Source organism: Balaenoptera ricei, chromosome 14 (assembly GCF_028023285.1).
Source record: "Balaenoptera ricei isolate mBalRic1 chromosome 14, mBalRic1.hap2, whole genome shotgun sequence".
Lineage (NCBI taxonomy): Eukaryota > Metazoa > Chordata > Mammalia > Artiodactyla > Balaenopteridae > Balaenoptera > Balaenoptera ricei.
Window position 1 is genome coordinate 35,546,797 of NC_082652.1, and position 144,179 is coordinate 35,690,975.

General features: G+C 40.6%; 4 protein-coding genes, 1 long non-coding RNA gene and 1 other non-coding gene across 7 annotated transcripts in view; 2 read left to right on the forward strand and 4 right to left on the reverse strand.

Annotated features, from left to right (window-relative positions):
- Positions 1–279: 279 nt before the first annotated feature.
- Positions 280–39,690, reverse strand: LOC132347863 (uncharacterized). Its single transcript, XR_009497307.1, has 3 exons — positions 39,548–39,690; positions 1,805–1,870; positions 280–1,465 (listed from the first exon to the last, which is right to left on the reverse strand). It is a non-coding gene; the product is annotated as an uncharacterized LOC132347863 (long non-coding RNA).
- A 24,680-nt stretch (positions 39,691–64,370) lies between these two features.
- LOC132347729 (large ribosomal subunit protein eL31-like) lies at positions 64,371–64,679 on the reverse strand. Its single transcript, XM_059894502.1, has one exon. The coding sequence runs from the start codon at positions 64,677–64,679 to the stop codon at positions 64,371–64,373; it is 309 nt and encodes a 102-aa protein (XP_059750485.1).
- Positions 64,680–73,004: 8,325 nt separating this feature from the next.
- LOC132347832 (myosin regulatory light chain 12B) lies at positions 73,005–87,444 on the reverse strand. Its single transcript, XM_059894708.1, has 4 exons — positions 87,342–87,444; positions 78,036–78,231; positions 74,368–74,529; positions 73,005–73,496 (listed from the first exon to the last, which is right to left on the reverse strand). The coding sequence occupies exons 2-4, from the start codon at positions 78,214–78,216 to the stop codon at positions 73,324–73,326; spliced, it is 516 nt and encodes a 171-aa protein (XP_059750691.1). The 5' UTR covers positions 78,217–78,231; positions 87,342–87,444; the 3' UTR covers positions 73,005–73,323.
- TRNAE-CUC (transfer RNA glutamic acid (anticodon CUC)) lies at positions 79,330–79,402 on the forward strand. The gene has a single exon. It is a non-coding gene; the product is annotated as a tRNA-Glu (tRNA).
- A 5,564-nt stretch (positions 87,445–93,008) lies between the features above and the next one.
- Positions 93,009–102,689, reverse strand: LOC132347831 (myosin regulatory light polypeptide 9). Of its 2 annotated transcripts, none has more exons than XM_059894707.1 (4): positions 102,562–102,689; positions 96,709–96,907; positions 96,057–96,218; positions 93,009–93,513 (listed from the first exon to the last, which is right to left on the reverse strand). In XM_059894707.1, exons 2-4 carry the CDS (start codon positions 96,890–96,892, stop codon positions 93,341–93,343), a joined length of 519 nt encoding a protein of 172 aa, XP_059750690.1. In that variant the 5' UTR covers positions 96,893–96,907; positions 102,562–102,689; the 3' UTR covers positions 93,009–93,340. The 2 variants fall into 2 exon arrangements, with proteins under 2 accessions (XP_059750690.1, XP_059750689.1); XM_059894706.1 differs by lacking the exon at positions 102,562–102,689 and adding an exon at positions 97,916–98,023.
- An 18,588-nt stretch (positions 102,690–121,277) lies between these two features.
- MYOM1 (myomesin 1) overlaps positions 121,278–144,179 on the forward strand; it is a 137,908-nt gene continuing 115,006 nt past the window's right edge. Inside the window, exons 1-2 of the mRNA XM_059895709.1 lie at positions 121,278–121,439; positions 126,724–127,048. Coding sequence (XP_059751692.1) covers positions 126,747–127,048 — 302 coding nt within the window. The 5' untranslated portion in view covers positions 121,278–121,439; positions 126,724–126,746. The remainder of the gene's footprint in view (positions 121,440–126,723; positions 127,049–144,179) is intronic.

Below are 144,179 nucleotides of genomic sequence, written 5' to 3' on the forward strand. Positions count from 1 at the left end.
TTACCATATTGCTTCTGTCTTATGTTTTGGTTTTTTGGCTGCAGGGCATGTGGGATCTTAGTTCCCCGACCAAGGATCAAACCTGCACCCCCTGCATTGGAAGGCGCGGTCTTAACCACTGGACCACCGGGGAAGTTCCTTGGCATCTCGTAAGTAAAATAAAGTTGGGTTTTTTTTCACATTACCCAGGGACTTCTGATTTCCTACTTTGTTATTGGAAAGTAAGCAAAATGACGCTACTCATTTCCTTCTTCAAGGTAGATGAATGTACCTGGTAATTTTTCTTAATGGCAGACATAAATTAGTAGTTTGAGGGGAGATACTGAGCAAATGGTTGGGGGAAAAAGGCTCTGGTGAAAGACCATTCCTTCTTTGCAAGAACAAGCAGCTTGTAAGGGTGTTGATACTGCAGTTCCTTGCAGTACAATCCAGTGTTCTTGTAGGATTCACACCCCTCTAACATTCCAGATGTAGTTTGGGTTCTCTTTCATTTGGGGCATTAGTTGGGTCTGGATACTTTTATCTTTAAACTTTTTTAAAAAAATTAATCTTAAACTCACAAGATGTCACAAAAATAGTGCAGTGAATTCCTGGGTACCCTTCACCCAGCTTCCCCCAGTGGTAACATCTTACATGACCATAGTGTATTATCAAAATCAGACAATTGAAATTCATACAATGTTGTTAACTATACCCCAGACTTGGCCATTTTTGTGTGTTATTTAGGCAAGATGGCCTAGGAGGCACCTCAGGACACATCTGACGGCACACTCTGGGCATGTACCCAGCACACACCATGAAACGCTAGCTTGGCTTCAAACTCCACGAACATTCATAGGAGTAGCTTAGTGCCCTGTGAGAGGAAGCAATGTTTTATTTTCCATAAGGACTAGGTCTGGCATCTCTGCATGGCAGTGATTTTAGGTTCAAGTTTTCTGAGGGGCTGCAAACAAGATCAAAGAGCCAGCTGTTTATTGGTAGCTAGTTTTCTTATGCTGCATTTTGCCTCATGCACTTAATAAATTCCTTACATTTCTATGGTGTTTTAAATTTACAAAACCTTTACACACACCTGGCCATATTTACTCCTTGCAATCAATCCAGGACATTAGGGTCCATAATTTATATTTTATAGGTGAGGAAACTGAGTGCAGAGAGGTTAAAAGACTTGGACTCAGGCCTCTATTCTGGTCACCATCTCAGAATAATAACTCTTATTTTTCAGGATGTGATGCTTCTGTCCCCATGCTCTCCTTTACTTAGACCAGTGCTGCCACTTTCCCAGCTGTCTGGTGCTCTTTCCAGAAAAGCAGGCTTCTTTCTGTGGAGGGCTAAGTCAGTTCACCACTCTGTCTTCTGCTTTCTGCCTTCCAAAATGTTGTTGCTGTCATCTTCGCTCCTGTTCTCTTTGTTCTGCTGGTTCATGGCTTTCGTTTGTCCCTTGGCCATGATTTTGGTGGTGTTTCTGGAAGGAGAAGCAGTGAATGTGTGTGTTCTGTCTTTAAACAGAAATCTCCCCATGTTTTCCTGCCTAACCGGAATATTTTCAAATTAAATTATATAATTTTCTTTCATGTTAATATTTCTAGATTTTTTTTCCTCTTCACTTTATTCTCTCCAAACCATAATCATTTTTGTTTTGTTTTGTTTAGAGCAGAGAAAATAATTTAATTTTGGAAAGGGGAGAAGGAAATGGACAGAAACCCAACTTTAAGTGGTATTTCATTTAATTCCCACAAAAACCCAGCAAGACAGGCACAAGCATCCTATCACGTAGGAGAGGAAGGTCAGAGAGGTTACGTACCTGGCTCAGCAGATCCTGGGGTAACTCTAAGCCCTGACTCTGACTCCCCTTGCTCTTTCTGTCACCCTGTGCCGAGAAAAGATGACAACTATTAGAAGCACAAGGTCTTTGGTATCTTAGACAACATTCTTCTTCAGGCCACTTTTTAGATCCTTCCTTTCATCCACAGCTATGGCAGAACACATTCCCTTCTTCCCTCAACCTGAGGCCACTCCCACCTCAGGTATTTTACCAGCCCTCACCACCCGCCAACCCCTAATACCAACCAGCTGTAGACCAGTCTCGGCCAAGACCATTTATGGTGGAAACCCCTTTCGGTTTTGTTCCCCAACTGAGAAATGCAAGTGTTGATGTGTAGTCATTTCTAGTGATCAATACACGTGAAAGTCTGCCCTGACTGGTCAGCCTACAAGGGAGTCTTTCATTCTGATTATCAACCTCAATGTGAGCTGGGTCAGTGAGTTCTGGAGCTGGGCTGTCCTCACGCGACCGTTGGGCTGGGCCTGAGGGACACAGCCCAACGAACTGAGGTCTGAAGAGGGAAGAATTGCTGCTAAAGGCAAAAGGGCCAATCCCCGCAGAGGGGTCAGTTATACAGTGTGTACACTGTCGGCTCATTGGGAGTAGGCCTGGACCGCCAGATAAACTACAGGGCACAGTTAAATTTGAATTTCAGATAAACAACCAATCATTCTTTAATATGAGTATGTCCCGTACAATATATGGGTCACACTTGTACTAAAAAGGGTTTTTGTTGTGTAAGTATACCCCATGTGATATGTGGGATATACTTATACTAAAGATTTTTTTGTTGTTTGTCTGAAATTCAAATGTAATTGGATATCGTATATTTTTTTTCTCTAAACCTAGGAACCTTTAGGAGGGGCAGATGTGAACAGCCTCCAGAGCTGCCTATTACTACAAACTATCTTGAAGGCCTTCTTGAAACAAAATCTTACGAGGAGGCCAAATATACAAAAAAGCAATGAATCTCCTCAAGTTGAAGCAGGGACAAAAGGGTCTCTCTCCTTTTAGCCTGCTCCGCGTTCCCCCCTTCCTTGCAGTGAGCCCGAGGCGCCACAGCCATATGGGAAAATTTACTGGAGAACATGCACAACTTCTTCCATTTGAGGGGAGAGGCACTTCAGGTAGCAGAGGAGCCCTCAGCGTCAGTGCCAGCTAGCAGGACTCTATCCCCCGAGGAGCTGGGGCTCAGGTGGGCAGTGCAGGTTTTCCGTTGGCTCGGTCCTGGAGGGGGCCAATGTGTATAGTTTTGCAGGCCGCCTCTGATATCTAGGGGATCTGATAGATGAACCATTGGAAGGGGTCTAGGTAAGACCAGCGTGGAAGCATGTTCACTGTGCAAGATGCATGGAGGGAAAGAAGTACATACCTTCCTAAACTGGCATCATTTAATGATGAACAACATGGTATGACCTAGTACATGACATTCATTACTTCGAATACTTACATTTTTAAAAGTTTTGTTTGTAATATATGACAAAGACTCCAGATTAGTTCAAGACTTAAAGGTGTAGGGGAAAGATAGAACTACATTTGAAATTCCTGAGTATATTTATAATAATACAAATTACTGTATCATATCAATGGATCTTATAGTCCACAGGGGAATCATTGCAGCTCTGGATAGTATATCTCGAGTTAAACTGATATCTACTTGATGAGATTTTTGCAGTATAAAGGATATTTGTGACAGTGAATAAAAGTTTGCACTGACAGAACCAGGAAAGACAAAAAAGAAAAATGATCAATGTAAATGAAAAAAACTGCAGTGTGTATGATAAAACAGCACAAGTGATAACGCTTTTGTCTTCTCTCTCAAGCAGAACGATCTTCAAACCAAGACAGATGCAAAGGGAGCATCTAGCTGCTTACAATGAGGGCAGGACTGTTAGTTTAGATAAATGACACCCCAGGGCCCTGAAAGAACTTGCAGATGTGATCACAGGACTATCCGAAAGGGAGGGGTCAGGGGAACGGAGAGACGGCAAAGACTGGAGATGGTCAAATGAGTTCCAGATTTTCCAGCACAACAGGAAAGGTGACTTAGGGGTCCGCACACTGGTTAAGTTTAATGCGGAGCCTCAGCAGAGCCCCAGAATGGATGATGAAAGGGGCTTTGTGTGTGTTTATTGAAGAAAGTGGTGACGGCCAGGCCCTCTCCTGCATTCCCTGAAATCTGAGCTCGCCCTTAACAACCTTGTTTCCATTCTGTAGCACTTGACTAGAGGAATAAGAAGAAATCATAGTCAGAAGTGGTGTTTTAGCAAAACATTTGCCAGAAGTCTCTCATGACATCCTTGTGGACCACAGAGAAATGTGGATTGTGATTCCAGGGTGCTCCAGATTCCAGCATTCATCATATGAAACCTCAGTGAAAGGGCACAAGGGAAGGAAAATGACCATAACAGAAATACATAATGAACCTTTTAAAACTAATGACTTTTTTTTTTTTTTTTTTTTAATTTGTGGCTGTGTTGGGTCTTCGTTTCTGTGCGAGGGCTTTCTCTAGTTGCGGTGAGTGGGGGCCACTCTTCATCGCGGTGCGCGGGCCTCTCACTATCGCGGCCTCTCTTGCTGCGGAGCACAGGCTCCAGACGCGCAGGCTCAGTAGTTGTGGCTCACGGGTCTAGTTGCTCCGCGGCATGTGGGATCTTCCCAGACCAGGGCTCCAACCCGTGTCCCCTGCATTGGCAGGCAGATTCTCAACCACTGTGCCACCAGGGAAGCCCCCACTAATGACTTTTTAAAGTAAGATAGTCGCACTCAGATATTCCTCTCCACTTGTGGAAGTTTGCTAGGCCTCCCATAACAAAACACCACGGACTGGGTGTCTGAACAACAGAAATATATTTTCTCACAGCTCTGGAGGCTGGGAGTACAAGGTCAAGGTGTCAACAGAGTTGGTTTCTTCTGAGGCTCTTTCCTTGCCTGGAGGCTGGCTGTCTTCTCCCCGTGTCTTCACATGATCTTTTCTCCGTGTATCTGTGTCCTAATTTTCTCTTCTTATAAGGACACCAGTCATATTGGATTAGACCCCACCCTAATGACTTCTTTTTAACTTCCCAGAAGGGTCTTTTTAAAACCTCTGTCTCCAGATTGATATATACACACTACTGTATATAAAATAGATAACTAATAATAACCTGCTGTATAGCACAGGGAACTCTGCTCAATACTCTGTAATGGCCTACATGGGAAAAGAATCTTAAAAAAAAAAAAAAGTGGATATATGTATATGTATAACTGATTCACTTTGCTGTACACCTGAAACTAACACAACATTGTAAATCAACTATACGCCAATAAAAATTTTTTTAAAAGCAAGTAAATATTAAAAAAAAAAAAAGCCCCTAGCTCCAAAGATAGTCATAATCTGAGGTACAAGGGTTTAGGACTTCGACATATGAAGTCTGGGGGACACAATTCAGCTCATGAAATCACTTTATACCAGCATCTGTCTCAGCCTAAGGCATCAATTTCTTTGTCTGTTGATGGCTGGCTGATTTTCTTGTACAATATAAGAATAAAAATACGTACTACGGTATTGAATGCTTACTATGTGCCAGACACTGTTTTATGTGCTTTACCTATATGAACTCACTCAATACTCATTAAAACTCTATAAGGCAAATATTATTATGAATCCATTTTACAGATGAGGAAATTGAGGCTCCAGGTCACGTGAGTGAATGAGCAGGATTTCAACCAGGATGAGCTGGATCCAGAATCCATGTTAATAGCTATCTTATTTGCAGGAATTCAAGTCAATTGCAAACTGGAATTATAAATCTTGCAAAGAAGTAGGATTTCACAGAATTGCTTGAATGAAACCCAAAATAAAAAACAATGGAGGATCTGGAAGAGTCAGACTAGTTGAGGAAGAAAAAAACTCATGTAGACATCAAAGGACCACAGAAGTGAATTATTTTAATATAAAAGGGAAAGTAAGGACCTTCGGAAAATTATTAAAGCCTTCTAATATTTTTTCAGAAATAAGTCTTTATGATTGTCATCTGAATGTCAAAAGTAAAACGAAGGCTGTCACATCTTGCTATCATACAGTTTTGTCAGAAAATCCACCCACTCCTAAAAAATAACAGAATTGATCCGTTCTTTTTTTCATTCTCAGAATTGATGCATGATTGCAGTCATAACTGATAATTTGTTAACTCTGAAGTAAAATAAATTCATTTGCAAAATTTTTGGTTTTATTTTTTAAGATCAATTCCAAGAAAACATTATTTTCAAGATTTAATGTTTTTTTTTTTTTTTCTGTTTTAGATGATTTTGCTTTAAGTGGTTGTTTTCAGCATTAATTATGCTCAGCTGATGACCCTCTATACTATTTCAGCTGATTGAACAACAGGACCCAAAGAATATTAATTGATTACATCAACCTGGAAATAGGGAATTTCCTGATGGTCCAGTGGCTAGGACTCTGTTCTACTGCATGGGGCATGGGTTCCACCCCTGGTGGGGGAACTAAGATCCTGCAAGCCGTGCGGCCAAAAAAAAACCAAAAACAACAACAACAACAAAAAAAACAGGAGATAAATTTCTGGTGATGTACCTTGGGGTTATTGTTTTATATTTGAATGTTAAATTTGGTGAAGAGCTATCAGACATGCTTATTTCATAAACTGGTGTCAAAAATCTGGGAGGGATAGCTTATATGATGAATAACAGAGCAAGGTTCACAAAGACTGCAGGGGCTAGAACATGACTTAAAACGATAAGAAGAATTTTAACTAGAAAAATTGCATTTAGGTTAAGAAGTACCTATTTCATGAATACAGGAGTGAAGAGAACTGGCCAGATTGCAGAAGCAAAAGCATGATTTAGATGTTTGATAACATTCCTAGATTAAGCTAAGTAGCCTTAGTCTCTCATGTTCTAGCTAGACTCATCTGGGGTCTATTTAAAAACAAAAAGCTAGTGTAAACTTGATGGTGAACAGGATGTCAAAATATTTAAAAAGCAATGTCTTATAGGAAATGGTAAAGAAACTAAGAATGTTATATCCTTAAGCAATGATACAAAGGGAATATATAGGAGCCATTTTCAGATATTTGGAATGTGAAGGAGGTAGCTTGTTGTGGATTGTTCCCAGGAATCCAAGGGTGAAAGTAGTAATGAGGTTTATTTTGGTTTAACATATTAGAAGAGCCCTATAACAATCAGAGGAGTTCAGTAAGTGCCCAGGAAATAGCGATCTTTTTCTCCCTGGAAGTGTTTATGCAGCTGATTCTAACACTACCTGTCAGACAAGTTCTTGGAGGAGTTTCTGCATTAGACAGGAAACTAGTTTATTCTAATCTAAGAAACTAAAATGAACTTAGCTACTATATTTTTTAAAGTTGTATCCTTTAGAATGTGTTTAGTTGCAAATTAAATACTGAACTATCAACAACTTTAATTAAAGGTATTCAGTTATTCCACATAACATGAACCTGGAAGTAGGAAGTTGCAGGCTTGGTTCAACAACTAAGTGATGCCTTTGAGGACCCAGGCTCTTTCCATGATTCATTCCATCATCCTGTTGGCTTGTCTCCCCAGGTTAGAGAAAACCTCATGGTCTCAAGATGCCTGCTGAAGTGCCAGGTATCATGGCGGTCAAAGGCAGAATGCACAGCAAAGCCCGAGGGGTGAGGGAGTCTTGTTTATGATTCTGTTTTTTTTCACTCCAGAAAAAAATCTTATGAAGAAGAGACTCTACCCCTGGCAGAATTCTTCTCAGATCTCATTGGCCAGAGCTGGATTCCATGGACATTCCAAGCTGCAGTGGAGGCTAGAAAGCTATCTCAGCAGTTTCAGCCTCTCTTGGGAGTCAGGTTTTGTCAGGAAGAAAGAGAAGGAGAGCAATGGCTGTTAGGTGGGCAAGTAGTCACAGTACTCAAGTTCTACTTTCATAGTAGCATCTTGACTTTTTAATTCATACATTTCAGAGGTAAATTTTTCACAGTAAAAAGTGGGAAAACTTTATCTCTAAAATTTGACTCACATTTTATTGTGAAAAATTTCAAAACTAGAGAAAAGGAGAAAGACTTGCACAATGAACACCCATATACCCACGACCTGGAACTCTACTGTTGACATTTTACTGTATTTGCTTTGTCACATATTTATCCATCCATCAGTCCATTTTATGTTTCGACTAATTTCAAAGTAAGTTGCAAGCATCAGTAACTTCATCGCTAAACACTTCAGCATGTATATCATTAAGTAGAGTTCAAAATATTTTTATGGTTTTTTTGTTAAACTCTCAATGAATACCCTCAAATCAGGAACAAGACAAGGATGCTGCCTTTGCCATTTCTACTTAACATAATATTTGAAGTCCTAGACAGAACAATTAGATAAGAAATAGAAATAAAAGTCATTCCAATTGGAAAGGAAGAAGTAAAATTATCTCTGTTCACAGATTATATGACCTTATATGTAGAAATCCCTAAAGAGTCCACAAAAATATTGTTAGAACTAATAAATAAATTCAGTAAAATTGCAGGATATGAAATCAACACACAAAAATCTGTTGCATTTCTATACACTAATAATAGACAAGCTAAAAAAGAAATTAAGGAAACAATTCCATTTATCATAACATCAAAAACAATAAAGTACTCAGGAATAAACTCAACCAAAGAGGCAAAGGACTTATAAAACTAAAAACTACAAATTATTGCTGAAACAAATTCAAGAAAAAAACAGAAAAATGGAAAAACACCTTGTGTTCATGGATTGGAAGATTAATATTGTTAAGACGATAATAGTACCCAAAGCAATTTATAGATTCAATGCCATTCCTTTCAAAATCAGTAATATTTTTTGAAAAAAATAGAAAAGTTCATCCTAAAATTGATATGGAGTTGCAAGGGATCCTGAATAACCAAAACAATCTTGAAAAGAAGATCAAAGTTAGAGGAATCCCACTTTTTGATTTCAAAACTTACTACAAAGCTACAATAATCAGGACAGTGTGGTAATGGCATACAGACCAATGGAATAAAATAGAGAGCCCAGACATAAACCCTCAAATATATGGTCAAATGATTTTCAACAAGGGTGCCAAAACCATTCAGTGAAGAAAGGATAGTTTTTCAACAAATGGTTCTGGGCACACTGATATCCACATGCAAAAGAATGAAGTTGGACCCTTATCCGACACCATATACAAAAACAAAAAGTCAAAATGGATCAAAGATCTAAATTTAAGAGCTAAAAGTATAACACTCTGAGGAAAAATTAGGGATAAATCTTCATGAAACTGGATTTGACAATGATTTCTTGGATATGACACCAAAAGTTCAAGCAACAAAAGAAAAAACATAAATTGGACTTCATCAAAATTAAAAACTCTGTGTATCAAAGGACACCATCAAGAGTAAAAAGGCAACCCATAGAATAAGATAAAATACTTGCAAATCATATTTCTGATAAAAGATTTATATCTAGATTATATACAGGATACCTACAACTCAACAACAACAAAAAACTGAGCGAAGGACATGAAGAGAGCTCCAAAAAAGACATATAAATGGCCAATAAGCACATGAAAAGATGCTCAACACCACTAATCATTAGGGAAATGCAAATAAAAACCATAAGATACTACTTCACACCTATTAGAATGGCTATTATAAAAACAAACAGGGCAAACAGAAAATAACAAGTGTTAGTAATGTGGAGAAATTGGAACCCTTGTGCATTGCTGGTGGGAATGTAAAATGGTAGTTGCTGTAAAAAAAAGGTTCCTCAAAAAATTAAACAGAATTACCGTATGATCCAGTAATTCCACTTCTAGATATATACCCAAAAAGTTGAAAGCAGGAACTTGAACAGCTATTTGTACACCAATGTTCACAGCAGCACTGAATAAATATATATACAAAATGTGGTATTTACATACAATGAAATATTATTCAGCCTTAAAAAGAAATGAATTTCTGACACATGCCACAACATGGATGAACCTTGAAAACATTATGTTATGTGAAATAAGCCATACTCAAAAGGACAAATATCGTATGATTCCTCGTACATGAAGGACATAGAATAGTCAAGTCCATAAAGAATAGTGGCTTAGTGGTTACCAGGGACTAGGGGGAGAGGGTGATGGGGAGTTATTATTAATTGGTATAGAGTTTCAATTTGGAATGATGAAAAAATTCTGGAGATGGGAAGTAGTGCTGGTTGCACAAAAAGATGAATGTACTTAATGCCACTGAACCAGATGCTTAAAAATGATTAAAATAGTAAATTTTATATTATGTGTATTTTACCACAGTTAAAAAATTTCATTGAAGTGAACAAATCTTAAGCGCACCACTGAATGTTTGGCAAATACATAAACCTGAATTACAGAAAACAGATTCAGAATATATGTCATCTCCTGCTCCTTCCCAGTCAGTTCTTGCCTCTAACCACCACAGAAAGCTGTTTCTAATTTTTTTCTACCAAACATTAGTTTTGCCTGTTCTAGAATTTCATATAAAAGTAACCATACAGCATGAACACTTGCGCAAGGCTTCTTTCTCTGTGCATGATTTCTTTGAGTTTCATCCATATTGTATCAGTAATTCATTGCTTTTTACTGCTTAGTAGAAATGCATTGAATGAATATACCAGAGTTTAGCGAGTCCCATCATGATGGACACCGGGCTGTTTCCAGTTTGTGGCTATTATGAATAAAGCTGCTGTAAACATTCTTGTACAAGGTTTTCTGTGGACATATGTTTTCAACTCTTTTGGGCAAATACCTAGGAGTGGACTTGCTGGGTCATAGGGTAGATGTAGGCTGTTTATAAAGAAACTGCCAGACCTTTTCCCAAAAGTGACTGAGGTAAGTGTATTTTTAAAATTTTATCAATGTCTTCTTCAGTTACGTAAGGTGGGGTCTCTTAATGGTCACCACCAGCCAGCCAGCACCTGCTGCAGCCTGGTGAGTTTTAGCTCTTTTGCCAGGGAAAGAAGCCACTGGTCCCATGGAAAGTGAAGCTTGGATGCAGCCCCTCAGAGGAGGGTTTCTGGTCACAAAGGTCATTGTCCAGGTGACTCAGGGGTCCTCCCAGGCTCATTTCACGCACCTCTGCCCCCTGGCCTCATCTTCCTTCTCTTTTGGTCTGAATTGCCTTTAGGGCACTTTCCCATTCAAAGACATGTTCTGAAGGATCAAGGGAACCCTTTTCATTATGAATGAGAGAGCAGATGCAGCTCTGTGCATCATGATGTTTCACGGGATGAAGCAGGAAAAGGACATTTTAATTTTTAACTTCAAATCTTAAAGAAAGTGAAATATAGTCTGAAACTCTAATCTATGTAACTGACATTTTTTCACCGACGGGAGCACAGGGCAGTAAGTAGGTCATTTCAAGGGATGGAGATACAGTGAATCTGTTTCTTTTTCAATGAGGCTGTTAACCAGCTATGAGACCACTCCCTTCTCGAAGTTATTCAGTAAGTCAAAAGGGTCTTTGTGAGTGTAGACCCTTCCAACATCTCTGGAGGAGGGACCACAGTAAGATAAGACCCTGGGGAGGGCATTGCCACAGAGGATTTTCCCAGGCTTCTGCTACTTGCTGCGACTGATTTTGTTGTCGGCTAAAACCACCTTACAGAAGTGCGTCAGTTAAGATTAGGCCCAGAAAGAGCTCAAAATATCAATAGCTGAAATAAGGCAGAAGTTTATTTCTCTCTTACACAGGAGTCCACAGGCCTGCAGCCCAGGGCTATGACAGCTCCATGACAGCATTCCAAGGCTCATAACAACAGACGAAGGAAGGCCAAGAACGCCCTTCTCCCCACCCCAGAGCTCCAGAGGAAACCTGAGCTTACCCTCGCTTTTTAAATTTTTTTTTTTTTAAATCTCAAGCCAGATGTTCAACATGGGTAGAGTTAACAAAGAATACATGCTTTTGCCCCATAAGGAGACGTCTTAGCGGTACTGGATATTGTATCTCATTGGCCTGAACTTGATTACATGGCCATACTGTACTGTAGGGGAGTCTGAGAAATAAAACCCCCAAATTGGCGTTCTATATTAAACTAAAAGGGGAAAGTGAATGTTGGGAGGTAATTATCAATCTCTGCCACAGCAGCACTGGGGCAGACACATTAGCCCCCATGCGTGCACTGTCCAATATGGCAGCCACCAACCACAGAGGGCTTTTGGGCATTGAAAGGTGGCAGGTCCAAATCAGGATACGCTGTAAGTGTGAAATATACACAGGATTTCAAAAACTTCATAAGAAAAAAAGGATGTAAAAGGGAATTCCCTGGTGATCCAGTGGGTTAGACTCTGTGCTTCCACTGCAGAGGGCATGGGTTCAATCCCGGGTGGGGGAACTAAGATCCCGCAAGCCCCTTGCAGCCAAAAAATGACAAATAAAATAAAAGGGTGAACTAAAAAAAAAAAAGAAAAAGAATGTAAAATACCTCTGTTTTTATATTGATTACATATTGAAATGATGCCATTTTGAATATACTGGGTTAAATAAATTATGTTATTAAAATTAATTTCACCTGTTTCGTTTTACTTCTCTTTAAATGCAGCTACTAGAAAATTTTAAATTATACACGTGCCTCACATTATATTTCTATTCCATAGTGCTGCTCTAGAAAATCAGGTAAGGGTCTTCTGACAGGCTCCAGGCTTGGGAAGTGAGATTGACGTGTGAAGTTTAGCCAGGGCAGAAGGAGAGAAAGAGAAACAAAAAGTTCAGAAGGGAAAGCAGGGGAGGAAAGAGCGAGAGAAGGAGGGAGGGAGAGGCAAAGGGGGAAAGGGTTGATTTTCCCCAGGGTGAGCCAAGGAAGAATTTGGAGACACCCCGCGTGATACAGAAGTGTTGAAAAGTGGCTGCATCAAGTGAACCAAAAGGACACCATTTTTCTGATGTTTCTGGCCTGAGAGGCAAAGGGCTGAGCTCTGGGCACTGCACAGAGGAAATCCAGGACCCAAGCTCTGGCACTCGAGGACCTTTTGGAGTGGTCTCAGTAACTCTTGTGTACCCTTTAACCAGAGGCAGTGGCCCTAGGAGACTCGGGCAGCAGGCAGAGCAGGGAACCTCTGCAGTAGCCTGGCCCCTTGTCACAGGCGCCTGAGTGCCTCTGCCGGAAGATGCCGGTGCCCGCACTGGGAGGGCCCCTCAGCACACTGGGTGAGGGCTAGGACTGCCGCAGTGGTCTCGGGACCCGGGGATGGTCAGACAGAAACCTGGCTCCACAGGAAGACCTGGCGACAGATGAAGGAAGGCAAAGAACGCGCTTCTCCGCCCAGAGTGCCTGGGGAAAGAGCTGAGCTTACTCTCTTTAACGATATTTTTATCCCAAGCCAGATGTTAAGCACGGTAGAGTTGGAAAAGAATATAGGAGAGTTGGCAGTTATTTGCTGAATTCAAGCTGGGTAGAGAGCTACCCTAGATCTGCTTTGGGAACTAATTTATCTTGGTTAGTTATCCATATTGATTCATAAGGAAAGTAGAGAAAGAAGTTCTTCCCCGGCGTTTTGAGCCCTGCTATGTAGCTAGAGTGACCCCAAAGTCTCTCTGTTCCTTTATAATAGTTTCCACCATCCATAGGTCTTATTGTCATGAGGACAAGTGGAATACAGCATATCGTTAAGTATGTCAGGTTACTGGAAGAAAGGGATGCTTTAAGACTCAAACTTTTTTATAATACATAATCATCATCATAATATTTTTATTATTATTAATGCCACTGTAATCCAGTTTCTCTAACTTGAAGTCTTTCATTTGCTATTTAGTAACTTTTAAAAGTCCTATTAAGGGAGTTCCCTGGTGGTCTAGTGGTTAGGATTCTGTGTGTTCACCACTGTGGCCCAGGTTCAATCCCTGGTCAGGGAACTGAGCAGGGCACAGCCAAAATAAATAAATAAATAACGTAAAAGTGCTATTAAAAATATAATTTTCAGATGAAAACTCTAGTTGGAAAAGATACATGCACCCCAATGTTCACAGCAGTGCCATTTACAACAGCCAAGACGTGGAAGCAACCTAAGTGTGCAGGGGCAGCGGAATGGATAAAGAAGATGTGTTACATATATACAATGGAATATTATTCATCCATAAAAACGAATGAAATATTGCCATTTGCAGCAACATGGATGGACTTAGAGATTATCATACTAAGTGAAGTAAGTCAGACAGAGAAAGACAAATACCATATGATATCACTTATATGTGGAATCTTAAAAAATGATACAAATGAAATTATTTACAAAACAGAAACAGACTCACAGATGTAGAAAACAAACTTATGGTTACCAAGAGGAAAAGGGGGTGGGAGGGATAAATTAGGAGTTTGGGATTAGCAGATACAAGCTGCTATATATAAAATAGATAAACAACAAGGTCCTACTGTATAGCACAGGGAACTATATTCAACATTTTGTAATAACCTATAATGGAAGAGAATCTGAAAAAGATATATATATCTGAATCACTTTGCTGTATACCTGAAACTAACACAATGTTGTAAACCAACTATACCTCCATAAATATATACTTTTCTAAGATTTGGAATTTTGAAACAAAAGTTTTAAGTTTAGATTCTCTAGAAGTTTGAATACACAACTCAGCTGTATTTGGCTATGCCTGGCCATTTAAAAAAATTAGTTATTTATTTATTTGATTGCACCGGGTCTTAGTTGTGCCACATGGGATCTTCATTACTGTGTACAGGGATCTTAGTTGCGGCATGCGGGATCTAGTTCCCTGATCAGGGATTGAACCCAGGGCCCTCTGCGTTGGGAGCACAGAATCTTAACCACTGGACCACCAGGGAAGTCCCTGCCTGGCCACATTTAAATAGGCATTATGGGGCTTCCCTGGTGGCACAGTGGTTAGGAATCTGCCTGCCAATTCAGGGGACATGGGTTCGAGCCCTGGTCCGGGAAGATCCCACATGCCACAGAGCAACAAAGCCTGTGCGCCACAACTACCGAGCCTGCGCTCTAGAGCCCGCCAGCCACAACTACTGAGCCCACATGCCACAACTACTGAAGCCCATGTGCCTAGAGCCCTGCTCCACAAGAGAAGCTACCGCAATGAGAAGCTCACGCACCACGATGAAGAGTAGCCCCCGTTCGTCCCAACTCGAGAAAGCCTGCGCGCAGCAACGAAGACTCATAGTTCAAAATAAACAGGAGTTACAGGATTTCTACCAATTTCAGCCATCTACTAATGGACCTTCTTGATATTTAGAGTTAAATAATCAAGATATAAAATATAAATATGCGTACGAGAATTACCGCTTGTCCAACGACAGTCATCGGTTGGAGGTCTAAGTACTTTTTCGATGGAAGCTTGGGGCCCACTGTGATTACTGATAGTGATCAAGTAAGCACAGCAATTGTGTGCAAATCTTTTCACACCTGGGAAATGGCCCCCAAAGGAGTAATTTCAGAATCCTCCAAACCTGCTTAGGCAGTTAGGGGTGGAAAGTTTATGATTATCGTTTCTTACTCCTTTCGCACTTAGAATGTGACTGTGCTTATTTGAGGACTCAAAAGGGTTAATTTTCTTTTAAAAGGAGGCTGGTGAGCAAGGATCTGGAGGCGACTGCCTTTTAACAACTGCTCCTCAGGCAAGTTGAGCTAGTGCAGGAGAATGAATGCCACTATTATTTAACATGGATTTTTTTTTTAAAGCCTAAGGTTCAGTCCTTTTCATTTTATATGGTGATTATTCAGTAGTAAAGCTGGAGCTATTCTGTCCCTTAGCTGAAACTAGCTAAGTAGCCATGTTAATTCCCTCTTCTGAGTTACGAAATTCCTGCAGGTAACAAAAGCCCATTGAGGAACTGTCACATCAAAGAGTTCTAGAACAGGAAGCGACCTCGAAGATCTTCATTCCAGCTTTGCTCCAGCTTTGCGTGTCAAACGTGAAGAATCTGACGTTGGGAAAAACACCTGCCGCTGGGAACTAACCAGAGGCAGGGCGAGACTGACTCGCATTTCTCTCAGCTCTCTTCGGTGACAGACGTGTATAATTTTTATTTTTAACAAAAACAGCAGGCACTTATATTATGGATATAATGGCTAAAATATCTGGTTATTTTAATTAAATAAACGTGCACTTTTAAATATTAAGCTATAGTTTGTTGCCGACCTGCAAGTCGCACAAACATGCACAAATCCTCCCATCTCTACTCCTCTTCCTCAAGTCTCCTCCACGAAGTGAGCGCCTGCCACCAAGTGAAAGAAATTCAGCGCTTCCAGGATCTGAGTTTAGAGGGGAAGGACAGAAGCCGTGGGAATCAGGGGAGCTGACTGGAGGGTAGGGCCCCTAGAACCCCGGTTCTCTTCATTCCCAGACCTGCAGTTTTTTGCACAACTTTTGTTTTTTCCCCCCCCTACTGAGAAAGAACACTAACCGTAATAAAGTCCACTCTACGCCCCTTGTATCCTGATTTGATTTCTATCAGATATGTTTAAATTCCCTACACCATTTCAACTACAATTTTCCTCTTTAGTGAAAGAAGTTTAGCTCTGCTGGGGTATACCGAGGCAGGAAGGCTAATGCACCTAGGAGAAATTATACCATGCACGCTTCTTTTAGTGTTGTGAGTAGAGTTACCAGAAAAAATAGAGAACGCCGAGTTAAATGTAAATGGATAAACAACAAGGATGTACTTGTAAAAAAAAAACATTATTCATTGTTTATCCTACATGCAAATGTCCCTGGACGTCCTGTGTTGCTATTGGCTGACCCTCGGCAGCCCCCATTGGGCGGTACCCAGCTGAGCTCCTCTCCCTGGAGCCCGGCTCAGCTTCCGGCAGCAGAGTTATTGCCAGGCTTGCTTTAGGAGTTGGTTTGAAGTTATTTGGATTTGATGACCTTCTCTCTTTTTCCTTTGTGCAGGAATTCACTTACCAAGACAACTAGAGGAAGTGGTAATCAGATACTGCTTTCTAGAAACTGTTTAATAAGCTAAGCAGTGGCAATCTCTTTTTCTCCACCGTCCTTCCGCCTTGGGGATGAGATCATTGGGATAAAGTCATTCTACCTCCTTATTTTAAAATTCTGTTTTCATGCCCTTTAGTGGAATATCATTCTTTAGCGTGGTATTTAGTCAGAAGTCCCATTATTTAGTTATATTAAGCACTTACTTTCTGTTTTCCTTCTGGGACTTGGGAGCAGGAGGTAAAGGGCAGTCTCTCTCTCATGTAGCAGCTGGGATTCGGTGCATTTCTGTAGAGAGAGGTGGGGCCCTTCCAGCTGTCTCCCTGGTATTCCCAGCTGGGCACCCAGTGAGGCTGGGTAGTAACAAGCCGGTGGGTCCAGCATCTAACTGCTCTGCCACCTGCTACTTGTGTGTCCAAATGCAGTGAGTGACTTAACCTCTCCGTAACTCATGTTCACATCTATAAAATGAGGTTGATGTTGTTACTATGAGGATCACACAGTCAATACAGGCCAAGCCCTCAGAACAGCGCTCAGTAAATATCTGTTAAACAAATCAGTAGATCAGCCTTCCATCCTGGGCAGTTTCTTCTTCTCTTGAGAAGCCATCTGTTACGTGGTTGTAATTGTTCCACCTAACCTACAAGATGTCTAAAGGGATGAATTAATAACCCTCAAGGAGTGCAGGTTTTAGAGAAAGTGGTCATTCTGTATGGGAAAATATAAGTTGTTATCATCAGGGAAGAATGCTTTAAAAAATCTGGGAATTTTTCTAAGTCACAAGAAGGATGGAGGGGAGATGGAAGTACCCTTTGCTTTCCTTGGTAACACAGGGAAACAGGCAACTCCAAAGTATGGAGACCCCGAGCTATTCTGGGCGAGTGGTCCAGGGCGGCTACTCCCAGGCAGGAGTATCCTGCTTCTCCTGCAGAGCTGATTACACCTTCCTTTCTTGCCTCCATGATATTATCACTAAATTGGCAAAGAGAGGATTTGACAACAAGTAAATCTGAAAAGGCAACGACCACAGCACTAATATAAAAGACCGGGCGTGTTGTTAAGTGCCAGCAGGTGTGGAGAGATGGGAGCAGCAAGCTTCTCTATCAGGATAAGTGCAATGCAGATAACGGCAAAAAGTAGCAAGAACACAGAAGCACTAAATTAAGAAAGGAGCTTCACACTAATACTTGGTGTGAATGCCTGCTTGGAACAACAGGAGGCATCACTCTCAAGCCCTTAGAAGGGTGGTCGAGTCCGAGCATGAATAGATTTTAAAAGCTCTAGGGGTGGGAGTTCCCTGGTGGCCTAATGGTTATGATTCCAGGCTTTCGTTGCTGTGGACTGGCTTGAATCCCTGGTCGGGGAACTGAGATCCCACAAGCCGCGCAACCAAAAAAAAACTCTAGGGGTTAAGAGTAACTTAGTTGGTATATTCTACATCCCACACTTATTTTACTTAATCCTAGCAAAAACCCTACTGCGTAGTTAGTATCTGTTTCTTAACTATAGGAAACTGAGATCCAAGGACACTGATAGCTGGCTCAAGGTCACAGCCAGCGAGGGTGGGTCCTCTCTGTGAGCCCAGGTCTGTGCGGCTCCAAAGACCAGATTCTTTCTGTTATACTAAGTTGTTTCCATCTCCTAAGGCTTCTAGATGCTCAAAGAGAGTTCGAAGATCTCTGCCCTACCTTGGGGTTCTCCCTTAAAAATTTGTTTTTTAAATTGCATAATATACATATAAAATTTTACCATTTTAACCATTTTTTAGCTATATCTCTCTGCATTATTTTTTTAAATTGAAGTATAGTTGATTTACAATGTTGTGTTAGTTTCAGGTGTATAGCAAAGTGATTCAGTTATACAGATCATTTTAACCACATTTAAGGACACAATTCAGTGGCATTAAGTATTGGGTTGGCCAAGAAGTTCATTCGGGATTTTTCTGTACATGCATACAGAAAAACCCGAACGAACTTTTTGGCCAACCCAATACATTCACAATGCTATGCAACCATCATCATTATTCATTTCAGAATGTTTAAAAATCATCTCAGGGCTTCCCTGGTGGCTGAGAATCTGCCTGCCAATGCAGGGGACACGGGTTCGGGCCCTGGTCTGGGAAGATCCCACATGCCGCGGAGCAACTAGGCCCGTGAGCCACAACTACTGAGCCTGCGCGTCTGGAGCCTGTGCTCCGCAACAAGAGAGGCCGCGATAGTAAGAGGCCCGCGCACCGCGATGAAGAGTGGCCCCCGCTCGCCGCAACTAGAGAAAGCCCTCGCACAGAAACAAAGACCCAACACAGCCATAAATAAATAAATAAATTAATTAATTAAAAAGAATATATGTATATATAAAAGCACCAAATATTAAAAAAAAAAAAAAAAAAATCATCCCAAGCAGAAGAGTCTTCCTCCTTAATAGGAATTTTCTGGCCACCAATAATGAACCATGTGGTCTGGTGAGAGAGTGTTTTTGTTTTACTTTATTTTGTTGTTTTGTTTATAAAAATCCAATGAAGAAACAAAATGAAACAAAAACAAATCACACTTTAGTGATACCTTTAGAATTATAGGGTTACATATAATTTAGAATTATTACTCAATAAAAAAGTGAGATAAATTAGATTTGTGCTTTACACAGTTCTCAAACTAATTTCACCCCAAACCTGGCAGCTATCTGTTGGCATTTCTTCAGGCTGTTTGACCTGAGTGTGGCAGGATGTCTCCTGGGCAGAGCACAGCCTCACGGCCCCTCTCAGTTCCACTCAAAACTCCCCTCCCCTGGGAGTCTCCACTAACCAAGAGAAATGTGAATTATCGCAGGCAACACACACCAAAGGAGTCCTGTCCCAAGAGATTCCTTGTGAGATGGTGACATGAAATTCCTGGGTTTCCCACTCTGTAACCTAGTTTTGGTCCAGACAAGGGCTGAAGGAAGAAGACTGGGGTGCTGTGTACCTGAGGCTCAGGGCCGGAGGGTAAATGGACTCCTCGCTTCACTTTGGCAAAACGGGCCCCAGTCATGGGTACAGAGGAAACGCTAGGCACTCAGGACTGATGGTGGAGAAAGCCATTCACTGCTTGGGCCCCGTCTAGACAATTCTCCCCACATCAAGAAGACTATACAAACGTCCATCCTGTTATACTTCGGGGCAAAGCTCAGAGGTGGCTGAGAGAGACCTCGGAGAGAGGCCAAGAGCTGCAGGGCAGGAAACAGAGAGCCGGTTCCCAGGCAGTAGGAAGGAAGGCAGGCGTCCTACAAAAGCTTCACCAGAGTAGTATATGAACCACTTAAAACCTACACTTTGAGCAGTTGTAAACAGAGATGGACAATTAGGGACATAAGGAAACAATTTTTCAACGGTCGACAGTAGGACATTGTGACATAATAGAAAAAATATATATTGGTCTCTGCCCCCAGTCCCTGGCACAGAGCTCCTAAAACCCTGATAATTTCCTAAATGATAAGAGCACTAGAACATCTTTTGTCCTAATGTTTGGTCTTTGACTGGGTTCCTGACACACAGCTCCTAAATCCCTTGGAATTTCCTGGGTGATAGAAGCATCTTGTGTTCTAATGAGGCAACTCTTTTTTTTTTTAATCACAGTATAGTTGATTTACAATATTGTGCCAACATGGAGGCAACTCTTGACGGGCTCCTGGATACTGTCAAGATGGGGGCTGGTCACCAGAAAGACCAAGTCAAGATTAGAAGCTTGGAACTTTCAGCCCCACCTCCCATCCTCCTGGAAGGGGAAAGGGGCAGGAGATTGAGTTCATGATAGGTCATGCCTATGTGATGAAGCCTCCATAAAAATCCCCAAAGTATGGGGTTGGGAGAGCTTCCAGGTCAGTGAATGCATCTTACATGCCTGGAGGGTGACACACCCCAACTCCAAGGGGATAGAAGCTCTTGGGCTCAGAACCCTTCCAGAGCTCGCCCTGTGTACCTCTCCATCTTGCTGTTCATTTGTATCTTTTGAAATGTCCTTTATCATAAATCAGCAGTAGTAAGTAAACTGTTTTCCTGGGTTCTGTGAGCTACTGTAGCAAGTTATTGAGCCGGAGGAGAGGGTCATGGGAACCTCTGATTTGTAGCCAAGCTGGACAGAAGTTGTGGGGACCTGGAGACCTACTCCTTGCAATTAGCATCTGAGGTGGGGGCAGTCTTGTGGGACTGAGCCCTTAACCTGTGGGACCTGGACTAACTCCACTGAGATTCAGACGTGAAGTGAGGGCTTCCCTGGTGGCACAGTGGTTAAGAATCTGCCTGCCAATTCAGGGGACACGGGTTCGAGCCCTGGTCCAGGAAGATCCCACATGCCGCGGAGCAACTAAGCCCGTGCGCCACAACTACTGAGCCTGCACTCTAGAGCCTGCGAGCCACAACTACTGAGCCCTCGTGCCACAACTACTGAAGCCCAAGCGCCTAGAGCCGGTGCTCCAAAACAAAGAGAAGCCACCGCAATGAGAAGCCCCCGCTCGCCGCAACTAGCGAAAGCCCGCGTGCAGCAACGAAGACCCAATGCAGCCAGAAATAAAATAAATAAATTAAAAAAAAAAAAGAAGTGAAGTGAATGGTAGGATACCCAGCTGGTGCCAAGAAAATCAGTCGGCATGGGAAAAAACCCACGCATCTGGAATCAGATGTATTGTGTGTGAGAGGAGAGGAAAACACAGTGCATTTTTCCTAGACAGACACAAAGAAGTAGCTGAACAGAACCTTGACGACAGAAGAAAAATTAAAAGGACAGAGGATACTTTGTTCTACTTTGTCATATAACAAAGACGACTCTCCTGGATTAACTTTAGTGAACAGAACTTGGAAGTTGGCACGAGAACTCACTCTGGGGAATTCCCTGGCGGTCCAGTGGTTAGGAGTCCGTGCTCTCACTGCCGAGGGCCCGATTTCAATCCCTGGTCGGGGAACTAAGATCCCACAAGCCGTATGGCACGGCCAAAAATGAAACAAAACAAAAAAACAAAAAACAAACTCTGTGTTATTTACGGTGTCTTGCGTGTTTGTATTAACTCTCCGGTAGGCTGTGGGTCATGCTCACTCCTGGTGAACTCCTTCTGTTGCTTTATCAAGTGTTGATTTAAAGTCCGTGCAGATATTCGATCTACGTAACTCTTTGGATCAAATGGCTCCCTCTAACTACAAGAGCCAAGAGAACGGTTTCGAGAGTGGGAGGTGTAAGCAGCTCGGCTTACATTCTGCTGAGTCAGCAGATTTCTTTCTTTCCATGTGGACCATAGGAGATGCGTGGTTGGAAGGATGGGTAGGCTTAGGAGCAGGTCTTCAGCACGTTGGGACAAATTCGATAGCATGCCAGGCATTGTAAAGGTTGGGAACCCTCGAGAAAAAGACCAACACATTCAAGTGTTAATGTGAAACCATACAAAGAGAGCTGAACCCCTGGTAGGAAGGCTGGAACTTAAAGCCTCATTCTTCCATTTACTGAGTAGGGGACCTTGGGTGGAGTAAGCCTTCAGAGCCACGTTGTAATGGCGCCCCTCCTAACTTCCTCAAGAAACAAGTGAGCCTGCACACGTTTGGAACCCGTAAAGCCCTATCGCACTGCCGTGCAGTCTTAAATAAGCACATGTGAAACCATGCAACTCAGACTGGGACTTGAACCCCAGGAGATCACACACCTGGTCTCAGGACTTAATGAAGCTCAGGTTCTTGATGTCTCATTGCAGAAAGAATTCAGTGAGAGACAAAGTGATAGGTAAGAAGTGGATTTATTTAGCGAGAAACACACTCCACAGATGGAGTGTGGGTCATCTCGGAAGGCAAGAGGCCCCAAAATACGGCATGGTTAGTTTTTATGGGCTGGATAATTTCATAGGCTAATGAGTGGGAAGATTATTACAATTATTTTGGGGAAGGGGCAGGGATTTCCAGGAATTGGGCCACTGCCCACTTTTTGACCTTTTATGGTTAGCCTCAGAACTGTCATGGCACTGGTGGGTATGTCATTTAGCTAATGTATTACAGTGAGCGTATAATGAGGCTCAAGGTCTACTGGAAGTCGAATCTTCCGCCATCTTGGACCTAGTTGGTTTTAACCAGTTTTTGTCACGTGCTATGGCTATGCCATTCTTTTTTTTTTTTTTTTAATTTATTTATTTATTTTTGGCTTTGTTGGGTCTTCGTTTCTGTGTGAGGGCTTTCTCTAGTTGTGGCAAGTGGGGGCCACTCTTCATCGCGGTGCGCGGGCCTCTCATTATCGCAGCCTCTCTTGTTGCGGAGCACAGGCTCCAGACGCGCAGGCTCAGTAGTTGTGGCTCACGGGCCCAGTTGCTCCGTGGCATGTGGGATCTTCCCAGACCAGGGCTCGAACCCGTGTCCCCTGCGTTGGCAGGCAGACTCTCAACCACTGCGCCACCAGGGAAGCCTTATGCCATTCTTTTAAAGGTTGTGCCCTGTCCCCTTCCTTCCAATATAGCACACGGGGCTATATTGTTTAGGGCTAGCTTGCCCTGGGGGTTGGATTTATTATAGCCCCCAAGGGCAAGGACTCATGATCCAAGACATGAGACTTATGTGTGTTATGTATTAGTAAGCTGAAAGTGATCCCATAATTGTTCCTCCCACCAAGGACAAGCACTCTGAGTGAATTTTGTAAAACAAACTTTAAGCCTGTCATCTCTATAAAACTCTTATTTGGGTAAACAGAGAGGCTTACAAAGGATTTCACAATAAAGTCAGTGCCAGTATCCAGAAAGATCTTTGTTGTCTATGTAAACTGCTCTGAGTAATAGGCTGCCCTCACAGCATCACAGAACTGGCTGCCCTCTGTCTAGGGTCCTTTCTTTGCAGAATATGACATTGTCAGGGCATCCAGAAGTGAACAGTTTCTGAGCTTCCGACTCACACTAATTGAAGTCACAAGAGAGAGGTGTATATAATAGAATACCAATTAAGATCAAATGATTAATTAAAACAGGATATCAATTAACTGATAGAAATATCAGTGGGGCAGATACTCCTGTCTGCTGATTGGCACATTCATTCCCTGAAGGCAAATCCATGAAGAAACCTCATTAAAATGCTCAGCTTCCCGGCAGAACTCAGGTCAGGATGAAGGAGGGTAGGAAGAGACTTGTGCCATTGAGCTCTGCCAGCCTGGGGCTTCCACCTTCAGCTGGGGGTGACCCCATCACACCTACCACTGGGGGCCCACTCCCTCCCCCCTGCCCTCCCGCCCTCCCTGGGAGGTTGCTAAATGAGTAGAGTAGGTCAGAGCCAGAATGTTTTTCAAAAGGAAACAGAAGATTAAAATACCAGAACACATTTATCTAGCAAGATTTGTTTCATAAAACTTTTGCTTTAGATACTAGCTAGCTAGCTAGCTAGCTGGCTAGATAGTAGATAGAGATAGATAGAATGTGATTATTGGTTCCTATGTGAAAATAATATGTTTCTTGCAGTGATTACTTTCTAAAACAAATGTATAAATGTTGCTTCTGTCATGACCCTGATAACTTTTATTTAATAAACACTGATTGAGTGCTTACTCTGTACCAACAACTCTTCTCGTAGGAATTACAGTGAGAGGGAGGAATCTGGGAGAGATTAACTGCAGGTAATAAGCAAAGAACAATACCCTTTTTCTGGTCCCAGTACATCTGATGACACAGTCACACTTCACACAGATATAGCTTTAGATGGGCTCATCTGGTTCCACTGCCCTGGGATGATGCCAAACCTTGGAGCTGGCCTGTTGCTGACATATGGTCTCTTAGATGTATCCTTTGCCTGGACGCCTGCTTTCAGCCACTGCCTGTCCAGTTTTCCCCTTACTGTCTCTTTCAGCTCCTCATGGTGTATGTTAGCGAAACACATTCTTCAAATAGCCCGAAACACATTCTTCAAATAGCCCTGGGGGATTTTTATTCTCTAGTGAAGTATCTAAAGACAGCTAGGCAAAATATCACATAAGTGTACAGTCCAAGGGCCTGAATGAAGGAGACTACTGAAGATGATAGCTGGAAGGGATCCTGGAAGTTATCTTTTTGAACTCCCTTATTTTTAGGTGAAGAAACTGAGATCCAAGAAAGCTGTGACTTGTTCAAGGTCAAAGTCATTCAGTAACAGATCTGGCACTAAAAATCTGGGTCTTCAGATGCTCTGTCCAGTACTCTGTCCCTCTGCCATGCAGCCTGTCTGTTATGGACAGAATGCTTGTCCCCCTTCTCCACCAAATTCATACTTGGAGGCCCTAACACCTAATGTGATGGTATTTGGAGGTGGGGCCTTTGGGAGATTATTAGAGTTAGATGATGTCATGAAGGTGGGGCCCTCATGATGGGATTAGTGGCCTTATAAGAAGAAAAATTGATCTTTCTTTCTCCATGTGCATGCACTGAAGAAAGGCCATGTGAGGATGCAGCAAGAAGGTGGTTGCCTGCAAGCCTGGAAGAAAGCTCTCACCAGGAACTGAATAAGCCAGCACTTTAACCCTGACTTCCAGCCTCCAAAACTATGAGAAATTAAACTTCTGTTGTTTAAATACACCCATCTATGGTATTTTCTTATGGCAGCCTGAGCAGACTAAGACACTGTCCAAAACAAAATCTGACTGAAGAGAATGCTTCTTTTCTGGTTGTTACGCACCATCATTTTGCTATTACATGGTTCCAGGAGATAACAGACGTGGGGAAATTAATGAAGACATTTTCATGATGAAACACTGAAGGAGTTCTATTATTCGTTTGGAGAACACTTTTTTTTAAAATAAAGTTATTTATTTATTTTTTTATTATTTAATTTTTGGTTGCATTAGGTCTTTGTTGTTGCGTGTGGCTTTCTCTAGTTGCGATGAGCAGAGGCTACTCTTCATTGCGGTGTGCGGGCTTCTCATTGTGGTGTCTTCTCTTGTTGCGGAGCTTGGGCTCTAGGCGTGTGGGCTTCAGTAGCTGTGGCTCATGGGCTCTAGAGCACAGGCTCAGTAGTTGTGGTGCACGGGCTTAGTTGCTCTGCGGCATGTGGGATCTTCCTGGACCAGGGATCAAACCTGTGTCCCCTGCATTGGCAGGCGGATTCTTAACCACTGCGCCACCAGGGAAGCCCCATTTTTTTTTTTTTTAAATGTAGATTTTGTCAGATTCTTCCGGCAGGTCTAACAATTTTTTTTTAAAGACTTTATTTTATTTTTTTTATTAACCCATTAACTTTAATTAATTAATTAATTTATTTATTTTATTTTTGGCTGTGTTGGGTCTTCGTTTTTTCTGTGCGAGGGCTTTCTCTAGTTGTGGCAAGCAGGGGCCACTCTTCATCGCGGTGCGCGGGCCTCTCACTGTCGCGGCCTCTCTTGTTGCGGAGCACAGGCTCCAGACGCGCAGGCTCAGTAATTGTGGCTCACGGGCCCAGTTGCTCCGCGGCATGTGGGATCTTCCCAGACCAGGGCTCAAACCTGTGTCCCCTGCATTAGCAGGCAGATTCTCAACCACTGCGCCACCAGGGAAGCCCGGAAGCCCCATTTTTAAAGCATCATTTCACGTATAGTCTTAATCAAGTCTCCAATCTAATCCGATTTCCTTCTTTCTTTCTTTCCTTATTTCATTCATTCATTCATTCATTCAACCAACAATGAGCCCTATTCTGAACCAGGCAGCATTCAAAGTGCTGGTGATATATCAGTGATTCTTAGAGACTAAGCCCCTGGCCTCATGGAACTTCATTACAACAGGGGTGGGGGGATGGGTGGTAGGCACCAAGATGCCCCCCTCAGATCCCCTACACCCCAAACTCTGTCTCGGGGGTCTGCCTCCAGGAAACCCAACTTGTCACAAGGACTATGTTATATAAGACTGTCAGTGAAGCGTTTTTGAAAACTAAGGTGATGTTTGAGCATTTGAGTAAAGACCTGGAGAATGTCAGGGAGAAAGTCCCAGAGATCTCAGGAAAGTGCATCCAGGGCAGAGGGAATGAAACCGAGCAGGACCCTGCAGTGCCCTCCCAGCTGCAAAGCCCCTCCTTCCACCCTCCCCACCCTGTTTCTTGTTTGTAGGAAAAGGCTTTAGTCTCCTAGGCCTTCCCTGAGTTCCAAAGAGCAGATTCAAGCAGTTACTAATTAAGGAAGTGAGGGAATGCAGAAACAAAGGAAAAGCAGTCAAGAAACAATGGTTCAATGATAAAACAGAGTCCTAGTTCTGCCTCAAGCGATAACTATCTGATACATATCTTTGAGTTGTTCTGCAGGAACTAAGCCCCCACCCATGTAGAGGATGGTGACTACGTGCTGACAACCCAGACTGGTCAGAACCAGAAGGCTGATGGTTGAGATTCCCGCAGCACCACCCTGTTATCTCACTACTAACCAATCAGAAGAAGGTCATGCACCCTGCAGCCCTTATCCCAAATGTTGTCTTTAAAAACTCTTCCCTGAAAACCATCAGGCAGTTTGGGTCTTTTGAGCACAAGCCACCTGTTCTCCTTGCTTGGCCCTGCAATAACCCTTTCTCTGCTCTAAACTCTGCTGTTTAGGTTTGTTTGGCCTCACTGTGGGTCGGGCACATGGACTTGGGTTCAAAAACACGAAGGCAAAGGCCCTGAGGCAGGGGTGTGTCTGGCAGGTTTCAGGAACAGCAAAGGGGCCAAAAGAGTAAATGGAGCAAATGGAAGAGAAGGGAGGCAGGAAATTAGATGCAAAAGGCATGAGGGGTTGGGGGTGGGGGAATGATACTGTCCCATTGTGTAGGCATATTTCACAAACAAGGAGTTGGGTTGATTACTGTGGAGAAAAGACTCTGGTTAGAAGTTGTGAGGTAAGAGATCTACAAAGCGGAAGGACATAGATCAAATGAATAAGAAAAAAACCAAATCTAAACACATTGCCCCACATTTTGTTGAAGGAGTCTCCCAGTCCAGGGCATTTAACAAAGGGTATTTCTATGGAAACAAAAAGAAAAACAAAAGATTAATGGTGGGAGCAGGCTATAATCCCAGTTTTTGAGTCCAAGGTGCAGCCAGTCAAGATTTCTAAACATTGTGAAACCATGTAACTCAGATTGGGACTTGAACCCACGGTCTTTTAACTGAGATCACACCTGGTCTCAGGACTTAATGAAGCTCAGGTTATTGATGTCTCATTGCAGAAAGAATTCAGTGAGAGACAAAGTGACGGTAAGAAGTGGATTTATTTAGAGAGAAACACACTCCACAGACAGAGTGTGGGCCATCTCAGAAGGCAGAAGTGGCCCCAGGGTATGGGGTTGTCAGTTTTTATAGGGGTGGGTAATTTCATAGGTTAATGAGTGGGAGGAATATTCCAGCTGTTTTGGGGAAGGGGTGGGGATTTCCAGGAATTGGGCCACGACCCACTTTTTGACCTTTTATGGTCAGCCTTGGAACTGTCATGGTAACTGTAGATGTGTCATATAGCATGTGCTAATGTATTACAGTGAGCATATAATGAGGCTCAAGGTCTACTGGAAGTCAAATCTTCCGCCATCTTGGACTTAGTTGGTTCTAACCAGTTTATGTCATTCTTTTAAAGGTTGTGCCCTGCCCCTTTCCTCCTGTTTCAATTGGACTCAGAACACCTTTAGATGGTGGGGTCAGGATGGCAGTGACAATCTGGCAGATTTCTTGGTTTGCAGTTTGGATGTTTTTTTGGTGATGGCATGGACATCAGTCATAATCATTTCCCAGAGCAGAAATTGGAAGACACAGCCCAGACTGTTGTGGTGATGATTTCTTGAGGTTTATATCAAGTCATCAAGCTTCAGCATGCAGGGCTTCAGAAAGAGGGCAACTTCAAGGCAACCTAGTGCACCAATAAGGATCTGGGTGGTCGAGTTTTAGTTTCTGGTGACACCAAGTCAGAAGGGTGGGAGAAAACTGGAAATTTAACTTGGTGTGTTGTAGCCTGATATTGAAGGAAACTCAAAGAACTGAGAATTTGGTAAGGAATGATAAAACGTGCACAATGGCAGGATTCAGTTCAGTTCACAGGTAGATAATTAAGCCTCAAAGGCAATGAACAGGACTAGAATCTGATCAGCCACAAGGATGGGTTACAGATTTCCACTGACAAATGAAATTTATCTCTGTAGTCACCCCCCACCCCCTTTTGGTCAAAGATAATCAAAGTAAGATTATTTTTGTTTGCAAAATAAGTCGTCTCATTAAATTTGGTCTTATTATTTACGTAAGTGCAGCAAGAATGGTAATTGACCACATAGACCCGTGAAAGGGAATGCTGCCTGCCATTCCAGTGAACAATGACCGCTGCCCACCATCAAGGCATCAGCCACCACAGCCATCCCTCCCCTGTCCCCCACCATGGTGTGCCCTGAGAGGAATTCAGGATGGAGAAAAACAGGATGCTGGCCCTAGACAGTTAAGATGCATATCAAAGGAATAATTTCAATGAGCCCATACTTTGAATCTTCTCATACATAGAAAAGCACTAAAATCATTAACTTGAGATATCTGTTTTTTGTGATTAGCAGTCATCTTTTGATGTTCGACTACATGGTTTCTTTGTTTTTGCCTCTCAGCAGAAGCTCCTATATATCCTGGCTCCTCCCTCACCTCTTTGGAACAGATCCTTAGAGCTATCTGAGAGGCTGTCTCCCGGGCTATTGTCCTCAGTAAGGTCCCCAAGTAAAACATAACTCACAACTTTTGGGTTGTGTGTTCTTCTTCAGTTGACACGCCTTTTAAAGTTTGCTTTGCTGGAACTTTTCATAAGGAATCTCAGATTGGGCTTTTAAGTGCCTCTCAATGGCAGGAAGCTAAGAACTTGCCACAATACTTCACCTGCAGTACCTATAGATTTGGGTGAATTCTTTTCTTTTCAAGTTTCCCAGAGTATCCTAAGGTTCCTGCACCAGCCAGGAAGTGGCCTTCCTCACTCACCTGTAAGCCTGGGAACTCCATAATCCAGGCTGGTGTTTCCAAGAGAGATTTGTAAGCACTGACTCCATAAACTCATCTTAGTTCCTTAAAAATGTCTTTCATGTCTGATTCTATGTATATCATTCTTAAATATGACATTCCAGTCAAAGCCTTGGCTATATAACTGCTGTTTCCAATTATGTCCTGTTATAGGGAGAAAGATTCTTATTACACTCATGTAAGTAATTATATTTCTATGAAAATAAGAATACTCAAAGACAGTTTCTGAATTCTGGAGGGAATCAGGCAGAGAGAAAGATAAATGTTTCATTTCTGTTTACAAAAGTATAATCTGTTAAATTGTCATGCGCTATAGATAACTTAAGAGAAAAGAGAAAGGAGTTCCTTGAATCCAGGGTACAGAACATTAAACAAACAGCACTGTTACAAACAAAAGCCATGATTCTCCTTCATCAGTTCATTTAGTTCCATGTAATTATTTCTTGTTCTGCTTGATCTTGGTCGGTGGTTTTATGAACTCATCAGCTTCTCCACTACGGTTCTGGCAATCTTTACTCAGTTCCAGGGTATGATCTCAAAGTTATTTAAGCAATGTTATCAGAAGCCTGTACCCCAGAGCATCTTATGTAGTCCTTTCCATAGATCTCCAAGACAGTCCCTGTCGGAGAGCAGAATTTGCCAACCCAAAATATGTCTCTTTGGCCTATTAAGCTGGTTATTTTCTCAGAAACAGCAGATGTGGGGAAAACTCTGAAAACCAAGTAGGAGTTACCCTTTTGCAAGAAACATCGACATTTGTAAGGGAAATCTCCCTTTGTAAGGGTGTCTCCCTCATTGTACCAAGAAGAGGAGGATGACCAAATCTCTAGAAACTTATCAATGGAAAAGGCAAAGACTTAAATCTGCATCACTACCTTACCCTTGTTTACTGTGCTTTTCCTGGTAGCCTCCCATAACTGACTCTCCATCCTCAACATCCTCTTCTGTCTTTAGCTGAGGATGGTATTTAAGGTGAGGGTTTCAGCCATTTTGGTGAGTTACTCAGTTTTTCTGGGTCTCTCCCATGTACAAATGTTATTAAACTTTTGTTTGATTTTCTCCTGTTAATCTATCTCATGTCAATTTAATTCTCTGCCAGCCACAAGAACCTAGAAGCATAGATGAAAATTTCCTCTGTGATACCCCTGTTGTTGAAGAAAAGCGCCTTGGCTGATAGCTAATTGGAAGAGCTTTCAGGAAGCATGAGAGTAAAACAATGATTGTTTGCAAATGACAAAAGACTTAAAATGGCCATGGGTAAAGATCTGATGAGACTTCACTATAAAAATAATGCATTTTCACAAGGAAATTTCGTTGTATTTGTGACATACATCATTTAAAAAAAATAACCGGAATTATGGCTGATAACATTATACTGTGGTTGTTGTCTGCTACCAGTGAAGGCAGTAACAGGACACGTCATGGACACTGACAAATTTCTAGGAATTTCATACAATTCCTGAAATATTTATATTAATAACATTTACCCATACATATATAACCTAGGGAAGGTTAAGCATCTCTCCATATTTGACAAAGCTTTTCATACAATTCAACATATCAAATAAACCTAATTATTTTTAACATTTCTCTTTTTACAGGGTGAAAGAGCAAACCCTTTGGAATTTTCCGGGGGAGCCTCTGGGAAATCTCAAAGTCAGTTTAAGAAAAGATTTCATTTAGGATTTGATTTTTCAAAAGGCAAAAATATCAAAGGTTGTTTGAAATGTCAAAAAGTTTGAACACTTGATTAAATATGTTCAGAGATCACTGTGAAACAATACTTAGTTATGTATTTAACCAAAGTGACAATAAAAAACTTCAAAAGTAAGTGTAGGAGGTAACGTAACTACAAGACAAACAGCTGTTTAGAAAGTGAAAAGACTTTCTTTTCTTAAATAATCAAGGACATGATAAAGACAACAGAGGAAATTATTCTAAGACACAGAATCTTTGCTTCCTAGGCAGATTACTTAAAAGGTTAAAACAAAACAAAAAAGTATTATAATCTCTTATTAAGAGCAGACCAATAGTCCATAAAAACGTGGTCATTTTAACAGAAAGAGAAAATTAAACTCTAGTTTTACATTTAGGTATATTAACACTAAAACTCATTTTTGAAAACCTTGTATGTAAACCCATCCATCCTTAGACAGCTTTGACCATGCAACATAAAATTCCTTTTCCACAAACACTACAACTTTTCATATCTATTCAAGTTTTGCCCTACTCTTTCTCCCTCTGGCACAGCCAGTCATTTTAAGACAAAATCGCTCTCCTTTTTTTTTCTTAACAAAAACACATCCTGTACTACTTGCATACTTTTCATACAAAATTGTTTCCCTTCACTCTTATTATTTCTAGTAGTTTCGTTTACATATATTGATTACAATTAAGTTTTGTCATTAGTAACTTTTACAGAAAACTAAGTAGAAAATTCTGAACTTAATTCAGAAAGCCAACATTCTGTAGCAGAATAGCAAAGTTTAGGAATATACCATCTCACAATTTTCATATGCTTCCTTGTAATACAATTCTTCACTGTGGCAAAAAGAACTTGTTTATTAATAGACCCGAATATCGTTCGTCTCTGTAAAAATAAGAAGCCAAAAGTATATAAACTTTAACTTATGTTTAATAATGAATATTTCAGGAATTTCTTGCATAGAAATGGTCTAGATTTTTAATGACTATCTATTGCTTAACTTAGTCTAACTCTAAGGTTGCAAGTTACCAGAAAGATTTTGGAAATTATTTTAAGGCAGACATATTCCAAAACATAACTATTGCTGAAAAGTCCATTTATAAAACTGTTATCCCAATTATATGCATTTAATATCTGTGTTCTTAACAATCATGCTTGGAGTATTTACAAAAATTTCGTAAGACATTAAACAAAGCCAGCCATCACCTCAAGTTATTTTCCTGTTAACTAATCTTACTACACATGCATGCTAGGCAAGTATCCAGAAGAAAAAGAAAATCACAAAAGCAAAAAACCTAAAAAATTTAAATACGTTTGTTTTTTTCATTTTTATTGCACCTTTACTTGTACTTTATTTATTTATTTTTTTTTTTTGTACTTTATCCTTTAAGTTGAATTTATATTTTTTTATAATTTTCAACATCTAGCAGATATAGTATAAATTCACTTGACAAGAAAACCCAAGTAGAATAAAATAAATGCTTAATGCTGATAACTCAGAAGACATACCTATTTTTATTAAACCAACAATACCAAAACAGTCTTATTTACCAAAGATTCACCCAAATTATTTGAACTTGAAAAACATATGGGTTAGTTCCAACACTTCTAGGACTATTAGGAATATTTTAACTCATATAAGTGCTTATTACCTCTCTACAAGTTAATTAGAATTAAGCTCCTTTTAAGGGATTTTACAAATGAATTTGGCAATACCATCCACAGGTAGGAAAATATCACCTATACATAAATACACACATAAACATACAGGCAAATGCAAATAGAGATCGTATGTCTTTTATTCTAAAATTTTAACCATGAGTCAGGCATAAACACAGTAATACAAAGTTCATTAGTTTTTACATAAAGTTTACATCTTATCTTTGCTTCACTTTATATTTCATCCAAATTGTGTTTCTGGCAAATGGGACAAGTTGAGGTTATCTGTTCAATATGAGGGTTAAAACTTCCCACCAATATTTAAGGGAGAGACTTTTAAGATTTTCTTTTGCCCTGACATATAATCTTATGGAGGCTGTGGACTAAGTTTTATTTTAGGCAAGGGACTAAGGAGCTATCTGGATAAAATCTCCAGTCTGTTTCCAATCAGCCTTTATACCTTCAGGTGGTTCCTTCTGGGGACCCCCGAGTCCCTCAAAAGCCCCTAATGGGGGCAGGGGGCCTAAAGCTCGAGTGACCATAGGGAGATGAGAGGCTGGAGAGGAAGGGAAAGGTCTGGCAGTGATGGGCAGAGGCATGGAGGAGGTAGGAGTCTGAAGGGGGACATAGCAAAGGAGCTTGAAGGGAACCTTGAAAGTGGTAGAAAGATTGAGGAGGAACGGAGATAATACGAAGGGAGAGGTCTTAGAGGAGCCAATTTGGGGAGGTCTAAGTTTCACAAAGGGGCCATCGAAGTTCCAAACTATCCTTTGCAAAATCATACCAATAAGAAGCCAATAAGTTAGGGCCATACTGGTGAAGCATGTGGTCAGCAGAAGGGGTGAGGGTTTCAGTCGACTGAGAAGTGACAGAGACAAGGGTCTCCAAAAAAGTTAGGAAGAACTTCCAGTCCAAGAATTACATTCCAAACAAATAAGCCTGGGAGTCTAACTCAACTTCAAAGAGTATACTTATTCCAATAAGCTCTTTTTAATGGCTTAAATGTGGATGCAAGAGGCACCCCCAAAGAGGGTGCAGAAGATGCAGCCTCCATATCCAAAGATAGCCAAGGAGAAAGAAATCAAAGACCCCCACTGCTTCAGGCAGTAAGAGTGCTATTTAGGTATTCATGTCTCCAATCTCCTATAAAAGGGACACACCTCTGATCACAGACCTACTCATCCATGGTACTGGGCAGGTAATACCGAGACGGGAATCTTAGCACTACACAGGCAATGGGAAAATAGACGACAAGGGTCTTTACAGGCTGAGATCCTTTAGGATTCAGACTCAGACAAACCTCCTGAGAGCAAGCAACAATTGGTAGAAACTGTTGCTTGTGTATCTCAAGTCTCAGCCCCTAAACTGATGACTGGTTGCCTCTAAGGACAAACCCAACAATCTGCACACACACCCTTCCCCCCGGCAGGTAGATGCTCTCTGGATCCAAGCCAGGCTCTCAGGATGTAAAGTTAAGTCAGAAGGAGAACCCCACCCAGTTTCACTGGTGATCCACATCACAGTTTGTCTAAGTGGACACCAGTCTGGTAAAAACCATAAATTCACTTTTCTGTGAGACCAGCTCAAACAACAGGCTTCTAGGACCTATGCTTGTGTTCCACCCACTGATTCTTCTCCTTATGAGAAACAAAAACACAAAAGACAGAAATAGGTGGACAGGACACGATGGCTATTTATAACAAGAGTCATAATGCCCAAAGATCTAGTTCTAATCAAAAAGTTTTCTCCTTTAGAAAACTCTAATTCAAAAAGATACATGCACCCCAATGTTCACAGCAACACTATTTACAATAGCCAAGATATGGAAGCAACCTAAATGCCCATCTACAGATGAATGGATAAAGAAGATGTGGTACACTGGCACAAACACAGAAATATAGATCAATGGAACAGAATAGAAAGCCCAGAGATAAAGCCATGCACATATAGTCACCTTATCTTTGATAAAGGAGGCGAGAATATACAGTGGAGAAAAGACAGCCTCTTCAATAAGTAGTGCTGGGAAAACTGGACAGCTACACATAAAAGAATGAAATTAGAACACTTCCTAACACCACACACAAAAATAAACTCAAAATGGATTAAAGACCTAAATGTAAGGCCAGACACTATAAAACTCTTACAGGAAAACACAGGAAGAACCCTCTTTGACATAAATCACAGCAAGATCCTTTTTGACCCACCTCCTAGAGAAATGGAAATAAAAACAAAAATAAACAAATGGGACCTAATGAAACTTAAAAGCTTTTGCACAGCAAAGGAAACCATAAACAAGACGAAAAGACAACCCTCAGAATGGGAGAAAATATTTGCAAACGAATCGACAGACAAAGGATTAATCTCCAAAATATATAAATAGCTCATGCAGCTCAATATTAAAAAAACAAACAACCCAATCCAAAAATGGGCAGAAGACCTAAATAGACATTTCTCCAAAGAAGACATACAGATGGCCAAGAAGCACATGAAAAGCTGCTCAACATCACTAATTATTAGAGAAATGCAAATCAAAACTACAATGAGGTATCACCTCACACCAGTCAGAATGGCCATCATCAAAAAAATCTACAAACAATAAATGCTGGAGAGGGTTTGGAGAAAAGGGAACCCTCTTGCACTGTTGGTGGGAATGTAAATTGATACAGCCACTATGGAGAACAGTATGGAGGTTCCTTAAAAAACTAAAAAGAGAATTACCATATGATCCAGCAATCCCACTACTGGGCATATACCCAGAGAAAACCACAATTCAAAGAGACACATGCAGGCTTCCCTGGTGGCGCAGTGGTTGAGAATCTGCCTGCCAATGCAGGGGACATGGGTTCAATCCCTGGTCTGGGATGATCTCACGTGCCGCGGAGCAACTAGGCCCGTGAGCCACAACTACTGAGCCTGCGCGTCTGGAGCCTGTGCTCTACAACAAGAGAGGCCGCAATAGTGAGAGGCCCGCGCACCATGATGAAGAGTGGTCCCCGCTCGCCGCAGCTGGAGAAGGCCCTCACACAGAAACGAAGACCCAACACAGCCAAAAATAAAAAATAAAAAATTAATTAAAAAATAAAATAAAAATAAATAAATAAATTAATTAATTAATTAATTTTTTAAAAAAAGACAAATGCACCCCAATGTTCATTGCAGCACTATTTACAATAGCCAGGTCATGGAAGCAACCTAAATGCCCATCGACAGACGAATGGATAAAGAAGATGTGGTACATATATACAATGGAATATTACTGAACCATAAAAAAGAACGAAATTTGGTCATTTGTTGAGACGTGGATGGATCTAGAGACTGTCATACAGAGTGAAGTAAGTCAGAAAGAGAAAAACAAATATCGTATATTAACACATATATGTGGAACCTAGAAAAATGGTACAGATGAACCGGTTTGCAGGGCAGAAATTAAGACACAGATGTAGAGAACAAACGTATGGTGACCAAGGGGGGAAAGCCGTGGGGGGGTGGGGCGGTGGTGGTGGGGGTGGTTGTGTGATGAATTGGGTGATTGGGATTGACATGTATACACTGATGTGTATAAAACTGATGACTAATAAGAACCTGCTGTATAAAAAAATAAATAAAATAAAATTGAAAAAAAAAAAAAAGAATTATATAGTGGGACTTCCCTGATGGCTCAGTGGTTAAGAATCCGCCTGCCAATGCAGGGGACACGGGCTCGATCCCTGGTCCAGGAAGATCCCACATGCTGCTGAGCAACTGAGTCCGTGCGCCACAGCTACTGAGCCTGCGCTCTAGAGCCTGCGAGCCACAACTTTTGAGCTTGAGAGTTGCAACTACTGAAGCCCGCGTGCCAAGAGCCCATGCTCCACAACAAGAGAAGCCACCGCAATGATAAGCTCGCACACCGCGACTAAGAGTAGCCCCCACTTGCTGCAACTAGAGAAAGCCCACACGCAGCAATGAAGACCCAATGCAGCCAAAAATTAAAAAGTAAATAAAATAAATTAATTAATTTAAAAAAAAGAATTATATAGTGTTCAGGAAGGTTTTATTTATTTATTTTATTATTTTTTTTATTATGGAAAATTTCAAACAGACACAAAAGTGGAAGGAGTAGTGTAATAAATCCCCACGAATCCATCATTTAGCTTCAAGAATTATCAACACATGGCCAGTCTCATCTCATCTGTGTCATTCTCTTGTCCCCTCTCCATTTTTTTTTTAAACAGTAGGTCCTTGTTGTTTATTTATTTTAAATATAGCAATGTGTATATGTCAATCCCAAACTTCCTAACTATCCCTCCCCCTGCAGGTAAGGAAGGTTTTATTTATTAAGTCAGACAATTATTTAATGAAATCAGATATATATTAAATTTATAGGTGCAGTATAGAAAGTCCTAAAACATTTGATTATGCTTATAAATAGGACCATTTTAATTAATGATCTCTTTTAAAAAAATTGCCAAATTTGTTAGATTTATAAGAATAGAATGTGTAAGCTAAACTTAAAAGCATAAGGAAACATTAAAGTGTACTTTAAGATACTGAATATTAATATTAAAATTTAACCTTTTCCTGCATAAAAAACTACCCTGAGGACAACCCCAAACTCATATTTCACATAGGTTGTTGTGAAAATCAAAAGCAATAACCACCATGAAAGAATTCTGAAAACTCAAACATGTACTGCAAACAAAAAGAGTGATGGAGACAGCAGTTGGCTCTCCAGCACCCATTCTATTCCTCCATTTGACCATGGCTATGCCACCCCCTTGGAAATGATCAATGAGCAAAAAGCCTGTTGTCGTGTCTGCAAGTGATGCCGGGGATTTCTGTGGCCATCTGGTGAGAGGACCCAACCCCTGGATTAAGCCCACGCAATGTGGAGGGAAGGGCAGAGAAACAGAAGGAAGCAGAAGCACCACCTGCAGATCAGGCCCAGTGCAAACCTATCGCAGATTTCTTTTTATGAAAAATAACACATTTCTTCATTGTTTAAACGGATCTGGATGGTAGTTTTCTATTATTTGCAGCCCAAAGCATCTCATGGACATAAGAGGTTATTAAAATCCGCAGGGCAGTGTTTCCAACATTTCAACAAGTAAGTATCAGAGCTGATTGGATTCCACTTACTAGCCTTGGGACCTTGGGTTGCTTGACCCCTGAGCTTCACTCTTCTACAGGGTTGTTGCAAATAGGAAGTAAAACAGGTTAGATTTTATTGTCGATTTCTTTAACTATAAGATGAGGATATTATTAGTATCTAGCTAATCATCAGGGAAATGCAAATCAGAACCACAGTGCCCTATCACATCACACCTGTTAGAATGGCTATTTGTCAAAAAGAAAAACAACAGATAGTGTTGACGAAACCCTTGCACACAAGTGGTGAGACTACAAAAGAAATTGGAACCCTTGCACACAAGTGGTGAGACTACAAAATGGTCCAATAGCTGTGGAAAACAGTATGAAAGTTCCTCAGAAAAATAAAAACTAGGACTACTATATGATCCAGCAATCCCACTTCCTGGTATATATCCAAAAAAAACCGAAGTCAGAATTAGCATTCCCATGTTCACTGCAGCACTAATCACAATAGCTAAGATGTGGAAAAAACCTAAATGTCCATCAACAGATGAATGGATAAAGAAAATGTGGTTTATATACACAATGGAACGTTATTCAGTCTTAAAAAAAAGAAGAAGAAAAAATCCTGTCATTTGAGACAACATGGATAAACCTGGGGGCTATTATGCTAAGCGAAATAAATCAGACACAGAAAGACAAATACTGCATGATCTCACTCATATGCAGAATCTTAAAAAGTAAAGCTCATAGAAGCAGAGAGTAGAATGGTGGTTGCCAGGGGCTGGGGAGAGGGGGAAATGGGGAGATGTTGGTCAAAGGGTACAAAGTTTCAGTCAAGCAGTATAAATACATTCTGGAGATCTAACGTACAGCATAATGACTACAGTTAATAATACTGTGTTGAATACTTGAAATTTGCTAACAGAATAGATCTCATCACACACACACAAGGTAACTATAGGAGATGATGTATTAGCTGGACTGTAGGAATCATTTCACCATGTATACATATATCAGAGCATCACCTTGTACACTGTAAATATATACAATTTTTATCTGTCAATTATACCTCAGTAAAGCTGGGGAAGAAACAAGATCTTAGAACAGTGGCTGGTACATAGCCATTCTATTACTGTTATTTCCAGAATACCAAAATGGAAAGACCCTAAGACGGTATGTTCCAGCAGTTGGGCCTAAAGGTGCCTTTTTAAAGCCTTGGCCATTCCCTCCCCCACTCCCTCTCACTTATCTCCACGGACAGATCTGCAGTGGGGAATCTGGAGAATATATGGGTCTTTGGAATACCAGTAACCTTGGAACTATTCCCCCAGGGGATTCTGCAGGTTTAAACGAGAGAAGATGGAGTTCTCTAAGTAGTTTGTATTTGTCCTTCATTACTCCTGGCAACGCTTATTGACTGAACCCTACATTCACAAACTCACCGTCCAGCGGAAGCAGAGACGCGTCCAGGGAGAAGTTCGTTAACTCCAGGTGCATTGATGGAATTCGGCTGAGTGCATAACGGGGCACCGAGGAGAGAGGGTTTTCTTCCTGGGGAAGTCCGGAAGTGACTCAGAGGTGAGGTGATGCCTGGAACCGCTGTGGAATGTGGAGCAGGAGCTTGAGAGGTGGATGCGAAGTCGGGGAGGGGCAGCGGACGGGTTCGGGCAGAGGAGGCGGGATTGAAGGCTTTCAACGCTGGCTGCACATGAGAGCCACCTGGGGAAGTTCTAACACAAGCCCGTGCTTGGGGTTAAATTGACTCCAGGAGGGTGGGCCCAGTCATTATGTTTACTTTTTTTTTTCACGTGATTCTCACTTGTAGCCAGGCTTAAGAAACAACCATCTAAGCCAGGATTTTAAATAGGAGTGGGCATGATGTGAGGCTGGAGAGCATTTAAGGAGAGACAGGTTTGGGGTGGTAAGACTGGCAGAAGTCCCATCACGGACAATGGTAAAGCATGTGCAGGGAGCTTTCTTCCTGATTTAAAAAAAAGAAACACCACTGGTCAAGAGGGAGCTGCTTTCCTGGAGATGGGAGGGTCAGCAACTCCAGGAGACACTTCATTTATTGAAGGAGTAAATAATCCAGAAGCCGAGTCTTTATAAATTGGATGATTTTTAGGGCTCTCTTTAGAATCTTTAGCAGTTTCTCCATTCTTCCAAATTCCCAATCAAAAGTCTGGCCAGCTTTTCTATGATAGTGATCACTGAACAGTATACAGAATTTTGTTTATTCTACTTTCTCAACAACCCCTAACCCTGCATGAGGCTCTAGCTACTCCTGATTTCAGCAGATTTCAAAGGTCTCTGAGTAAGTAATATTCTCCTTTTGTTAACATTCCCCAAATCTTCCTCAGGAGAAATCAGCGCTTCTGGCACCTTGATTTTGGACTTCCAGCTTCCAGACTTGTGAGAAAATAAGTTCGTGTCGTTTAAGCTGAGGCAGGAGATAGACGGGCCCCAAGCTGAGCAGATATGAGTTTGTCCCCTGTGGACAGAAACTCCATAATAGCAGGATAATTGAGGAGGCCGGGCCCTGCCCAGATAAAAGATAAGACACCACATATTTCTCATTCTCGAAGTCAAGGAGACCTTCCCGACTATAAAGCTCCTTGGAGGCCAAAAGCAGAGTGATGTCAATCTACCCATAGGCCTCTTTGCTGGAATCCATCTTGGCTAAGAGATGCACGTGCACACATGGGAGGTTCTTGAAATCTACCAAATACGGACTCAGAACCAAGCAAATCAGAACGATTGGCCAAAGGAAACCCGGAAGAAATGCCCCATACAAGTAATTTAAACTACCATGGGGGCGCAACTCTCTCTCTGAGTCCGCCCATGTGTCTACCCAGACGTACTCTTCTTCCTCCTAATAAACACTTTACTTGTTTCATGACTTTCTGTCTTTGTGGGAATTCTTTTTTCTGCAAAGCCGTAGGGCCAGGACCTTGCCACTGACCACTGGTGTAGTGGCTAGGATTCAGCGCTCTCACCGCCGCAACCCGACCTCAATCACTGGCCGGGAACCAAAACCCTGCTTCAAGCGCTGCAGGCCGAGGCCACCCGAGATCAAAGCCACAGAAAAACAAAAAAACAAAAAAATTCCCCAAATCTCCTAGGTCTAGTGTGTAATGTGTGAAAGGAGTTGGGCTTTCCAAGTGCTTGGCAGACCTCCTGTCTAATTAATATTTTAGTACTTTCAGTAGCCCTTCAAAATTGGCAGTTCTCTCTCTAAAGATTCATTCAAGTACATGTGATAATTCGAAATTAAAATGCTGCCAGACTTTGCGTTTGCGTTTGTAAATTTGATAGTACAATACCAACAAATGGATTTTGTCAGCCACGAATGGATAAACACAGCTGTTTTCTTTGCTCATGAGAAGGATAGGAAACAAAAATTATAGGGTAGCCTATGGGCATATGATTTGAATTATTATACAGACTCTACTTAAAATCTAAATAAATCAATTACACTTTATTGAGTTAAATAAAATACATTACACTCTGTGGTATAAAGATCAAAGGTTTTAAAGTAAGTGGTCCTAATAACTTCCTGGAATAGTCAATATTGTTTGATAAAAGAAGTGCCCAAAGCTATTTATTTTATTTATTTTATTTTGTTTATTTATTTTTGGCTGCGTTGGGTCTTCGTTGCTGTGTGTGGGCTTTCTCTAGTTGCGGCAAGCGGGGGCTACTCTTCATTGTGGTGCGCAGGCTTCTCATTGTGGTGGCTTCTCTTGTTGCGGAGCATGGGCTCTAGGGTGGATGGGCTTCAGTGATTGTGGCTCACGGGCTTAGTTGCTCCACGGCATGTGGGATCTTCCCAGACCAGGGCTCGAACCCGTGTCTCCTGCATTGGCAGGTGGATTCTTAACCACTGTGTCACCAGGGAAGCCCAAGCTATTTATTTTAAGTCTTTTATTGAGTAAAGAGAAAAACCCACAGAGCTCTGTAATTCACAAAATCTTAAGGCATTCTCTATTTTGTTTTGTATTTACTACTACTCAATTCATACAAAAAGGAGAGTATCTTCAAAATTTAATCTGTAAACCTAGTGGGAAAATCTCTCCTGATTAAGTAGCAGATAGATAAATTTGCGTACAGTAATTAGAAATAGTCCCTGGAAGCAGTAAGTCCAAAAGAGGAGTGAAACGTATACTAAACACACATTCTTTTCAGTTCTGTCTTCATATACTGCACTATTTTCTAATTTCAGCTTAGTAGGAAATCAGCTTATTCAGTAAGATATTAGCAACTCATACCTATTCATTTTTTTTAACATCTTTATTGGAGTATAATTGCTTTACAATGGTGTGTTAGTTTCTGCTGTATAACAAAGTGAGTCAGCTATACGTATACATATATCCCCATATCCCCTCCCTCTGCGTCTCCCTCCCACCCTCCCTATCCCACCCCTCTAGGTGGTCACAAAGCACGGAGCTGATCTCCCTGTGCTATGCGGCTGCTTCCCACTAGCTATCTATTTTACATTTGATTGCCTATTCATTTTTACATTTATGTTTCCTAATTTTTTTGTTTTGTTTTGTTTTGTTTTTTTGGCCACACTGCGTGGCATGCAGGATCTTAGTTCCCTAACCAGGGATTGAACCTGTGTCCCCTGCAGTTGAAGTGCAGAGTCTTAACCACTGGACCACCAGGGAAGTCCCTTTAATGTGTTTATTTGACTTTTATCTGTATAAGATGAGGGTGGTCTTTCATTTATTCATTTGTTCATTTATTTATTCTTCCATTTATCCATTGAAGGTTTTCTTGCTTTCCAGGACTATGAGACACATGATCAAGTTAAAGTCCTGTCTTGGATCACATCACAATTTATCAGGGAAGACAGACATGTAAATAAATAATGATAGGGAAGTATGGTAAGGACTATAGAAAAGATATGTTCAAAGAACTACTAAATTACTGGGAAAGAGTTGGCATTTAAAAACCAGTGTCTCTGGGTTCTTCTAGAGGAGATGATGTTAGGACTAGTCTTTGAAGGAGTAGGTCCTACTTCTTAGGCAGGTCCTATACTCTTACAGAGATATGCTGAAATGTCTTCCAAATCTCTATCCTCAGACCGGATCTCTTCCCTGGGCTTCAGGCTTGTCACTATATATAAATGCCTACTGGATGCCTACATCTAGATGTTCCACAGGCATCTCAAAGTCCAGAACTAGACTTATTTCTCTGACACAAACCTACTTTTCCTCCACACTGTCTGTCTCAGTCAGGGTATCATTATTCATCCAGTCCCCCAAGCTCCAAACTGTTGGGTTATCTTTGTGTTCTGGTTATCTATTGCTGTGTAACAAACCTCCGCAAAACTTAGTGGCATAACAATTTATTACTATCTTCCGCAGTTCTGTGGGTTAACTGGGCTCAGGCGGGTACTACTTGTGGGTTCTCTTAGGTGAAGTCAGATATTGACTGAGACTGCAGTCATCTGGTGGCTCTATTGGACTAGACACCCAAGATACCTCCCGCGTGTGGCTGCAGGTGGTGTGGCTATTAGTCGTGAGCTCAGCTGGGTGGCTTGGACTTCTCCAGTATGAGAGCTGGGTTCTCATTCCAAGAGACCCAGGCAAACCTTCCTCTGATCTAGCCTTGGAAATCAGGTAGTGTCATTTCTACCTCATTCCATCAGTTTTAATGGACCATCCCAGAATCCATGTGGGACTACACTACTGGGGGTGTGATTCATTAGGCGCCATCTTTAGAGACTGGTTACCACATCTTGACTTTTCCTCTGCCTCCATTTACTTTCAGTCTTCTCTAATTGCTGTTCTCCATCCCAATTATTAATTTCCTAGTCCTGCTTCTTGTCATCTCCTACTTAGAGTATTGCAGTAGCAACCTTCCCTCCCCCACCTCAACTCCTCTCCCTAATTTCTATCTTGGCTCCTCTTCTATTCATACAAGTTATCCTTCCCAAAGAAGACGAGCAATCTTTTTTAAAAAGAAAACTTTACATTGGACTTCCCTGGTGGTGCAGTGGTTAAGAATCCATCTACCAATGCAGGAGATAAAGGTTTGATCCCTGGTCCAGGAAGATCCCACGTGCAGTGGAGCAACTAAGCCTGTGCGCCACAACTACTGAGCCTGCGCTCTAGAGTCCGTGAGCCACAACTACTGAGCCCACGTGCCACAACTGCTGAAGCCTGTGCACCTAGAGCCTGTGCTCCGCAACAAAGAGAAGCCACCTCAATGAGAAGGCCGTGCACCGCAACAAAGAGTAGCCCCCGCGCACCGCAACTAGAGAAAGCCCGCACGTAGCAGCAAAGATCTAACGCAGCCAAAAATAAATAAATAAATAAATAAACAACTTTACATTGAAAAAGTGCAATATGTATATAGAAAAGTGCATAAAATATAAATGTACAGCTTAAGACATTAGTATAAAGCACACTTTCTATAATTACAAGAAATAAAATACATAAAATACTGCAAACACCCCCAGAAACCCCCTCATATCTCTTGTCCTCCCGCCAGAAGTAACTGCTTTCTTGACTTTTATGGAAACCATTTCCTTGCTTTGTTTTATACTTTATTATACATTATTATACTATATTATTTAGGGATAAATACCATCTAAGTATTTATCCCTAAATAATATAGTTTACATTTGCCTGCTTTAAAATTATATATATATGGAATCACACCATGTATAGTCTTTTGTGTCTGGCTTGTTCACCCTAAAGTAGATAATTCTAATAGATTCATTCACCTCATGCCTGTATCTGTAGTTTATTCATTCATTGATGTATAGTATTCCATGGTATGAATATGCCACATTTTATTTCTTTAACAATTCAACTGTTAATAGAAATTGGGTAACCTGAGTCCCTCTGCTTTATTCTTATTTTTCAAAATCGTTTCAGCAATTCTAGCTCCTTTGCCTTTCCATATAAATTTTAGACTGATCTTGTCTATATGTACAAAAATCATACTGAGATTTTGATAAGAATTGTGTTACATCTGTGTATCAATTCGAGAAGAACTAAGGCTTGTACTATGGTGAGTGTTCCAATCCATGAACACAGTATGTGTTCTAGAGTGTTTGACTGAACCAGAGTGGTTGTTTTCTAAAAGTGTTCTGTCTTCTGAGGCGACTCCTTACCTGATCCTTTGACTGGAAAGAACAGGCTTTTGTTGCTGTTGCTGTTTTTGTCTGTGTCTGTTGGTACTTCTGCCTTGGTAGCTTCTTCAGCTCCAAGTCTTGGCTATGTGAGGGAAAAAGCAAACCAGGGAACTCACCACCTGTTGTTCCTTGTGTCTCGAGGTCCCTAAGTGGTCCACCTTCTCCTCTCCACTTCTGAGTTTTCTTGTATGTTTTATATATAATGTCCAGGGTTTTGGATTCTACTTAATGAGAGAATAGGTAAAAGTACCTCTGCTCCATATTCCCCAAAGTGATTATTTCTCTCCCATATGTTAGCATGTATTCCAAGTGTTCTCTAAATATATTGGTAGTAATATGAATTCCATTTTACAGATCTAATAATACTGGTAGGTATCTGTTGATGCAAATAATCAGTAAACAATAGGAATAGAAAAGAGCTTTATTCGAGCCAAACTGAGGACTACAGTGTGGGAAACAGATTAAGAAGCACTTGAATCATGTTCCTCCAGACCACAAAATGAGAGAGGATATGTAGGTAAAACACACAAAGTTACATAAGCTGTTTGTCAAGAATTAGGATTGGAGCTGGCAAGAAGTTAAGGGCACTCGTTAAGCAAGGATTAGTTGGGATCCAGTTGCATAGTTACAAGGGGAGACCTTGAGACCATAAGTTTGCAGCTGGCAGCTGCTAGCAGATATTGTTTTGAAAACGGCTGGTGGTGTCCTTGAATTTGATACAGTTCAGAAAATTCAAGTTCCCAGTGATGCAGGAATGTGTCTGAAACTACACCCACAATGGCTACTTAGCTCCATTTTGGATGCCTGAACCATAGTTACTCCATTTTGATTTTTAAAACATTCTTTTCTTTAATGGTTAAAGCAGATGTACAATGTGTGCTTGACAGGCCATAACACAGGCTGTTCTAGTGAACAGAAAGTTTAAGCCAAGTCTGGGATAAGCCAGAATGACTTCCCCATACCTCAATATGTGAAAATTTCTTCCATCATGTCCTAAGAGAACCTTCTAAATCGACACTCGTGACCTTGTATAACTGGAGAAAAAAGTTAGGCTGGACCAACACAAATTTGAACATAATTCTACCCTCTCACCCTTGACCCCTGGCTGACCTTGCACTCTTCAGTTGCACCGTCACCATTTCCCTTTCCTTCCTTCCTTCTCTGTCTCTTCTCTTTTCCTTTATCTCTTCTTTCCCAGGTTTCACTGTGGTTGTTTTAAAAACCATGCCTGTGGCAGATATACTCTCAGATACTTTTTAGAGGGCTTAAACGACACACAGCATTTATCAGTGAACTCTGGAGATTTGTTCATGCATGGCAGATAGATGCTTATTTTTGTAGCTCAAAGGAAAGTTGTAAAAACTTCTAGAGATTATTAGAATTTTCTTATGGGAGTAGTGCAAGTTAGTTGTGTGTGATAACTTTCAAAGCACTGAAGGTTGTCAAGTCTGAAACTGTATTTCAGTTGTATCCCAATGTAATGCCTTTGAATTCATCACTGATTGTTGCTAAGTGTCATTTTTCCTTTCTGTAAACAGACATATTCCTACCAACTGTGTTCACGGAAGTCTGGGAAGCTAAATGCAAAATAACATGGGTGATAATCAACACATATTTTTGCCTGAAGCAATATCAAGATAAAGTATGGTACTCTGCCCTTTTTGAAGGAGTAGCAAGTAGCTGTTAGGATGAACTCTACTAGATCAGAGAGAAAATCTACAATGAGATTTTAACCTGAGAAATCTGTTAAACAGATCAGTGCATGATCTGTTTTTCCTTTTAACCTGGGTTTTCTGGGAGCTGCCCTATCATTCACTGTTCAAGTCTCAGGACACAATGTAGTGAGTGAAGTATCCATTGTGTCTTCAACTATATCAGTTAAATCACAGAAGATGGCCACATTAGGGCAAATTTTCTGAAATTAAATGAGGGCCTGAAACCCAATGCAAATGGAAGGTGGGTCTTGATGGTCCTTAGCAGCATAAGTAAATCTGGTTAATTGTTAAACTTCCAAAGTTATCATAGAATTAAATCAACAGGCTGATAAATGCAAAACATCAAACACTTAAAGATGAAAGGAACCTCTCTGTTGAGCTAAATACAAGGAAATACATAAAGATTGATAATCTTACATCATTTAATTCTGACCTTCAAATCTACCCCTCACCATATTTTTATGTACAACTGACAAAAAATGTAAAAGATTGGTAATGCCTAGTGTTGGTAAGGGTAGGAAGAAATAGGCACTTGAACACAGCCTTGGTTGAAAGATAAATTGGTAAACCTTTAGGAAGAGTAATTTCAGAGTCTACCAAAATTTAAAATGCACTTATCATTTGATCTGGTAATTCTACTACTGGAAATTTACCTATGGGATATATTATATTTGCAAAAGTCTGCTTCTTTATATGCATAGAGAGATGTTCATTACAGCATGAATTGCAATGACATATTCTGGCAATAACCCAGAAACCTATTAGTAGGAGACTGATTAAATAAATTATGATGAACAATGAAATAACGTGCAGCTGTTAAAAAGAATGAGGTAAGTTTGTATGTTTCATGTGAAAGATCTCCAAGATATGTTATTAAGCAGAAAAAAAGGGCAAAATATAAGCAGTAGTCAGTATGCCATTTGTGTAAACATTTTAAAGTCTATATACATATACATTGATACTTGCATAAAAATTTCTTGGAGGACAGGTAATTATACTAAGGATATTTGCTCAGTATAGGCTAGGGGCCTAGAAGTTGGTGGAGAGGGAGATTTCATTTTATATCTTTCTGTGCTATTTGAAGTTTTTTTTTTTATCATGTACATCTTTATTTTTTTTTTAATCACCTTTCCCTTAGTTAACTGTCCAATACAGCCAATCAGAGTGTTTATAAAATTCAAAATTGTAAAGTCTCATAATTTTAGAGTTGTGACCCCTTTTCATAAATAAGAAAATTGAGGGCCAGAAATCGAGAGTCCAGGTGACTTAGGCAAAGTGACTGAGCAAGCTGGTGACAGGGCCAGGAGAAGTCTAGTTCCCTGGCCCCTGGTCAAGTGACTGACCATTGCACTTTGCTACTTTGATGTTGTCTCTGGGGAATTGCTCCAAAAGCACCTGAAAATTCAATCAATTTAGGTCTCTGTTAAATAACCACTTCCTGAAAAACATCATACTTCACATATGTTGAATAATGGCCTCATAGCTATTAAAAGTTTTTTACTTAATAATTTGGAAGTGGCCTAAATGCATTGAAACAAACAATCCCCAGCAAACTGAGGTCACTGCTGGTAGCCAGACAGCCACCTGATTCCCTGGCCTCTAGATATTCCCGCAACGTAAAATGTAGGGTGTGGGTCCCTGTTGTACCCACCGAACACACCATGTGAATCGTCAGGCAGCATGATGCATTACATGAGGGAGACTAGAAACGGTCTTTGGACCTATTAATAAGCTAGGTTAGGGCAAATCTTCACTGATTTTAAAATTATTTTTTACGGAGGTGTAACTTACATTTAGTAATGGGCTCAAGTCATAAATGCTCGGCTTGATGAATTCTCACACACACACACAAACCCTGTAGCCACCACCCAGCTCAAGCACCCATCAGGCTCCCCTGTGCTAACTCCATCAATAGTCCACAGAGGTAACTACTGGCCTCTAACACCGAAGATTAGTTTTCAAGTCTTCATTATTAAAAAAAGAAAAAAAAAAGAAAAGCAGCTGATGATATGGGGGGTGGGCTGGATAAGAAAGAGGGATCAAGAGTGTTCTAATCTATTCCATTTTTTTTAAATCCTCTTATTATCTTCCTCCTTCACTGTGTTTTCTTAAAAATTATTGTGTGAAAGAGCTTTCACTTAATACCTCTCTTCTAAAAGGAGAATTTTTCTCAGCTTCTCTTTTTATAGTTTATTTGTGCTTGAACGTTTGGCATGCCCTAGAGATCAGAGAAAACTACACGGAAGGAGGAAAAGCATTACAGAGGGCCATTGTTTTTTTTTTTTTTAAGTCTTAAGGTCTATGTTCCCTACCTGCTGTATTTCTCACTGCTTTTACTTGGAATCAATGCCTACCTTTGCGTAGTCACCAAAATTGGTGTATAGCATATATCATCTAAGAATACACATATTGAAACATTATTTTTCTTATTTAACACTAAAGAATAAATGCAGTAAGATTGCAGAGTTGAGTATAAAGACTTTAGGGAGAAAAGCAGACCTTGAAATGGATTTTTGTTTAAAGTTTGGGGGCAATTACAGTGGGGTCCCAAAGCACCAACTTAAAGGATGCTGAAAATGAACCATCTTCCAAAGGGAGTGCCTCGTATGGGATGCCAGTGGATTAGGGGTAGGGGAGTTCCCAATCGGGTACAGCCCGGCCCAGAGTTCTGATGTTGTTTCCAGCCGGCCATCGGCTGACCTCGTGTGATTCCACCTACCTAGAGCAGATGTCTTCTCGGGGTGTGGGGATGTGGGCATGGAGAAAATTCCAACTTGCTGAAGGAAGCTAAGGGGGCTGGAGGTGGCAGTGGAGACAGCTGTGCCTCTTGCAGACAGTGACCCTATCCCCAGGCTCTTAGGGTCAGAGAGCTGGGACTTGAATAAAAAAGCTTAAGAAGCACTTGGTTACAAACTTCCTGCAGTGTTGTAGTGAATGATGAAGATCAAATTCACCATTGATCTGGTGTAAACCTATAACATCAAAAGCCCAAAAGGTTGAAGCAAAAATGACAATTGATATTTATTTAAAATCTATAATTTCCCCACTGCACTACACCCTTTAAACTACTCTTTACAAATATTTTTTGACACTGCTTAACAACAAATACAAACATTCCAGGAGTGGTCAAAGAAAATCAGAATGCTCACGATTAGAGATGAAACCTCAGGTTGACACAAAATGATGTTTTGCTCTAGAAATGAGAATTAGGAGTGATAGGCAAATGCTAAAAAGCCACGTCTTATCTTTTTCTTTTTTTTAAGATTTTTTTATACAGCAGGTTCTTATTAGTTATCCATTTTATACATATTAGTGTATATATGTCAATCCCAAAGGCCACGTCTTTTCATAGTGAGCCCGCAAGGTGCAGGAGCTGGCTTGCAGCAGGGAGCAGAGTTGCCCTCCTGCTTCTGCTGTCACAGAGGTACGAAGTCTCCCCAGATCAAGGCTGACCATTGCAAGGCTCGAACTAATCACAGCTCTTCTTGCTATTCAATTTCCTGTAAATTGGGATTTCTGAGTTTGAGACAAAACAAAGACTTCAACTCATCTCTCATGACCGGGGTGGGCATTCAGATGAAAACCAGAATCACCAATACATTCCCTGAGAATTTACATTTTCTGGATAAAGGGTGAAAAAAGAAAAGAAAAAGCTCTGCCTACCTCTACACATCCAAAAGATGGATATAAAGTGACAGCCCTACCCAACCACCCAAAAAAAAGCAAAGCTACTGAACAATGTTAGTGAAAAATCAAATTGCTGTGGTCACCAACCACATTTTGGTACATCTGAGTGACCAACCCAAAGCGTAGTAGAGGTAAGAGAAGCAGAGAGACACCACAGGAAGGTACAATTTTGTGCATCTCCTCAGGATTGTGGGCAAGAAAGTGAGTAAGCAATATTTGACCGCTGTTTGGACGCTGAGGCAAGTATTATAATTTGGGGGGCGGAATGTGTGTCCCATTAAAAAGAGGAGGGCAGGACTTCCCTGGCAGTCCAGTGGTTAAGACCCCGTGCTTCCAGTGCACGAGGCGCAGGTTCGATCCCTAGTCAGGGAACTAAGATCCCACATTCAGCCAGGCACGGCCAAAAAAAAAAAAAAAAAAAAAAAGCAGGGACAGGCGGGGGAGCAAAGGAAGGAAATTTTCATGCTAAAGTGGAGTCTAATTTTGAAATAAATATCTCTACTTGTATGTAGTGTTTACCTGTGTTTAAGCAAGGGTTATTATTAGTTAGGGCTCAATAAACGTTTGTTATAATTATTATATTTACTAGTATTAGTACTCTAATCCAGCCTTTGAAATGAGCCAGATTATCATTACAGGCCAGTCTGATTTTTTTTGGGAGATGGCTGTCTAAGGAGGAAAATACGAAAGATGAGTATCATGCAATAAAATCCATCGGAAAAATAGTTTTTGAAGCGTCCCTGAAGGTCTATTTTAAAGTGTCATAAATGTCTTTATTTATTGAGTAAAAATACTTATGGATCACCATAACTGACAGAGTTAGGAGCTGAAAAACAGCCGACAGCACAAGAGAAGAGGATGTTATTACATTTGGTAAAATTTTAACTTTATAAATGATCCAGTAATTAGTTTCCTAAGAAAAATTTAATTGTGTATCTTCGGACACGTAAGAGTCATGAGATGTCAGCCTGGATGACCAGAGCTTCCAGGAGGGGGACGTGGGGGCCATAAAGAGATGGGTTTTTCTTATTCTGATAAATTTATCCAAACAATTTGCAATGACATATTTTGTCTCTATCTAGGGTTATTTGAAGGAGACTTTAGAATAAGATGAAAAACTTGTGAAGATAGGTCCCAGAATCTCCCCGCAAATTAAATGAAGTAAACAAAGAGAAGAAAGACACAGAAAGCTGTATTTGAAGCCCCTCCTTCCCTACTGCAGGTTTTCCCAACCCACGTGTCTCACTTATCTTTTTGTTCCTCCATCGGTAGGGGTGAGGCCTGGGTGCCAGGGAGAGGTGATCAGCCGACGGAGCAGAGATGAAGAGGGGGAAATAAATGTCTACATTTTTCCTGGGTCAGAAGCAAAAGCTTCATGGATCTACTCTGAACTGGAGAGCATCTAGAATCCAAGAGTAAATATACTCTGCCAGTAAAGTGTAATGAATTTTGGTGCAGGAGTTTTAACCCAAGGACAGCAAAAAAAGCCACCACCAGCGCCACCAGCATGAGAGCCTGAGGCCCCAGGTGAAGCTCCTCTGCTTCTCCCACCACTGCCCCCCCTCCAAATATTAAGTATTTCGAGGTGATAAAAATCTCAAGAGTGGGACAAGAGTGATTACTCAATAAATGATGTTAATTCAACCAGCTAAGTAATTAGGGGAAAAAAATAAGTTTCAATTTCTGTCTTATTCCAAACTAAATTCAAGACAGAATTTTATGTAGAATATAAAGCAATAAAAATGCTAGAATAAAACATGTGTGAAAATTGTAAATATATAATTTTGAAGTAGGGATTCTTTCTGAGCAGAGCACAGCAGCACAAGCCAAAAACATAGAAGACAGGCATTTAATTTGATAAAAATGTAAGGTTTCTATTTGGCTAAAAATCACATACAGTTTTTTTTAAAAAAGGAACAAAATTAAGGAAATATTTGCCACACACGTTACTGAAAATGGCTAATATCATCAACAGATATAAAAATTATTACTTTTTAAAAGCTTGACAAATGTGGGTTTGTGGGACGTGTGAGTAACCACACTACCAACTCCTAAAAACGTTTTTTGTTTTGTTTTGTTTTTTAACAGCTTTATGGATATATAGTTGACATATAATAAACTGCATATATTTAAACAATTTGATCAGTTTTAAAAAAATTTTTTATTGGGGTGTAATTTACAATGTTGTATTAGTTTCAGGTGTACAGCAAAGTGAATCAGTTATACATATACATATATCCACTCTTTTTTAGATTCTTTTCCCATATAGGCCATTACAGAGTATTGAATAGAGTTCCCTGTGCTGCACAGTAGGTCCGTATTAGTTATCTATTTTATATATAGTACTGTGTATGTGTTAATCCCAATCTTCCAATTTATCCCTCCCCCGCTTACTCCCCAGTAACCATGAATTTATTTTTTACATCTGTAACTCCATTTCTGTTTTGTAGATAAGTTCATTTGTAGCCTGATCAGTTTTGACACAGTCTAAACTCATGAAACCGTGACCACATGAAAATAGTGAAGATACCTGTCACCTCCAAAGTTTCTTGCGTCTCTGTAACTTCTCCCTCCCTTATTCTTCCTCCCCGTTCCCAGTCCCCAGGCAACCAGCGGTTTGTTTTTTCTTCCTATAGATTAGTTTGCATTTTTATAATTTTATATAAATTGAATTAAACAATAGATACACTTTGTTGTCTGGCTTCTTGAACTCTGCATAAATATTTTGAGATTCATCTATGTTGTTATTTGTATCAATAGTTCATTCTTTTTTTTATTGTTGATTTGTGTTCCATTGCACAAATGCTATACACATTGTTTAGCCATTCACCTGTTGCTAGTCACCGGGTGGTGTTTCCAGTTTGGAGCTATTACAAATGGTGCTGTGAATGTCGGTTTACAAGTCTGGTGTGGACACAGGATTTATTTCTCTTGGATAAATACCTCTGGGTGGTATATCCTGATATGGAAGGATATCCAAGGTATATGACTCATTAAAAAATAAATATAGCATGAATACTTTGGTCTCATTCATGTACATTTAAAAAATACACATGATTTTATGTATGTTTCAACACCAACTTCATAGTTTGGCTGAATTCCAAAAGGAGGGCTGTTAAAAATTAGTATTCAGTTAAAACTAAGACTGGAACAGATTATACCATCATAGAATGAACTTCATTCCAGACTTATTTTTATAACTTCAAATATTGTTAAAACTGTACTAGTCACATCTTTAAAGATTGCCATCGTGGTACATGAACAGTGGTTCCACAGCACGGTCAGCTGGTGAGCAGCTCCTGTGGTCATTGTATTGCACATTTCCAACAGGTAAATAGCTCTTTCAACCAGCATCTTTAATGACGTCTTTCCTTCCCTCCTCTCCTTCCTTCCTCCCTCCCTCCCTCCCTTCCTTCCTTTTTTCATCACAGTAGAATACAATTCAGGAAGTCATTTTTCAGTAACATGTTTTCTAGAAGGAACTTTGTGCCTAAGATTTATAGATTGGTCAACTTTCCAGAATCTTTCTACTTCAGTTATTGAAAATGGTTGGCAATGAATAGGAGTTATTTCAACAAGCTTCTGTTTAAGTTTTTGAGTTCGATAGACTCAAAGCTGTAAAGGATTGTCTTCTTAAAGTAGTCTCATAGAATCTTTTTAAAATGGTGGTAAAACACACATAACATAAAGTTTACTAGCTTAGCCATTTGTGTAAGGATACAGTTCAGTGGCCTTAAGTACATTCACATTGTTGTGCAACCATCACCACTATCCATCTCCAGAATTTTATCATCTTGTAAAACTGAAACTCTGTAACTGATTAAACAATAACATCCCAATCCTCTTTCCTCACAGCCCCTGGCAACCAGGCTTCTACTTCCCATCTCTGTGAATATCTCTACTCTAGGGACTTCATCATATAAATGAAATAATACAGTATTTGTCTTTTTGTGGCTGGCTTATTTCACTGAGCGTAATGGTCTCAGGGTTCATCCATGGAGTCTGCCCTGTTGAATTAGAAGAGTGAGAACAAAATTTGGGGTCCCTCCTTTTCCTTATACTTGTGTACACTCTTTCTTATGTCTAAATATATACTTCTATACACTCTTTCTTATGTCTAAATATATATGGCTATTGTTACATGTGATTTTGGAGTTTTTCTTCTTTGGAAAGTCTGAACTGATAACAAAGCTAACATTCTGCATTTGATTCATTTTTAGAAGATGTGAGGAATTCCCAAATGAATCTTTTTTTTCTTGAAATGATCATGGCCCAATTGGAATTAAATAACAAATAATTAAAATTCTTAAGGGATATTTTGTTCATTCACTTCAAACAAGTCTACAGATAGTAGAATTTTGATATTCTAATCTCCATTGCTGTCCTTGTATTGATACTTAATTTTTAAATAAACATTTGTGAACTCAAAAGGGACTTTTTAATCTTTCCTAAAGTTATTGAACTCTGTCTTCGTATTTGCACTGATGATCTATTGTCTCATTTACTTAAATATTTGAAAATTCTAAATGATGGCTTTTGTTCACAAACTTAACAGCTTTTACATTAGTTATTTCAACATTTTTCTTTTGCAATGGTAAATTCAAACTTATACTTTAAGTGAAAGAATTTCAACATAAAACACTTGGGGTGACAGTTCTCTCTAAATTACATCTAGAATGCCTCCTATGTTTAAAAGTGATTGTTCAGATGAAAACAATCAATGACTTGCCTTGTGTGGATGGATGGTCTTATGCTGATTAGTTAGCTATGATGATAGCCTAATCACAGATGGACAAAATTTTCCATAAAAGGCCAGACAGGGAGTATTTTAGGCTTTGCAGGCCAGTTTCTATTGCAACTACTCAACTCTGCCACCTAGTTTAAAAGCAGCTATCGACAATTACCTAAACAAATGGGTGTGATAGGTTGCAATAAAACTTTATTTACAAAAACAGAAAAGAAGCCAGACTTGGCTTGAAGGTGGTAAATTGCAGACCCCCTGATGTAGATGATAATTGATCACGCACAAGACTAAGCATGCCAGGACTGACAGTAAGTTGGCATTTGACTGTTCAGTCTTCCACAGGCCAAAGATGAAGCCAAATAGCAGAATTTGTCAGAACACTGAGGCCAAACTGAACTACAGAGCTTCCAGAATATAAACCAGAATGTGCATTACAAAGCATTTGGGAAGATAAACAAATAATTGTCAGTCTTAATTCCCTCTGGGAGTGGAAAGGAGGCAGGGGTAGGGAAACTTTTCCTTCTGCTTTTACATCCTTATTTACTCTGAATCTTTTATCACGTGCATTTTATTACTTTAAATTTAAGACATTTTCCTCACTCAATGATTTGGGATACATAGAATCAGAGTTTGATACTTTGAATCAAACAAATACTTGCTGTTGTGACACTTTCTTTTTAAGTAGAAGATTAAAATTAGCAGACTTTCTGAAATTCTCCTGTGATGATCGTAGGTGGCAACTCATATCAGGATAATATGACTTAGTCTTTTTTCTGGCACACGGCGGTCATTGCAAGATCAACCTACGATGCCAGTCTATGTGCTCAAAAGGCTAGAAGATGTATAAGCGAGGAACATATTGGACTAAATAATATCAAACGTCATGAAATGTTTAATTTGATTCATTGATTCTGTTTTTAGTCTTCTCTTACCACAGTGATCACATTCTTGGCAACAGATTTTTTCCAAAAATGATATTATAATTCATGATAATATTGTGCTATGAGGCAGAATATTTATCAACAAACCTTGGAGAAATATTAGTGACTGAAGTGTCTTGAGTACTTATAAATGATGCTATGCTAAGTGCTTACCATGGATTATAATAATCAATGCTCACTACGTCCTTACAGAGTGGGTGCTAATATTATCCCCATTTTACAGATGATAAAAATGAGGCTTAAAGAGGTTTACAATTTTGTGGAAAATGGCACAGTAGTGATTTCTGAGATTCGAACCTAAGGAGTCTGATTTGAGTCCTTCCTCTTACTCTTGATATTTGACCCAACGGGAGAGGATAGAGTGAATCATTCAGAAAACATTTCAACTTGGCCGTGGAATGTACTCTATGACTTCCCAGTGGGTAGGGAGGTGGGAAGATGACACCAGAGTCACCTCCCTACATGTTATCGCCTTAGAATATTGACAAAAGTTGGCATTCCATTTCTGCCCAAATGTCATCTGGGCTCAAGGGGAAAACAGTTAGCACTTTTCAGAGCATCTGTAAAACTTGTTCAGGCTTTAAAATTCACTGGTGTTACTGGACCCGCTAACTGAAGAGTAATTGTATTGAAAAAAATCAACATCCTCAATTCAATTCCTCCTGTAACCTCAATGTTCTAATGCAGCAGAAACACTACACGTTTTCTGAAAATGCTTGGGAATGCCAATAAACACATGATTAGAAGCAGGCTGAACTGGTGTGAGGGCCAGATGTGACAAAGGAAAAGAAACAGGCAAGATAAGAAGGAAGTGACGAGTGGCCAGGCCAAGGAAAGAGGAACAGGAATCTTATTGGCAGAGGATGAAGCAGCATGTGTGGTTGGCATGTGTAGCTGAAAGAGGAACTAATGTGAACATTCTAACAAGGAGGGTCCCTCAAATCCTTGAAAGTCCATGTTTGCCCTCTGGATGACTCAGCCCATATAAGGATAATATTCACAACCAAGCCAAGTTGCTGCTAACTAGAGCTGTGTGAGACAGCCAAGCCAATGAGACAGGAAGATCAAGCCCATGATGGCCCAGCAAACTCTCGCCGTTGTGCTCGAAGGTTCCTCTGTCTTTACTTTTGTCTCTTTTTGGTGAGGTCTGGCTGAAAACAGAGTAGTGAAACTTGTAAATAATTTACAAAATTTATTTCCATTTTTCTTGTCTGAAGTCCAATTCCTTCAGAGCCTGGCAACTCTATGGTCATCTAATTAATCTGAAAATCCAGCATAATTGATACGTGAATGGTGCCATGTATAGGAGTGTAAACACCACATTTTTCAGAGTTTAAATTCATCGGAGTTCTTAACAACTGGGCTTTAACGTCTCAGCCATTAAATGAAACATCATGTAATCAGACGACCATGTGCCCACCGAGAATGAAAGCACTAGGTGATATTTTATCCTAGGGCTACCTAGCATTTGGTCAATGAGTACTTCAGAGCATTCACTGGCAAGAAAGATGGCAAAATATATATATATATATATATATATATGTGTGTGTATATATATATATATATATATATATATATATATATATACACACACACACACACACACACATACAGCAATGTGTGGCATCCGATATAGTTCAGTGGTTTCTAGATCCACTCTACATCAGAGTCTCCAGAGGGTGCCTGCCAAGCATATTCCAAGGCTCTTTCTCCAGTGATTGTGATTTGATGTGTCGGAACAGGGAACTATTTTTAGCAAGCCCCCATGTGCTTCTGGGATTTTGGACTGGCTTTTGAGAATGGCTGTGTGCAACGGATCTTCACAATCTCTGCCCCACTCTTATCACCCAGCCTCACCCAGCCTCATTCCCTTATCCAAGGGCCCTTACTTCTACCCAAGTCAGTCTTGCAGCTGCTTCTCTTCTTGTCTTCTGCCTAATCTAGGCTGTCTTCCATGTCATGTTGGTGTGCCCTCCAACTTTACAACCACTGGATATATTCCCTCCTTTCCCTAAAAAGTATTTTTACTGAGTGCCATTGGAATACATTGGGCATAAACTTTAAATGGGAGAGAACATAGAAAAGGGTTGGGAGGGTGAGAAAAATACTACTGGAAAACTTTCAGATTGCTTAAATATACATTTTTGAAGGAGCATTAAAAGTTACACAAGAGGTTGCTTCACACACAACGGGCTTCCCCTTAATCCAGATGGTCTGACCACCAGTTGAGAGGGGACAGAGAAACATGGTTATGACATCATGGGGATGCAATCATCAAAATCCAGACTGTAGAGAGCTCCAGAGTTTGCTAGTCTGAGTGTGGTTCACAGACCAGCAGCATCCACTTCACCTGGGGGCTTGCTGGAAATGCAGAATCTTGGGACCCACACCAAATTTTCTTTTTTTAAAAATAAATTTATTTATTTATTTGTTTGTTTTTATTTTTGGCTGCTTTGGGTCGTCGTTGCTGTGCGGGCTTTCTCTAGTTGTGGTGAGCGGGGGCTACTCTTCGTTGCGTTGCACAGGCTTCTCATTGCGGTGGCTTCTCTCGTTGCGGAGCACGGGCTCTAGGTGCGCAGGCTTCAGTAGTTGTGGCACGCTGGCTCAGCAGTTGTGGCTCGTGGGCTCTAGAGCACAGGCTCAGTAGTTGTGGCACACGTTGCTCTGCGGCATGTGGGATCTTCCTGGGCCAGTGCTCGAACCTGTGTCCCTTGCATTGGCAGGCGGATTCTTAACCACTGAACCACCAGGGAAGCCCCCACATTTTCTTTCTAAAGCAGAATCTACTTTTAAAATAAGATGCCCTAGGTGGAGGGTGGGATGAATTGGGAGATTGGGATTGACATATATACACTATTGATACTATGTATAAAATAGATAACAAATGAGAACCTACTGTATAGCACAGGGAACTCTACTCAGTGCTCTGTGGTGACCTAAATGGGAAGGAAATCCAAAAAAGAGGGGATATATGTATATGTATAACTGATTCACTTTGCTGTACAGCAGAAACTAACACAATATTGTAAAGCAACTATAGTCCAATAAAAATTAATTTAAGAATTTTAAAAATTAAAAAATTTAAAATGCATTTATATAAGCAAAAAAAATATCCCCTAGTGATTTGTGTATACTTTAAAGTGTGAGAATACAACTCTACTGGAAAAGACACTCAGTATCTTTTATAAATAAATTGCAAGAAAAGAGAGAGAGAGAGAAGGAGACATACAGATGAAAAGAGATTAAGAGGTCTGTTGACAAGATGCAATGTGGGGACTTGTTTGGATTTGAACAAACCAGATATAAAAATTTTTTTTGAGATGGTAGGGGAAATTTGAACACTGACTATTAGTATGCAATAATATTAGGGAATCACTGTCAATTTTTAAAAATAAATGAATGGTATTGTAGTTATTAGCAAGAAAGAAGAGGCTTATCTTTTAGAGATATCTACTTTAATATTTATGGATGAAATCATATCACAACAGGGTTTTGCTTCAAAGTAATCCCACAGTGGAGGTTATGGATGAAACAAGATTGGCCATGAGTTGATTACTGTTGTACCTAGGTGATGCCCACATGGGAGGTTACTATATTATTTTCTCTTTGCAGTGCAATCCTAACACTGAGTACCTGAATTTAGGTTAAATTTCACAGTGTAAGGGCACAGTCCTTCACAAGACACCCCCTCACTTCAGACACCAGCCATAAGGTCCAGGGTCCCCAGGTCACGCATGCTCCTGAACACTGGCTACAAATTCAGGGGTTTCCACTACCCCCTCAGATTCAATAATTTGCTAGAATGACTCAGAGCTCAGGAAAGCACTATAATTATGATTACAGTTTTATGATAAAAGATACAACTCAAGACCAGCCAAATGAGGAGACACACAGGGCAATGTCGGGAGGGCCTTGAATGCAAAGCTTCCATGTCCTTAGGAAGCAACACCCTCCTGGCTCATTGATACAGAATTACCAACCAGGAAAGTCACCAGAGCTTCCATGTGCAAAGCTTTTATTGGGGTTTCATTTTGTAGGCATGATTGATTGAATCACTGGCCATGTGGTTGAACTCGGTCTTCAGCCTTCCTCACCCTCCTGGGAGGTCAAATGTTGGGTTGATATCATGTGGCTCAAAGCCCTAACCCTCTAATCATAAGGCTGATCTTTCTGGCATGGACAGTCCCTGTCCTGAGTCATGTCATTAGCATAAACTCAAGCATGGTCTCCGGAGATTATATTATAGGAGTTTGGCCTTACACATTTGTTGGGACTGGTTAAAGAATCTCTGTAAGTCTTCTCACCTGATACTGGAGCCTGGAGTCTAGATGGTGGGGAGTTATGAAGAGAAAATGGATGTAAATTGAGGAAGATGAAGAACATGCTGGAACCCAGGACAGACTGAAACCCATGATGATTGACATTGCCCTTCCTCATGGAACTGAACATAGGCACCTGGTCCAGGGGTCAGAGAAGGTGAGGGAGGATCCAGGGGAAGTAGAGCTGGTGCCTCTGCTGCTTCATGCTGATGAGGTGAGTTAGCACATTGGCAGCAACGTGTGTGAGCTACGGAACGGCTGCCCTTTCCCGTCTGCCTTCCAAATCTCACAAGAATCTCCCTTGGGATCCACCATAACCCAAAATATACATGAAATGAAATTCTGGGGAAAGTAGTTCAGCATAGCCAAATTGATACATTACAAAGCCACCACACCTAAAAAAAAAAGTAAATATTTGTAAATCAACCAGTGCCTGGATATAATTGTTTAATGGCCAAGCTACTTCACAAAGAAAACTAGACATACATGGTAAACCCAGTCCGTCACTGGAAACACACTTGTCTTGTCCACTATTATTCCTTCTCCCCTCTAGTCTAAGAGGATGAGATCTCCCACCAATGCTCCACCTGATCTGGATTCCATCCTTTTATACTCTCCCAAGGATCATGCTCTGTCAATTAACTTCTCATGTCTCTGGTTGAAACACCTTATGTTCTGACTTGGTGACTTCAGTTTATTAAAAAATTTTTTTCTCATGATTCTCTAAATCCCTCTAGTAAATACTCTTTCTTTCTTTTTTCACAACAGCCAAGTTTCGAGAAGGAAAAGTCTACTGGTGCTATTGTCACTTCTATAATATGATTTTACCACATTATTTGAGAATATTCAATTGTGCTGTAAATAACAAGGGAAACAAACAAGTAGAATAACAGATGAAACTCATAAAACATGTTGAGGAATGATAGCAAATGTGCTAAGTTAGAAATCTGTTAAATTAAATATAAATATAAACAGAGCATATGTTTGATAAACATAGACGAAAAGGATGGAACAAACCAGAATGCTACTTGTAGATAGGAAGGGATAGAAGGACCACTTAAACCTAAAACATTAATAAAGCACAGATCATGTATCATCCTTATGCCACATGTAACCTCTGCCCAAGATACACAGATAAATCCATAGCTCTTCAGCAACTTATTGGTGAGTTTCAGTTGCGTCCAAGCTATTTGTCCCTCCATCTCTTGGAAAGAGTAAGCATGTGTTGGCTCCAGATACTTTCAGTCTTCTGAGTCCCCTCGCTCACCCTCAACTCTGGACCTTGTGACCATACTGGCAGCAGGGAATGAAGACGAGAGACAGACAGACAGGGACAGACAGAGAGAGAGCTGTGGCTCATACACCCAACTTGCACCCTATTCTCATGGTGATAGCATCCTTCATCTCTTTCCCTTTGTTTCTTGCTGTGTGTTTTAAATTTATTCAGTAAACCTTGTGATTCAAGCATCTTAATTTTTTTTTTTTGGCCACGCCACACGGCTTGTGGGATCTTAGTTCCCCAGCCAGGGATTGAACCCAGGCCCAAAGCAGTGAAAGTGCCGAGTCTTAACCACTGGACCACCAGGGAATTCCCTCAAGCATCTTAATTTTTTTGTTTTTAATAAATTTATTTATTTATTTTTGGCTGCATTGGGTCTTCATTGCTGCACGCGGGCTTTCTCTGGTTGCGGCAAGAGGGAGCTACTCTTCATTGCGGTGCACGGGCTTCTTATTAAGGTGGCTTCTCTTTGTTGCAGAGCACGGGCTGTAGGTGCGGGGGCTTCAGTAGTTGTGGTGCATGGGCTTAGTTGCTCCGCGGCATGTGGGATCTTCCCGGACCAGGGCTTGAACCCGTGTCCCCTGCATTGGCAGGCCGATTCTTAACCACTGCGCCACCAGGGAAGTCCCAAGCATCTTAATTTTATCTCAGCCTATTTCATGAACTCTCGGACAGCCTTTCTGGTAGTGGCATTGAAGGCAGGGTGACCAATCTGTTCTGCTTGCCCAAGGACTTTCTCAGTCTTAGCACTAAAAGTCCAGCATCCTGGGAATCCACTCAGTCCTGGGCAAACAGGGACGGTTGGTCACCTGATTGGAGGTAAGCATTGCATCAAATTGACTTCCCACTGCAACAACCTTCTCTCCTCTCCCTTAGGTCCTCAGCGGAGGTGATCTGGTAATCTACTTTCTAACACCACGCTACCAAAAACGTTCTCACTAAGATCACTGGTTACTTTCCTTTTGTCAAATCAGATGGACGCCTATTTTATTTCATTGAAGCAATGGACATTTTCATTGTTTTTTCTTTCTTGAGACTCTTTTCTCTTAGCTTCCGTCACATCTCTTGCATTACCTAGATGCTTTCCAGAGTGAATGTGGCTCAGATGGACATCAAGCACCTAAAATCCAAAAAGCTCAAAACTGAACTCTTTATCTTCTTCCCAAAAGTCTTTCTTCCCGAACTTTCTACCTTTCACTGCTGTATCTCCACCCACCCAGCTACTCAAGCCAGGAAGTAAGTGACCCTAGACCCCTCCCCACCCCCATACATGTGTTCCGTATTGGTTCCTTTACAGCTTCTGGAACACTCACCAGCAGCTGCAAGGGTCCCACTAAATCAGGTTCCTATGGTATCTATCTGCTTGCACTTTCTCCCTACACTCTCCATCCCAGCTGGCCTTATCCCTTACCTGCCTCCTCTTGGTTAACTTTGAGCTACTTACTTACCTAGACATTGGTCTGACACGTGCTTGGATACTGTCTGGTCATTTCTCCTAAGCTCCTTTCAGGTAGACCTGCAATGACATCCTAATCCCGTTGTGTCAGGGGAGGAAGGTCACAGAGTTGCCCCGTTGTGTCAGGGGAGGAAGGTCACAGAGTTGCCCCTGCTGTTGGTTTCACCTTTGTTCTTCTCTTTTCCTGTAACTGCTACTCCTCTTCACCACCTCATCCCTCCTTGGCTGAAATGCTGCAGAAGCCACTTAACTGGTCTCCCGCCTCTAACATTCCCCACCCCCAATACATTCCCTCTACCGGCCTTCAATTATCTTTGAAAACGCATATCTTGTTAAATCTTGTCATTCTCCCACTTTGATCCTTTCAAAAATGCCTTAGCCGGACATGTAAAGCCCTTTCTCTTCCCTTTATACTCCCTATCCTGTCTCAGACTTTATGCTTCTGCCATGCTGGCAATTTGCAGTACCTGATGAGCTGTGGTCATTTCTCATTTTATGTTATTATCTCATCGTGAAATGCCCTACACCCCTCACAGCTGCCACTCTCTTGTCACCAACCAGCAATAACACACTCAGTCCCCATCTCCCATGTGGCCCACGGGCAGTCTCCTGCATGCCCTTACAGTCCCAACTTGGTCACCTGTGCGATCAGCACCACCCCTAGTCTGGTTTGGATGCCCTGGTAGATGCTCCTATGTTACCTTGGCCTTAGGTTACATTAACACTCATCAGACTATCACAGTTATATATTAAAAAAAAATAATACTCTATCTTTCCCACTAGATTGTGAACTTCTTGAGGTCTTGCATCTCCAGAGCAAGTTTTCGGCCTATGGTAGGTTTTCCATACATTTTTGTTTGTTTGTTTGTTTTTGTTTTTGGCCATTCTATAACTTTATTGGACAATCAGCAGTTAGTTCTCACCTACATCAACTAGATGTAGATTTTTGAAAAGTGGTGAGGTACACAGGCAACCAACGTTCAGAGCTTGTTTGGTGAATCTTCATCGTCATCATACTTTCTGGACAACCGCACATGGATACGGTATGGAACATTCCTTATTCCTTTGGCCCAGATGGCTTTGTTGAGCCTGGCGTCAATGCGTACATCTGGAGTTCCCGTCTCCTTCATTGCAAATTTCCGGATTTCTCTGAGTGCCCGAGAGGCACGTTCCTTGAAACCCATTCCGTGGAAGCACCTGTGAATGTTGATGGTGTATTCTCTGGTCACCACCTCGTTGATGGTGAAGCGGCCCTTCTTCTTCTCACCACCCTTCTTTGCGGGAGCCATCCTGCCGGGCCCAGGTTGGAAAGGAATCCATACATGTTTATTAAATGAATAAGTAAGTAAGCAACCTGATTAGATAAATTATATGAGAGATATGCCATCTGCATTCTGTCCTCTCACTGGTCTATTTGTTCTGCGCCGGGTGCAAAGAGAGAGAAGGAATCATGCTGGAGACCCTGGGAGGAATTGGAGAGAGCCCTAGATCCGTGTCCCAGGAAACAGATGAGTGCCCATCTAGTGGTGGCAGCAAGGAGTGAACCAAGATGGCACAACCAAAGGGTCCTGTGCATCTGGATGTTTCACCTGCCCTGGATGCCTGAGCAGGGGACAGAAAGAGGGTCTCCACAAACTGCTGCTGCAGTATCTTCTTCCAAGTCATTCATTTTCTCAATCCCCACTATTCCAGCCTTAGTTCAGTTACTTCCAAGAACATGGGCCTCCCAGCAACAGGGGAAGGAACGTGTAATCCAAGCCCAAATGACACAAACACCAAAATCCCCACCGTCTTTTCCATAGCACGGTTATCCGGATTCAAGAGCCATTTGCCTATGTGGTAACTCATTGTTGGCACTTAAACATCTCTGCAGTAAAACCATAGTAAATATTCAAGCCACATTAATCTCCCTTCAAACTGAGGTGACAGGTAGGACTTTATTCCTCATGCAAAGGGAGAAATTGCTTTAGGAAACTACTGTTAGGTGTGCCCAGTCTCGTGGAATATATTCTTTTGTTATGATGATTATCCAATGTTTTCATTTTTAATGGGAAATACAAGCACAAGTTCCAAATTTTAAGAAGGAAGTGTTTACAGCAAAATTAGGTCTCCCTCTCACCCCTGGCCCATGGCTACCAAATTCCCACCTCGACAGCAACCAACTTCCTGTATGTCTTGCCAGAGACGTTTACTGCATTTATGTTGGCATGAATACACCTGTGCACGTGTAGAACACACACATGTACATGAATTGATTTCTCAATAGGGTATGGACTCTATCTGGACTCTGCTTTAAACTGAGGCCACAGATTTCCTTATCCTCTTGTCATTCCTGTCCTCTGTGACATAATGAAGCACAAAGGTTGGGGACATGCACTTGGCCTCACCTGCACCATCCCGGCTGCCACTTCTCCGCAGTCAGCAGACGGCTGTGGTGAGTATCTCTTCCACTAGTCAGGAGGTAACCCATTTTGCTGCCTACTTCCAATTTAACCCCAATGCAAAGAAAGTAGGGCAATGTCTTTGTATTTTCTAAATCAAACACATCTTTTCAAATAAAAGAGAAATATGCCACAGAAGAGTTTCAAAATTGAGGTCTGTTTTGAAATCTTCAAGCAAAGCAGCAAAATGATGAAGTTGACAAGACATCTGGAACACAGGTGGTAAAAACGAAGAAAATCACAACAAAAACCATATGCATCAAAAGATGGATCTACACCAAAGAGAAAAGATGAGCAAGAATACTAACATTTTCAATCCCTATGATTGTGGAGGGCGTAGAAATGCTTATTTTTCGTCTCTTTAAAGCAAACTTGCCTGTTCCCTCTTTGTAATAATTTGATTGCATCTATTTACCTTCCATTTCACTTTATTCACTCAGTTCTCAGCCAGCCCCATCAGCTTGAAGGGCCAGCCTGGATTTGCACATCTTTCCATCATGACCATTGTGGGCTGGCAATGGGTTTGCCTTCCTCCCTTCCCTGAGGAGTACATGAGGAATTTGCTTTGGATCAGCCCATCAACTGCTGTTCACGGATTGCTGGCTCTGCATGGCCAGACTTTTAGATAAAGGCAGGTTCCTGCTCTAGTTGGGTTGACATTATATAAAGAGCTCTGGGCTGTAGATTCTTTAACAGGGAAAGAAATGGCCAGACTCACATGCAAGGTAGGGGAAAAAAAGTTGCACGAATGTGATATAGTTCAGGAAGGAGATTGCTGCAAACACTTAGAGCTGGAACTAAGACCTGAAATGAGGGGGACCTCTTTGGTGGTCCAGTGGTTAAGACTACACTCTTCCACTGCAGTGGGGCATGGGTTGGATCCCTGGTCAGGGAACTAAGATCCTGCATGCCTCTCGGGGCGGCCAAATAAATAAATAAATAAATAAAAATGAAAATGTAACATTAAAAAAAAAAAAGACATGAAATGAGGGTAGAGCAAGACTGGGACACAAATCTTTCTTGCTTGGGAAGTTTCTGAGTCACTGATTAAAATTTGCCATCATGATTGTTGTTTTTTTTAAAAATTTATTTTATTTATTTATTTTTGGCTGCACTGGGTGTTCATTGCTGCACGCGTGCTGTCTCTAGTTGCGTCGAGCAGGGGCTACTCTTCGTTGGGGTGTGCGGGCTTCTCATTGCGGTGGCTTCTCTTGTTGTGGAGCACGGGCTCTAGGCACGCGGGCTTCGGTAGTTGTGGCTCGCGGGCTCTAGAGCGCAGGCTCAGTAGTTGTGGCGCACGGGCTTAGTTGCTCCGCGGCATGTGGGATCTTCCCGGACCAGGGCTTGAACCTGTGTCCCTCCCATTGGTGGGCGGATTCTTAACCACTGCGCCACCAGGGAAGCCCCATGACTGTTTTTTGAGATTGCTGTTACTCCCATGAATGTGGGCATCGTTCTGTGTTTATAGATGCCTGTCTTTGTGTTTACCTTCAAGGTTTGGGCACCAAAGGTGTAAAAACACTGTGTGGGGAAAAGGGAGTGGAAGGGAGCTGAATTCAAGGGCAATTTTAAAACAAAGGGAAAAGCTCTGGAATTGGGCAGAGCAGCCAATCCTGCTGCCTGATGACCTGGGTGAGGAGGAGGCTGTGGAGGCTAGAAGGAGGCCAGAGTGGGAGGCTATGATGCCCCCCCCCCGGCTGTGACACCTTAAGGGAGACTTGAGAGATGAGGGGCCTTCCTCTTCGAATCCGAGAAGCGGGAGTTTCTCTCTCAAGGCACCTTTCAGCAAGTGGACCCTCCTCTCAACTGTTTATAATCTGGTAGGGACCTGACGTGGATAAAACACTGGATTTCTTTCACTGTCCCTAAAATAAGCAGGAAATCTTGAATATTTTCAATAAAACTTTTAAAATCGAGGCTTTTCTTTTTCATGTGTTTGCTTGAGTTCTGAGCTATGTGAGTGGTTGACAGAAAGGCAAACAATGGTAGCTCTGAGATGCGAGCGCCATTGTCAGAGCAGGCATTTTTTTTAGGAAACCATCTTTGACCTCCTCAGTGAGCTGTTAGGACATCAGCTGCAGTGGCTCCAGCATAGATAGCACAGTTGTGTTGGGATTCTGGCCAAAGGAGAAACCTAACTTTTATTACTCGCATCCAATGGGCTGGGCAGTATAACACTTATACGGCGAGTAATAGAATCAGAATCTCTGTATCACCCGTAACACTCGGACATAATATCCACTTCCATAAACAAGAACTGAATAAACAGATCACACGTAAAAAGGGAACTTGAGTAAAGTACAGTGAGCACAACCTCCTAAATGAGCCATTGTCAATTTACACCCTGATTATTACAAAATGTGAATAAAGTCTTCAGGTTTATTTTTGCTGGGCTGCTTAGCAACGTCCGGGAGTAAATATGCATCGTCATCATGTTCATTCAGAATGAGCGTCTGAAAGGAAGTACTGTGCACTGGGAGCAAAACCAACTGCAGGGGAAGTGAGGCTGGTAAGAGATGAGGTTGGCTTCCTGCAAGGTGTGTTGAAACAATTTTTTATATATAAACACACCTATTTGCTCACACCCCAAACACACTTCTAGTATCCTTCTGCCAAATCTTCGGATCTATCTGCTTCGTTTTGATTCTGATGGTATTTCCAAGACATATGTTGAGGCAGGGAAGAGCTGCACTGAGAAACTGTCTCATGGTCACTTGTGTTGAGGCTGATCTTCTTTTTTAAAATAATGTTTTCTCTTTTTTTTAGCATATATATATTTTTTTAAATTAATTAATTTTATTTTTGGCCGCGTTGGGTCCTTGTTGCTGCGCGCGGGCTTTCTCTAGTTGTAGCGAGCCGGGGCTGCTCTTTGTTGCCGGGCACAGGCCTCTCATTGCGGTGGCTTCTCTTGTTGCAGAGCACGGGTTCTAGGAGCGCAGGTTTCAGTAGTTGTGGCACGGGGCTCAGTAGTTGTGGCTCGTGGGCTCTAGAGCGCAGGCTCAGTAGTTGTGGTGCACGGGCTTAGTTGCTCCGCAGCATGTGGGATCTTCCTGGACCAGGGCTCAAACCTGTGTCCCCTGCATTGGCAGGCGGATTCTTAACCACTGTGCCACCACGGAAGTCCCGAGGCTGATCTTAATAAGCTTAGATTGTGTGATTTAATAGTCTATTATGTAAATAGAACTACTACTAGAAATAGTCCTCAACATTCTTGAGGTAGTAATAGTATTCACATAGAAAGCATGATTTTACAAAGTATTTCCATCCACAGCCACTGGCTCTGTGCCTTACTCTTCTCATCTCAAAAATAGAAGTTATAATAATAATAAGGGCTTACGTAAGATGACCCAGTAAGTAGAGGATTCAGGTCTTACTAGTGCAAAGTCTGCGCTCTTACTTGAAAAAAAAAGTCATTACTTCAGTGTGAAAATACCCAGGGCTTCACTGAGATCCTGGCACTTTCAAAACACTCAATAAATATTTGTAAGTGAACGAATGACTGAATGAATAACAAATGAATGCTGCATTGTAAAAAGGAGTCCTAGAAATCGCTCCCTGCATTTTGGAGTTCACAAAATAGTATGAATTTCATTGTAACAGACTTTATCATCAATTCTTTCCTTTTAAGAAACAATTTTGACAAAGTTACAGCATTATTGGACTAATGCTCTCTGCATATTCATGTTTTGTCACTCTCAAGTTCACTAAGGAATAGGTTACTACAGTACTAAGAATAATAGTGCCATCTAGTGACCCTTCTACTTATTGTCTCTAAAAGTGCGTATGACAACATCGCTTGCTCTAAAAACGATTGACCCGAGATTAAGTAGAGTGATGTATGCAATTTGTAATCTTTGCCATTTTTCTGTCCAAGAAAACTTTTCCCAAAATTTCAGTATGTGATAAACTTTCTCATCCTCGTTCATATTTCCCAGATGACAGAGCCTATTCACACCAGATTTTTCAGTAGTTTATATATGTATATTCCAAAGAATGTTTTTTATCTTTTAAGACCCTTCATTTTTTTTTTTAGACCTTTCAATTTTGAGATGCAACACTGATGCAATTATTTTTAAGGATAAACAATATTAAATATATACATTGATTGTAAGACATTTTGTTTTCAAAAACACTAAAATGTTAAAAAAAATTACAATCAAGAAAATTCTTATTCAAGTATTTATTCATATATATGCTGAATTTAAAACTTCATTTTTATGCAATTATTTTATCAGGAGAGATAATTGATTAAATGTATAACTAAACATAATTTCAATTTTATAAATATTAATGGCTTTCATATATATGATATATAGTATATACACATTTATAAATGAGAAAAAGATGTTGATCAGGCTACAAGTATTAATTATCTAATTAGGAAATTATAGGTTTAATGAGAAGCACCCTCACTCAAAAAGCTTAAAAGCTAGTCATGGCTCAGACACTGTCTACTTTATATATAAAGTTGAGCAAGTGAGGTAACGTCTATAACTCAGTATTCTCACCTGTAAAATGGGATAATAATGCCTACCTTATCCACCTCCTAGAGTTTTGAGGATCAAGTGCAATAATGAATGCTTTTAAAATTCCTGTACAATGGTAAGAAACTAGTGGTGTTACTTTCAATAATTATTTTCCTGAGAGGGCAGGTTCGGGAGCTCGACTGACTGGACTCAAATTACGGTCCCATTGGTTCCTACCTGTGTAACCTTGGGAAGTTACTTCTCTGCGCCTCAGTGCTTTATCTGTAGAACAAGGATAATTAAAACAAAACAAAAACCTACCTCAAAGGCCAGTAGTGTACATGCTTAGTACAGAGCAACCATTCAGCATAGTTTTAACTACCTGAGTACAAACACACACACATTCCAATTGTGATGGCCAAGGCATCAATTGTCAATTTTAGAGATCATTACTAAGTTGTTCTCAAAAAAGGAAAGATACTAAAATAGAGTTTTCATCATCATCAGTAATATTTATTGAACCAGAGAGGAACAAGGTCTTAGCTGAGGTGCCTTATAGTGTGTGCTGGATTCCACTACTCTCTTTATAGATACTAGGGATGAAACAGAATGGGTTATGTCAGGTCAAAATAAGGCATTCAAGAGACAGTTTTTCTTGCTTTTAATCTTGAAAACTTTTTCAACCTCCCAATCTTCTCAAATCTGCCTTTAAGCAGAGCAAAAGAATAAATGCAGTTAAAATGATGCCAGAGAGCTGGTGACAAGAAAAGGCTGGAGCAGAGTAAATAGGTCAGGCAGGAGAGCCACCTCCGCAACCATCTAGAGAGACCAAGCCACCCTCTTGACTTGCCTGGACCATAGTGACAGCCTCCTAACTGGAAGTCTTCTTGCTGCTACTCTTGCCCTCCATTCTATACTCAGCAGCAAGGTTGAGTTTTTAAAACATAATTCACATTTCTTCCCTGCCCAAAGCCCTATGATTCTGCACTTAGACCACGCAGCAAACACCATCCTTATGTCCTTCCCTTGAGCTCTCCCAGTGCTCCCGCCAGCACCTGCCTTGGAAGGACCGTCCCGTGAGTGGAACATCCTTCCTGATCTCCACACGGGGACCCTCTTCTCGTGATTCAGATTTCAGCTTAAACGTGCCACCTCAGAGGCCCTCTCTGCACTTGCTCAGTTCTGCGTCCCACGATACTTAGAGCTGCCTTTCTGATCTCCTACTAAGGAACTGAGCCCCAGGAGGGTTGCGTCCTTGTTTGTCCTGCCCCCACCCCCAGTTATCCCCAACAGAGAACAGTGCCTAGCACATAACAAGTGACTGATAAGTATTTGTTAATGACAGTCAAGATGATCCCAGTACGCTTCCCCTTCTCCTTCTACACAGGGTGATTCTGGTTTTGACACTGCATATGACTTTACGCTTGGAAGTAGAAAAGGGAGCCAGATGTGGATTCTTATTCTTGTGGGACCTCGGACAGGTGCTTTGGCTGTTCTAAACTTCAGCTCTCATATAAAAAGCAGGGATATTACTTGCCCTACTTACCCTCATGGGCAGTGAGGATTAGGTCATAAGTGCGAAAGCTCTTATGAACTGCAAAGCACTTCTCGTGTACTAGACCACGAGAGTGGAACTGCTCTTTGTAAAGATGATGAAAAACCTAGAAAAATTAATTGATAGCAAGGATTTGCCTACCACAGCAAGCTCGGAAGCACAAATGTTAAACAACGTGTAAATGCATTGATTTTAAGGAGATAAAATATCAATACAACACATTTAAGAGGGAATAGGTGTTGAACAACGTTGGGAAACTTTTTTTTTAAATGGATTTTTTCTTTCTTTTTTTAGGTTTTTCTCTCCTACTTCTCATATTGCTTGGCCTCGAGGATGTTAAGCGAGCTCATAGCAGTCTTGTCTGTATGGTTTTCAGACCTTCCATCCAGTCTACACTCTACACTATGTGAACCGCCTTCAAACTGAAAGCGGTTGGAAGATTATATTGCTTATAATCTTTGGTCCTCTATTTTTCACCTGGATAGAATTTTCTGAAATTCTGTTCCAACAATCAATGTCCCCAAGTTATTTTAAATTTCAATAATGACTACAAAACTATGTTAGAATGTAATGGAAATATCTTGACCTTTTATGAATTTGGGGCTTTTCAGAGACAGCACAGTGGTCCCAGAATCCACACTCTGGAGTGGGGTGCCCTGGCCTGGAGTCCCAGCTCTGACAGAGACTCAGATCAATCACTCAACTCCCCGGTGCTCAGTTCTTCCCCTAGAAATACAGGGCTAATAAAATTCTATCCCACAAGGGTGCTGGGAAGAGTCAATGAAAATCGTCTACATGCAATGCTCTACACACCGTAAATGTTCAATAATAACTATTCTTTTCTTCAGAATTTTGCCTCATGTTCCTAGACTCAAATCAGTAAAACATTCAGTGTTTTCTCAGATACATTCTATATTTATCATTCAATAATTTAAACATCTGACTTACCAGAAGCATGAAAGAAACTAAGGTATAACTAGTTTTTACTGTATAATGATGTTAACTTATAGTGAAGAACACTGTCCCATACATGTGAACAATCAGTTTTACTATGGAATCTGAATTATACGAACTTGAAAATCTAAAAGAAGGACTGCCCCCAACTACCAGTTATTTAACTTTCCATTATATTACATTTGAGTCAGCATAATCTTTATTTCAAAATAGCATTTTTATTATATAAAAATGTAAAAATCCAGCAAAACCAGAAATACCGGATATATTTTCCTGGGCTTTCACATTTGTTGATTTTTATTCGCAATCCCTTTTCTCAATACAATTTACAACCTCATTCCCATTTGCAGTCTGATTATACAAGTGCTAAGTGGCAGAAAGGTCTAGAATAAATACACCGAAAAAGAGGCAAAGCTGTGAAACTAAGTTGCATGCAACAGATCTATGAGGGGGGAAGTGACTGGGAAATAAAACAGAGTAAGACAAAGTAATTGGAAAGTTTTAGCTCAAGTTCTTTTCAATCATCTTTGTCTTTCGCTCCATGTTTAAGGATGCGCGTGAACTCAATGTAATTGAAATTCCCCTTTTTGTCAATAGGTGCCTCTCTGTACAGCTCATCCACTTCCTCATCCGTAAACCGATCTCCCATCGTGGTCAGCAGCTCTCGCAGGTAATCCTCCTGAATGGTGCCTGGAAGGCAGCGGAAAAAGGGGAGGTGTGAACACCTCCCAGCACTTTAATGATTTGGTTCTCAACTAGGTCAATCTTACAAGGTATTTCAGAACATACATATTTACCTGAACAAAATAAAGCAATATATAACCATATCATTATCTTTTCCTATTATTTTTAGAGTTCTTTATTAATATTCGATTAAATCATTTAAAAAGTCAGTTAGTAGATCATACGCTTACAAAATTAATTTGAAGTATTTTCCAGAGGAGAAAAAAATACCTTGTATTTCAGAGATATTTAAAAAAAAAAAAAAAGGCAGATACCCAGAATAAAAGGGCAGCATTACCAACACCAAACGTGCACGAAGGACGGTGCAGTTTTAATAGGTAGCAAGGGGGAAGCAGGAAGGAGGATGCGAGATGTATGTGAGGAGGCGGTGCGGGTGGCTGAGCAGAGGGTTAACGCAGAAGCAAAGGGGAAAACGAGTGAAGTCAGAAAACGGACCAGCCGGGCTTTCTTCACACATTTTTAAATAATAAGGGAAAAAAACGAAGATTTTAATTGTTCAAGTTAGTTAACTATACTTTCTGGTGAAACTTAAATTCTCTTGAAGCAGTACATTGTCTAAGAAACACTATTTAAAAGACAATTCTCCCTTTGGCTTTCAGGAAGCTCAGAACCAGATTCAAAGATTAACACCACAAACCGTGTAGCTTTATGACCTACATACCTGTGTTCTAGCCATTCTTGGTTGACTATCCTATCGTAAATGATAGTTTCCCTCTACTCATTTTCAAAAATTTATATTTTTACTAATCTTTCTCATTCCCTAAAAAGTGTTTCACATAGTCTGGAATGAGGCTGGGCATAAACAAAGAGTGCTCACCAGTTGCTTCTTCATCAAAGCAAGCAAAAGCATTTCTGATGACATCTTCTGGGTCTGTGCCATTCAGCTTCTCCCCAAACATGGTGAGGAACATGGTGAAGTTTATGGGCCCTGGAGCCTCATTCATCATGGCTTCAAGGTATGCATCAGTTGGATTCTTCCCTAGAAAATTGCACATTTTAACATTTAAGGACAAAGAACTCATTTCAATAAATAATTATTCTGTTATTGTTATGTTCCCCAACATATTTTTAAAAGTTACATCATCATCACACGAAACTAATTTTTCTATTAACTTACATTAAGAACATTTAAAAAAGACAATTTTTAACAACATAAAAAAATCTTTGCTACATCATAAATAAAATGCATTCTGGGCTTAGGTTGAATACTGTCCATTCACTGATACTTTCTACAACTTTTCCTGCACTATTTTTCATTAAAAATAAAATAAACACATGAAACTATGAACCAGGTAATGCCACATTATTACATCTTGAATGCTGATAACATTAAAGACCCATCAGGGCATTTCAATACTGGTTATTTTAAAAATCTAAATATTCATATTTCTAACTGTGGTACAGTTGCCTATAATTGGTATGCTTCAAAAAATTTATTTATAAGTTGGTCATTTAAGCTGAAACTATTAGGTTGGTTTAAAACTGGGAGCTCATTTTATTTATTTACTATTTAAAATTAATTAATTAATTAATTGATCTATTTATTATTTATTTATGGCTGCATTGGGTCTTCGTTGCTGCACGCGGGCTTTCTCTAGTTGCAGCGAGCGGGGGGTACTCTTCGTTGCGGTGTGCTGGCTTCTCACTGCAGTGGCTTCTCTTGTTGCGGAGCACAGGCTCTAGGCACGCGGGCTTCAGTAGTTGTGGCACGCGGGCTCTAGAGCGCAGGCTCAGTAGTTGTGGTGCATGGGCTTAGTTGCTCCACGGCATGTGGGATCTTCCCAGACCAGGGCTCGAACCCGTGTCCCCTGCACTGGCAGGAGGATTCTTAACCACTGCACTGCCAGGGAAGCCCCTGGGAGCTCATTTTAAACAATGTTATGTTCTATTTGGTTGTCAGACATATCCCCAGATGTTGTTTACTTGTGTTGCTGAAATATAGTCTTGTTTAGTATTGTTCATGATGGGAAATCTTAATCTCAGTTCCAACCAAGGACACTTGTCCCTCTTCTGGTACGGTGGTGAGGGAACTCCCCTGACCCTCCCCTCGAAGTTCCTCTGGAATGGCCACATATGGTGGGAGTAACAAAGGCTTCTCTTTGTCCTGGCATTTGTGAGGTCCACATGGTGCAGAAAAGCAGCACTGAACGAAGGGTCTGGAATAGTGGGTTTGAATCCCAGTTCCACCACTGACTGTGTGCCCTGGGACAAGGTGGAAACTGTCTAGGGCTTACTTTTTATCTATAAAATGGACTAGTTAAACTTGGTATCTGGAAGGTCCCTTCCAACATTAAGTTTGTATGATTCTCCATGAAAAGAGCATCTATGTCAGCATCTCACTATTATACCCAACTAAGTGCTAATGACAGTCAAATCTAGAATTATGGTTCATATGTAAGTTTTACTCCCAGGAATTTGGGTGAAATTTAAGTGCCAAGTTGGCATCTGTCTTACTGCATTACAACCTTCACTCATTATACCTATTCAACGTATCGATACAAAATGAGCCCAAAATTAATTTCAAGATTCTTCGAGTAAGTGAAAGTAGCTAAAAAGGAACTACTTTTCTACCTCCAGATTTAACCCGACTCTCTTGCAGCAATTTTTGGGGGTAAAAAGTGTAACCCAAAGGTGTCAAGAGAACATGGGTATGAAAAAGACACAGGGATTTAAAATGAATTGGCTTAGGCTAAGCACCTATGGACCCATTCAAGGCATCTAATATAATTTGTTGATTTAAAAGGTAAATATGTATCTCTAAAGGCATGGCATTCCCCAAAATGGAAGTCCCCAAAGTCAGTCTCTTACTCTACCATCACTCATTCATCCAACAAAAATTAACTGAGCATCTACTAGGACCAGGGGACAGGCTTTAGTGTTCGATCTTTGTAATACAACTCAGGCCCTCAATTCTCCTTGGCGGCCTTCTTCAGTAGTGACCTGCTCCCCAAAGGACACTTAGTACTTAGCTATTCAGAGTGTGGAAAACACTGGGATCCACCCCACCTGCAAGTCAACAAGTCAGATCAGTATCTTGACTCAACTCTCACTCTGAATAAAGGCAATGTTGCAAAATGTTAACAGCTCGTGAATCTCGGTAAAGGATGGATGCGTGTTCATTATACCGTTCTTTCAACTTTTTATAGGCTTAAAAAATTTCAAAATAACATGCTAGGAGAAAAAAATAAAAATAAAGGAGAGGAACAAAATCATGTGGTTACTAAAAAGAAAAAAGTAACAACTTCTCTCTCTTTGTCGTCTGGCCCTTGAACTGCCCTTTCTGGCCCATCGTCAGACACAGAAATGTTCGAGTGCAGAACCTAACTGTGGGCCATCCTTGACCTGTGCCCCTTCCCTACCCGTCATTCTGGCTTATCAAGAACCCGCTGAGTTGATACTCCTTTCTTCCAACTGTAAAATCACTGCCAACTCAGGCAGGACGTGGAGGACTTTGTCCTCCTTCCTTAAGATCAAAACAACAAAATCATATAAGGAATAGTAAATTAACACCGACATAGCCAGAATGACAAAGGGCAGTTTATGTTTGCTTTAAATCTTGTTATCTTTAAATGAAATATTGCCATTTGCAGCAACATGGATGGGCCTAGAGATTATCATACTAAGTGAAGTAAGTCAGGCAGGCAAAGACAAATGTTATATGATTATCACTTGTATGTGGAATCTAAAAAAAAATTACAAATCAACTTATTTACAAAACAGAAACAGACTCACAGACATAGAAAACAAACTTATGGTTACCAAAGGGGAAAGGTGTGGGGGGAGGGATAAATTAGGGGTCTGGGATTAATAGATACATACCACTATACAAAAAATAGATAAACAACAGGATTTACTGTATAGCACAAGGAACTATACTCAGTAGCTTGTAATAATCTACAGTGGAAAATAATCTGAATCTGTACACCTGAAACTAACACAATATTGTAAATCAACTATAGCTAAATAATGTGTAAAAATAAATCGATAAATCTTCTATCTTTACATTTTCTTTTCTTTAATTATAAAAAAAATATATAAATTGTGGAAGCCCCCTTCCCTGTGTTCCCTTTTTTTAGGAGCACTGCCCTTCCTCCCTGAGATGGTCGTTATCACTTATGACTGTCACCTCTGTCATATAACCTGTCCTCAACATTTATTACTTAGTACATTATATTATCGTCCACACTTCTTGTTCAAGATTCTGGCATCTTGCCGCCTAGTCATGCCCTGGCTTTTCACCTTGTAGACCTATCATATTTAGCGAACAGGAACGGAAGCCTGCCTAGCCACAGTGGCAGCCAGGCCCCTACCCCTGAAGGCGTATCCTCTTGAGACGGGCCAAGCCTCAGTGTGGTGCCTCCCACCCAACATCTCTCAAGAGGCCTTTGAGACCAGGAGATTAATATCTGTACATCACACAAAAAATAATTCATAAAACGCTAATTATTTTGGGGAAGCAGGAATATTAAGAACGTAAAAGTCTACCTAGAGAAGCAAGCATATCATGCAAGTCCTCCTTGTCGATGAAACCATCTCTATTCTGATCGATCATGTTGAAGGCCTCCTTAAACTCCTGAATCTGTGACTGGTCAAACATGGCGAACACGTTGGAGGTTGCGCGCTGGGGGCGCTTCTTGGTCTTGGTCTTTGCCTTTTTGCTAGACATGGTGGCGGTTTAATCCTAGAGTTAAAAAGAAAAGAACATAAAGCAAAACACAATGCATAAAATCATAAAGCAAAAAAAAAAGAACTCACAACACCTAAAATTAGTGAGTAAAAATATTTCAATGTATTGTAGAATTATTACTTTATTTGGGTGGGAATATACATATAAACTTTATTTCCAATGTCACAATTAAACAGCTAGGACAAAAGCAGTTTTGAAGAAACAGAATAGAAATTACTGATGTGGGGCTTCCTTGGTGACGCAGTGGTTGGGAATCCGCCTGCCAATGCAGGGGACACGGGTTCAAACCCTGGTCTGGGAAGATCCCACATGCCTCGGAGCAACTAAGCCCGTGCGCCACAACTACTGAGCCTGCGCTGTAGAGCCCGTGAGCCACAACTACTGAGCCCGTGAGCCACAACTACTGAGCCCACGAGCCACAACTACTGAAGCCCGCGCGCCTAGAGTCTGTGCTCTGCAACAAGAGAAGCCACTGCAGTGAGAAGCCCGTGCACCGCAACCAAGAGTAGCCCCCGCTCGCCACAACTAGAGAAAGCCTGCGCACAGCAACAAAGACACAATGCAGCCAAAAATAAAAATAAATAAAATAAATAAATTTATAAAAAAAAAAAAAAAGAAAAAAAAAAAGAAATTACTGATGTGGTTTCACCCCAAATTTCATGAACCTCATTTTTACAAAATGTGAATGAGTTTTAAAGCACGTAGCAATAGATCGCATTTACCAAGTGCTACTACGTGCCAAGCACTGTTATGAGGGCAGGGGGCTCCTCTAAAGAGAAAGGCTCCAAAGCGGACATCTTACTTTCACAAGGATTGTCCCATTTAACCCTCACAACAATCCTATGCAGTAGGTACACTTTTTAACTTCATTTTACTACCAATATTGCATAACCTCTCTGAGCTTTGGTTTTTTCCAAAAAATGGTCTGAAAACCAGGGAACCTCACTCGACCCTCAGTTTTACAGCAAAACACAATACCTACTCTAATGCAAGTGAGAATTAAATGAGATAACATATGCAAAGAGACTAGTATAGTTACTATAAGGTACATGCTCAAAAGGCTCTCATTTAAAAAAAAACATCAATGGAACTTCCCTGGTGGTCCAGTGGATAAGACTCTGCACTCTCAATGCAGAGGGCCCAGGTTCCATCCCTGGTCAGGGAACTAGATCCCACATGCATGCCGCAACTAAGAAATCCGTATGCTGCAACTAAAGATCCCACGTGCCACAACTAAATATCCCACATGCCACAACTAAGACCCAGTGCAGCCAAAATAAATAAATATTTTTTTAAAAAAACCATCAAAATGTATCTTTAGTCTTGTATCCCTTCTAGCTACATCCTCATTTCCCCTTTCCCTTGACAAAACTTTTAGAATAGTATTCTACTACTCAACTCTCTCCATTTTCTCATCTTCCCAATCACTCCTCAATTCTCTGTAATACACCTTTAGTGGTAGCCCCTGATACTCTACTGAAAGCCACCAATGTTTTGAATGTCAAATAGAATGGACACTTCTCATTCCATTTTTTTTGGCCCATCACGTGGCTTGCAGGATCTTAGTTTCCCAACCAGGGACTGAACCCGGGCCCTGGCTGTGAAAGCTCTGAGTCCTAACCACTGGACCGCCAGGGAATTCCCTTCTCATTCCATTTTTATTTGCAGTTTTAAATGATGTAAATAAATACAACACAAAAATACTCCTGGCTTTGGAATCGGAAAAATCTTGAGTCTGAATCTCAGCTTCACCATTTCTTGAAAACCCATGGACACCATTATAATTTTTTGCTCCATTGTCTTATTCAATGTTCACAACTGCCCTATGAGGTAGGTACTACCTAGGTTTAAAAAAAAAAAAAATCAATGGCCCTTGTGTAGTAAAGAATTTAATTTTGCCCAAAGAGAGGTCTGGCCTCTGTCCTCAGCTCCTGGGAGGTAATCTCTAAGCCCTTAGAATGTTCTGCCTGGTATATCTAGGGTCTTGGGTCACACCAGATAGTCTAACAATGTGATTTATCATGGGAGCTCTGGGTCAGGTGTTAATCAGCTTGGCCTCTAAAGGAACTGGAGACTGAAGTCAGCCTAGGAGTGGGGACAGTATCTAGGGGACAGAGCTGCAGTAAAAACTATGGCTATGAAGGGTCAAGCGAGCTCTCTGGCAGGCCATAGTCCATGCTCACCGTCACGCCTTGCTGCCAGGAGAGGTCAACACTGCCCATGGAAAGGACCACTGGAAGCTAAGCATTTGGAATTCTCCTGGACTCTATACCACGAGTCTCTTCCCTTGGTTGACTTTAATCTGAATCCTTTTACTGTAGTAAACCATAACCATAGGTGTAACAGCTTTCAGTGAGTTCTGTAAGTCCTAGCGAATTACTGAACCTGAGGGTCGTCTTGGGGAACGAAACTTGGAATTGGTGTCAGAAATGAGGGTGGCCTTGGGGACTGTTCTCTAACTCTGCAGCCTCGCAGTGTGAAAGCAGATGACTGGTGAGGGCAGCGGCTGGGCAAGGGAATTCTGGACCTGGGTCTCTGGGACTTCCGGTCTTGGACTTTTAACCTACATTGTTTTAGTTTGTTTGCAGTTTTGAAGCACATCAGCCTTAGAGTCCTTACTTTAACATTTCAACTCCTTCCCCTCCCAGCACACATGGCCTGAGTAGATGTTAATTTCTTCTCCTTCCTGTAACTAGCTAGTCATGTGACCTTAGTTATATTGAAGGTTAAATCGGAGACAGAATGTGGTCCACTAGCAAGGCACTTGACTCTGCTTTAATTCTTCCTCACATTCCAAAACTGTTGGATTAAAATTCTTTCTCATGCTAAAAATTCTATGATTCTATTTCTTCAAGATTCAAAAGATATAAAAGACAGTAGATCTGAAGCCAAGAATTAGTTCTCTCCCTCAGTATCAGCAAACTATGTTTGCAATAGAGTCATTTAGAAAAACCTCCCAAAGAGAAAATCTTTATTTTTAAAAAATAATCAATTGTTTCATGCTAACGCTACAGCTAACCCAAAAGTACATTATATTTAAACATTTTTGAAGCTTAGTTGGAGTTCTCCAAGAAGCTGATGCCAAGAAGGGATTGCACACGCAAGGATCTTTATTACGGAAAATGCCTGTGAGAGAGAATGAGGAGGTAACCCAATAAGGCTAGAAAAGCCATTATACTGTGAGCAAGTTTGAGCCCCCATTCAAAACCTGTTACAGAGCAGGTATGGCTCAATGAAATGACACCATGATCTCTTTAAAAAGAAAAAAAGTTTATGTTTCCTGTGTACTTCATTTAAAACCAGTGCACATTTATATTTGTTTATAAATATACAAAGTACACACATAAAATATCAACTGATAATAAAACCTCAGCTGAAAAGTGAGGCAAGGTTGTAGCAAAACAGTCAACCTAAAGAGAACTCTGGCCCCCAAAGAAACCACCACCCTCTCTGTCCTTACCTTCTGAGATAAATATCTTGGCTTTCTCCACTTTCTCACTTCCCACTCATCACAATCTGGCTTTCTCTTCTCTATTTGCAAGTGCTTTCCAATTGCCAAATCTGGTCTAAGTCTCCTTGGACCATTCTGCTATATTTGACACCATTTTATCCCTCTTCTCTTCGGGCCTCAACAACTCTTGGCCTTGATGAACTGTAACAGTAGAAATGAACTGTCCCAAATGGAACGAGAGCCCAAGGTTCCCAGCCTTTAAGCCTTTACACTCTAACAAGGGAGACTCCTGAAGATCACATTTAGCTTCAGTGAAATGCTATATTTGACTTGGTGGCACCAACCTCCTCTCAGTTCTGTTTCTATGCCTGATCCGCCTCCATTTTCTTGTTAGGCTCTTATCTTCTCCACTCACTTAAATATTCACGTTTCCGAGTATTCTCACAGTCCATGGCTTATTAAATTCTTTTCACTCTGTGTTCCTTGGATGATCTAATCGGCTCTCACTGTTCTGACAACACCTATGACTCCCACGTCTGTATCCTCAGGGCTGACCCTTCCCTTGAGCTGTGCAATCAAACAGCCAATTGTGCTTGTGAAAGGCACCCATTTTGATATCCCAGACATTCAGAATCAACGTGTTAGAAACAGAATTCATTATCTTCCCCTCCTAAACTTGCTCAACTTTCTGTTTCCTGTAAGTTAATGGCACCATCGTTTACGCCCTCACCAAGCCAGAAATGTGCAAGTCATCCCCGACTCATCCCTCTCACTGATGAACCAAGCCTGCCTCTTAAATATTCATCAGATTTGCTCATCTTCCTCATTCTTCTGCCACCACCCTATGCTGGGCCCTCATCACCTCTTTGTGTAGAATATTTCGTTGGCCAACTAACCAACCTCCTTGCTTTTTCGTCCCCTCTAGACTATCCTTTATCTTCCAGCCAGAGGTGTGTAAAACATGAATATGACCATATCATTCCCTTTTGAGAAATCGTCGGCTCTCCACTGCCTATAGGCCAAAGTACAAGTTCTTGAGCATGGCACACCTTTCCCTGCCTAGAATGACCTTTCAGCCTCATCTCTAGCCATTCTCTGCTTTGTACTTTTCCTTCAGCAACACCAAACTATTGGTACTAGTATATGCCCAAGGCACCATGCAGTTTAACTCATGTATTTGTTCTCGCTATTTTTCTAGCACCCAAGTGCTTAGGACCAGAGAGAATTAAAAGTCTACTCAACTTATGGTTACTACCATTTGCTGAGTGACTCCTATGCTAGGTACTCGGGTGCACTAAATTCAACACACCTGCTTTACACATGGATGAACTGAATATCAAAATATGTTAAACAACTTGCCCAAGGTCACCTGGTGGCAGAGCTAGAATTCAACCCCATTTGTTAAAGGTGATTTTACCTATATATTTTTTACCTCATACAATTCTGCTAGTTATTTTTTTTACCACAAAAAATTTCTTAAACTTTCAGTACTTACCAATATAGTCCAACGCTGATTTCTGAGCAGCTACTTTCCTCTACATTTAATTCCTAGTGAAACTGAGTTTTCAAATAAATTCAAACTATGCTGGGGAAACCAATGTATAGACTAGAAGTGCACAGTGGAATGGGAAGAGAATAAGATATGAATGGCCCTCCCTGCAACCGTGCAATGTTGCAGCCCTGGTTTTGCGTTTATCAAATGGCAGTACTTCCTATCAGTCATGGTTTTGGTTTGACATGGTAGGTAAAGGCTTGAAATCTTTACCTATGACTGTGAAATTACTACTTGACCTATAAATATTAAAGGAAAAAAACCCACCAAACCCCATCCTTAGTTACAAAAAATATCCATTTAGAACATAGCATATAAGGCAATGAATAAGCCTTAATGGGAATAAACAAAAGTCTGACTTCCTCTTCAAAATTTTTATTTCATTATTTTTGTAAATTTCTGATACAGAGTGAACTATAGGTTATATGTAGTATTTTTAGAGGTTAAAGAAGGGCAGGGATATAGGAATACTGGTATTATAGGTGGTTGTGGCGTCAACATATTTAGGTCATAATCTAAATTTCTGCAAAATCACCTGCTATACTGATGTGCAAATCAAAACATGGGCACTATAATCATTAATAAGCAGAAACTGCTTGTGAACTTCATCCAGCCTATATGGCTTTATTGGAAGCCTGGAAAAGATGCTCATGGAGCATATTCTATTAGCTACCTATGAAGCATCTAAGTCAGCTAGGTGCCGCTACCACGTGGCGGGTAAATATGGCTCTCACAAGAAGTTAACCTCTGGTTTCAATCTTGGCTGCACATTAGAATCATCTTGGAAGTTTTTTTATTTTTTTAAGTCTTTGTTACAATATTGCTTCTGTTTTTTATGTTTTTTGGACAGGAGGCATGTGGGATCTTAGCTACCTGACGAGGGATTGAACCCACACCCCTTGCATTGGAAGGCGAAGTCTTAACCACTGGACTACCAGGGAAAGTCCCATCTTGGAAGTTTTTAAAAAGTGATGTCCAGGTCCTGGTCTAGTACACCTGAAACTGAATGTCTACAGGTGAAGTCTATGAATCTGTATTTTTAAAATGCAGCAGGTGATTCCAATATACAGTGACAGTTGAGAACCACTGAGTTAAACACTTAGAAGGCACTGACCGTGGTTCTGAGTTCTTGGCTGATGCCTTGTAATAACAGATTAATAACAGAAAAACAAACACACGTTTATTAACATGTATACCTCATGTATACATGGGGAGATACCCAGGGAAAATCCAACTCTCAGAGGTGGCTTAGAACTCTGGCTTAAATATCATCTTCAGCTGAAGCCAAAAGAAGAAAGGCATGTGTGCAGGGGAGAGGCTAGGTATAGAAGGTTAAAAGCACAGTATAAACAAGGGTAAGGCTTCTCTTGTAGATTTAAGTCACGGCCTTCTCTATTAAGAGTCTAAAGTTGTCTCCAGAGAGTAACCTTTGTCCTGCCTGGTAGAGAGGGAAAGAAGAACACCTTTGTAAATTTGTGTCCTGCTTTTAGGCACATTGGTGGAGGGCAAAGAGGCTTTCTTGTGTCTGCTTCTTCTCAATTGCCTTCAGCTCAAAATAATCTTCATGCCAAAGTGGCATATCTTGGGGTGGCATATTCTGCCACTCTTCATAACTAATAGGATATTGTGAAAATGATGGAGTGCGACTTTGTCATAATATTGTAGATGTTGCAGGTTCTACCATGCTCTCTCTCAGATCACTCAATCTGGGGAAAGCCGGCACCAGGTCTACAGGGTACTACACAACCCCACGGAGAGGTCCATGTGGCAGGGAACTGAGGCCTCCTGCCAACAGCCAGCACCAACTTGCCAGCCAGGTGAGTCAGCCATCTTGGAGGTTGATCCTCCTTCAAATGACTGCAAACCCAGCTGACATCCGGATTGCAACTCCAGGAGATCCTGAGCCAGAACCAGAGCTGCCCAGCCAAGCTGCCCTGGAATTCCTGACCCTCAGAAGCTCTTTATTGTTTTCTTAAGGTGCTAAGTTTGGGGATAATTTGTTATATAGCTATAGAAAACTAATAAAGCCGTTGTGTTTCCTTGGCGTCTTTAATATTTAATAGGGCAATGCCTTTATTTCAGAACTATAGCCAAAGAATTTTTAAAACCTCAAAAGGGGCCACAGCCAAGTTTGCACTGGGTAGGGAAATTTTCTGTTCCTGGTTAGCAAATTTTAATTCCTTCTATTCGATTTCTCTCCAAGTTCTGTGAGTTCCTCTTTTAAGTGCAACAGAGTCACCCCTTCTTCAACATTCCCATCACCCCCTGGAGATGACTCCCCAAAATATGGCTTTTCTCTATGGTCTACCCATGGTTCAGCATAAACTCCACTGGACTCTCCGCAAGAAATCCATAACAAAAAGTACCTGGAACAAAGAGTACTAATAAGAGTGTTAAATATGTGCTAGGCACTGGTCTAAGCATTTCATATGTATTAACATATGTAATTCTCACAACAACTTATTACATAGGCACTGTTATTATCCCCATTTCTCAGATGAAAAATTAGGGCAAAGAGAATAAATAATCTGTCTGCAGCCACAGCTAGAAAAAGGTAGAGCTTAGATGCAGGATCATACTCAGGAAGTCTAGCCCAGAGCTTGCACCACTAGCTCCTAACATCCTGCATGTAGGCGGGCGGCAGAATTTCTCCACCATGAAAATGAGGAGAGCTGGTTGGGGGTGAGAAGCAAACCCACCACATCTAAAGTGCGGAACGAGGAAGGAAGACCCCAAAGCTGCCGGCAATGAAAATCATCCCTAGATATATGCTGTCTTCGAATCTTGGGAGAGGGACAACCGGCTCCATTTAGGGGATCCCAGTCCTTTTATCTTTCCTAAGCCCAGCAACCCTCACCTGGGACCTGTCCTTCGGAAGTTGCAGTTCCTCTTGTCCACACTGAGTCTCATTAAAGCATAAACGAGTATCGAGTAGGTCATCACAGAAGCTGTTTTATTCAACAGAGCCAGAACAAACAAGAAGCCGTGCACTTAACCATGAGGAACGTCCATCTAACGCTCAGAGAAAATGGGTGGCAGCAGGTGAACGCCTCAAGTGACCTTGGGCAAATTATCTCACCTCGCTGGGTTTCAATTATAAAACGAAAGATAACCTATAAGTTTCTTTTGAATTCTAAAATGCCACAATTCTTTTCTTACCAAAGGACCATTGCAAATCCGTCCGAAACCAAGGCTGCCAAACTAATCCTCTAAACACCCTTTTCTTCATCTCACTCCCTTAGTGAAGAATCCAAAATGACTCCCGAATGCCTCTTACATAATCTTTCATTTCTCATCAAGTTTGCACGACAGCCGTGAAAAAGCCCCACTGATCTATTTCCAACTATTATTCATTACAGTTCTGTTCCGTTCGGGCTGGTCTCCCCATCGTCTCCTTTTCACACGACACAATTCACACCTTTTGAGCTTTTGGTCTTGTTACCTCCTACCACAGATACAGCCAGAAATACTAAGTTCTCCCCACCAGGGCTAAGTCCAAGGCCTTCAATGAGGTCACGATTCTCTTTTTCAGAAACCTTTCCTGATTTTTGGTATTTGTCCTCTTCTTCAGTCAGCACGAATGAAGTAAATCTTTACAAGATGCAAGGTGCTGCGAAGAGTCACAACTCCTACGGAAATCGTTACATTTAGCCGGTACCAACTCGGCGCTCCGGGCAAGAACCACGCACCAGCGGACCCCTGTGCCCCGAAAGCATCCAGTCCTGTGGGCGAAGGAGACACCCAAACCCACCGACCGGGCCGGCGGGGAGCGGGGCTGCGGCCGCCGAGGCGCCAGGTGTGTGAAGCCGTCGGGTGACGCAGCGCAGGGGACAGGCCGACTCGGCCAGCAGGGCGGTTCCCCAGCCCGGTTCCATCCGCCCCAGCCTCCCGTACCCTCGACGTCCAGGCCCGGGCTGGCCGCGGCCGGACCTCCTCGCCGACCCTCCCTGCCCCACCGACAGGTCCCGCAGCCCCCGCCCGCCCGCCCGCCGGCCGGCCGGCCGGCACAGTAGCCGGGGTCTGGCGGCAGCGAGCGGTCGGAGGGGCGGAGCACCGGGGCGGCCCCAGGCGTGTCGCGCGCGGGGGGCGAACGCCACTCACCGCTGCCGGACACCAGCACCAGAAGCCGGACTGCCTGCTCGAGACGAACGAGGCGAAGAACCCGGGGCTGCGGCTAGGGTGCAGCGCTAGAGCGGCGGCACCCGCACTTCCTGCCTCGGGAGGCGGACCGGAAGTTGCACCGGAAGTCGCGGCGGGATCCAACTCCGGGCGGGGGGATGCGCCGCGGTTCTCGCTCCGCTGGAGGCCGAGTCCACCTTGTCCACCCCGGCGCGGGGCTGGGGCCGACGACCACGGCCTGGGTTTTCGTGGTGTTTCTCGGGCCGTGCGGTCTGAGGCAAGCGCAGCGCGGCCGGGGCGCCGCAGCCCGCTCTCCTCCCCTGCCGCTCGCGGCGTGTCCCGCAGCCCTTCCGCATTCCCGGGCCGGCTCGGGGCCGGCCTGGAATTTGACCCGGCTGGGCGGGCGCGAGCCCTCTAGGCTTGGGGGTCTCCGGGCGCCGCCCACCCAGGGCTGCCCGAGTTAGCAGATGAAAGTAGACCTCGCCTGGTTACACTTGAACTTCAGATAAAACGAGCAATTTTTTAGGTTCCGTCCCGCGCCACACTGGGGAAGGTAAGAGGGCTGCGGCCGGGCCGTCTCCGCCTGCTTTACAGACTGCACGCCCAGACCGAGTTCTATCATTTACCCCTGCCCCTCCTGTTTTACCCCTCAGATTATCAGGTTTACGCCCTTACCAGGCCACGGCTGGTGACGGTTTCCCCTTTCAACCACAGGAAAGCTTTATTCAAGTTATTTGCTTTCCTTTGGTTCGTTAAAGACAACGCAGATTTACACACACACAAACGCGCACACATTATATAATGCTCTTGGTCAAAACAAAAGAAACCACGAAGCTACATAATTCAGTTTTTGTTCTAGATATTGTTTGTGCCTATAACCTTCAAGTTCCCTCACCTTGGAATATTACAGATAGATACTACTATTTCCGGATGATGGAAGATAGTCAACTTAGTAGCAAACCTTCGTTGAGCACTTGTGATTGCCTGAACGTGTGCGGGATGCAGGGAGATGAACGAATAATCCAGTCTTTTATATTCTAGAAAAGTTTGATGAGAAATCTAGATATCTTTGATCAGGAATTCCTAGATGGTAGGAACCATGTGTTCAACACTCTATAGCAGTAGTTCTTAAACAGTGGCACCAATAAGAAAAACCTGGGGGCTTCGTAAAAGATTCTGGAGCCCAGCCCCAGGTATTCAGATTCAGTAGGTCGAGGGTGGGGCAAGAATCTGCATTCCTAATAAGCCCCAGGTGATGCTGATACCATGGTCCTCCTCGGAGTTAGCACTGCCCCAAGGTCCTTAACTGAATGCATTTTCTCAAGAGTTTGAAACCAATTGCTGAGAAGTCATATCTGGTTCTAAAATATTTACTCTTTTCCTTAGCTGCAGTGTGCCCTTTGGTCCAATAATTTAAGTAAGTATTTTTCTACTCCTGAGAACATTTTGGCTTCTGAGGTCTTTGTCAGAGAGCTCTTCCAAGTATGGTCTATTACTATACCATAAGCCCTCACCCTGGCCACCTTAATTAAGATCATAGCTGAGACACTCTGTACTTTGATCTCCATATTTGTTTCTAGAACTGCTTTTCAACACAATGGTCACTAACCACACGTGACTATTTAAATGTAAATTAAAAACTGTTACATTAGACACAAGTGCTAGGAAGAGATAGAGCCTAGATCACATGTCGTAAGATTAAGTGCTCAATAGTCACATGTGACCTAGTGTCCTTACTGGACAGCACAGAGAGCATTTCCATCATCACAGAAAATTCTACTGGATAGCACTGTTATAGAAAAATAATCCTAGGGTATAATGTTCTCTCTAGATTCAAAAGAAAAACTTACTAATATTTATTAATGAAAAGCTGAATATCTAAATACCAGATAATTGTTTATTGTGGTCATTAAAAAGAATGGTTTAAAAAAAGGTAATATACTTAAAACTCAAAACAAAAATGGTGGGTATGCCAAAACATGACAATTTAAGATACATTAAACTAAAAAACAAGTTGTATATTCACTACCACTACAAGATGTATGTAGATAAATGTGGAAGAGAAGTTATGATGCCTATTATTTGAGCAGGCACATATAAACCTAGGATAAAAAGATACAGGGACTTGGGAAAACTGGCTGTTTCTTCAATATGGGATTAGCTTCAGCAATGCCTTTCAGGCCAGCAAAGATAACCAGAGTTGCAGGGCAATCAAGAAATTGTACACTTAAGGACCTAGAAAGACACAAACTATTCTGGCATATTGGACCTACTCAGGAAATCTAAAATAAACTATTTGAGGATCTACTTGGTACCACACATTTTTATGTATATTCTAATTAAATGCTCATAACAACCCTTTAATTAAATTCTAGTTTGAGACAATTTACTATCAAACCACTATGGGCCTTTCTCCTAACCTGAGCTTTTAATCTCCAACTACGATTAAACTCCTATCACCTACCCTTTCCCGTTTTCAGAGGGAGCAGTATCCATTTTTGTTTTTCTAAGAATAATCTTACAACATGTGATCTAGGCTCTATCTCTTCCTAGCTCCTGCACATCATTCCTTTGGTTTCACTCATTTGCTTACACTCCTTTGGTTTTACTCATTTGCCTTCTTCCTCTGTCTACAGACAGGCTTGAAATCTCTAAAGAAATGCTCTTTGGTCCTGCCTTCCCTTCAAGCCTCTCCTCGCTGCCCAACAGCCCCTGCTGGTAAACAGAATAACCACTATTTGAATACCTACTGTGTGCCAGACCCATTTAGCTTTAGTGTTTCTATTTTCACAACAAACATGGAGGGCATTGTCCCTGTTAAACAGGTGAGGAAACTGACACTTAGGGCTGGGCGACCTGCCCAAGGACACAAAGCTCATCAAATAACAGGCATTATTCACTCAACCACTTCTGGCTCTAAAACCCATACTGCTCCTAATCACAAAAATGCTGCTTTATATATTAATAGATTATGTTCCTATTATGAACCAGAGCATTACTTCAATTTTACAAATGAATAGAGGTCGAGCGAGGTTAAATAACTTTCTTAAGGTTATAAAGCCATGATGTAGCACGAATGAGATTAAAATGCAGCTGGCCTGACCCCCAAACCCAGGCATTGTCCCTGTCTCCTGCTACACTGTGGATTCTGCACTCAAGACTCTACCTTAACAGCTCCGGCAGAAGTGACCGACTTGCCAAATCCAGTGGCCTCATTTAAACTTTCCTGTGTCCCATTTTTCTGTGGTTTAACACTACTGACTAACTTCCTCACTCTTGAAATTATTCACTTGGTTTCCATAACACTGTTGTGGTTCTATCTACTAAGCTCTTTTACCATCTTCTATCTGATCCTTCTTACAACTTGCCTGCACTTCTCAAAGTCTAGTACATCTCTTGCTGTCCTTTCCCCCTCATACTTTGTAAAAAAAAAAAAAAATAGTTGCCTTTCCTTTCCAGAATTTGCTTTTACTTGTCTCATATAGTCTGGCCTGCTCCCTTTTTCCCAGTAGCACTCAAAGTCCCGTTCTCATGCAGTCATAGAGGCTCCTTGATCAAATAAAATTTGGGCCCTGGAGTCCAAATGACAATGTAATCATAAGCAGGTGGGTAAGGAGGCTGCCCCCATTAGGCTGGTTTCATCACAACTTTTGAAATGGTTTATTTCAAGTCTGGCTTTCATCATGGAGACCAGTTTTTCTATCAAATGCACTGTTGGAGTAGATGCTTTAGCTTTTTACTGTCAATCATCTTTACTTAAGCAAAGCCTACTTACTACATATAGAATGCTATTACTAAATGAGGAGACATTTCATTCAGGGGAGACGATCCACTGTTTCTAATCGCGGCTGGTTCTTTGAGCAGTTATCTGAAATGGAAGTGGAGATACTGCAAGAGATAATTTTAGTAGATGAGGCTACCTTTTTTTCAGTATGGAAACAATGTTATTTGTTCTTGACTGGAAATTTGTTAACAAAGCAGAAGTTTTTTTTTCAGTTGAAATGTAAATTTAGTTCAACAATTTCAGCATCATGGCTATACCCTGGAAAAAGTACTTTGCTTAAACCACTGAAGGAAATTCAGGAACACATTAAAGGCAGAGTTAAGGCAGGTGCTAAGATTCTAATCTTGAAAGGGCCAAGAGCAGTCTTGTTATTAGTCCTTCTACTCCTATTTTAAGCTGGTCTCCTGAGGTTAAAGAATCTAGCTCACCTATCCTGTTGAGTGTAAAGGTCTGCTGCTCTGAAGGCATTCAGTAATTGCATATTCAATGAGGTAATAGTTTTGTCCAAGGACAGTCTTGTTAATAGTAGTATAAAACATAAAGTTATAGTAATTATCAATTATTCATCTTCACAGGTTAATTGTCAACCCTCTTCACCCAACTATTCCCCCCAGTGTTTCAAGATCTTTCTTAAACTTATGAATCCTTGAAAGTCAGATTTTTGAAGCCCAAAGTGAATGAAACTGTCTACCATTTCCTGATTAACTCTGAAAACAGTCCTGCATTCCTGCAAATAGCATAAGTTATTTTTAGGATTGAAATAATGACCTCACTTTCCCAGGCATGTAGCTTCAGCTGTTCTGACCATGGGCAGGTCAGGAATGTCAAAGATTCACAAATGAACTCATGTGAATCTCTGCATAAACACGGTACTTCAATGAGGACTGTGTGATAAAAAGAAACTATACAAAAAAACCCAAAACAAACCAACAACCATACTGTGTTTCCAACACTTTGAAATACAATACAAAAAATCCGCCTTTTTGGTAGAAGCATTCCATAGAACCTTTGGGGCTAAAATAGTTTTAAAAATTAGGACAAATTAAAATTACACTCAGTGGCCTGGTCTAATTTTAAATGACATGAAGTTATGTACAAAAGATTAGAACAGACGTGGGGTGATGTTGGCAGGTATGTTATACTTTAGGATTTAAAGCTACCAAAGCTATCATATACATGTAAATTTTACAGGAAATTATTTTTAAAATTGGAAGGCAAAGTGCAGGAAACTCAATAAAGGCAGTTAAAATTGGATTTCTTTAAAAAGGGGGAAGAATGAATAGTAGAGGAGTAGGATTGTTAGGAAAACTGGCAGGAGTAAAGGGGAGGTCTAACAACCGTATTATTTTCTAGGATTTGCCTCACTACCATTCTTTCTTTATTTTTGGCCGCACCGCGCATCTTGTGGGATCTTAGTTCCCTCACCAGGGATTGAACCCGGGCCCTTGGCAATGAAAGTGCAGGTGGAGTCCTAACTACTGGACCGCCAGGGAATTCCCACTACCTTTCTTTAGAAGTTGCAACCAAGGGCTTCCTTGGTGACACAGTGGTTAAGAATCCGCCTGCCAATGCAGGAGACACGGGTTCAAGCCCTGGTCGGGGAAGATCCCACATGCTGCGGGGCAACTAAGCCCGTGCGCCACAACTACTGAGCCTGTGCTCTAGAGCCTTTGAGCCACAGCTACTGAAGCCCACATGCCTAGAGCCCATGCTCTGCAACAAGAGAAGCCACTTCAATGAGAAGCCCGCGCACAGCAACGAAGACCCAACGCAGCCAAAAATAAATTAATTAATTAATTAAAAAAAAAATTTGCAACCAAGACCAACAAAAGCCAATTTTGGTAAATAAAGAAGTTTTAAACAAGTAAGTTTCTATCATAAAGTTTAATTATGGTTCAGAAAAAATTGAGTGAATAACTTTCTCTGAAAAAATATATCGACTCTTTGTAGACTGCAGTTATTGGGGGAGGGGAAGGTAGGGGTAAGTTAAACTACCCTATTTTCTATTCTGAAAATGACAAAAAGTCCCATTTCCAGTCTGAATTATAGAGATGCATGTGCCCCAAATGGTTGAGAATAAATACAACAAGAAAGGCAAAAGCTGTAAAGCTAAGGGCATGCAATAGGCTCTAAGAGAAAGTCTCAGAAATACCCAAAGTAGCAACAAGGAAAGTTTGGCTGGAATTTGAAGTTCTTTTCAGTCATCTTTGTCTTTCGCTCCATGTTTAAGGATGCGCGTGAACTCAATGTAATTGAAATTCCCCTTTTTGTCAATAGGTGCTTCTCTGTACAGCTCGTCCACTTCCTCATCTGTAAACCGATCTCCCATTGTGGTCAGCAGCTCTCTCAGGTAATCCTCCTGAATGGTGCCTAAAGACAAAAGAAGCAGGGATCAGAAGACACACTACTTTGAGGAGTAACTGCAAGGGGCACCTACGCTTGACTAAGCATGGGCTGTATGTTAAGAACTAGAAGCATACAAATGTATGAAGTATGAGGTCTTGACGTGCTAAAGCCAGCCTCAGCAGACAGCTGCCTAGAAAATGCCCTGTTGCTTAGTGACATTAACCTGCTCTGCTCTGACCTCACCTGACATCCATCTCCTGATCTCTTGATAACAGTGGCTAAGCCTATGCCTAACCACAAGCCATAAAGTATGATTAAGGAATCTAAGCCTCATGGTTCCTTAGAATAGCATGGTCACACTTATTCTACAAGTAAATACACTAAAATCATCATAAACATCGATAAAGTGCTTCAGTGGAAAGAATACTGAAGTCTTGAGGTCCAGTTTTAACAAGCTATGTTACTTCAGGCATTTCACTTTACCTCCTTCTTTTTCTTCATATGTAAAATGAGATTAAAAAAAATTTTTTTTAAACAAATCCAATTTTAGATTCAGTAACAAATATGTTCAGGCCCAGGATGTGCAAAAACACTGAGTAGATATTTGAGCATTAACTATGTTGCGGACACTGGGATAGGCATTGGGGGTATAGTGGTGAGCTGAGAGGAATGCTTTCTACTCTGGACTCGTGAAAGCAGGGTTCTCATAAAGCCTGACTGCACATAAGAATCATCCAGGCAGCTCAAAACAAAACAACCCCAGAGGCCACCCTTGACTTATTATCTGTTACTGATATTTTTAAAAGGCTCCCCAGTAAATCCCATGAGCAATCATGATTGAGACCCACTAATGCAGTAATCCAAAGGTAATAAATGACCATTCAAGCACAGAAATTCTGAAATTCATAAAGTAAAAAAAGAAAAATCTGACAACTTCCTTGTATGTGAAATTAAGCTAAAACATTGATAATATATTTCCTATGAGTTTAAAGTGTAAGGTCAGTTCACAAAAGAAACTCTAGATTTATGGATTGTTTTTGCTAATTCAATCCTAGATTAAAAAAAAAAAGTTCTCCAAATCTTAGCCTTTTAGCTTGTAGAAATAAATCCTCATCTCCAGCCAAGTCGTTCAACTATCATGTAAAATCATCACTGACTATGTGCAAGGGACTGTGGTAGGAGCTGGGAGGGGTTACGAAGATGGGAATGTAACGCTGGTGAAGACACAGCCATTATCCTGGGAGCAGGGAGAGACTGATTAGAAATAAGCACACAACTAAAGTAGAAGCTCAGGTAGAGTACGTGCCAGTAGAGACATACATAAAATACTTTGGAGAGGGAAAGGGAGAGCTTTTAAGTTTTCCCAGAGGTCAGGACAAAATAGTATGAAAACACAGGTAAGGCTCTATAAAGAATGTGACCATTGAGATGACTTTGAAGAATAAATAAGACACTTTACTCTTTTATGGTTTTATTCCCTTCCACTAAAAAAGTAATACCCATTGACTGTAAAAAATTCAATCAATACACAAATGTTTTTAGCAGGAAAAAAGTCTCTTCTGCCTGCCCCTTCCCTACGCCTTCCAGAAATAACTGTTCAGAGTCTTGATTTCAAGGGGAAGGAGGAAGGAGGTGGTATAAGGAGGAAAGGCAGAGGCAGAAATGGTGGAGGTAAGTCAGGGCAACAACGCATGGAGGAGTCTGGAAGGAGGTTAGGAAGAGTTGAGGGTGGTCTACTTGAACAGGCCAAATGAGGTTCTATCGTGTGGAGTCTTGAAAGCCAGAGTGGGGAGACTATGCTTCCATGCCCAAACTACGCTTGGACTGTTTAGTCCAAGTAATGTGTAACCAGAGGGTGTACCTTCCTTCTTAAAAACTTGCCATGAGTTACCCCCTTATCAGGCATGTATTTAGTTAACCTTTTGGGTGTCTTTGAGAGTTCACTCCATGCAGGCAGTAAGCTACTATCTCATTTCCTCATTTAATCCTCACAACAACCCTATGAGGTAGGTAATATTACTGTCCATCTTACACATAAGAAAACAGAGGCTTAGAGAAGTTAAGTAACTCGCCTGAAATCACACAGCTATTATGCAGAATAGGATTATGAAACCGGGGCACCTGATTCCAGAGGGAAAGGTTAGATACCAGATCTAAACACTCTCAGAGCTGAGAGGTGCCTGATAAACAAACATAGGATTGTACTGGTATCACCGCCTACAGCAATTTAAACTTTTTCCAAGATTGCTCCAGTAAAAGATATTCGTTTGACACACATTTACTGAGTGCCTGACCCTTGTGGAATTATTCTAGTAAAGGAGTAACGTAAGTTTCCTAAAGAAGTTTCAAACATACCTATTAAATTGTAAATTAAATATTTACGGGCAGAGGCAGTGAAGTGAGTGACTAACAAGGCATAAGCAAAACCTGTCCCCCAAAATCCCCCAAAACAGGTATGGTATAAACCTGAGGGTATTATATGTCATCATATTTCAAGTTATTATATATTTTAGTTGCCATAACCAAAAATTAAATCACTTGGTAATTAAAGGTTACCTCAGACTTACCAGTTGCTTCTTCATCAAAGCAAGCAAAAGCGTTTCTGATGACATCTTCTGGATCGGTGCCATTTAACTTTTCACCAAACATCGTGAGAAACATGGTAAAATTTATGGGACCTGGAGCCTCATTCATCATGGCGTCCAGATACTCATCAGTTGGATTTTTCCCTAAACAAGAAAGAGGGTCATATTTTAAGAGGGTGATAATTACACCACAAAACGCATCAACAATTCATCATGGTAAACATTTTGACAAGAAAGATGATCATTTAAACAGTTTGCTATTTGCATTCAAGATAGCAAAACTATTTGGAAAAAAGTCTTCTCGATGAATAGGATTCGTTTTAAGAGTCTGGAGACTGTGTGCTGTTCCACTGGGATGTCAGGAGGAATAACACTGCTCTCATAATCAAGATCAGTGTTTGCAGTGCATGCACGTACACGGCTGGCCCCCAGCCTAACCCGGAGACTGGGCCAGAAATCTGCAGGTTGTCCGGGGACCACGCTTTGGGAAACAATGCTCCAGACTTTGAATCTTAGTGAACTGTAACATCATTAGATTGGCTTCACAAAGCATCATTAGATTGGCTTAAGAAATAAATATAAAAGGTGTTATAGAAATTCTATTTGATTTATTAATGTTAAAACTGATCATTACCCAGGGAGGCAAGCATATCATGCAAGTCTTCCTTGTCGATGAAACCATCTCTGTTCTGATCGATCATGTTGAAGGCCTCCTTGAACTCCTGAATCTGTGACTGGTCAAACATGGCAAACACATTGGAGGTTGCGCGTTGGGGGCGCTTCTTGGTGGTCTTGGTCTTTGCTCTTTTGCTCGACATGGTGGCAGTTAAATCCTAACAAAGAAGGGAAATACAAGAAATAACAAAAAGTAAACTGAACCAACCTTCCTGATATGTTTGAGCCACTTAGAGATATGTCTAAAGACTATTCCACAGGATAGTATCACTTGGCAAAAATCTCTCTCAACTAATCGATACCATTATGCAGAGAATCAATCTACAAAGAGAAAAACCAGACTCATGCTTTGAGTTCACTCATCCTTAGCAGTTGTGACGAAACTACGACCAACATTAATTCAAAGCTCAGAGAATTATCAACAAGATTTCCTGTCCCCAGTACTACTGGATAGCTGATTAAGGACCAATAACCCAATCTACTAGCTTAATAACAATACAGAAAACAAGAAACAAAAAACGTTGGGTTCTGTACATCAGTGCTATGGAGTACTGAGGGACACTAACTCATCTTCAACAGGTCTATCCTTCTGCAGCCCTAGCTGAAACCAGCCTCCCATTCTAACGTGGACAGAAAGAAGGAAGGAGGATTAACTGATGCGACAGGTCTTCATCTCCTAATCTTACTGCCAAATACCATTCTTCCACTCGCAACTAACATTTCTTATCGCACCCTCACTCCTGGAATCAAAGTACTTCAGGAAAGATACCTGTTAAAAGGCTAACTGAAAAAGTATAGAAAACTCCAAAGGTAATTCATCAATAATTAAGTTTTGTAAGTATTTCCACTCTATCCTAACCAATTTGTTGCACAGAGCTAAGCTAAATCACTTGAGGTGACTAAGTCCTCTAAACAAAAATCAGAGCACAATAAAAATTTTTAAAGCAATTTAGTTTTTAAAAAGTTTTAGAAAGCATTTAAAGAGGTATGGAAACTACCTTTGCTCTCTAATCTAAATTTATCCCTATAAAATTTAAGTTAAAAATAACGTTCAATAATACGTAAGATGAAGAGGTAATTTTCCTTTCAACACAATCTTTAATACTATAAAAATTTGTTTGAAGTTAAAAATCCCAGAGTCATCAGATAATAAAATTTTACCATACCATCTTTCAGAGCTGAGGTGGCAATGGCAGTCTGCAAGACCTCTAACCCACAAGACTAAGACACTGTATTCAGTTATATTCTTTGAAGCAGGTCTAAAATAGGCACTACTGATTTCACTCTCTGACCAGGACAACAATTTTAAAGCTTACGTTCTGAAAACAACATTTAACTATGATGTAGCAAAACACTATGCCCTTACTCTAAAAATAAGTCTGTGGATTGCAAAGAATGAAGTACTACCTAGATGTCAGTACTGCAAAGTGGCTTTAGAACACAACGCTCCACATGAGTTTCAAAACTTCTTACATTCTTTCCTTGATTACACCACATCAGCCAGGCTAAATTCAATTATGGAAATAATTAGAAAAGCTCTGACTCTGCCTCAGATTTTTTTTTTTTTAAGCTGAATTTTAGAAGGAAAGCTCAGATTTTAGAAGGAAATTCCACAAAGGAGAGTCACAAATTCCAGTCCATTAAATATAGCACTCCTAGGATACACTGGAATGTGTTGCTGGTAAGATATACCCTACGTGACATAGCAGTTATGATATATACTCTTCCCTAGTTTCCAAGTTTCCTTTAATTACCCTTTCATGAATGCATATTTTCACTCTGTAACACCTCTGGACACAGTAAATCCCACTATTATCTAAACTACATGGAACTGTAATGTCCCCCTCTATTCTAAATGTAGTTTTAAAAACTACAAGGAGTTATAGCATATATGTATTATTCTTCCATCTCTTAAATGGACTCCAGGACTTGGGTTAGCGGTTGAGACCCAATGAGTGGCATATATTTACCAGTCCACATCTCTTTAATATTTTAGGTATGCCATGTCTTTGCAAAACAAAGCACATCTTTAAAAACAGTCTATTTTGTTTGACTACATTATATTCCCCTAATGATGCACAAATGCCAGTTATTTTAAGAACAAAGAAACTGATGAAAATTATAGGTCAAATGGTTGATACAACTGATTTTTTTAATCTACGACACCTCATAGGGCTTCCCTGGTGGCGCAGTGGTTAAGAATCCGCCTGCCAATGCAGGGGACATGGGTTTGAGCCCTGGTCTGGGAAGATCCCACATGCCATGGAGCAACTAAGCCTGTGCGCCACAACTACTGATCCTGCACTCTAGAGCCCATGAGCCACAACTACTGAAGCCCGCGCACCTAGAGCCTGTGCTCCGCAATAAGAAGCCACCACAATGAGAAGCCCGCGCACCACAACGAAGAGTAGCCCCCGCTCGCCACAACTAGAGAAAGCCCGTGCACAGCAACGAAGACCTAACACTACCAAACATAAATAAATAAATTTATAAAAAACAAAACAAAAAAACTCATAATACTCAATTTGGTGCGGGTCCTCTATACACCTTTTTAAAACTTAGTTTGGATTATAAAGTAACACACACCCACTCTCATTCTTGAATTTTGATGTATTTCCTATTTAGCCTTTTTACAGCTGCTTTTTTTTTTTTTAATAAATAAATATATTTATTATTTTTGCCTGTGTTGGGTCTTTGTTGCCGCGTGCGGGCTTTCTCTAGTTGCGGCGAGTGGGGGCTACTCTTCATTGGGTTGGGCGGCTTCTCATCGCGGTGGCTTCTCTTTGTTGCGAAGCACAGGCTCTAGGTGCGTGGGCTTCAGTAGTTGTGGCACGAGGGCTCAGTAGTTGTGGCCCGCGGGCTCTAGAGTGCAGGCTCAGTAGTTCTGGTGCACGGGCTTAGCTGCTCCACGGCCATGTGGGATCTTCCCGGACCAGGGCTCGAACCCGTGTCTCCTGCACTGGCAGGCGGATTCTTAACCACTGTGCCACCAGGGAAGTCCCCTATTTAGCCTTTTTAAAATCATGCATTCTTTAAATTTGTAAATGCATTCTAACATAGTTTTTAAACATTATAAAGGTATTTTTGGGGTCAGCACTGACAGTGGTCTCACAGAATTTTTCTTTAGCCCATTCGATACTTAACCACCGACCTTTAATATGATCAGTAGAATTACATTCATGTGCATTAAATGTCATGAGCGCTGATTATTATTTAAGAATTAAGAAATGTAAGGTAGGTGTGCTATCTTCAAGGAGCTTAAAATATAGTTGAGGAGGCAACTTTAAAAGAAATGAGATGATTGGTTCAACTTATGAAATGAGTCACACAGTTTTCATTCCAGGAGTATGGCTCTCAAGTTAAAACAATACGTAACAAAAATGAAAAATAACTCAAAGGTGGTACATGATTATCAAACATTGAGTTCAGAAAATATCTTTGTTTCTAAAAGATTTCGGCGGGGGGAGAAGACTGAAAAATCCTAAAAGCTACAAGACGTCCTTAGAATTAAGAGACTTAAATGTTAGTCTTACTTCTAACAAATTAGGGTAGCTAATTCTACCAAAAACTGGTAGTATACCGTTGGGCAAGTTACTACATGGGCCTTTACTTTTTCAAGGAGGTTGGATTCTGATCTGTTTCCCACCAGAAACCCAGATCCTTTTAGTGATAGGGAGTTCAGCTTTGCAGTCAGTTATTTCAAAATAAGCAAAAGGTGTTTTTTATTTTCCCCTACCAAACTGAAAGTATGGGTGGAATAAACACTGGCGGAGAAGGAGCCAAATGAGGAACAGTGCTATGATCCGAAGAAGATCACTGATGATAGATACTGTCATTGGCCTCCTAGCTACGATTCTAGTATGCTGTCCACTTTTACTCTCCCCAAACGAGTCAACCTGTAACCCTCTTCATGTAACAAGCCTTCAGCAAACACACAACTCTCATAAGCTAGGGCAAAATAAAATTGAAAATATTTTATTCATCAATGTAACTATTCTTTATTTAGGGTGGGAAGATTGCCATGAAGGCACCTGAGATTTCCGAGTTATGTCCTCACTCATCCTAAGTTATAGTCTAGAGTGTATTTTTGAAGCATTTAATTAAAGATCTTTGGCATGAAGGGCTGTGTTGTATGGAACTTGAAAACCCACAGACTTGCAGAGCCAGCTTCTATTAAATATATAGAAGAGATTCAGTCAAGGAGATTCAGTTTACAGATCTGAAGGAGTATAATCTTGTCTTAATCAGGGAAGGGGAGTGTTGGTGGTAATGAATTTCTAGATTTATCCTTTTAGCTTGATCAAATAGGAAGAGAATCATTCAGTGTTATGACAAAAGGAGGGATACAAACTATGTAAGGAAGATGTTATTAAGTGATGGGGGAAATGGAAAATAAAGATCCTCAAAGAGGCTTTCCTCACACATCAAGGGCAACCAGAAGATTTTTCAGAATTTCTAGATACTTTGGTTTCATTTATAAAATGGGATTAATCCATACCAATATTACATTAGGTTACCCTAGTTAGAATCCTAGAGTCCAGCGTTTGTAGTGGTAATAAATGTAAACTAATCCGAAGACTTTTTCTACAGAACTAACACTCAAATTGATACTATTCTGGAAATATGATTATATTCTTTAAGGAAGAACTCCCATTTTAGAAAACACTTCCTAATGTGAGAGCACGTAGTATCTGCTTTCCAAATCCAGACCAAATCTACCGTCTCATTTAATCAATGCACTTCTTTTTTTAAAGCTAAGTATATGTAATTTTTTGGTGCTAACCACGGCTTTTTAAAAGTACATTTTCAGGCTGGTGCTTCCGTTCCAACTAAAACAAGTTTTCAATTCCTACGCAAACTTCCGGTAGAAGGTAGGATTAGTTCCCTCAGACTGCCACACCCAAAAAGTTCTCAGCACTTGACAAAGGCAATTCTTTGTCGTGGTTCACTTGCCAGTAAAGCCTCACTTTTTTAAATAAAAAGCTTTTTCTGGTTAAGTCTTATCAAAAGCCTTCCAGAACATGAAACAAATCGTAGTAATTTTAGGAAACATTCACTTTCTTCACCTTTAGATATAAAACTTTTTGCACTTAGGTTAAAATCTCAACCTAACGCTTATTTCTGTTCCAAAGTTCTGTAAAGAACTGATACACTCTTTGATAAACCAATTCAACTACTTTAAAAGGAAACACTTTGGGAAATTGACTTAACCCCGAGTCTCCACCCAAGAGTAACACGGTATTGTATTTTGGAGTTTTTCTGGAGCCGCAAACTAAACCCCGAACTCCTCTTTGTCCAAATATCACTTAAAAATAAAACGCTAATTACAAAAGTGGACACTGAGCTGAGGAAGTTGCTAATTTGAGGTGGTTATTCCCACTAAACGTAGCCACACAGCTGCAACAACAGCTGCAGCGAGGGGGAGGGGGGCGCACTGGGCTACAGTTTTTACGCAAACTCTCTTGAATCGGGCAAGTTTACGTTATAAACTAAACTTAGTCCCAGAGTCAGCTCCGCGGGGCTCGGGTTTCGCAGGCCTGCTGCCGCCCAAGCTCGCGGCTCCAGCAGACTAAGCCACACTTCCCGAGCTCCTAGTTTGGGCAAAGGAACGAAGTCGGCGTCTGAGCCGCTTCCGGCCGCGGCCTTCGATGCTGGAGCTGGCACTGGGGCTCGAAACCCAGGGACCGGCTGGCACACCTGCCCAGGTGCGCTCCCGGCGCCCGGGGAGCGCCACTGCCCCCCCACCCCAAGCCGTCCCGAGGGGATGCGCCCCGGCATGGGCCTCACGCGCCCGACCGCGAGCACCACTCACCCTGCTCAGCCGCGAGAACCCGAGCGCTTCAGGGAACCCCTCACTGCCCTGACTGCCGCTACCGACTCCTTTCCACTCCCAGAGACGCTGCAAACAACACTTCCGGCCTCCGCTTAGCGGACCGGAAGGAAGCGAGTCACCATTCTCTGCTAACAGTGTGAGCCTGGCTTAATGGAAGGGTGACGGGGCGGGGGAGTTGCCAGTGTGCTCAAAGGGCGCAGTTTTGACCAAGTGCACGGGAAGGACGTGTCAAGCGGGCAACTTAGAACGCAGAAGAAGGTGTAATGGTTCTCCCGGTCTGATGACTGAGTTTTCCTTTTTTTTAATACCTCTTCTTACAATGTAAGCTTTTCTTTCCCCCTTTCCTCTTGGCAAATGGTTGGCTCTGTCCTGTGGGTTTGCCCCTCCGCACATTCCAGGGCCAGGCCAGGGGCGGGGCCCGACAGCCCAAGTCCTTGTAGGGAAATCGCGGAGAGGGCTTCGTGGCCCACGTGAGTGGCCTTCGCCCCGCCCCAGAGCGCCCCGCCCTTGCCGCGGAGTAGTCGTGGGCCTGCGCGTGTGGCTCACCTCAGGGTGACTCACGAGGTTCGGAGGTCGGCCCGCCTATCCCGAGAGGAGGCCTTTGGGCAAAAGATTTGCTGTGTACCGTGTTATTTTATGAAGAGTCCCGCCCCTCCCCACAGGAGCATTTAGTCCGGAGGGCCCTCAGACAAGAGGCCACTATTTATTCGGCCCAGAAGGATTTCCTCAGGCCCCGGGCGGCCGAAGACCTCTTCCCTGTTCAAAAACTTTCGCAGTTATGTTTCCCACCAGAGCCCCTCAGACCCCGTGAACAAGATAGCCTGACTGCGTCCGGCTCGAAAGGAAGACGCGCGACCAGCAGCGAGAGCTTCCTAACTTCGCCCCCGCCTCTGACTGTGGTGCGGGCGTGCGCCTGGTGGAAAGGGGGCCAGAAAGTGGGGCCTATTGTGCTCCGCTCTCCTTGCCCCGGGCTGGTTCAGCCAGTGCGTCTCGTTAAAGGAAAGCCCTCCCCAATTGTCTTCCTGCGTCCAGACTCCGGCGAGAGAGCCTGTGCTGCAGGTCCCCTCGGAGGAAGGGGTGGGCTGGGGCCGATGCCACTCCAGGGTCATCTTGGCTCCGGGGTCACGTGCCTGGTCTGGCTCACGTGGCCGGAACAGTTCTGAGGTTTGGGGTCGCCCTCGAAAGCCGCCCTCTCTCCAGTCACCCTGCTGCTGACAAGGAAGGTAAAAGGTGCAGGATAATATACTCGAAATACGAATAAGCTACACCTTCAAGGACCTCAGGAGCGTTTCGTCTCTTAACCAATAATATATTCCCAAGTTCACTTAGAGGTAAAGTCACTGAAAAATAAACAACTGCCCTAATTCTACAGCGTGAGTGAAACGAAGATGATTAGTTTACCAAACAGCCTTGGTAGTGAGAATCACTTGGGGTACTAGTTAAAAATACACAATCTTGGGGGCCTCATCTCCAACCCGCTGAATCAGAATCTTGCAGGGCGGGTCCTGGGAAGCCATCAGTTTAACAGGGATCCTAAGTGAGTCTTATCACCGAAGGTGGGGACACAGAGCGAGGACAGTTTAGGGTCTAAGACTAGGCAGTGAGGGCACAAACTCCAGATGGCTGAGTCGGGGTGGGGGGGAATGCAGATGGTTCTTGGAGACTGGCTTGGGCAGCAGGGCGAGCCGCCTGCAGTGCTCACACCCCCACCTGCCACCAGGGGGCGCTAGAGCTCCCACTGCTGTCCTCGGGGAAGAAAACTCATCCCATAGGGTGAAATGGACGGTATAGTTGTCCCCTCAGGGCGGCAGGGAGCAGCAACAGTCTTTTGCTTCCATAGTATGAGATAATTGCTTTGTCTGTCTGCTTTCCTTCCATTCAGGCAAGAGGTATTAAACAGCAACTGCATTGCCAAGCACTGTGGTGAGTGCTGTGGTTTATTTGGTTTTTGAAATAGAGCATAGTTTCTACCTCTGGGATGACAGGGGAGGGAGTAAAGGCACAGGGAGTTATCAGGGAACAAACGTGGAACAGAAAATTACAGCATAATTTGGTAAGGTTTATGGAAGGAGCACAGAGGAGGAAATCAGCCTGTGTGGGGACTTGTGGACAGTGTCCCTCGGAGGACTACTGAAGAGCTGATTCTAGAAGTCAGTGGGGAAAGAGAGGAGAGGGAGATTCCAGGCAAAGGGAGCAGCCTGCCTGATTGTCTGGAGGTGATCAGAGGGCCTGGCTGACTGACCACTGGGATTTGTGTGGTCCATGTTCATTCATTAATTTATTCATTCCCCAATTAACTGTGGGTATACAAAGGTTAGCGGTGTGGAAAAATAATATCTTGATAAAATGTTACTCAAATTTCCATCTAACGTTTTGATATTAAATTTTAATGATTGGACCCACCACCAAAGACCTCTCACTCTAATATCTCTTCCCTTGTGGACCCTTCGGGAGATCTTTGCCCTCAGGTGACAATCCCCTTTACACCTTGTCATTAAAAGTTGAGAGACCTGGGTTGGGTTTCACATCTTTCCTTTAGCCTACTGAGTAACCCTGAGGGCAAGTCATTCAACTGATCTGACAGTCAATTTTCTGATTTGTGAGACAGGATAACATCTGTCCTGCTTATTTTGTAGAGTTTTCTGATTAAATGAGTTTATATGAAAGTTTTCATTGAGTACAGTGGCTTTCAAATTTTTGACCACTCACAGTAAGAAATTTATATCACTAAGCAATACTTGACTGCCTGTAATACTTTCTAAGATTTCTATTCTTGTCAACTTTATGCCATTTAACTTTTTAAAATGCTCAAGACCCACTACATGTGAATTTATGATCCACTAATGTGGAGGTTCACAACCAGGGGTGACTTTCCCGCAAGGGAACACTTGGCAATGTCTGGAGACAGTTTTGATTTTCATAACCAGGGAGCTGCTACTGGCATCTAGTGGGTAGAGGCCGGGGATGCTGCTAAACGCCCCACAATGCACAGGACAGCCCCCTACAACAGAGCATTATTCTGCCAAAAATGTCAGTAGTGCCAGGGCTGGGAAAAACCACGCACTGATGTTTCAGGAACTCAGACTATATAGTATGCAATTATTTGGGGGTGCTGTAATTACACTGAAAGGGCACTATTGCTCCTGCCTCAAGGTGAGGCTCCTTTTTCCCCCCACCCCCCCGCCCTGAGATCAGATCTAAAGAAAGAAAAAAACACAGAAAGAAAAGGAACACACAGTTACTATATACCTGTTATGTACTAGGTATTCTACATAAGCATTTTTATCATTTAATTCTTACAACTACCCTGTGAGGTAAGTATTATCACCTCTGTTTCACAGATTAGGAAACCGAGGCTTAAATACTTTAGTGACTTGCACATGCACCAAAAGACAATAAAAGAACCAGGGTTATAACTCATGTCTCTGCTTGTCCAGGGGTAAGATAGAAGGACAGGGGCCAGTATTTCTTGTTCACGAATCCCTAACTCCTAATAAAGTGCCTAATTATCCATGGGTGCCAATAAATATTCAGTAACTGGTTACTTGTTCAAGGGCACATAACTAGTAAGTGTCCTGACCCAAAGCCCACATTTAATTTTACTATGCTGCGCTCTCTTCTTTGGTCCAAGGAGGGGAAATCCATATCCAAACAACAAAGAAGCATAGCTGAATTGACCCTTGGTGTTTACTACCTAAGTCAATAATTTCGTAATGATCACTTGCAATTTTTATTGCATGTAAGAAACTTTTGAATGTTAAGAGACATGGCTTACGTTCTGGTTTTACCTACATAAGTGGAATTCTAATTCTCTGTACATGAAATAGAATGTAACAATTAGCATTAATTCAGTAAAACAGTAGGAGGAGCTTCTTTCTTTTAAATGAAGTAAAGGTGTTTGAGTTAATCTGTATTAACTTTAAAGTTAATAGCTTAAAAGCGCCAAAACTACAAGTAGTATATTAAAAGGGTATAGAAAATTCTACATAAATAAAGAATTGCTTTTTTAAAAAAAAAAAAAAATCACAATTATTTCTAAATTCAGGAATGATATTAAAAAAATAATGTGAAGTTGAATTAAGAATTTTTGAGGAAAGTTATTACTTCCATACTAGTAAATCTGAAAAAATAAGATAGATAAATGCTTAGGAAAATTAAAATACTAAACAAGATGCAAGAAGAGAGAATATGAATAAACCAAACCAAAATAAGAAATAAGAATTACCTAGAAAATAAGTTACTGGGCTCTGGTAATTAATTGAAGAAATGCTGCTCCAACTACTAAAAGACAAAGATTCCTAATATCATAATATTATGGTTCATAATTTGAAATACATAGCCTAACATAGTTGATTCTAATAATAGTTTGTTAATGAATGAGTATAGTGACCAAATGACATTTTCTGAATTAATCTTATGAGGCAAAAAATTTTTTAAAAATACCCCCAAATAAAACTAATACCTAAACCAAAAATTATGGTTTAGGCTTGCTTCAATTAATTCTTTAGTTTCTTCATCTGGAAAAGAGTATAATAATGGTATTCATTTTATTCAACCATTGTATGGATTAGGTGAGATAGTCCATGTTAATTTCTTAGTGAGAAATCGACTTTGGTTGGATAAGGCACTGAGATTTGGAATTTGTCGAGCAGTTAACCTAACCTGGCTAATTAATGTACCCATGTTTTGTCTACCTGGCTGGAGGAAACAAGCTGAATGGGCACACTTTAAATAATGACAACAGACATCAAGTGGGCCCTTGATGCTACCTAGGTACTCGTGACATTTCTCTATTTCTTTCATGCTCCTAATCTCTTCGATGTCAGTTTTATAACTTCTGTCTTCTCACACCTTCAACACCTTCCCCCCATCCTTGCTGTCAGTCCATGACCTTGCTTCTGAGTCACTGAGAAAGAAATGACTCCCACGAGCTCCCACACCACCCACATTTACCCACCAGCCAGCATCTGTCCCCATTTGTTGTCTTCTCCTCTTCTGTTAAATTGAGAGGAACCCTCCTTGCTCCTATGGAAAACCAGTTCCTCCATTTGCTCACTCATGTCACTCCAACAATTCTGCCCTCCCCAGCGTCATCAGGTTCTCTCTCTCTTTGTTGGGTTATTCCCATCAACAAGTATGCTGTAATGTATCCCATGTATGGCAGGCTCCCCAAAGATGTCCACATCCTAATTCCAGAACCTGTGACTATGTTAGGTTACATAACAGAGGAATTAAGAATGAAATTAAGGTTGCTAATGAGCTGACCTTAAAATAGGGAGTTTATGCTGTGTTATCACAATGGGCACAGTGTAATCACAAGCGTCTTAAAAGTAGAAGAAGGAGGCAGAATATGACAATCAGAGGGAGATGTGACCATGGAAGAATGTTCAGAGTGATGTAACATTGCTGGCTTTAAAGATGGAGAAAGGGGGCCATGAGCCAAGGAATGTGGATGAACTCCAGAAGCTAGAAAAGACAAGAAAACAGATTCTCCCCTAGAGTCTTTAGAAAGGAACATAGTCTTGCTGGCACCCTGATTTTAGCCTAGTGAGACCCAAGTTGGACTTCTAATCTACACAACTGTAAGATAATTAAGTTGTGTTGTTTTAAACCACTAGGTTTGTGGTAATTTGTTATAGCAGCAATAGAAAACTGCTATAGTATAAACAAACACCAAAAAACCCCTCTTCCTGATGCACTTTCCTCCTCCAGCTATTGTCCTATTTCTTTGTTCCCCTTTATAAAAGTCCTCAGAAGAGTCACCTATACTCACTGGCTCTAGTTCTCTGTTAAACTCATTATAATAAGGCTTTTTTTTCCCAGCCACTCCACCAACAAGTGCTTATCAAGGTCACCAAAGACCTCCATGTCATCATGGCCAATTGCCAGAGTGATCACTCCCTCACCTTTGAAATACTTTCTTCTTTGCTTCCAGGATGCCTCACTCTCCTGGTTTTCCTCCTTCCTTATGGCTACTCTTCAATCTCTTTTGCCAATACCTCCTAATTTCCCTAATCCCTCAGTGTAGCCCAGAACTCAGTGCTTGGCTTTCTTTTCTTTTCTGTCGCCACTCCTTCCCTAGCTGATCTTATCTACTTTCATGGCTTTAAATACTACTTAGACATTGATCACTCCCAAGTGTGTATCTCTGGCCAAAACCTCTGCCCAGCACTCCAGACTCATGTATCTAAATATTGACTTGACATTTCCAAGAGGAGGTCTACCAGGCATCTAAACCTTCAGACTCCAAAACCTGCTCTTACTGTTGTCTTCTCCAGCTTGGTTAATGGCATTTCAATCCTTTAAGTTGCTCAGGTCAAAAACCTTTGACTCATCTATGCCACCTCTTTTTCTTTCATGACCTTCATCCAATCTTTCAGTCAAAGTATCTCCAGGGTCTAGAGCAGTTATTAGCATATACCTATTGGTTAAGCCCTTCAAAATATGTTGGAATATGACTTAGTCTCACCAACTTTACTACCATTTTAGTGCAAGGTAACCTCTCTCAAGCCTGGATTTTTGCAATAGTCTTCTAACTGGTCTCCTTACTTCCACACCGCCAAAGAGTAATCCTTTAAAATGTAAACCAGAACATATTCCCTATTAAGTTCCATGAAGGCAGGGTTTTTAGGTTTCTTTGTTTACTGAAGAATCCCCAAGGCCTGGAACAGTGATTATTATTAGCACATTACAGGCACTCAGTAAGTAAAAATACATATTGACTGAATGAAGAGCTGGAAAGTAGAATATAAGGGAAAAATGGTAGAAATGTGAGGCTAAAGGAGTAAGCAGAGACTGTATCCCAAATGGCCTCTAAGTCATTTTCTAAAGGTCAATAAGATACCACTGATCTGTCTTAAGTATGGGGTTAATATGAGCAGAATTGTGTTATTTTAAAATTGCTCTGATAGTTCAGAGGAGTAGCAGAGGGTGAGCCTGGGAGAAGGAAGAATCGGGATTTCTGACAGATGACACTGCTAATCACTGGAGTGAGGAATATGGGGGAGAAGTAGTTTGGAGTGTGGGGTATGGTGACGGTAGGAAATGACAGACAGTTTTGGACGTTTTGAGGTAGTGGATTAGAAGACAGTACAGAGGCATTCACTAAAACAGCACAAAGAGACAAGAAGATAAAAGTATAAAAGAGCTGTCAAGAGTCAGGGAGGATATATTTTGATAATCCATTGTATATTTAATAGGAAATCCAGAACAAGATAAAAATGGGAATGATGGGAAACAGTATTAAAAGAGACAATGACTAAAGAGTTTCCCAGAATTGAAAGAGAGTCAAAAAATCTTTATTCGGGTTGAAAGTGCACTGAATATGAAGCAGGAAAAATAGAAATAAATCTATGCCAAGTCACATCACAGTGAAACTTCAGAACATCAAGGGTAAAGGAAAATAGTAAAAACTTCCAGAGAGAAAAGACAAATGGCCTACAATGGAACAATAATTAGACCGGCAGTATGCTTTCCTGCAGCAACATTACCTGCTGAAGGTGTATTCAAAGTGCTGTGAGAAGAACCACTCACTCCCTACACAATGTGTGTGGAATTGATGCGCAAAATCCTGACACCTCTCTCCAAAGATTTCTGGATGCTGGTCTCTCTAGAAACTCTCAGGTCTAGAGACTGATCTTGCCTCTTATAATTCCTGAGGAGGAACATTAACTAAGAGTCACAAAATTGATTTCACAGTCTTGTAAAATGTCCTAAATAGATATTCTGACAACTAATATTCTCAGCCTCTGGGATGTCTGCCAAAATTCTGAGAGATCATGAACCTCACGTTTAACGTCCTATTGCACTCAAAAATATTAGATCATTTTTGATTGTTCTCTGCTTTTTCATGTCTGTTTGACTTGCTTTCCAACTCACTTGTAAACATATCCTATATTAGTTTTACACTAGCTAAGTAGAAGTTTTTCAGTGTATACTTTTAACAAACTAATGAATTGTTATTGTTATTATATTTACAGAGCTAGGCACTCTGCTACGTGTTTTATTAACTCTCAGTCATTGCCCTGCAGGGTGGTTACCGTCATTTCCATTTTACAGATGAAGAACTTGAAGCTTAGAGAGGTTAATAACTTGCCCAAGGTCATATTCTGGGGAATAGAAAAGGCAGGAGTATTTATTGTTGACACATGCTAATCATTGATAAGAATGACTCTGTTAATAATTTGGAGTGGGAATATTTACCCCAAATGTTGACTTATTTTTTTTGTTCTTCCCAGGAAAAGACTCTAAGGTCTTGTGCAGACTTTTCTGTAAGACCTAATTCCACTGAAGTTAGTGCCTTGGGAAAATAACTGATTTGCCAGCCATCTGTAAGTGTATTGTAACTTTTGATTCTGAGTTCTTCTTTCTCCTGGAGAAATAATGGTAAATGAAAGTAATTTCTATGGGCAGATTCCATTTCATATAACGTGTCAACATTTAACACAGAGCACCTCCTTTTGCGTTGTCCCTCAAGTGCTGATTCAGTAAAGCATTAAAGCACTGGTCTGGCAGCACTACCCAGGAATCCCTGACAGGTCCACGAGCCAGAGGTCAAGTTTGAAGGGGCTTTCCCAAAGTCAGTATTCTTCGGTGTCTTACTGTGTGCTACACAACTCATTATTTACTGCTGGACAAAGAAAGAACTATGACAAGAAGGTAGACATACTTCCCAAGAGCGCCTTCTTCTGTTTGTATTCCCAGTACCTTGCACAGTGCCAGACATGTCGTGTGTGTACAGTAAACCTACGTTAAAACTGTAAACCTTATTTAAGAACTCTGGGGCATGGGGCTTCCCTGGTGGTGCAGTGGTTGAGAGTCTGCCTGCCAATGCAGGAGACACGGGTTCAAGCCCTGGTCTGGGAGGATCCCACATGCCGCGGAGCGGCTGGGCCCGTGAGCCACAACTGCTGAGCCTGCGCGTCTGGAGCCTGTGCTCCGCAACAAGAAAGGCCGCGATAGTGAGAGGCCCACGCGCCGCGATGAAGAGTGGCCCCCACTTGCCACAACTAGAGAGAGCCCTCGCACAGAAACGAAGATCCAAACACAGTAGCCATAAATTAATTAATTAATTAAAAAAAAAAAAAAAAGAACTCTGGGGCAAAGGTATAGAAAAAAATAAGGGAAATTTAGGAAGTGGTTAAATGATGAAAGTAGTCCTGTGTTGAAACTCAACCAGATGAATGTTATCAAACTTCTGTATGGCCTGCTAGGTCCAGAATGAAAAATCTCCTGGGACATAGGTAGTTGAGGTGACCAGATTAGCCACAGACAGGTTAGCTTTTGTTTGGATATATAAACCAATAAAACTTATTGTCCAAGGCAGGGGATAACAATGAATAAAGTCTTTTATGTTACTATATTAATTCTTATAGTAATTCTCTCTATTTAGATGCTTTTTTTTTTAACATCTTTATTGGAGTATAATTGCTTTACAATGGTGTGTTAGTTTCTGCTGTATTACAAAGTGAATCAGCTATACATAAACATATATCCCCATATCTCCTCCCTCTTGCGTCTCCCTCCCACCCTCCCTATTCCACCCCTCTAGGTGGACACAAAGCTGATCTCCCTGTGATATGCAGCTGCTTCCCACTAGCTATCTATTTTACATTTGGTAGTGTATATATGTTCATGCCATTCTCTCACTTTGTCCCAGCTTACCCTTCCCCTTCCCTGTGTCCTCAAGTCCACTCTCTACATCTGTGTCTTTATTCCTGTCCTGCCCCTAGGTTCTTCAGAACCATTTTTTTTAGATTCAGTAACTTGAGGGATTGACTCTTGTTTTTCTCTCATGGGCCGAATGATTGTTCTCTGAGTGACCTGCTGCTTCTTTAAGAGCATCTACTGTGTTTTCTCTCTACCAACTGCCTTTCTCTGCTAATTTTAGTTTCTGGTCCCTCATAATTTCAGCTTGCCATGGCTTCTCTGACTCCAGATATACCCCTGGCATCTTTTGGTTCAGGCTTTTTTGACTTTTGGTCCTTCTAGTAAGTGTATTGACACTCAGTATTTCCAAAATCAAATTTGTAAGCTAGGAATGTGACTGGCTTGACTCACCTTTTTGGCCCAGGCCATATATCATAGGTTGCTGCCAGGATATACATCAGTAACCTTTGGGTTTGAAATGACCCATCACCTGTGGTCATAGAGTAGGAATCACATGGTGCAAAATATCAGCAGATGCTGTGAGCAGAGCAGGCATTAAGTGCTTTCCTGTCCAGGAAAGAGAATGGAGCATTGAAGCCAGATGGAACTGGGTTCAAATCCCAGCTCTACTATTTGCTAGCTATGTGACCTTGGGTAACTTGTCTAATGTTACTCTCTGAAACTTAGTTTTCTCATTTATAACTTGGGGATGATAACTGCTTTGTAGGGTTTTTGTAAGAAATAAATAAAATACTATGTGTAAAGCATGATATAGTATCTAGTACACAGGAGGTTTAATGGTAGCTATTTTATCTTATTTAAAATTTTTATTTACTCTATTATTATATTAACAGATTAATAATGATCTCAAAAAAAATAATCAATCTCCATGTCAAAGGTCAAAAGAAGCTCATACAAGAGGAAAACCAATAGTTAGCTTATGTTGAAGGAAATGTCTGGCCTCACCATGAATTTTAAAAATGCATTTAAAAATAGCTATGAGATATATTTCACATCTGTTAAACTTGCTGAAATAAAATTGTACGTTCCAATGTTGATGGAGCAATGAAGAAAGAGTGCATTCATATTTGGTAGGTGGCATTATAGATTAGCCTAATATTCCAAATAGCACTCTCACAAAACATTTCCTTCAATTTGTAGTTCCTTTCTGGGGAAATACTTCCCAAGGAGATAATTGAAAGGAAAACTTTATTTGTACAAAATATTTATAGCTCTCTTTTTAATTCAGAGTATTTCATCATTTTAGAACCGAAAGAGACCTAGGAGATTATTTTTCCTCTAGGGCTGCATATTAGAATCATTTAGGAGCTTTTAGAAACACTCATTCTCCCATGCCCAGAGATTCAGAGTTAATTGTCCTGGAATATGGCCTGAGCCTGAGGATGGTTTAAAAACTCCTCAGGTGATTCTGATGTGTGGCCAGGATGGAGAACCACTCTTCCAATCCCACTCCATTAGGAGAACTATGACAGAACAGAACCAGAGGGGTTAAAAGGCTGCTTCCGAAGGGAACACACACATAGATGTGGTAAAAGAGCTGAGGTGAAAATGAAGATGCTCCTAATTCTTGGTTCTAACTTCTAGTCTTAGTGAATAACTGGAAATATCCATGTGGCCAACACCTAGAGACTAGGTAACAAATTATGGTGAAATAGTACAATGCATTCATTAATTGTTATTGAAAGGTATCTGTAGACAAAGTAGAACGTAGTGTGTACTCACTGATGAGAACCAAGTGTGATAACGTTGTGTCCATTGCTGCCCTCATTGAGAGAGTCCCAACTGGGACTGTTGAGTTCCCCCTTGGGAGGGGCACAGGTCTCCCTTCATGCTCTTCTCCCCCCACCAGGTGGCCAAGTATCGCATCTCTCTTGAGGGGAATGGGGTTATCAGTGTCCAGGACTGCTGAATGGTGGACTGTCCATGCTGAACAGTGACGAATCAGAAGAATCCATTTTTTTAAATTATGGTGAAATATACCTAGCATAAAATTTATCACCTTAACCATTTTCAAGTGCACAGTTCAGTGGCATTAAGTACATTCACATTGTTGTGCAGCCATCACCACCATCCATCTCCAGAGCTTTTTCATCATGCTCAACTGAAACTTTCTAGTCATTAAACAATAACTCCCCATTTCCTCCACTCCACCATCCAAGTCTCTGGCAACTACTGTTCTACCTTGAATTTGACCCCAGTACCTTATGTAGGTGGAATCATACAACAGCATTTGTCCATTGTGACTGGCTTCCTTCACTTAGTGTCTCCAAAGTTGAGTTCATTTTTGAAGAAAATTATTCCCTGTCTTTCTCTCTGCTCCCTTGCTCTTTCCATCAAAGGTCCATTTCCTTCCAGGTTGAGGATCACCCCAGCCCTTCTTTTGGTCTTTGCTTTCCTGTTCTAGTAACTACCCTGCCTTTTCCCTCTCCTTTTTTCTAGGCTGTCTTATCTAGTGAGCAGGATAGGAAAGCTAGCTCTGTAAGCTTGTATCTGAAACTAGTAGTCTGAAACTTTGTTTTATTGTGTTTTTGCATCTTTGTTTCTGCTCCAGTGTAGACTAGGGGAGGAAAGGGGACTCTTATGGTATGAAAGAGAGAATAAGGGAACACAGAACATAATTAATTAATACTTGGAGACGTGTGCCTGCATCAAATATAAAAATGGTATCTGCAATATTAAAAGAATTGAGGAAGCTATAGAATTTTTTCAGAATTGGTTTGTTTTAATTATAAGGGAATATTGTGTACTGGTTAACATATGAACTCTGGATCTGGGTTATCTGAATTTGAATCCTTGCTTTAACACATTTTAGTTGTTTGTCCTGGAACAAGTTACTGAACTTCTCTGTACTCAGTTTTTCTCATTAATGAAAAAGGTATTATAATAATAGTATCTACTTTATAAATTGTTGTCAGGAATAAAGAAGTTAATACATATAAAGCATTTTTAATACCACCTGGCAAATAGTAAGTACTATATAAGTGTTAGATAGCAATACTTTTTGGTCAGTGTTTTGATACTTCTGTTATCTATCACACCAACTTTGGTTAACCATATAAGGAAAAATAGATTTAAAAATTCAAGGTGACATTATTCATACTAGCCCCAAACTGGACACAATGCAAAGTTGATTCGTTGATGAACAGATAAGCAAAACATGGTGTGTCTTTTAATGAAGTACTTCTCAGCAGTAAAAAGAAGCAATCTGCTGAATCATGCAACAACATGGATGAATCTCAAAAACATCTTGCTAGGTTAAAAAAAAACAGACACAAAAGTCTACATATTATATGATTCCATTTGTATGAAATTTCTAGAAAAGGCTAAACTGTAGGGACAAATCAGGTCAGTGGTTGCCCCTCACAGCCTGTAGGTCCTGATGCAAGACGTTGACTGCATTGGCTTAATTTGGCCATTGCCCGGATACAGGCAAAATTAGAACTAGATCTAATTTTAGATCTAGATCTAGTTCATCTAGTTTAGATCGAGCTCATTTAATAACTAGATGAGATTTGGCTTCTGATAAGAGTCCTAGTCCCGGGCTTCCCTGGTGGCACAGTGGATAAGAATCTGCCTGCCATTGTAGGAGACACAGGTTCGATCCCTGGTCTGGGAAGATCCCACATGCCGCGGAGCAACTAAGCCCGTGTGCCACAACTACTGAGCCTGTGCTCTAGAGCCCGTGAGCCACAACTACTGAGCCTGCGTGCCACAACTACTGAAGCCCACGTGCCTAGAGCCTGTGCTCCACAACAAGAGAAGCCACCACAATGAGAAGCCCCCGCGCACTGCAACGAAGAGTAGCCCCCGCTCTCCGCAACTAGAGAAAGCCCGCGCGCAGCAATGAAGACCCAACGCAACCAAAAATAAATTAAAGAAAAAAAAAGAGTCCTAGTCCCCTCCTCTAGCCCTTTTCAACCATCACCTCTCCCCTCTGCCTCCTTTCCCACCACTCTACTCATAATAAATCTGAGACTCTGGCCTGTCACGCAAAGACTTAACTGATTACATGCTGAAACATCTTTCTGGATAATTTCTAGTATAATAGGGATTTACATTCATAAAATGACACTCTCAGGAGAGAGCATTTCAGACATGAGCTAGCAGGTAGAAGCAGAACTCTTGGAATAAGGAGGATTTACTTTATTCCCCTCAAAATTGCTCCACATAGGATGTTGCTAATCAGCTTACACACCAGGCAAGAAAAAACAGCTGCTTTTTGGATTGATAGCACAGTTATTCAGGCTAGAAAACACCTTAAAGATTATCTGGTTGAACCCTTTATTTTATAGATGAGAAAATGGAGCTTCAGAGAGGGGAAATGATTTTTCAAAGTCACTCAGTGAACAACAGGACTAGATGCCAAACGCCAATATATATATATACATATATATTTTTTAATTAGGCAACTCTGAGATAGGAAGGATACAATTAATTTACAACTTAAAAGAGCTCACCAAATAATCTGGCTGAGCTTTGCCTTCTGTTGAAAGCATTTGTATTGGAGAAATTTCTTAGAATTTAGAAATTCTTGACCACAGGGCCCGTGTCAGTCATTTTGCTTCCCTGTACCTAGCACGTGCTTTGCGTAATAGGTGAGCAATGAGTGATATATTAGATTTGCTCCTTTAATTCCTATCTTTTAAAGGAGAAGGATTCTTTTGGTTTTGCTTTGTACATATAAAACAACCAGTCACATTCTTTCTTATGTGCTGTGTTCATCATTTCACCTATCACATTGTACCACAGTTATTCTTTTTTTTTAAATTAATTTATTTGTTTGTCTGTTTTTACTTTTGGCTGTGTTGGGTCTTCATTGTCATGGCTTCTCTTGTTGCAGAGCACGGGCTCTAGGTGCACGGGCTTCAGTAGTTCTGGCACACGGGCTCAATAGCTGTGGCTTGCGGGCTTAGTTGCTCTGCGGCATGTGGGATCGTCCCAGACCAGGGCTTGAACCCGTGTCGCCTGCATTGGCAGGCGGATTCTTAAACACTGTGCCACCAGGGAAGCCCTGTACCACAGTTATTCTTAAGTAATCTTTGTCTACCCAACTACACAGTGGCTACTTTGAGGACGTGAGTGAGTCACCACTTGACCCTAGGGCGTAACACAGGGCCTGACACATTAGTCGGTTTTCAATAAATGCTTTATGAATTAAACTGACTAAATACAGGTCTTTCTTTTTCTGTATTATTGATACATGGGTTTTATTTGTTAACTAAACCCCCCAGAAACTTAAACTTTCTTGATTTCAGTTGGAATTTAGTTTTTGTTTGCTTTTGTTTACCTTATTTCTAAAGAATATATCTTTGTTTATTCCCTCATGTATAGAAAAATGATTTGCTACTGTTTCCACTTCTACTGTAAAACAAAAATTGTTAGGTGGCTAAATATAATTTATACATTTATTTTGGCTTTTAGGATACACTACAGTTAGTTAAGCTCATCATTTCACACTTATAAAAATATTAATACCCTTACAGTTAGTTTGAAGAGAAGATGTATCTACTTTAAAATTGCTTTATTGGGCTTCCCTGGTGGCGCAGTGGTTGAGAATCTGCCTGCCAATGCAGGGGACGCAGGTTCGAGCCCTGGTCTGGGAAGATCCCACATGCCGCGGAGCAACTCGGCCCGTGAGCCACAATTACTGAGCCTGCGTGTCTGGAGCCTGTGCTCCGCAACAAGAGAGGCCGCGATAGTGAGAGGCCCGCGCACCGCGATGAAGAGTGGCCCCCACTTGCCGCAACTAGAGAAAGCCCTCGCACAGAAACGAAGACCCAACACAGCCATACATACATACATACATACATACATACATAAAAAGAATGTAAGCAGACAAGAATAGCATTAAAAAAATAAAAAATAAAAAATAGATTTTTTAAAAATTGCTTTCTTAAAAAACTAATTGTAATTCTGGAAGCAAATATTTTTGAAATTTCCAGACTTATATAGTTATACACTTTTTAAAAAGTATTTTGCATTAGATGGTTTTCTGGGAAATTTGAAATTAACAGTAGATTAGCATTTCATTAAGTTTTCAGAAAACTGACACATGTGTAAGGGCATCATGATTAAGTCAGATTAATTGATTATACATCTATAAGGCAATTTGATTAAATCACGATTATTGATTTGTCAAAGCCCAACTAAATTTTTCATCTTTAGTTTTATTATGCAGTACAACACAGTAGGTAGTTTATTATCTGAATATTTATATTTTGGATAAATATGTTGTTAGAAAAGGCTGAATCCATATGATGCAACAGCAGAAAGATCACTTAGGAGACTTGGTTGCGTCTAGCTTATACTTCTTTTGCCAAATCTTATTGTACACTTGTTTGAAATGGACTATTTGGCTTTCACTGGGATCCTGAGCATCAATGAATAAATGATATTTTAGCTTTTCCACAAATGTGTGTGGACTTCTCTCATTTTGCATTCTTTTTTTTTTTTTTAAAGTTTTGTTTTTAAAGGAACTCCTTTATTTATTTATTTATTTATTCATTTTTGGCTGTGTTGGGTCTTCGTTTCTGTGCGAGGGCTTTCTCTAGTTGCGGCAAGTGGGGGCCACTCTTCATCGCGGTGCGCGGGCCTCTCACTATCGCGGCCTTTCTTGTTGCGGAGCACAGGCTCCAGACGCGCAGGCTCAGTAATTGTGGCTCACGGGCCTAGTTGCTCCGCGGCATGTGGGATCTTCCCAGACCAGGGCTCGAACCCGCGTCCCCTGCATTGGCAGGCAGACTCTCAACCACTGCGCCACCAGGGAAGCCCTCATTTTGCATTCTTAACAGGGATCAAAGTTCAGTAAATATTTTAATGTGTTGATATTTGTAGCCAGTAAATCTTGACCTAATAGTTGTCTGTTACATGGGAAATATAACTAAGACTCTTCTTTGGTAAGAGTTCTTACTTCTAGTGGACATTATTGGCATATGGCACACTCTATCTATCTGACTATCTATGTATGTATGTATCTATCTGCACACACACACGCATACACACACACAGAGTTAAATGGTTATAAGGCAGTACAGGATGATATATAGGAGGCTGGGCTCTGTGTAGAACAGACCTAGGTTTGAATTTTCTGTCACATTCTAGTTGCGTGACTTTAAGAATATTAATCTCTCTAAATCTTAATTTCATAATCCATGAAATGTTTTTATGTGTGTATCATGGTCAAATAAAATACTGTAAAGTAGTTAGCATTATTAATACTTGGCATATAGCAAATGCTTATTAAATATTAGCTTGTATTATGATGATTTATATCTCTTATTTTTGCTTATTTTTCCTCTTTCTGTTTCAAGGAGATTTGAAGCAACTTACCATGCTCTCTAGAGAAATGACTCACTGGGAACTATTCCAATGGCTGGTGGATAAAACTTGGAAGAACCACTGCCATTCTGTATTGGATGTTCAGAGAACAAATGGATACTTGGGAACGTAAAGCTTGGAAAATCCTTCTATGGTTTCCTGACAGCGAAAATGTACGTATGCACACTGACTAGAGGTGCATTTAGATAAACAAATGCTGGGTTGAATTTGGTCAGTACTAAGTGGAATACATTCTTTTACATACATTGATTGGGTAGCTCAAAAGCTGACCCTAAGTTATGAGTGGGGACCTATATCGCACTCGAAAGACCATTTGAAAATATCTAGTTTCTTATAGACAAAGTATCATTGGATGGAGGATAAGGCAATCCGTGACAAAAAGTGCATGGGCTTTGGAATCCAAATATCTCTGAATGAATTACATTTATGTCATTTCCTAGCTGTGTGCTCTTTGGTAAATGACTTCACCTCTCGAAGCCTCAGTTTCCTCATCTATAGAAGGTAATGATACCTACCTTATAGGGCAATATGAGAATTAAATGAGATAATGTATATAAAGTGCCTATCAGAGTATCTGGCACTTGATAGGTTCTCAACAGTCTTAACTGGAGTTATCATCAAGGAAGGAATTATAAAGTAGGCTACGATATTGGGTCTGTTCAATATTTTGGTAGATACAAGTGGATCTGTATTTAGTTGATGTAATATCACATCAGGACATAACCTTCTCCGTACATATAATCTGAACAATGAGCTTTTCAATTATTACTTTCGGTAACAATAGTTGACATTTACTGAGTCTTCATTTGTGGCAATCACTAGGTTAAGTGCTTTCTCTGCATTATCACATTGATCTCCATAGCAGTCCCCTAATTTGGATGTTGTTATCCCCATTTTATAGAGAAAGGAAATGAAACTTAAGGAGAAATACACTGCTTAGAGTTACCTGGCTATTAAATGCCATCGGTGGCCTAGAATCAAGGTCTGATCTGAGTCCAAAGTGCAGGCTCTTGCCACCAGGTTATTCCACCTCTGAATTTGTGACATATTCTAAAAACAAAGAAAGAGAATCTCTTGTTAGATAGACTGACCCTACTCTGACTTTAGGAAAGATAAAACTTGTTGCTTCTTAAAGGCTTTAGTTAATGAATAGGGAATCAAAGATTCAAACTTGAAGCTATAACCTACTTTGTAAATTTTCCTGAAATGAGAGAAACGGTGATCGTCAAGCCAAAATTTCCACCACATGTGACCCATTTCTTACTTGCTTGTCTCTAATTAGCCTCGTGTTCTTTTTTTCACCTTGTGTCTTTTAAATGTATTGTACATGGGTTATGAACAGCACATACAGAACCGTATCTTGGCATTAAAATTCCATGAAGTCCATTTTGGGAATCAGATTACTGCACCTATTTTTAGCTCTCAACACAAACCACTCTTTCCATTATGCTTTTAAATATCCTGTGATAAAATTATATTGAAAATAGCTCTTATAGCCAAATTAAAATCCTACATTTGGTTTAATCAGGCCAGAGCCATTGACTGGCATTAATGTAATTAATTACTGAGGCAGCTATCTGCCAGGGCCTCCTTCTTCCTCTCGGTTTAGGACTACCCTCCCCATTTGGTGCTATATTTATCTGCCCTCTTGGCCATAAAAGGCTGGCTGTGTGGCTCTGACATTCTACTGCCTGACCACATGCATTATTTTTGAACTGGCCCCAGGGTCCTGTCTTTAGCCCTGCCTCTTAACTTTTTCTTGGATTCAACCTACGTGGGTTTTTCATTCTCTCATCCAGCTCCACAGTCACGTCGGAACATTTCCACCACCATCACTCCTTTGGAAACTGGTAAGTGTGACCTTGAGGCAGAAGAATGCACTTGATATTTTATGTGCTCAACAGCACTGCAGTGTGTGTGGTTTCTTTCTATCTTCTGAGCTCAGCAGTTTTCTCAAAGAGATGTAAGAATAGCAGAGAAATAGGAAAGTGGCGCTCCGGGGAAGGAAAACAAGCGGCAGGGTGCCAGTTTGTGCTGGCACAGCTCTTCTCTCAGATCAGTGGATTCTTTTAAAATTAAGCTACTGTTCCTGGAACTATAAAAAGATAATAGCTGTCTCAGATAGAACTGTAAGCGTGAGTCAAGTACTCTTTCCAAGTTACAGTTCAGTGGTTTGGTTGAAACCTGGAATGGGTAAGGTAACAAGAAATCATGTGTTTTCTCTCTTCCATACGCCTACAATACTCCCTGATTACATATTAGATCAAAAGGAGTAAACTAGCTCTGAAGTCACTAGTTTCTAATTCAGTGATTTTGCTCTGACAGTGCCATGTGGATGAATGTAAGGGTACATTGGGTATTTCTAATCGGAAAACGGTTAAGCAATATTTCAGAGGCAACAAAGAGCACCACATCATGATCCTAAAGTTAGTATTTTCTGTAAAGAATTTTTATCAGCTTTCAGCCTCTAATGCCTGTACAAAAGTATCATGTCACAGTTACAACTATGCAGTTACTGTCTCTTCCTAAATTCCCAAATTATTTTCAGGAAAAAACACAGGTCTTAAAGGAATGGAAGACAACCAAACCATCTTTCCTCCCAATACACTCTGTCATGTGTTGGGGATAATCCTCACTTACTTGATGAAGAGAAGGTAGTTGTACCTTTGTTCCAGAGGTCAGAGCTATGACAACCAGCTGAGTTGACATAAGGCCAAAGCCCGTTTACTTGTAATATATTATCTCTGTGCTTGGACTATTAAGTATTATTAAAAATAAATATATTTGGGGAAAATAGAAATAAAGAGAATGGAAAATAGAATTGAGGCAAGACATTTAAAGATTTTATTTTGTGAAAATAACAACATTTCAAGTTATTTGGGTTCTGAATTTAGCTTATAATACACAGGAAGGTCATTCATTATTATTTGGACATCATTCAAATAACATTTGCTGTGTTGCAGTGTAGTATGTATCATTACAGAAACTTACCAAACATCTTTATAAATGCCTGATCATATACTTCTATATTTATATATTCAACCCTTTTGTTTTATAAAAATGTATCTAATAATTATTCATTACACCTGATCATCATTCTATGTATTTTAGAACAGAAAATAGCAATCTATTTAAGGGTTGAAGCAAAGTTGCTTGCTAGTAGCTATTTTTTTCCTCTTGGGAAATGCCATGTAGACTGATATCTTCCATGAGCCCTAACATAAATATTTCTGGAATGAAGTTTACTGGATTTTCTTCTCTAGGGAATACATGCTGTTTAGTTTAAATAAAAAGATTTTTAAAATATGGTTCTGAAGAACCTAGGGGCAGGACAGGAATAAAGACGCAGACGTAGAGAATGGACTTGAGGACATGGGGAGGGCGAAGGGTAAGCTGGGACGAAGTGAGAGAGTGGCATGGTTATATATATATACTACCAAATGTAAAATAGATAGCTAGTGGGAAGCAGCCGCATAGCACAGGGAGATCAGCTCGGTGCTTTGTGACCACCTAGAGGGGTGGGATAAGGAGGGTAGGAGGGAGACACAGGAGGGAGGAGATATGGGGATATATGTATATGTATAGCTGATTCACTTTGTTATAAAGCAGAAACTAACACACCATTGTAAAGCAATTATACTCCAATAAAGATGTTAAAAAAAGTAGATTTAAAAAAAAATTTTTTTTAAGAGGTGAAAATTTTTATAAGGTGTTGAAATAAAAACACAAGAAATTGAAAACTTCTCCACACTAGTCATTTAAAATCCATTGAAATATTATTCTCTACCTGTCCTTAAAATCACTCCTATCTTCTAAGCCAAGCATTTCTCAAACTTCAGTGTACATTGGAAACACTTTGAGAAATTGTGTAGAATTCAGTCTCCTGCTCCCCCTCTCACCAAAGATCCTCATTTGTTAAGTCTGAGGTTTGGCCTGGAAATCTGCAGGACTAATGACAAGAAAACATAAAGTAATAATAAAAGGGAAACAGCTTTTCAGCTCATCGTAGAAACTTTTTATATTTATCTCATTGTTTTTAATGGAACTGAATTGAAGAGCAAGCTTGTCTTGTACTTTAAAAGGCTTTCTAAAAAGTAGATTTATTTTTTTAATTATTTATTTATTTATTTATTTATTTATTTATTTATTTATGGCTGCATTGGGTCTTCGTTGCTGCACGCGAGCTTTCTCTAGTTGCGTCGAGCAGAGGCTACTCTTTGTTGTGGTGCACGGACTTCTCATTGCTGCGGCTTCTCTTGCTTCAGAGCACTGACTCTAGGCGCACAGACTTCAGTAGTTGTGGCACATGGGCTCAGTAGTTGCATCTCACGGGCTCTAGAGCACAGGCTCAGTAGTTGTGGCTCATGGGCTTAGTTGCTGTGCGGCATGTGGGATCTTCCTGGACCAAGGATCGACCCCATGTTCCCTGCGTTGGCAGGCGGATTCTTAACCACTGCGCCACCAGGGAAGTCCTAAAATGTAGATTTAGACTTGACAGAAAGTGTGGCAAGTTTAGAAGGATTCAGTCCTCATTTAGAATTTTTTTAAAAGATTTGAAAAATTTATTACAACTAATTTCACTTGTAAAAAATTTGACATGCACAAAAGCATTAAAAATGGAAGAGGGGGGCTTCCCTGGTGGTACAGTGGTTAAGAATCCACCTGCCAATGCAGGGGACACAGGTTTGAGCCCTGGTCCAGGAAGATCCCACATGCCGCACAGCAACTAAGCCTGTGTGCCACAACTACTGAGCCTGCGCTCTAGAGCCCGTGAGACGCAACTACTGAGCCCACGTGCCACAACTACTGAAGCCTGCACGCCTAGAGCCAGTGCTCTGCAGCAAGAGAAGCCACCTCAATGAGAAGCCCGCTCACCGCACCAAAGACCCAATGCAGCCAAAAATAAACAAATAAATAAATAAATTTTTTTAAAATGGAAGAGGGGACTTCCATAAAACCACTACTTCATCCAGGGTTGTCAATATGGCTGATATGCTTCTGTCAGTGGACAGATTATTCAAGAAAGATAATACAGTCTGAAGTCTCCCCTCTCTATGCTAAGCAAACCTATTTTTGACTTTCAGTAGGACTGTTAGGTCACGTTCACAATGCAAACTGCTACACTGATGACTGACTTTCTTGCTTCTTTATGTGGGAAGACTAGAAGCCTTCATGTTCTTAATGGAATTTTTCTGCCTTGACATTATACCTTTTTGAAGTATTTGTGAAATTCAAGAGAGATTGTTATATGACAATATAAGCATCCTCCAGGGTTCAGTCCTAGGACTTTCATTCTCATCTATTTTTTTTAGCATTAAATAGCATCTAAATGCTGGTGAGTCCCAAATGTAAGTCTCCATCCTGAACCTTTACCCTGTGTTCCAGAGTCACATATCCAACTTAATCTCTTAATTAAGTCTAAGATTAATCACTTAATCTCTCCACTAGGGTGTCTAGCAGGTATCTCAAATGTAGAATGTCTCAAACCAGTCTCCTGTTCTTCCATTCTGAACTGCTGTTTTGTTACACTCCTGGCTCATCTCAGTTAATAGCAGTTTTAGTCTTCCAATTACTCAGGCAAAATCCTTGGAGCCATCTCTCATTCCTCTCTTTCACACCCTAATCCAGAACCTTCAGCAAATGCTATTGGTTCTACCTGCAAAACATGCAGGGTCTGATCACTTCTCACACTTCCACTGCTACCACTATAATCTCTAGCCTGGACTATTGCAGTGGCCTTTATATTAATTTGCTAGGGCTGCCATAACGAAGTACCATAGACTGGGTGGCTTAAACAACAGAAATTTATCTTCTCATGATTCTGGAGATTAGAAATCTGAGATCAAGGTGTCAGCTTGGCTGGTTTTTCTGAGGCCTCTCTCCTGGCTTGTAGATGGTCATCGTCTTGTGTCTTCACACAGTGTTCCCTCTGTATATGTACATATCTGTGTCCTAATTTCCTCTCCTTATAGGGATGCCAATCATGTTGTATTGGATTAGAACCTATCCTAATGACCTCAGTTTAACCTCACTTCTTCTGTAAAGATCTTATCTCCAAATACAGTCACATTCTGAAGTACTGAAGGTTAGGATGTCTATATATGAATTTTGGGGGGGATACAACTCAGCCCATAACAGCCTTCTAATTGGTCTCCTGGCTTTCACTCTTGTCTCTCAACAGTCTATTCTCAGACTCAGCAAGAGTGATTCTCAGCTCAGAACCTTCCAATGACTCCTTAGCCCTTTCAGAATAGAATTCAAAGTCCTTACAGTCACCTATAGGACACTACACTATCTGCCCTCCCCACCCTCCACCTCTCTGACATCATCTTCTATACCTCTCCCTGCACCTCCCTCACTCCACGCAGCCTCACTGGCCTATTTGCCATGCCTGGAGTACAACAGGCAGGCTCACACCCCAGTGCCTTTGCAATGGTCTTCTAACCAGAACACTTCCCCCCAGATATTCTCATGCTCAGATGTCACTTTCATGCTCAGTCATCATCATCATCCCTGATGATGCTGTTTAAATTGCATCCCATCCCACCTTCTTGTTTTATTTTTCTCTATAGCATTTAGCAGGTTCTAATATACTTTACACTTTATTTTCTCTATTTGTCTATCTCTTGCAATAGATTATAAGGTTGTATATAGGGTTATCAGAGCAGGGATTTTGTTTGTTTTGTTCATCTCTGTATTTCCTGTGCTGGAATAGTACCAGGCTCAAAATAGGTTCTCAGTAATTATTTGTTGAATGAAAACCACATTGGCTGGACGCAGACTCTTCATCATTACATATTCTCTCAGATGAAGCCCCTGTCAGAATGAAATGCCAAAAAATTAGAAATATATGCTATGAAAGGTCTAAGGAAAAAGCACAATAGGGAAACTTTGTAAAGATCTTGTAAATATTTAAAAAAAGAAGGAGAAGACAGCACAATGATAGGAGGGGGTACATCTGGGCTATGAAGCAAGGAGTTTATTGAGTAACCAGCTAAACTAACCTTCACATCAGTTTCCACTTACTCTTTGGAACAGATAAAAGAGTATTAATTTTTACATGTTGGTTTAGATGAATTGTTCTGTTGGGTTTGTTCCTTAATAGTTCACCCCCAAACTGTTGTTTTCTTGTAGATTGCCTGGTTCCCTGGGGGCACATGATGTCTCTGCCTTTTTATCAGAAACTTCACCAGCACTATGATCGCAGCTACCGCAACAAAGACCTTCACACCACCATGAGCCAGTACCAGCAGGAGAAGAAAAGGTCGGCCATCTACACCCATGGCTCCACTGCCTACAGCAGCCGCTCCTCCGCTGCCCACCGCCAGAAGTCTGAGGCCTTCAGCCAGGTGTCCGCCGCGTCCTACCAGCAGCAGGCTTCCCAGGCCTCCGAGTCTGCCCTCTCATCTGCAGTCAGTCGGAAGACTGCATCAGCCTACGACTATGGCTACTCCCACGGGTATGTCCAAAGCAGCCTTACAAATTTAGGGCAAAGCCACATTCTCTGAATAACTCCCCCATGTCACATTTTCTTATCTTCTTACTGGCAGCCCTACCTTTAAACCAGGTATGGAGCAAGGCCATGTTTTGGGGGGCCTGGGACTTATGTCTACGATTTCCCTTTACCTTCCTTCTCTGAGTTTCACAAAAAGCTTCACAGCCACCCTGGGGTGTCTTGCTTGAATTGCCAACTGCGATATTGCTAGAAGCAGAGAAGTTTTGCCACAAGTCATGTTCAATATTCAGCAGCAGCAGAGCTGGGAAACCTCATTTCAATACTCACAGCAGGTTTCCTGGTCCTGAGAACATTTCAACTTAGACGAGAATAGAATTTTTTTTTTTAAAGAAATGCTCATGCAGAGTCTTAACTTCCTATTTTATTTATTTATTTTTAATTTATTTTATTTATTTATTTTTGGCTGTGTTGGGTCTTTGTTGCTGCGCACAGGCTTTCTCTAGCTGCAGCGAGCAGGGGCTACTCTTCGTTGTGGTGCACAGGCTTCTCATTGTGGTGGCTTCTCTTGTTGCAGAGCACGGGCTCTAGGTGCGCAGGCTTCAGTAGCTGTGGCTCACGGGCTTAGTTGCTCCGTGGCATGTGGGATCCTCCCTGACCAGGGATCAAACCCGTGTCCCCTGCATTGGCAAGCGGATTCTTAACCACTGCGACACCAGGGAAGTCGTAGATGAGAATAGAATTTGAAATTCACAGACCACAGGATCCCAAACTACAGCAGAGATGGGTTCTATTCTTTCAATATATGAAAGCCAAGGTTAAAATTCCGAGCTATTATTCAAGCAGCAAATATTTTCTTTAGCCAGGGCATTTTATAAAAACATGGCCCTATCTCAGTCAGCCTAAGAATACCAGGAGCAAACTGGTACTCTGACAAAATTAGATTTAACCCATTGCAATGAGGGAGACCACACACCAGAGGAAAAGAGAGTTTCAGTAGGATTCTAGGAAGAGTGGAGTTAAGATGCAGGTCTGGTCTGAAAAATGAATCCAGTGTCCTGCTGCTTTGGAAACAAGTCAAGTTGAGATAAATGAGGACTGTTGTATCTAGAAACCCCTTATGTGGAGCTCAGCACCTGGGCTGGGAACTGAGGCTGCTTCTCTGTGTCAACAGCAACTCCTCCACGCAAGAAAGCAATATCTCATTCTTCCTGATAAAATTTCAAACAGCAAGCCTACTGATAATGTTTGATATTAGAGAAGAAAGTTTCTCGGTGAGCCTGTAGTCACCCAAAGGAGGAGGTTATCACAACACTCTACTGCAGCAGTGTCCCCGGGAGACACATTTCCTGTGAACCTTGAGCTTGGTTTCTCTGTGTTTGTTGTTGCAGCCTGATAAATGCTGGGCAGATAATTTCTCAGTCCAAGCCAATTTTTATTTTCTCCATATCCAGAGCAAAATGTGTCATGGGGATTAAAACACACTTGCAAGATTCATGTGATTTTATTAAACATCTGTCTATAGTCCACAGAAAGAATTGCTGAACTTCAAAACATAAAAATTCCTGGGCTATGTGATCAGTAATCACCTGCTGCCTCAAATCTCCTCCATCTGGCATAGGTTGCATTATTTGTTATAAACAGATATAATTTTGTCTTACAAAATTTAAGTCCACAAAATATCTGTTAGGGCAACTGGAGAAGGTGTTTATTTCTGGGAATTAAAAAAGTTACTGAGGAAATAATATGGTGGCTTGTATGTAAAGACAGTTTCTGAAGGCAGAAACGCCTGAATCCCTGTGGGTTTAAGCAGTACCTGATCCACGGCTGTGATTCCTGGGCACTGACATCGACCTCCTGGGAGCTTCTGCATGTTCAGTACCAGAGTCTCTGGAGTTTACCTGGAATGTGTGATGGCAACATTCTGAAATTCCATTTAAAATGGAACAGGATCGTTTTACAATCTCACTTTCATGGGTCATGTGTGCCAGGGGATATTCATAAGGACCTCAAATTAGCTGCAAATATGGAAATATTGTCAGTGAGGAGGTGAATTCATTTCTTTTAGCTCTTGTTTCAAATACCTGCCTTCCAAAGGAAATAGGAATGAGCACCATGCTATGTGACAGTATCACTGTGTTCTCCTGAAGAATGTCCCATACATATGTTTAAGAACCTCATTTAGGAAAGCAGCTGTCCTGTGATAGAGAAGATTATGTTTTAAATATCCATTTTCCTGGTCTGTCTGTGCCAAGTCTATAGAAAATGTAGAAAATGGGTATTTTTATTACCATACAGTTGTTAAGGTAACTCCTTGTGTACTTATTTCATTCCCTCAATGCTGTAGAGGCTACAGAGTTTTATGAATCTGTAATTCAAAGAGTTTTACTTCTTAAACTCTATTGCTAAATTTTGTTAAAATTATTTTAATTTTATACAAATTCTTTTTTTAACCACAGATGCGATATTCATATTTATTTACAATCTGATAAATTATATCTAATATTAGTAATTGAAATTTTGAGCATCTTTATATTTTATCCAGAAAACATTTGCTCTATATTATCTTTGGAAGACTTAGCCATTTTAACTATAAAGAGCCTCAGATAATAAACTTTGTGTAGGAAGTAGAACTGTAATTATTTTTCTATACTCGACCTCACATCTTCCTTCTTGCTCTATAAGTATTTATGTAGGTAAGTAGGTATTTATTAATGGCTTGCTATGTTTGAGCAACTCCACTTAGTAGAAATGTAGACCTAGAAACAAGAAAGGGAAGAAGATGTCAATATTTTTTCCTTTGTGTAATGCAATATAAAAGAAAAGAAAGCTAACCTAATCCCAGGGGTATTTTAGTTTTTCTTTTTTTAGACCTAGAGCTAACAGGAGCAGATAATATTCTGTGAACATTTCAAAATCTTCATAATTCCTTCAGGTTGTATTTCAGCTTTTTCAAAGTGGATCAACTTTTCCCTGCTAAATGAAGTCTCTCTCTTTGGTTGCAAAGAGTGTTGTTAATTAAAACTCGTGTGGGGTTGGAAATGCAATTCTGTGGAGTGTATATGAACACTAGGCTTGATCTATTTTTAGCCTCTGCTTTGTAGTTAGATGTCCAGTAGTAAAGTGGAAACTATGGAGATTTATATGTGCTCAGGGCTTGGCTGACCTCAGTTAAGACTTAAGAACAATGGCTTGTTCAGAGTCAGTGTGGTTTTAGCTCAGATTGGTTTACCAATTGCATTCTTAGCCAAGGGTTATAAAATAAATGCTGGAAGGCTTATTCTAAATGCTTTTGTTCTTAGTCACAGTGAGAAAAAAAAAAACTAAATTAAAGAAAGTAATTCAGGAAAACAAAATGATACAAGACTATTGTTTTATGTTAGTAATTCACAAATACTATTAGAGATTAAAGGAGAAATGGTACTCATGACCACTTTGCAACCATTAGGCAACGGTTTTTAGCCTCTGTCCATGAATAGGTTTCAACAGAGTTTTGGATGATCTCAAATTATATGCAAAATTAGGCACAGATGAAATTTTTTTTTTTTGCTGAGAAGGGCCCTAGCTTTTATCAGATTCTCAGAGAACTCTGTGGTTCAACAAAAGTCACAACCACTGCACTAAAAAGTCTACATATAAATGTCAGACAGCCCAGTGTGTGACCTGAAGATCCCTTTCTAAGGAATTAGGATGAAATAAGGAAGATGTTTACAGGGAATGTGGTATATGGAAATCAGGGTGCCATCCTTTCTTTTGAGTAAGATGGAAGTAAAAAAGAAATATTTTGTTATGCTTGATAAGTAGAAATGAATAACTTCCAGAAACCAGAGAACAACACAGCACAGTTCTTGGGTGATGGGCCCCTCAACCCTCTGTGGTAATGGTAGGCATCAGATTGTCTGATTCTAAACAGATTAAAATCCAGCTCATATGATGCCGTTCAGCATAGCATTCTCTATACCACTTTACAGTAACTCTGAGAAGTAGAAATTATTATCCTCATTTTTAAAATGAGAAAATTGGAGGGACTTCCCTGGTGCTGCAGTGGTTAAGAATCTCTGCCTGCCAATGCAGGGGACACGGGTTCGAGCCCTGGTCTGGGAAGATCCCACATGCTGCGGAACAAGTAAGTCCGTGTGCCACAACTACTGAGCCTGTGCTCTAGAGCTCATGAGCCACAACCACTCAGCCCATGAGCCACAACTACTGAAGCCCACGCGCCTAGAGCCCGTGCTCCTCAACAAGAGAAGCCACCACAATGACAAGCCCGTGTACCTCAACGAAGAGTAGCCCCTGCTCGCCGCAACTAGAGAAAGCCCATGCGCAGCAACAAAGACCCAACGCAGCCAAATAAATAAATAAACAAATTTTTAAAATAGCACAAAAAAATGTACAAAGAATAAGAAAATATTTTTTTTAAATGAGAGAATTGGAGACCAAAGAGATTAAATGACTTTTCTTCCTTACACTAACAAATAGTGGAATAGTGACTTGAGCACCCCAACCTACCCCAAGTCCCCCACCCTTTCTACAAGTTCCCAGTAACTCCCCTTGACTACATGGCTACCATATTTTTCTTGAAGCATCAATGTGTAGTTTTGCATTATGCTTCCTTTTCTTTCCCCTGCTTCTCCTGGAGAAACCAAGATTTAGAGCAGGGAACAATAGGTAGAAACAATAGCTAGAAAATCCCAGGGGCATTGTGAACGCCAAACCTGGAACCTTACACACTCTTTAACTGTCACTTAGAATCAGACCTGGAGACTCACAAGGGCTCTGGAAGACACCAGTTTGGGAATAAGAAAACTGAAACATGAGTGACTTGCCCTGGGCACTGTGCATAACCTTAAATTGTGCCCCTCACCTACACTCATGTCACATTGTCACATTGATTGACCCTTGGTTGTTACCCAGATCATAACCTCTTTTGAAACTTCTAGACTTTGCAGAGAACTAATGTGCTAATGTTCAAACCAGTTGTAATTCTCACAGAAGATACCAATGCTAAAAACAGAGACCACAAAACACAAACCCCTGTCTTTTATTGATGGATCTGATTACAGCAGGGACTGAGGGGGACCTGAAGACTTTCTCCCTTTCCCAACCCAGTGTGGTTTCAAACGATGCTACCAAAGAAGTCTGCTGCCTTGTGGACATTTGTGTGTCTTGACCTCAGCTATGGGTATCGGATTAGTGTCCATTTTCTACATCTCCATTTCTAGATGTTCTAACGTAATGGCAAGTGGATAGTCTTTGGGGTCAAACAAGCCTGTACTTACATGCAATTACACTTGCGACTTTGGATATGCCTGTAAACTCTCAGTTTCTTCATCTGTAAAATGAGGAAAATGATTGTTCTTCATGTTGGCAGCCCTAAAAGAGATAATCATGTAAGGTGTGTAGTATAATAGCGGGCACCCAGGGACCATTTAGTGAGGTTTAGGTATTGTTCATTCATTCAGTAAATATTTACTGAGTGCCTCCTGTGTGCTAAGCACTGCTCTAGGTACTTGGGATAAATTACTGAATAAATCTGACAAAGATTCCTGCCCTCTTGGAGCATATATTTTAGCATGGAGAGATAGGTCATAAACAATAAATATAATAAAAAGGACACTGAATTTAAATCATGCTAAAAGGTAATAAATGTTATGGAAGCAATAAAAAATAGAATAGGGTAAGAAGGATTAAGATATAGCCTCTTCTCTAAAGAAAGATTTAACTATTATATATAAAGAAAAGGCACCATAAGTTTCTGGGTAGCAAATACAGCATTCTGGGATTTGTCTTCCAGAATTTAAGTACTAAGAAAATGATGAGTCATATTACTTCCTATATGACAGGAGAAGATCAGGGGAAACATCTAATGAAAGCAGAAAGCCAGTTATTCTTTTTTATTCCGCCCAGAAATGGACAGGTTTATTGCCAGTTCCTTCTTTAAAAGGCAATTGAGTTGTGTTCTGAATCCCCAAAATAAACCCTGCGTCCAAAGAGAGTAGCCTTCACCACGCATCAATCTCCGACTCTCATTGCTGTAAACCTGCAACTTGTTTGCGGAGAGAGAACTAGGAGTATCATTCCTGGTAATACCAGTTTCATACAATTGGCAGTTTGTAGATCCATAGAATTGTGGAATGGCAGGAAGAGACCACAAGCTCATCTAATTCAAGCCCCTCCTTCCACAGATAACATACCCTGAGGCCCAGAAAGACGTGATTCATTCTCTGCTTCATTTGCTTTGTTTCTACATTGAAAATACTATTCATCATGCTCTTTTGCAGGTTAAATTCAAGTTTAGATGCTACAAGATACCCCCAGAATAGCATTAATCTTCCATAGGCAGGTGAATCAGGCTGTGAGAAGGAAGACATGTCCCCTCATAGAGTGGGAATTGAATGAGTAGCCAAAGGTGGAGGAAGGGCCATGCAGTTACCTCCCATCGCTCAGAGGTAACATGTTAACTCTGTCCACTGCTGGCCGAGCAGTGAGTGTAACTTAGCTTCCCCACAGAGCTCTCTGAGCTGTGGGAGCCCAAGGAGCCCTTGCTGCAGGCTTGACCTTTTCCACAGCAGCCTTTCTAGTTGAAACAGGAGATAGCAGGAGCACCTCAAATGAGGAAGGTAACCTTCATGCAAAGTCTAGTCAACCCTAGCAACCATCCTCAGAGTGGGGTGGAATGTGGGTTTCTGGGCTGCCTTGTAAATAAGTTAATAAGGCTAACTTTTACCAACCCTGGACAATTTTCAGTCCACAGACCTAGACTCTATAAGGCATCTCCTGATATTACGGTCAAGTGTCCTGCATAATATATCTAGGAAATATGGAGTGGACTCTTTCACTTCTGCTTAAAAATAGGCCTACTCACTCAGTTGGGTTAAATTAATTTCTAAAATAGCCAGGAATGGATAGAAACTGAAGGGTGTATGTGATAACCATAAAGATTTGTCTCTCAGTGTTCTACCCACTAGCCTTTGCTAGAGCATGACTGTTCTAACATTCATGTTGAGAAGTGGTTCAGACCCCCCCTGGTATTTGTTTTTAGACATGTCTACCTATACATTAGCTGTGGCAAATTACTAAACGGGAGAGTAAAATGTTACTTGTCAGCGGAAATTTAAATAATGGAAACAATAAGGCAATAAATAGAAGAAAAAATTGTGGTTATATTACTATTTAAGTAACTAAAATTTTTTAAAAACTAAAACTGAGATATTTTGGCTTCCCTGGTGGCACAGTGGTTAAGAATCCTCCTGCCAATGCAGGGGACACAGGTTCAAGCCCTGGTCTAGGAAGATCCCACATGCCACAGAGCAACTAAGCCCGTGTGCCACAACTCCTGAGCCTGCGCTCTAGAGCCCACAAGCCACAACTACTGAAGCCCGCGTGCCTAGAGTCCGTGCTCTGCGACAAGAGAAGCCACCACAGTGAGAAGCCTGCACGCTGTAATGAAGAGAAACCCCCGCTCTCCGTAACTAGAGAAAGCCCGAGCGCAGCAACGAAGACCCCAAAAAGCCAAAAATAAATAAATAAAATAAATAAATTAAAAATAAATAAATGGGCTTCCCTGGTGGCGCAGTGGTTGAGAATCTGCCTGCCAATGCAGGGGACACGGGTTCAAGCCCTGGTCTGGGAAGATCCCACATGCCGCGGAGCAACTAGGCCCGTGAGCCGCAATTACTGAGCCTGGGCGACTGGAGCCTGTGCTCCGCAACAAGAGAGGCCGCGATAATGAGAGACCTGCGCACCGTGATGAAGAGTGGCCCCCACTTGCCGCAACTAGAGAAAGCCCTCGCACAGAAACGAAGACCCAACACAGCCATAAATAAATAAATTAAATAAACCCAAAGTTTAAAAAAAAAATAAGCTGAAATATTTAAAAATAAATAAATAAATAAATAAAAATAAAAGTAAAAATGAGATATTTTTATGCTGAGAGACTGAAATAGAGAGGAAAACAGGATAACTATAAGGTAAATAATGCAAAGACAGAAAGAAAGGCCAAGGGACTGTTATTTATTATGATACTGTATGTCAGTAAATTTCAAGGATGATGTTGATCAAACTAAATTCGTGCTTGTATCTTTTAAGAGACCTTTTCTGGAAAGTATATTAGTGAAAAAAGGACTCAAAGCCTCCTGCTTATCCACTAACTTTGATGTTCTCCTGAAAGTTCCTTAAGAGTTTAGATTGGGAAACAGGAGAATCAAAAGGTCAGTAGAAAGTGTTGAGGCTGACATGATACCCATACCAAAGGAGGAATGTAGGACGAAGCTGCTGTATATCAAAAGTAGACCCAAAACAACCTTTCACAAAACCCAGGGAAAGTACAGTCTTTCAAGTTTTGCAACAGGGAAAAATGCAGCTGATAGAAAGATAGAAATGAGAAAAGAGACTGCAAACTCCAAGTGCTTGTTCCTGACCCTCCAGGGGGTTCTGAAGATGAAAGAGATGGACCCTCTGATCCCAGAAGCCCTGAGGGGGAGGGGCTGACCAAATGACCAAAGACAGCCAAGAAGGACAGTTTACTAGAAGCTGACCCATAGTTCAGTAAAACCACCACCTTTTCCTCCCTTCTGGGAAACAGCTGAGCATTTTGTTTATACGCAGCAGTGCTAGGTTGTAAATATATATGAAGAAGCGGTTTTAAAGGAAAATTGTTAGAATAATAAAAATGAGTTCAACTCCTTTGTAGCGACTCAGTAAAGTCTAATGGCAACACATAGATAAGTCAGCAATGAAAATGGAACTTCTATTTATTTTCAAGCTTTTGCACATATCTCTGTGTCATCCTGGGATGACCTACCCATCTTTTAATGTCCAGCTCTTCCACAAAGGATTCCCTGATAACCCCAGACAGAAATTGTCTCCAAGCCTGTGAATTCAACTTTTGTTTGCTCTAATCTTTCTGCTTATCTGCCTGCCTTCCTTCTATCCTTCCATCCTTTCTTCCATGATTGACATAATTCAACACATCAGGCCTGGTAGCATTTACTCCCCTACTAGATGGTAAAGCTCTCAGAAAACAAGAGTCTTTTTAAAATTTTAATTAATTTATTTTATTTTGTTATTTATTTTTGGCTGCACTGGATCTTCGTTGCTGCGCGCGGGCTTTCTCTAGTTGCGGGAGAGCGGGGGCTACACTTCGCCGTGGTGCGCAGACTTCTCATTGTGGTGGCTTCTCTTGTTGCGGAGCATGGGCTCTAGGCTTCAGTAGTTGTGGCTTCAGTAGTTGTGGTTCACAGGCTCTAGAGCACAGGCTCAGTAGTTGTGGCGCACAGGCTTTGTTGCTCTGTGATATACGGGATCTTCCCGGACCAGGGCTCGAACCTGTGTCCCCTGCATTGGCAAGCAGATTCTTAACCATTGCGCCACCACAGAAGTCCTAACAAGAGTCATTAATTTATCTAATTTATCTTCATATCCCCCTCCCACCCCGGCTTCAAGCACGCTATTGTGCACACAGTGGATACTAAATAAGTTTTCTGTTGAATAAATGAAATTATTACAGAAAGTTAAGGCTTTCTGTTTGAAGTGAACCTTCTTTTGCACATTCTAAAATATCAGCTGGGTTGTGTGCTAAGTTTATGTTTAACATTACAGGAAACTACTCTTTTCCAAAGCAGCTATACCATTTTACATTCACATACTAAGGTACAAGGATTCCAGTTTATCCACATTAGTTATTTTCTGTCTTATTTTTTATAGCCATTCTTTTCGGTGTGTAGTGGGGTCTCATTGTGGTTTTAACTTGTGCTTACTTAATGGCTAACGATGTTGACCATCTTTTTAATGTGCGTGGTAGCCATTTGTGTATCTTCTTTGGTGAAATGCCTGCTCAAATCTTTTGCCCATTTTTAAATTGGATTTTTTTCTGCTTATTATTGAATCATTAGAGTTATTTAAATATTTTACATACAATTCCTTTATTAATGTTTGCAAATATTTTCTCTCATTCTGTGACTTGTCTTTTCATTCTTCTAACAGTGTCCTTCAAAGACCAGAACTTTTACATTTGATGAAGTTCAGTTCATCACTTCCCTTCCTTTTTTAATCATGCTTTTAATGTTATATCTAAGAACTCTTTGACTAACTCAACATCATAAAGAATTTCTCTTATCTTCTGAATTTTATAATTTTACTTTACATTTAGAAATAATCCATTTTGAATTAATTTTTTGTATGTGATGTTGAGTAAAGTTCTAAATCCATCCCTTCACTTATGGATATACAATTGTCCCAGCACCATTTGTTGAAAAGACTATCCTTTCCCCCTTAAGTTCCTTAGCACCTTTATCAAAATTTAACTGACCATAAGTAAAAAGGTTTATATATGAACTCTCAATTCTGTTGCATGGATCTGTATGCCTGTCCTTATGCCAGCACCACACTTTCTTAATTATTATTGCTTTATAAAGAGTTTTGAAATTGGTAGATGTAAGTTCTCAAACTTAGTTCCTCTTCTACAAAAAAAAAAATCTTGCCTATGTAATTCCTTCATATTCCCATATAAATTTTAAGATCACCTTGCTAATTTCTACAAAGAGAAAAGTCTGCTGTCAATATGATAAGAATTATGTTGAAACTGTAAATCAATTTTGAAAAATGTGTGTGTTTTAACAATGTTGACTCTTTCAATCCATGAACATGGGATATTTGTTTATTTAGATTTTGTTTCACTTATCATAATAATGTTTTGTAATTTTCAGTGTAGAAGTGTTATACTTCTATGTTAAAGTTATTCCTAAATATTTTATTCTTTTTGATAGTATTGTGAATGGAGTTATCTTAATTTTATTTTTGCATTGTTCATTGCTAGTAAACAGAAGTATAATTGATTTTTGTGTTTTGATTCTGTATCCTGTTACCTTGCTGAACTCATTTATTAGTAGTAGCATTTGTGTGTGTGTGCATGTGTGTGTGTTTGTATTCCTTGGCATTTTTTACATGTAGGATTATATCATGCATAACTAAAGGTAGACTTGCTTTCCAATTTTTTCAATTTTTTTTTTACTAATTGCCTTGGCTATTCTTCAGTATAATGTGAACTTCAGTACAATGTTGAAGAGAAGTGGCAAGAGCAAATATCACACCCTTGTTCCCTTACTGTCTTAGGAAGAAAGGATTTAATTTTTTACTATTAGATATGATACTTGCTCTAGATTTTTCATAGATGGTCTTTATCAGATTGAGGAACTTCCCTTCTATTCCTCTTTTGTTGAGAGTTTTTAACATGAAGGTTGAAGTGATAATTTTTTTTTGTTTTTTATTCTGTTAATATGGTATATTACACTGATTGATTTTCAATTGTTAAATCGACCTTGCATTCCTGGAATAAATACCACTTGGCTATATGTTGCTGGATTCAGTTTACTAATGTTTTGTGAAGGATTTTTGTACCTGTGTTCTTGAAGGCTATTGGTCTGTGTTTTTTTTGTTGTTTATTATAATGTTTTTGTTTGGCTTTGATATCAGGTAATACTGGCCTTATAGAATAAGTTGGGAAGTGTTCCCTTCTCTTCTGTTTTTGAAAATATATGGAAATGATTTGTTTGTTTCTTCTTTACATATTCCATGGAATTCATCTGTGAAAACATATGGGCCTGGGCTTTTCATTGTGCAAAGATGTTAAATTATTAATTCAGTTTCTTTACTTGTTATTGATCTGTTCTGATTTTAAATTTCTTCTTGAGTTAGTTTTTGTAGTTTGAATCTTTATGGGAATTTTTCCATTTCATTTAAGTTGTCTAAATTTTTGGCATAAGTGCATTTATCATACTTCCTTGTGAGCCTTTTAATTTATGTGGGGTTGGTAGTGGTCTCCTCTTTTATTCTTGTTCTTGATAATTTGTGTCTTCTCTCTTTCTTCATGGTTAATCTAGTGTAAGGTTTGTCAATTTTCTTGATCTTTTCAATGAACCAACTTTTGTTTCACTGATTTTATCTGTTGTTGTTCTGTTTTCTATTTTATTGATTTCCTCCCTAATCTTTATTATATCTACCTTCTACTTGCTTCATATTTAATTTTTTTCTAACTTACAATGAAAGCTTAAGTTATTAATTTGAGACTTTTCTTCTTTTCTAATATAGACACTTAAAGCTATAAACTTACCTCTAATAACTGCTTTAGCTTTATCCCATAAATTTTGATATGTTGTGTTTTTGTTTTCATGTAGTTCAAAATACTTTCTAATTTCCCTTGTGATTTCTTTTCCCTTGTGGGTAATTTAGAAATATGTTGTTAGTTTCCTGATATATGAGGATTTTCTAAATTTCTTACTGTTGTAGATTCTTACTTAATTTTTCTGTTATCAGAGAATATATTTTGTATGGTTTAAATTCATTTAAATGGATTGAGATTGTTTTGTGAGTTAGCATATAAATTCTCCTGGAGAATGTTTAAAAGAATATGTACTTTGTTGTCATTGGGTAAAGTATTCTAGAAAGGTCAGTTGCATCAAGTTGATTGATAGTGTTATTCAAGTCTCCTATGTCCTTGCTGATTTTTGTCTAGTTGTTCTATCAGTTATTGAAAGTGGGGTATTGAAATCTCCAGCTATTTTCAATTTTCTATTTTTTCTTTCAATTCTGTCATTTTTTGCTTCATATATTTTAGGGCTCTGTTGGCAGGTGCATGTTCATATATAATTGTTATATTTTTTTGAGGAATTGACCTTCCTATCATTATGAAATGTCCCTCTTTGTCTCTAGTAATATTTCCTAGTTAAAAGTATATTTTGTTTGATATTAATATAGCCACTCCAGCTCCTTATGGTTATTATTTGCATGGTATATCTTTTTCATCCTTTTACTTTAACAATATGTGTCTTTGAATTTAGAATGTGGCTCTTGTAGCAGCATATAGTTGGATTTTTAAAAATTCATTCTGACAATCTCTGCTGTTCCTTGGAGTTTTTAATCCATTCACATTTAATAAAATTACTGCTATGGTTGGACTTATGTTTACCAGTTTTGTTATTTTTTTCTGCATATCTCATATCTCTTTTGTTCATTTGTTTCTCCTTTACTGCCTTGTTTTGTGTTAAATAGATATTTTTAGTGTACCGTTTAATTCCTTTCTTTCTTGACTCTATTTTTTATTATTTTCTTAAGGGATTGCTTTAGAAATTATAATATACATATTAACTAATCACAATCTACTTCAGATTTATATTAACTTCATACCAGTAAAATTTAGAAACTTTGCTCCAATATAGTTCCATTTCCTCCCTTATCCTTTGTACTGTTATCATATGCCTTACAACTGTATATGTTATAAACCCAACAGTGCAGTGTGATAAGTATTGTTTTATGTAATCTTATGTCTTTCAAAAAATTTAAGAAAATAGAAATATATGTATGCTTATATATTTAACCAGTTATTTACTTCCTGGTGCTCTTTATTTTTTGGTGTGGATTCAAATTACTGTCTGGTGTCATTTCCTTTAAACATGAGGGATTTGCTTTATCATTTCTTGTAAGACAGGTCTGCTAGCAATGGATTCTCTCAGTCTTTGTCTGGCAATGTCTTTGCTTTCAGTTTTGAGGAATAGTTTTGCTGGATATAGAATTCTTGATTTACTTTTTCCCCCAGCACTTAAATATGTCATACAAATGCCTGTGGGTTGTATCGTTTCTGATGTGAAGTCAATCATTAATACATTGTTCTCTTGTATGTGATGAATCATTTTACTCTTGGTGCTTTGAAGTTTTCTCTCTGACTTTTGCTTTCAACAGTTTGACTATATATGATATATCTACACGTGTATCTCTTTGTGAGTATCATACTTGGGTTTGTTGAGTATCTTGGATCCATAGATTAATATTTTCATCAAGTTTGGGGAATTTTAGTCCATTATTTCTTCAAATATATTTTCCTACCTTTTCTCTCTCTCTCCTCTTTCCAGTACTACCATGACTCATATATTGGTATGTTTAATGTTGTCTAACAGATCTCTGAGGCTTTAAAATTTTTTCTTCATTCTTTTTCTGTTTTTTTTTTTTTTAGATTAGATAATTTCTATCTTCAGATTCACTGATTTTTTTTATTCTTCTATATAAAATCTGTTGAGTCCCTTTAATAAATTTTTCATTTAAGTCATTGTACTTTTAAACTCCAAAATATGCATTTGCTTCTATTTTATAATTCCTGTCTCTTTGTTGACATTCTCTCTTTTTGGGTCATTATTATAATACTTTCCTTTAATTCTTTAAACATGGTTTCCTTTATTGGCCTTTGAACGTATTTCTTATTACTGCTTTGAAGTCTTTGTTTGCTAAGTCCAACATCAGGGTGCACCTGGAGACATTTTTTATTTACTGATTTTTTTCTGCTGGTGTGTGTCACACTTTCCTATTTCTTGTCGTGTTTCATAATTTTTGTTGTAATTGAAAACGGAACATGTTGGGGGCTTCCCTGGTGGTACAGTGGTTAAGAATCTGCCTGCCAACGCAGGGGACACAGGTTCAATCCCTGGCCTGGGAAGATCCCACATGCCACGGAACAACTAAGCCCGTGTGCCACAACTACTGAGCCTGTGCTCGAGAGCCTGCGAGCCACAACTACTGAAGCCCACGTGCCTAGAGCCTGGGCTCCGCAACAGGAAAAGCCACTGCAATAAGAAGCCCGTGTACTGCAATGAAGAGTATCCCCTGCTCGCCACAACTAGAGAAAACCCACACACAGCAACAAAGACCCAGCACAGCCAAAAAAAAAAAAAGAAAATGGGACCTGTTAGATAATATACTGTAGTAATTCTGGATTCTGAATTTTCCCCTAAATGTGTTGTTGCTCTGTTTTGTTTTTGTTTAATTACTTGCCTAAACACATTTATAGAATCTGTTTACCTAGCACTGTGTTACTGCTGATGTCTCTGTTTAGTTTTTTTAAAAAATTGTCATTCTCATTTTTAAGCCTGAATTCATAGGGATCACCCTGTATTTGCACAGATTAATGGCCAATCAATGAATGGTCAGACACTGTGCTCAAGCATCTCAAGACAGTAAAGTTTCCATCTTCTGGCAATAGATCTGTGTGTGTGTTGGGGAGCACATTTGAAGTTCAGGTAATTTTAAAGTATGTATGCCCTGGATTTGCTTACCTCTAGACTCTCTTGTGTCTCCTCTGCACATGTACACAGGTTTACAGTTAGCCAATGATGTGTGGATAACCTGAGCCCTCTCCAGTTTTTTTCTATTCAGGCACATGGAGAGCTTATGAAGGCCCCCATGGTGGTCTTTTTTTTTTTGGCTGCGTTGGTCTTCGTTGCTGTGTGCAGGCTTTCTCTGGTTGCGGCGAGTGGGGCTACTCTTTGTTGTGGTGTGTGAGCTTCTCATTGCAGTGGCTTGTCTTTGCTGTGGAGCACAGGCTCTAGGCGTGCGGGCGTCAGTAGTTGTAGCACACGGGCTCAGTAGTTGTGGCATGTGGGCTCTAGAGCACAGGCTCAGTAGTTGTGGCACACGGGCTTAGTTGCTCTGCGGCATGTGGGATTCCCGGACCAGGGCTCGAACCCATGTCCCCTGCGTTGGCAGGTGGATTCTTAACCACTGCGCCACCAGGGAAGTCCCCCCATGGTGGTCTTATTTTTCAAATCTTCCTGTTAAATTTCAGGCTGACCTGCCAGTCTGCTGCTTGCTCCAACCGTGATTGCATGCTGTGATTGTTTGAGCTGCTGGTCTTCCCTTGTTTGTTTGCCACTTAGATGGCTCGTGTTACTCACAATGTTGCTGGTTGTGGAGGTTTATCATGCTCTGCTCCAAGTCAAGTCAACCCCTCTGGCAGTGAACATTATGATTTTCTCACCTTTTCCCACCTTGGTAGAACTACCTTATGGATTGAGCTGGGGGGTGGGGGGTGGAGAAAGACTAGGCAAGAATGTCACACAGACTTCCACTTATTCATACCTGAAGTTCAGTATCTTTTTATGAATAAGCACTTGTCAGTGTAGTGTATGCCTTTGGTTGATTTTCAGAGCCCTGAATGGGTTGGTTTTGACAATTGTATCCAGTTTTATCATTGCTTTTTGGGGAGAGAAACTGCTGAACTACTCACTCCACCATACTAGAAGTCCCACCTCTGCATTGGTCATTTTTATTAGCTCCTCAGCTGATTCTGATGGCAAGTCAGGGTTGAGAATCACTGAGATAGGGTATGATTACAGGAGGATGAATCTTGATTTCACTTCATTCAATAAGTTTATTGAACACTATCAGTCAGTGCACACAGTACTGAGTATACAAAGGTAACTTAGGCCATCCACCTCCTTGAATAGTCATAGGCAATGGGAAAGATAGAGAGGGAAACCAATAATACAATATAACCGTAGGCATATAGGGATGCGTGTCTACAGCCGATCATTTTTTCTGAAACATGCTGATAGGTTGTCATAATTTTTTTAGAAAGTAATATAGCCATTAAGTAGATCCATATTTAACATAAGTGTGAACAAAGTTACTCATCCTGGGGAACTAGGACAACATAACTTTAAAGAACTAGCATTTTACTTCATGTAAAGTTTAATGAGTTTTTTAATGCTTTATTTTTCATTGGACTGTGATGATTTCATAACCTCAATTGATGTGAATAAATTCAGGAATAGCAAATCAACATCAGAGTCATTATGGGCAGTGTGACATGGTGTTGTGGTTTCCAAAGTGGGGAATCCATGAAGGCAAGCCATGGAAGTGTAGGAAGAAATATGAGCACTTCAGTATTTTTTAAAAAGTCAAATTTGGCCCATAAAATTTTTCTTTTGATTGAATTTCATAAAGTGAGAATATTTATACAGCAGTAAATGTGTAGAATTTATAAATAAACAGATATATACAGGTGGCATGCCCCCAATATTTTTGGATTGAGAGGACTCAGTCACAAAAGTTAGAGACCACTGATGTAGTGGAAAGAACACTAACCTAGGTGGATGCTAGTCCTAATTCACCTACCAACTTGCTGTATGAACCTGGGCAAGTTACAAAGATATTCCAGGTCTTCCACATCTATAAAATGAGTGTGGTATAAATATCTCTGAGATCTCTTCCAGTTCTGAGATTCTATAAGTAGTTTTGTTCTTGCTATTCCTGTTAAGAATAATTATGAAGCTGTAAGAGCGGAAGGTTATGTTGTTTTTGTTGTTGTTCTTGT

Bases quoted from the DNA above. Each gene is read 5' to 3' on its own strand.
- LOC132347729 (XM_059894502.1), bottom strand. From the start codon at position 64,679: ATGGCTCCCGCAAAGAAGGGTGGTGAGAAGAAGAAGGGCCGCTTCACC.
- LOC132347832 (XM_059894708.1), bottom strand. From the start codon at position 78,216: ATGTCTAGCAAAAAGGCAAAGACCAAGACCAAGAAGCGCCCCCAGCGC. The intron at 74,530-78,035 runs GTAGACTTTTAC...GCAATTTTCTAG, and splicing joins TGATATGCTTGCTTCTCTAG to GGAAGAATCCAACTGATGCA. The intron at 73,497-74,367 runs GTGAGCACTCTT...GCTGCCTTCCAG, and splicing joins CTTTGATGAAGAAGCAACTG to GCACCATTCAGGAGGATTAC.
- LOC132347831 (XM_059894706.1), bottom strand. The intron at 96,219-96,708 runs GTAATGATCAGT...TTTCTTGTTTAG, and splicing joins TGATATGCTTGCCTCCCTGG to GGAAAAATCCAACTGATGAG. The intron at 93,514-96,056 runs GTAAGTCTGAGG...TTTTGTCTTTAG, and splicing joins CTTTGATGAAGAAGCAACTG to GCACCATTCAGGAGGATTAC.